The 109,344-nt window shown below is 36.8% G+C and overlaps 1 protein-coding gene and 1 non-coding gene across 8 annotated transcripts; both read left to right on the top strand.

Annotated features, from left to right (window-relative positions):
* Positions 1-23,810: 23,810 nt before the first annotated feature.
* PGAP1 (post-GPI attachment to proteins inositol deacylase 1) lies at positions 23,811-104,319 on the top strand. Of its 7 annotated transcripts, XM_055572989.1 has the most exons (27): positions 23,814-24,130; positions 29,807-29,960; positions 32,825-33,000; positions 44,048-44,219; positions 50,265-50,422; positions 54,161-54,213; positions 55,327-55,393; positions 57,011-57,116; positions 57,766-57,821; positions 59,520-59,603; positions 62,947-62,993; positions 63,381-63,432; positions 69,914-69,991; positions 73,323-73,398; positions 80,284-80,357; positions 80,460-80,511; positions 81,247-81,313; positions 81,627-81,735; positions 82,782-82,820; positions 84,951-85,044; positions 89,733-89,823; positions 90,606-90,803; positions 91,731-91,866; positions 93,327-93,377; positions 93,836-94,023; positions 95,517-95,621; positions 96,679-104,319. In XM_055572989.1, the coding sequence occupies exons 1-27, from the start codon at positions 23,984-23,986 to the stop codon at positions 96,815-96,817; spliced, it is 2,769 nt and encodes a 922-aa protein (XP_055428964.1). In that variant the 5' UTR covers positions 23,814-23,983; the 3' UTR covers positions 96,818-104,319. The 7 variants fall into 7 exon arrangements, with proteins under 7 accessions (XP_055428967.1, XP_055428965.1, XP_055428966.1 ...); XM_055572992.1 differs by lacking the exon at positions 90,606-90,803 and having other exon boundaries at positions 23,811-24,130; XM_055572990.1 differs by lacking the exon at positions 69,914-69,991 and having other exon boundaries at positions 23,812-24,130.
* On the top strand, positions 37,146-37,217 carry TRNAC-GCA (transfer RNA cysteine (anticodon GCA)). The gene has a single exon. It is a non-coding gene; the product is annotated as a tRNA-Cys (tRNA).
* Positions 104,320-109,344: the final 5,025 nt, after the last annotated feature.

Raw genomic sequence — 109,344 nt, 5'->3', positions numbered from 1 at the left:
TGATGGGCGGGGCCTAGCTCAGTAAATCTTTAATCCAATTTTCTGTTGATGGGTGGGGCTGTGTTCCCTCCCTGTTATTTGACCTGAGGCCAAACTATGGTGGAGGTAATGAAGATAATGGCGACCTCCTTCAAAAGGTCCCATGCTGCACTCAGTGCCCCTAACCCTGCAGCAGGCCATGGCTGACCCACTTCTCCTAGATGAGTTGATTACAAAATATAACTGAAAGTACAAACACCAAGTAGAATCAGAAAGCTGTAAGAAAAGAATCAAGGAGGGATAAAGTACTACCAAATATTAAAATATATATATTAAGAATCTGCATAATTGAAACAGTGTTATATTGGTACATGATTAGAAATGCCATGGAAATTGTAAGGAAACCCAGAAATAGATGCAAGTGAAAACCGAAATTTAAGAAATGATACTAGTTTGGTCTCAAGTCAATGCAACATGTAGATCTTACTTGGATTCCAATCCAAACAAATCAAGGTAAAAGACATTTTTGAGATAATGGAGAAAAACTGCATGTGGAATAAGTGCTATGTGATTATAAGTGTTAACTTTCCTTTGTGTGATAATGGTATTGTGAATATATCAAAATATTTACCTGTGAAAGGTATGAATAGAAGTATTTATTAGTGAAATAATATACAGTCAAGATTTGTTTAAAACACCAGCAGAAAAGGGAAAGTGGAGTGTAAATTAAGAAAGGCAAATATTATGAATTGTTGTAGCAGGATGATTAGAGTATAGAAAATATAAAAGTTCACTATATTATTTTCTCTGCTTGTATATAGGTTTGAAAAAGTTACATAAATTTTTTTTAAAATGCAAGATTCCATTACTGATAAGTGACTTAGGTGTGTTATATGTATGTTTATTTATAAATATGTGCACACTAGGGGAAAAAAATACCAGGTTCCTGAGGATGTGACAGATCTGTTTCTGATTTTACAAATCTCAAATAAATTTTAAAGAAATAGTTGACACCTATATGTATTGCTGAAATATTCTTGTAATATAGTCTGTGACTGAAAAAATTCCAAGATGAAAAGGACTAAGTGAGTAGGTATGGAAGTAGAGAGAGCAACTTTGGCTTTTTACCATATATATATAACCTTCTGTTTGAATTATGAACAAGGTTTGTAAAGGTTTTTTTTTTTTTTAATAGCAATAGGAGTAATAATAACTCATTTTTTGAAAAGGTTTCCAGAAGATTCTGTGAGTGATACTGAAAGTCGCTCAGTCGTGTCCAACTCTTTGCAACCCCATGGACTATATAGTCCATGGAATTCTCCAGGCCAGAATACTGGAGTGTGTAGCCTTTCCCTCCTCCAGGGTATCTTCCCAACCAGGGATTGAACCCAGGTCTCCCACATCGCAGGTGGATTCTTTACCAGCTGAGCCACAAGGGAAAACCAAGAATACTTGAATGGGTAGCCTGTCTCTTCTCCAGCGGATTTTCCCGACCCAGGAATTGAGCTGGGGTCTCCCACATTGCAGGTGGATTCTTAACCAACTGAGCATGAGGGAAGCCAAAGATTGTGAGGATGGGCTCAAATACAAGGCAGTAGCATCTACATCCTGAATAGTCTGGAGCCTTCAGACTTACTTCTTGTCACATCCCTTATACCAGCAAGTGAAGTCGAAAGTGGTGTCGAAAGCTCAGTCATGTCTGACTCTTTGCGACCCCATGGACTGTAGCCTACCAGGCTCCTCTGTACATGGGATTTTCCAGGCAATAGTACTGGAGTGGATTGCCATTTCCTTCTCCAGGGGATCTTCCCAACCCAGGAATCGAACCAGGGTCTCCCGCATTGTAGACAAACGCTTTACCGTCTGAGCCACCAGGGAAGTCCAGCAAAGCCCCCACATAATTGCAGTTCCCTGGTACCACAGGTTATTTAACCTTCATTCCTTTGCTATGTGCATGATGGGCGAACATAGGAGATAGTCTCCTTTCAAGTATCACAATCACTGAAGCCTATCTTTTTAAAAAATTTATTTATTTTTTAACTGAAGGATAATTGCACCTATCTTAAGTGCCCTCTTCTCTCCAGCTCTGACCCTCAGCTTCAGATAAATTTACTACTTCCTTCTTTATATCACTCTGTGAACCTTACTCAGTCCAATGTCTGCTTCATCCCATAAGATGGTCTGACTCCCCTCTAAGCATTGCCCTAACGTATCTGGTCAGTAGAGTGAGAGAGAAAAGATAATGTTTTGGCTTAATTACTTGACAGTTGCTATCTCAATTTCTGGACTTGCTGCTGCTGCTGCTAAGTCGCTTCAGTCATGTCTGACTCTGTGCAACCCCATAGGCGACAGCCCACCAGGCTCCCCCATCCCTGGGATTCTCCAGGCAAGAACACTGGAGTGGGTTGCCATTTCCTTCTCCAATGCATGAAAGTGAAAAGTGAAAGTGAAGTCGCTCAGTCGTGTCCAACTCCTAGCAATCCCATGGACTGCAGCCCACCAGGCTCCTCCGTCCATGGGATTTTCCAGGCAAGAGTACTGGAGTGGGGTGACATTTGCCTTCTCTGAATTTCTGGAGTAGGAGACTGTAAATATCTCTACTCTGGTTTTCCTAGCCAAAATGTTTGTTATGTATCATGATGCTGAGTTGTTTTTGAATCATACTGTAAAAGAATATTCATATTTCTTTGAAATAAGATAGAAAAAAATGAAATGTATGTCATTTTCAAGTTATATGGTACCACTTGTATGTGAGTAAACAGGTTGCCATTTTTTTCAGTTGTTTCTATAAGTTTAAGATACTTTTGCGCCCAATAGTTGTTGCCACCTCTGACCCTATGCTCCGGACAATGTGAGACCCCAGAGCTGTGCCCTCCAGTGACTAAGTTGCCATCAGTGCCACTGTGGTCCAGTTGCCCAGTCCCCAGTCAGCAGGTGAATTCCCATGGTGAATGCTCTTGCCCTCCCCAGTTCCATCACTACCCCATCTACCACCATAGACACGTTTTTGTTTCCACTTCCATGACAGTTTCAGCCTAGAGGTTGAGGGTGAAGAGGAATGCTCTCTCCTGGGATTTGGGACTAGGGCTAAATGGCAGGGAATTAGGTATATTTCTGATAGTCCAGGTTAGAATTAGGAGCACAATTTAGCATAGAAACTATGTGATTGAATACGTTAGATTTTATACTATTTTGTGTGCTGCATTTGAGTGGTAATTAAAAGCTAGTGAGCCTCCTTAAGAAACTAGAAATTTATCATGCAGTCTGAATTCAAAAGGGCTTGTGAGCAAATTTTGCTCCCAAAGTTCATTTATAAACTGAGGACTTTATTTTCATAACATCAGGAGGAAAGGGCAAGTGAAATGAAATACACATTTGATGATATATAATTAGAAAAATCATCTTCAAAAGTAATTGCCAGGGTAGGGCAAACACTTTCACCATACACACATTATAAACATGCATTATGGACCTCATGCATGTGATAATTATTCTCCGAATAAGATTTATTTTAGCTTAAAAATAGTAGAAATAACTGCCAAATTACATATTTAGAATGTTTCTCTAGAGTGCAAGTGAATAGATACTGTTTCTTTAAATTCTGGTGTCTTTCTCTGTTCTGCTGAACTTGAACCTGCTTGGTTATGGTGCCAGTAAACCTCAAGTAATCTACTGTTACTATAAAAATTACTCTACATGCTGGCTACCCTTCCCTGTAAAAATAATTATACCATTGTGGGGTTAACTGACTTTGCTTTAACTATAAAATGGTTATCTTTAGCAGGAACATTTATTCCCCATCTTGGTGTTTTCTTCCAGTGAAGGGATATCAGTTAGTGCAATTCTCTCCATCCCTACACTCTGCCCTAGGAAAAGAAGTGATCTGCCCGTGAATTGGGGAGCCAGAACTGGGCAATCAGAACACCACTGTTCCTCCTCCCCTCCTCTTGGAGGCTGGTGGCCACAGGAAGCATCTGTGTGTCCAAGCCACATTGTTACAGGAGTAGCCCCTATGGAGTGGGGGTCCATACCTGGGTGGGGTGTATCTAATTCTGGGGTTCCATATAACTCACAGACATAAACCACATTCTCCAATATCTGCTTTATCAGTAATCAAAATGACTTGTCAATCTCCATCTATCTTATTCCATGCCTACCACATCAAAACTCATATAAGAAAAGCAAGGTTCTTGTATACCTGCCCCTGTGAACACCACCTACTATGCCTTTCCTCAGTGATACTCTGAAGAAAAACAATTAGAAAACAATATTCAAGGAAGAGGCATTGAAGATATATTGACATTGGACAGTGATTTGGAAAAGAATATTAAAATGAGGAAAATCTAATTTCAGACTGAATTTCCTGTGCTTTGGTTCTTCATTTCTCTCTACATTTGTCTCTTCCTCCTATTTCATGTCTCCAGGTACACTCATGTCTCCATATTCAGTTTTTCACTCAATACTCCATTCTGGTTCCAAAAAGGAAAGGCTGTATATTGTCACCCTGCTTATTTAACTTATATGCGGAGTACATCATGAGAAACGCTGGGATGGAAGAAGCACAAGCTGGAATCAAGATTGCCGGGAGAAATATCAATAACCTCAGATATGCAGATGACACCGCCCTTATGGCAGAAAACAAAGAAGAACTAAAGAATCTCTTGATGAAAGTGAAAGAGGAGAGTGAAAAAGTTGGCTTAAAGCTCAACATTCAGAAAACGAAGATCATGGCATCTGGTCCCATCACTTCATGGGAAATACATGGGGAAACAGTGGAAACAGTGTCAGACTTTATTTTTGGGGGGCTCCAAAATCACTGCAGATGGTGATTGCAGCCATGAAATTAAAAGACGCTTGCTCCTTGGAAGGAAAGTTATGACCAACCTAGATAGCATATTCAAAAGCAGAGACATTACTTTGCCAACAAAGTCCTTTGCCAACAAAGGTCCATCTAGTCAAGACTATGGTTTTTCCAGTAGTCATGTATGGATATGAGAGTTGGACTGGGAAGAAAGCTGAGCACCGAAGTATTGATGCTTTTGAACTGTGGTGTCGGAGAAGACTCTTGAGAGTCCCCCGGACTGCAAGGAGATTCAACCAGTCCATTCTAAAGAAGATCAGTCCTGGGTGTTCTTTGGAAGGACTGATGCTAAAGCTGAAACTCCAATACTTTGGTCACCTCATGCAAAGAGTTGACTCATTGGAAAAGACTCTGATGCTGGGAGGGACTGGGGGCAGGAGGAGAAGGGGACGACAGAGGATGAGATGGCTGGATGGCATCACTGACTCGATGGACGTGAGTTTGAGGGAGCTCTGGGAGTTGGTGATGGACAGGGAGGCCTGGCGTGCTGCAGTTCATGGGGTCACAAAGAGTCGGACTCAACTGAGCAACTGAACTGAACTGAACTGAGATGACTGTTAAGATAAAAATGGGTCAAGCAATAGAGAAATTTTACTATCTTACTTAACAAAGAGTCCTTAGAAAAGATGCCTCTAGGGCTACTGAACTCAGCCTCTCAGTGAAATCACCAAGCTCTTGGGATTTTCATCTTAAGGCTAGCTCCCTTCCTAATTACAAGATGGCTGCCCCTTATCTCTTGCCTGGAAAATTCCATAGACGGAGGAGCCTGGTAGGCTGCAGTCCATGGGGTCACGAAGAGTCGGACACGACTGAGCGACTTCACTTTCACTTTTCACTTTCATGCATTGGAGAAGGAAATGGCAACCCACTCCAGTGTTCCTACCTGGAGAATCCCAGAGACAGGGGAGCCTGGTGGGCTGCCATCTATGGGGTCACACAGAGTTGGACGTCATGACTGAAACGACTTAGCAGCAGCAGCCCCTTATCTCAGTTCCGATGCAGACATAAACAAGCCCAGCAGAAGATCTCACCTCATTTTCATGTGCCCTTTTTTAAGAGTGAGGAAGTGTCCCCAGCAGACTTCCCCTCATCTCATCATAGCCAGAATTGTTTCATAAACCCTTGTCACACGCCAGTCTAAAATAAGAAGTACCACCCGTTCCCCTCCCCTCACAGAGCTGGATCTGGGACTGGCCTCCCTGAAGGACTGGGTTATGTGGAAGAGAAAGGATGGCTCCCAAGGGAAGAAGCAGAAGATTACAGGTAGCAACTAAAGCTATCTGCTACATGAAGTCATCCAAAACGCATAATGAAAAGAGGAGCCGTTTTTTAAAAAAGCAAAAATAATCCCCAACAATCTTCAGCCCTTAGAGCATATATCCTGCTTGTGTGTCCCTGGGAAGTGCTCTTACATAATAGAACCATATCAGTGTTTGTTTTCTCTTTTTAAAGTCTATTTGGTTGCTAATTCTTTTTAAAATATTTATTCATGTATTTATTGCTGTGCTGGGTCTTTGTTGCTGCATGCGGGCTTTCTCTAGTTGCAGTAAGGGGGGCCACTCCCTAGTTGGGGTGTGAGGGCTTCTGGTTGTGGTGGCTTCTCTTGTTGTGGAGCATGGGCTCTAGGTGCAGGCTTCAGTAGTTGTGGGGCATGGACTTAGTTGCCCTGCAGCATGTGGGATCTTCCTAGACCAGGAATTGAACCCATGTATGCTGCATTGGCAGGTGAATTTTTAAGCACCGAACCACAAGGGAAGTCCAGTTCTTGTTTTATTACGGTGTAGGGGATAAAGGTATGCATTCCTTTAAGAGGTTATAGCATATAAACTTGCCTTGAAGCCACAGCCCAGAATGCTCCCTCGTGATACATCAATCCTCCTTATCTGTGGGTTCCACATCCTTGGATTCAACCAGTCTTGCTGATTGTAAGCAACTTGAGCATCACAGATATTGATATCTGCAGAGCATCCTGGAGCCAGTTCCTGTGTATACTGAGAGATGGCCGTATATCCAAGAGAAATGATTAACCTGGTCATTTCTGTTCACATCCTCGAACAGAAGAGAACTAAAATTAGTCATTTGTTTTATTGCAATTAAAACTATTCTCTTCCCAAATTAAAAATCTCTACTGAGTTTGCAGATAATTTTTTAAGTTGCATTTCATAGTATCAGCTAGTTTCAGCTTTGCATCACAAATTAATTAATAGACACTCCTTGCTTCCCTTGAACACTTCTGGCACACTACTATGAATACAAGATAATAAAAAATATTGTAAATGAAAATAATTAATTGACTCCGGAAACTTCTGGAGTTATTGTTCTCCTTCTCTAGTAAACACTAGAGGGAATACTCAAAGATTAAACATTTCCATAAAGACAATATATAGCCTTATATGTTTACCTATAAATTACCTGCCACAGAGTGAAATGGTTTTCATGGTAAACTGAGAAGATCAGTGTGGCAGGTTATTATTTTGGCTTTGTTCCTAAGATTCAGATTTTAAAAAGCTATACATAATGGGAGAGGTGATTGGGACTGGTGCAAAAGTAGCACAGATAGATGCAGGATTGCCTCAAACAGATGCCTGCTACGTTTACCACGTGCCATGGTACCATGCTAAGTCCTTGTACATGCATCAACAATTTTCTCTTTGCACAACCTCATTAATTTGGTGCTATATTATTCTAATTTTAAAGATGAGAAAAATAGGGGGTTGTAAAGGTTAACAAATTTGCCCAAAGCCACACTGATAGAAAGTGACACAGTCCAATCTGTCTGACTGAGCATTCACATTCTTAACCACTGCATGAAGAGACCAAATGGTGGACAAGGTTTTAGTTCAGTTCAGAAGCTCAGTCATGTCCGACTCCTTGTGACCCCATGGACTGCAGCAAGCCAGGCCTCCCTGTCCATCACCAACTCCAGGAGTCTACTCAAACTCATGTCCATTGAGTCAGTGATGCCATCCAACCATCTCATTCTCTGTTGCCCCTTCTCCTGCCTTCAATCTTTCCCAACAACACGGTCTTTTCAAATGGGTCGGTTCTTCGCATCAGGAAGCCCAAGTATTGGAGTTTCACCTTCAACATCAGTCCTTCCAATGAATAGTCAGGACTTATCTCCTTTAGGATGGACTGGTTGGATCTCCTTGCAGTCCAAGGGACTCTCAAGAGTCTTCTCCAACACCACAGTTCAAAAGCATCGATTCTTTGGCACTCAGCTTTCTTTATAGACCAACTCTCACATCCATACATGACTACTGGGAAAACCATAGCCTTAACTAGACAGACCTTTGTTGGCAGAGTAATGTCTCTGCTTTTTAATATGCTATCTAGGTTGGCCATAACTTTCCTTCCAAGGAGTAGGTATCTTTTAATTTCATGGCTGCAATCACCATGTGCAGTGATTTTGGAGACCAAAAAAATAAAGTCAGCCACTGTTTCCCCATCTGTTTGCCATGAAGTGATGGGACCAGATACCATGATCTGCATTTTCTGAATTTTGAGCTTTAAGCCAACTTTTTCACTCTCCTCTTTCACTTTCATCAAGAGGCTCTTTATTTCTTCGCTTTCTGCCATAGGGTGGTGTCATCTGCATATCTGAGGTTATTGATGTTTCTTGCAGCAAACTTGATTCCAGCTTGTGCTTCAATCAGCCCAGCATTTCTCATGATGTACTCTGCATATAAGTTAAATAAGCAGGGTGACAATATACAGCCTTGACATACTCCTTTTCCTATTTGGAACCAGTCTGTTGTTCCATGTCCAGTTCTAACTGTTGCTTCTTGACCTGCATACAGATTTCTCAAGAGGCAGGTCAAGTGGTCTCATATTCCCATTTCTTTCAGAATTTTGCACCGTTTCTTGTGATCCACACAGTCAAAGGCTTTGGCATAAAGAAGAAATAGATGTTTTTCTGGAACTCTTTTGCTTTTTCCATGATCCAGTGGATGTTGGCAATTTGATCTCTGGTTCCTCTGCCTTTTCTAAAACCAGCTTGAACATCTGGAAGTTCATGGTTCACATATTGTTGAAGCCTGGCTTGGAGAATTTTGAGCATTACTTTACTAGCATGTGAGATGAGTGCAATTGTGCGGTAGTTTGAACATTCTTTGGTGTTGCCTTTCTTTGGGATTGGAATGAAAACTGACCTTTTCCAGGCCTGTGGCCACTGCTGAGTTTTCCAAATTTGCTGGCATATTGAGTGCAACACTTTCACAGCATCATCTTTCAGGATTTGAAATAGCTCAACTGGAATTCCATCACCTCCAGTAGCTTTGCTCATAGTTATGCTTCCTATGGCTCACTTGACTTCACATTCCAGGATGTCTGGCCCTAGGTGAGTGATCACACCATTGTGATTATCTGGGTTGTGAAGATCTTTTTTGTACAGTTCTTCTGCGTATTCTTGCCACCTCTTCTTAATATCTTCTGCTTCTGTCAGGTCCATAGCACTCCTGTCCTTTATTGAGCCCATCTTTGCATGAAACATTCCCTTAGTATCTCTAATTTTCTTGAAGAGATCTCTAGTCTTTCCCATTCTATAGTTTTCCTATATTTCTTTGCATTGATCGCTGAGGAAGGCTTTCTTATCTCTCCTTGCTATTCTTTGGAACCCTGCATTCAAGTGGGTATATCTTTCCTTTTCTCCTTTGCTTTTCGCTTCTCCTCTTTTCACAGCTATTTGTAAGGCCTCCCCAGACAGCCATTTTGCTTTTCTGCATTTCTTTTTCTTGGGGATGGTCTTGATCCCTGTCTCCTGTACAATGTCACTAACCTCCGTCCATAGTTCATCAGGCACTCTGTCTATCAGATCTAGTCCCTTGAATCTACTTGTCACTTCCACTGTATAATCATAAGGGATTTGATTTAGGTCTTACCTGAATGGCCTAGGGGTTTTCCCTATTTTTTTCAATTTAAGTCTTGATTTGGCAATAAGGAGTTCATGATCTGAGCCACAGTCAGCTCCCGGTCTTATTTTTGCTGACTGTATAGAGCTTCTCCATCTTTGGCTCAAAGAATGTAAACAGTTTGTTTTCAGTGTTGAACATCTGGTGATGTCCATGTATAGAGTCTTCTCTTGTGTTGTTGGAAGAGGGTGTTTGCTATGACCAGTGCATTCTCTTGGCAAAACTCTATTAGCCTTTGGCCTGCTTCATTCTGTACTCCAAGGCCAAATTTGCCTGTTACTGCCGTTGTTTCTTGACTTCCTACTTTTGCATTCCAGTCCCCTATAATGAAAAGGACATCTTTTTTGGGTGTTAGTTCTAGAAGGTCTTGTAGGTCTTCATAGACCCGTTCGACTTCAGTTTCTTCATCATTACTGGTCAGGGCATAGACTTGGATTACTGTGATATTGAATGGACTAGGTTTACCTGGATTTAAACGTTTTTAGTACAGTCTCTTACTACAATTATTGCTTTGGGCCTTCCTTTTTAAGCAATAAAAAAAAACAAAAACTGATGCAATATTCTATACCTCTTTAATTCTAGAGTTGTGGTTCTTACAGTGTGGTCCCCAAATGAATAGCATCCTGCATCACCTGGGAAGTTGTTAGAAATGCAAATTTTCAGTTCCCAACCAAGATCTACTAAAGAAGAATCTCTGGGTGTCAGCATAGCGATCTCTGTTTTAATAAGCCTTCAAAAGGATTCTGATGCTACAAAAGTTGTAGGAGCACTGTTCTAGAGAAAGCCTATAGATGTTGTTTAGGCTTCCCTTCTCCTACAGAGGGTTACAACAGCTCACAGGTTGAGCGGAGCTGAGGTCCATACTCAGTTTCTCTCTCCCTACTTTCTTCAATTTAAGTCTGAATTTGGCAATAAGGAGTTCATGATCTGAGGCACAGTCAGCTCCGGGTCTTATTTTTGCTGACTGTATAGAGCTTCTCCATCTTTGGCTGCAAAGAATATAATCAGTCTGATTTCGGTTTTGACCATCTGGTGATGTCCATGTGTAGAGTCTTCTCTTGTTCTCCCATGTGTTCCACAATGTCTTTACTGTTGAGCTCTTCTGCTGACAGATTATTGTGCCTTAAAGTTCCAAGGCACTTGTTGTCATGCTCACTGCTAGGGGTTCACAGACTTTAGTAGAGGGCTTCTCTGGTGGCTCAGTTGGTAAAGAATCCACCTGCAATGTGGGAAACCTGTGTTCGATCCCTGAGATGGGAAGATCCCCTGGAGGAGGGCATGGCAGCCCACTCCAGTATTCTGGCCTGGAGAATCCCATGGACAGAGGAACATGGTGGGCTATAGTCCATGTGGTTGCAAACAGCTGGACGTGACTGAGTGACTAAGCAGAGCACCGCTACATTTTTTTCTTTTTCTTCAGATTTTATGTTTCTTTCTACTTTTCACTTCTGTTATCTTCATTTCCCATCCTTTCCTCTTTTTTTCTGATTTTTCTTGAGCACATTGCATTCCACATAACACTTTATCCTAATCTGCCTCCTTTTCCTCCCCTGCTTTCTCTCATAGTAGGATGGGCTATTAATTACTCCCCAGGAAACTTAACATCTTGGCAGCAAAATATTTGCTTCTTGGTGGTGCCAAAAGGAAGACACTTCTATTTGTGAGTGAGACTAAAAATTCCTAAAAATATCTTTTGATATTTTCTCTTTCCTAAGAACAAGAATCATTGGATTTCTCGCTAAACTGAAAACGCATTGAGGACAGTATTCATGTATGATTCATACCAGTCACCACTGCTATGAAAAGTGATAATCCTCCAAGGCAATCACCCCTTGAAAAAATTGTGGTAAAATACATAAAACATAAGGTTTACTATCTTAACCATTTTTTAGTGTACAATTCAGTAGTCTTACATGCATTTACATTGTTATACAACCATCACCACCTTTCATCTCCAGGCTTCTTGCAAAACTGAAATTCTGTACTCTTGCCCCTCCCAGCCCCTGATAACCATGTTCTACTTTCTATTTCTATGAATTTGACTGCTCTTGGAACCTCATATAGGTGGAATCATATGGTATTTATCTTTTTTGTGACTGGCTTGTTTCATTTTGCATAATGTCCTCAAGATTCATCTATGTTGTAGCAGGTGTCAGAATTCCCTTACTCTTTAAGGCTGAATAATATTCTGTTGTATAAACACATATATTGTGTACACACACACCATATTTTGTTTATCTATTCATTTATATATGGACTCTTGGGTAGCTTCTACATTTTGTCATGAACACATAATGCTTCTATGAACATGGGTGTCCAAATATTTGATGAGGAAGGACCATTACCAGTTTCACACAATATTAGTACCATTAATCCATGATGCTTGTATTTAGCATGGAGAGGTAGATATGGATGAGAGGAAACAGGGAGGTCCATAGAAGCATATCTGGGGCCTCCAGGGCATGTTGGCATCTGACCATAGAAGTATGCTCTATTTAACTATGATACATTAACTATGATATTTTTTGAGTTCCCTTGCTCTTATCTAACTCTGATGGCACCCCCCCAGCAATCATCTTCATTTTGCTCCTTAGACTCTGGTTCTTGCCTTTTCTTGTATTCAGACTTGAAGCCACTGGTTGTTGTCTTGAAACCTTGACTTTGTTCTGCTTTTCACTCTGCTTTAAAGATTGAGGGCAGGAGGGGAAGGGGACGACAGAGGATGAGATGGTTGGATGGCATCACTGACTCAATGCACATGAGTTTGAGCAAACTCTGGGAGATAGGGACAGCGAGGTCTGGCGTGCTGCAGTCCATCAGGTTGCAGAGTCAGACATGACTGAGTGACTCAATAGCACCAACAACGGCTTCTTTACACTTTGGCAACTTGTCACCTCCTCAGTTTCTGACCTCAGTCTTACCCTTACTTTTTTGGATTCTTTTAACAGACTGCTTGGAGGGACCCATCTTGGCACCAGTTAGGAGAAAGGAGGACTCGTTATCTTCCATCCACATAGCCATCAGGGTAAGTCAGGAGCACTGGAGTAGGAATTGTTAGGCTAGACTGAGCAGACATGGGTGCCAGTACATACCTGTCTGCTTAAAACTCACGGCATGTGACTCACCCACAAGACACAGGAAAAGATATAACAAGTTGAAAATCAGGCTAACCCCTCCCAGACAGACTCTGCCCACTGGCTCTGTCTCTGCCCAAAGAACCAAATGGGTATTAGTCATGCAGAACCTATTGGAGGGGAGTTCTAGAGCTTTATAATGTGACTCACTGAATTGAGGGTTTTCAGAACAGTGGAGCCAGGGACCCTTATTGTGCTTATCTTGGCATTGGCCTCCACAACATCCAGCAAGTGAGCCTGGAATCTTCCCATATGTTTCATTTCTTGGGGTCTTTGAAGCAGGGTTTTAGCAGCTGGCAACTGCCCAGCAGAAAGGGCTTAAGAAGCATAATAGCAGCTGTGTGTTTGCAGTAAGCCTCGCAATACAGAGGGAAAAAGTGTCACACAGCTTTAAGAAGAGCCACTAAAACAGAGAAACAGACACATGCTGGACGCTGCCCTGGACCATAGGTGTGACAGGGGTCCGAAATCAACTGTCCACAGAAGCTCTGTGCTTTCACTGAAATGTGCTTCCCTTGGGGAAACTACCCAGCTTCTAAAAATACTAAAAGATCGTGCATCTTTCTGCTGCCTGTTAATAATGTGTATTCATCTCTCCTTTAAAGGACTTTGCACCTTTTTTAATTTAATCGGTATTTCTGAATTGGTGCCATATATCTTGTTAGCCTCTTTGACAGATTAAAAAGATGGTGGTCCTTATGTTCTGTTACTTGTGAACCACTAGTCTTTCTTTTTTATTTTTCATTCTGGTACCAGGAAAGTATTTTTGAGTTTACTGAGTCTACTACTAGCTCTTCTAAGTAGCCAAGTGCTATGAAGCTCACAGTAATACTAGTTACATTTTTTGTGTTTCTAATACATATCACAGTTATTTTACCGTATCACACTTTACACAGATATTTGTAATCTTCCCAGCAATCCCCAGAGTAGAATTATTCTTCCTGTTTTTCAGATGAGGAAACTGAGGCTCAAGATAATTAATTTCCCAAATCATTAAAAATTGTGGGTCAAAGATAAAACCTGAACCAGGCCTCCTTACATTAAACTCTTAGCTGACAAAAGTTCATTTTGAAGTTTGGACTCCTTGGAAACTCCCTCTGCTTCTTACCAGGTCATAAGTAATATAGCGTTAAAAGGCTAACTAATCAAGGAAAATGAGATACCCATAACAATTTTGTTTTAAAATTTTTACTTACTTATTTTTGGCTGTGCTGGGTCTTTGTTGCTCTGTGCAGGCTTTGTCTAGTTGCAGCGAGCCGGGGCTATTCTTCATTGTGATGTGCAGGGCTTCTCATTGCTGGGCCTTTCTTCTTATGGAGCATGGGCTTTAGGCATGGGCTCTAGGCATGCGCATGCAGCGCGTGGGCTTAGTTGCTCCATGGCATGTGGACTCTTTCCAGAGTCTCCTGCATTGGCAGGTGGATTTTTAACCACTGGGCCACCAGGGAAATCCACCCATAGCAATTCTTCCTAGAAATGTCAGTTTGCTTCCACCATCATCTCATTTTTACCGAGATTATCTTAAACAGGAGTTTGTCCCTCAAGTTCCATAGAAACCTTCTACTTACCCTGCTTTTGAAGTGAAATGAAGTCACTCAGTCATGTCTGACTCTTTGTGACCCCATGGACTGTATGTAGCCTACCAGGCTCCTCCATCCATGGAATTTTCCAGGCAATAGTACTGGAGTGGGTTGCCATTTCCTTCCGTAGGGGATCTTCCCCACCCAGGGATCGAACCCGGATCTCCCACATTGTAGACAGACGCTTTACTGTCTGAGCCACCAGGGAAGTATAAAATGCTTTTAGCATAAAAAAATATTTACACGTGATTTTTTTTCTCTGTGGTCTATCACCAGGATCAGGGGAGGCATGCATTAAGAATTTTGTAGATGAGACACTCATATGATAAGAAAGGCAACTGTAGAACTTTGTGTAGGCTTAGCTTTCTGACCTAACATATGAGTGATTATTACTTTGGCCCCTAGCCCCCTAAAAGGAAACTTAAGATTCATAAAAAATAATGGTGCAAATACAACAAAAAAATTAGTGGTGATTATTTTGCCTTAAAGTTTCTTAGAGAGATTTCTTATATCCATATATATATGAATATGCTTCATAAAATATATTAGGTAGTTAATTTAAATAGATCTATTAATAAAATTAGTCATAATACTATATCAAGCAATGTCACAATATTTTATGCATATGCACAGTGATATTAAATAGAACTCTGGTTAAATTGATGTACATTTAGCTAAAGTTTGAAAAACACTTAAAAGCTAAGTTTTATGCTCTTTCATCGTTAGTTGCACTTCTTGACCAATGTCTAATGAGTTGGAAAATCAGAAAAGTGGCATTGGCTAACGTTAATATTCACAGGTATAGAATATTGAATCTGGAATATTGGGAGAATTTTCTAGCCCAGGGATCAACAAACTATGGCCAAGAGGCCAAATTTGGCCCACTGCCTGTTTTTGTAAATAAAGTTTTATTAGAACACAATCATATTTATTTACCTATTATCTGCAGGTCCATTCATGTTACAACAGGAGTTGAGTAATTGTGACAGAGACTTTACAGCCCACAAGGCTGAAAATATTATCTGGCCCTTTATAGAAAGTTTGGTGACTTCTGATTTAGTGCAACTTCCTCAGTATACAAATGAAGATACATTTCCAGATCCCTTGCTAATATTTCCATAGGTCTTATCATGTTCCATACTTTGCTTAAATATATGAACATGTCCTTTAGCCAGAACTCACCATTTTTTCCTATATGTCTTACTGTTCTCAAGGTAAGTGCGTGTGTGTTTCACATGTTGGTACTATATATTCTCTCTTAACATTAAGGTTTTTATGTTAGCTAAATTTCAAGATTAATATTTTATTCTCCAAGTCTTTTTTAAGTGTTTATAATTAAAATGTGTTTGAATACCACAAATTTTGCCTTTCATAGTAAAAGGCCAGATATAGCTAAACCTTCATGTAAAGTATAGGGTATTATTAAAGAAATATATATTCAAAATTGAATATATATATTCAAAAACATGGAAGAATACCTCCAATTACTAGATACTGAGTGTATGTATTAAAAATGACCAACACCCTCGTGTAGGCCAGGCCTTTAAAAAGCTGGAATCCTTTGGGGGGAGTAGGTATATAAGTGGAAAACTGATGTAAGGAAGTCCCCAAACAATGGTGATATGAATCATTCTTTCCCATTAGCACTATTATCTGAATTTCAGTATTCATTATCTAAAAAATATTAATATGCCACCTAGACCCTCCTGAACTGCACTTTCATTAAAGCAAATTTCTATTGTGCACTTTACCCCAAAGAGAATCTTCTGGTTTTAACTACATTTTTTAAATAGAGGAATACTGCTTTTTACTCCCCCAGCTTTACTGAGATATAACTAACACATAACATTTTGTAAATTTAAGATGTAAAATGTGTTGATTTGAAAGGAACACTGCCTTTATAAAACACATAGCACCACTAGGTAATATGACAATGATAAATCAAAGTTTTGTTATCTATAGCTACCTATATTGTTCCAGATCATGATTTTTATCACAGTAGATACAAATCTGCAGAAAAAAGAACAATGTTATAATGGTATTTTGCTCTGTGAAATGAAAATGCAATTATTTCCCGCTTGATTCCTATCAGTTTTTCATCCTCTCCTCTTTATTTCTTTAAATAAAACATTTCATCCTAGAACTCTTTATCCTTTTCTTAGAAATTCTCATTACTTATATTATTCCCAAGAAATGTTAAATCTGAGATTCAATAATTTAAACATTTGACAGTTTTGATGTTAAAACATATTAACTTATTCAGCAAATGTACATGGTATTTTATATTCAAAAGGTATTCTTCATCCTTGTGAATGAGTTTAACTCTAGGAGAAAACCAACATATAACCCAAGAGATTAAATTTTTCTCCTGGTTTTAATAGTGAGAGACAGCACAAATAGAATTGAAAATCTGGATTGCAGGGCTGAGGTTATGTTGCCTTTCATTTTGCAGCAATGGAGACTGAACTGGTGAGAAAAGGGTAATCAGGTTGAAAATCCTTATTTTGTTTTTGATGATTTATTCTCTGTTTCCTTGGAAACAGAGCTAGCAGCCACAGAGTTGCTGGCATTATGTTTTCTTTTCAAGCTTTGAAACATCAGAGAAAAAGGTGAGGCTTTACGACTGTAATTTGTAGAATCTGATTTATTTTCAAGTAAATTAAAAACAAATGTTATTGAATGCCTGTTACATAAAAGGTGCTCAGCTGCACAGTTACGTCTGACTTGTTGCGACCACATGGACTGCAGCTCGCCAGGCTCCTCTGTCTGTGGGATTTTCCAGGCAAGGATATTACAGTGGGTTGCCATCTCCTCCTCCAGGGGCTGACTTCCCCACCCAGGGATCAAACCCATGTCTCCTGCTTTGCAGGTGGATTCTTTATTGCTGAGCCACTGGGGAAGCTGTGCATATAAGGTACTAGGAGGTAAATACTAACAAGTTTGAGAAAAAGCTTTAAACAAATTGAGTAGAATAAATTTTAGTTTCTAAGAGCCAATCTAGTACATATATATATATATATATATATATGTATGTGTGTGTATGTATGTGTATGTATAAAGAAACAAAGGAAATAAAGCTTATTTAAAAACCTGTCACATGAGTGTAGTACTTTGATATCAGTATAATTTATTGAATTATATTAGGAAGCAAATAGATTCCCACACCAAACAGCACCATTCTTTTTTCCTATATTCCAAATCAGGTAATATGAGGGTGATTACCATGCGTTGACAGGATAGTTTTTGCATCCAGTAAATAAAATAGACAAAAACTAAGGGGAGCTTGCTGCTGCTGCTGCTAAGTCTCTTCAGTCATGTCTGACTCTGTGCGACCCCATAGACGGAAGCCCACTAGGCTCCTCTGTCCCTGGGATTCTCCAGGCAAGAACACTGGAGTGGGTTGCCATTTCCTTCTCCAATGCATGAAAGTGAAAAGTGAAAGTGAAGCCGCTCAGTCATGTCTGACTCTTAGCGACCCCATGGACTGTAGCCTCCGAGGCTCCTCCGTCCATGGGATTTCCCAGGCAAGAGTACTGGAGTGGGGTGCCATTGCCCTTAAGCAAGCCTAAAAGGTTTCCTAAGAAAGTTTAGTTCATTTGCTCAGTCTTGTCCGACTCTTTGCGACTCCATGAACTGTAGCTTGCAATCCTTCCCTGTCCATCACCAACTCCCAGAGCTTGCTCAAGCTCATGTCCATCAAGTCAGTGATGCCATCCAACCATCTCATCCTCTATTGTCGCCTTCTCTTCCTGCCTTCAGTCTTTCCCAGCATCAGGGTCTTTTCAAATGAGTCAGTTCTTTGCATTACGTGGCCAAACTATTGGAACTTGAGCTTCACCATCAGTTCTTCCAATGAATATTCAGGACTGATTTCCTTTAGGATTGATTGCTTGGATCTCCTTGCAGCCCAAGGGACTCTCAAGAATCTTCTCCAACACCACAGTTCAAAAGCATCAATTCTTCGGCGCTCAGCTTTCTTTATGGTCCAACTATCACATCCATAATGGTTACTGGAAAAACCATAGCTTTGACTAGACACACCTTTGTCGGCAAAGTAATGTCTCTGCTTTTTAATATGCTGTCTTGGTTGGACATAGGTTTTCTTTCAAGGAGCAAGCATCTTTTAATTTCATGGCTGCAATCACCATCTGCAGTGATTTTGGAGCCCCAAAAAATAAAGTCTGACACTGTTTCCACTGTTTCCCCATCTATTTCCCATGAAGTGATGGGACCGGATGCCATGATCTTCATTTTCTGAATGTTGAGTTTTAAGCCAGCTTTTTCACTCTCCTCTTTCACTTTCGTCAAGAGGCTCTTTAGTTCTTCTTCACTTTCCACCATAATGGTGGTGTCATTTGCGTATCTGAGGTTATTGATATTTCTCACAGCAATTTTGATTCCAGCTTGTGCTTCATCCAGCCCAGCATTTCACATGAAAATGAAAGGAAAGTGAAGTCACTCAGTCGTGTCTGACTCTTTGCGAGTCCATGAACTATATATAGCCTGCCAGGCTCCTCCATCCATGGAATTTTCCAGGCAAGGATACTGGAGTGGGTTGTCATTTCCTTCTCTAGGCAAGTTAAATAAGCAGCGTAACAATACACAGCCTTGATGTACTCCTATTCCTATTTGGAACCAGTTTGTTTTCCCGTGTCCAGGTCTAACTGTTATTTCTTGATCTGCATACAGATTTCTCAGGAGGCAGGTAAGGTGGTGTGGTATTTCCATCTCTTTAAGAATTTTCCACAGTTTGTTGTGATCCACACAGTCAAAGGCTTTGGCATAGTTAGTAAAGCAGAAATAGATGTTTTTTCTGGAACTCTCTTGCTTTTTCTATGATCCAGCGGATGTTGGCAATTTGATCTCTGGTTCCTAAGAAAACTGACATATTAATGAATTTAGTAAATATTTCAGTTGAGCGGTGATGGTCAAATGATTATAATCTGGTCATTTCCTTTATGAAATTTGCATTAATTTAAGTGCAACCCATTCCAGTATTCTTGCCTGGAGAATCCCATGGACAGAGAAGCCTGGCGGGCTACAGTCCATAGGATCACAAAGAGTCAGATGGACTGAAGCAACTTAGCACGCACACACAAATTTAAAAAGTCATACCTTTAAAAATCCTAACTGAGATGTAAAGATGAGAGTTACAGGCAATAGTTGCAGGGAAGATTTGTCTTTTTATTTTAATAAGAGCTAATGCAAGTCAAAACCACAATGAAAAATCACCTCTCACCTCTTAGAATGGCTGTTATAAAAAAGACAACAAATAACAAATGTTAGTGAGGTAGAGGTGTTGGTAGAAATTTGAATTGGTGTAACCACTATGAAAAACAGTAAGTTCCTCAAAAAATTTTAAATTGAACTACCCTATGACCTGGCCCAGGTGGCACTAGTGGTAAAGAACCTGCCTGCCAATGCAGGAGACATAAATTGCAGGTTTGATCCCTGGGTTGGGAAGATCCCCTGGAGAAGGAAATGGCAACCCACTCCAGTATGCTTGCCTGGAGAATCCCCATGGACAGAGGAGCCTGGTGGGCTATGGTTCATAAGGTGGCAAAGAGTTGGACATGACTGAAATGATTTAGCATGCATGCGTGACCTGGCAATTCTACTTCTGTGTACTTATCTGAAGAAAACAAAAATACTAATTCAGAAAGATATATGTACCTCTGTGATCATTGCAGCATTATTCATAATAGCCAAAATATGGACACAACCCAAGTTCCCATCAATAGATGAGTGGATAAAGAAGTTGTGATACACACACGCACACACATGTGTATGTGTATATATGATGGAATATTATTCAACCATAAAAAATGAAACCTTGCCATTTGCAACAACATAGGTGGACCCAGAAGGTATGAGCTTATGTGAAATAAACCAGAGAAAGACAACTACTGTATGATTTCACTTATATGGAATCTAAAAAAACAGAACAAATGAACAAACACAACAAAACACAGAACCACAAATACAGAGAACAAACAAGTAGTTGCCAGAAGGCAGGTGGGGTACAAGGATGAGAGAAGTAGGTGAATGAGATTATGAGGTACAAACTTCCAGTCACAAAATGAATGAGTCACAGGTATTAAATGTACAGTGTGGGGAATATAATCAAAAATACCATAATGTCTTTATATGGTGATGGATTGGTAATTAGACTTCTTGTAGTGATCAATTTCGAAATGCATAGAAATATTGAATTACTATGTTGTACATCAGGAACTAACAGTATTGTAGGTCAATTATACTTCAGAAACAAATAAACTCACAGAAAAAGAGACCAGATTTGTGGTTACCAGAGGCTGGGGTAGAGGGAAGGGGAATTGGATAAAGGTAGTCAAAGGACAAAACTTCCAGTTATAAATAAGTACTAGGGATATAATGTACAACATGATAGATATAACTAACACTGCTGTATGTTATCTATGAAAGCTGTTAAGAGAGTAAATCCTAAGAGTTCTCCTAACAGGAAAATTTTTTTCTATTTCTTTAATTTTGTCTCTATATGAGATTATCAATGTTTACTAAACTTCTTATGGAAATCATTTCATGATGTAAGTTAAATAATTATGCTCTATGCCTTAGAATTCTCAATTATATCTCAGTAAAACTGGAAGAATAAAATTAATATGATCTGAGCATATTTATATGCTTCAAGGGAGAGAGAAGAGTTGAAGAGACCGACAGAGACTAACTTGATAGAACTAATTTCCAAAAGAGAAAGAAGGCAATGGGAACTAAAACACAACTAGAGGGATTTGCTTTTGATGTCCTCTAATGACATCATAATAATGATAATAATGCTTGCTATTTGCTAGGCATTGTTCCAATCACTTCAGATGTATTAACTGAATTAGGACTGGATAGAGATAATGATCTTGGAAACAAAGAGTTGAAAGAATGTATATGTGAAAATCAAAATCATCTCTATAAATATGAATATGAAGATAAAATTATGTATTGATAATCTGCTGAAACAGAAAGATGGTGTAGGCAGCCTAAAAAGGGATAGTTTGAGGACTAGGAGAGGGAGTTGACCAGAAACATATAAAAATACTTCTGAACAGTAATTCCACTGATTGTGTAATTTTCTCCAGCAGTGCTCAGATACACTGGTGTCAGAGCTCAGAGATTATATCAATTTAGGGTTGGATGCCTATAAGCAGAATAAGATTGAAAGGCAAGAAGAGTTCAGGAAGTTGACGGCACTGGCAGAGGGTGGTTAAGTGATGGTCTGGGTTAGGTTAGACATGAAATGAATTGAAGCCAGGATGGGGATAATTTTGTAATAGGAAAAAAGAAAGTTCAAAGATATAGTGCTAGAAGGATTACTTGAGTCTCTGCCTTTCTTCAAAGATAATCAAGATAGCAGGTTGCCACAACTCATGTAAGCCATCAGAACAGTAAGCTCTGTCATCTTCAGGTTCATTGTTTTCTCTGCAGAGCCGAGCTCTCAGGAAGGATAAATCCTGGCTACTCAAAGTGTAGTCTACTGACCAGCATCACTGGCATCACCCAGAAGATTGCTAGAAATGCAGAATCTTGGGTTTCATTCCAGAACTGAATCAGAATCTGCTTTTTAATTATTTATTTTTGGCTGTGTTGGTTCTTGGTTGCTGCGGGGGCTTTTCTCTAGTTATCGTGTGTGCAGGCTTCTCATTGTGGTGGCTTGTCTTGTTGCAGAGCATGGGCTCTAGGGCACACAGGCATCAGTGTGTATGGGCTCAGTAGTTGTGGTTCCCAGGCTGTAGAGCACAGGTTCAATTATAATTGTGGCTTAGTTGCTCCACAGCACGTCAGAACTTCCTGGACCAGGGCTAGAATCTGTGTCTCCTATATTGGTAGGCAGATTCTTTACCACTGAGCCATAAAGGAAACCCAGAATCTGCTTTATAATCTCCAAGTAACTCATATGTACATTAAGTTTGAGGCACTGAGATAAACAGATGTGAGTGCAGCTTCACCCTTGGTTTATTTGTGCTGATGATGATATGCTAGGGGAAACAAGGAGCAGATATCCTGCCTGTGATGTTCTCAAGATCCCAGGCTATTGAGCACTCCATTTTTAATGTATAATTTAAATCCTTTCCCAAATAACTCCTTATACCCCACACAAATTCCTAATTCCACGCCAGACACCAGGTGCTCTGAACATATGAATATCATGGTATCATATGAGATAAACTATAAGCTTCCTTTTAGTTTTAAAATTATTTTACATATCATAGCCACACTTCATCTGCACAGAAAATCAGCCCAAGTGGAATGAAATTCAGTCAGTACCAAAAATAATGATAAGAATAATTTTGTAGTTAGCCACACACACACACACACACACACAGTTATTTGCTCTTGGGTCAGCTTTAGAGGGTGCTACTCTGTCTTTCTAACTACTAACAATTTCAGTGTTTTGAAGCTGCTATACGTGATTATGAATGGTTTATGAGCTACTTTTTTACCCTTTTGTGCAAAACCAAACTGAAATTCATTTAAATGAATTAAGTCACTTGAAGGAATCTGAGTGGAAGCTTGAGGGAATTTGTCTCCATATGTTAATGTGTAACCAATTTCCGAAGAGGTGGAGGTTCTGAGGAGTAAGGCAAGTTAGCGACAAATTGATCACACAGATACCTATCGGTTGCATCAGTTTTAATGGAAAAATTTGATAACATTATTTAAAGACCAACGATGCTTTTTGATTCAGTCTGTTATCTTATACCAAGACTAGAATCTCGTCGACCTGCTGGTGGCTTTTTATGAGCCCGTGCTTTTTAAGCACTGTTGCCTACTGGGCCGACTTCGGCGGTCAAGGATGGGGAGAAAACGCCCTTTGATCTCTGTTTAAACTAACCGGTCCTGTGGGTGTACTCCACCACCGCTGGGAGAACCGAAATTGCGGAGGCCTGAGGCGTCTCAAATTGAACGGTTAGGGTTTTTAAGCTGCACAGGGAGAAATGTTCGCGACGTTACAGCTGATGGTCCCCGGGGTCTGATGTCTCCCCTCCCCATGCCTGGTCGGCTCACCATCGTTAATCGCCTCTCTCTCTCTTCAGGTTAGCCCACCAGACGCCCACTCTCAGTCCTTCCCTCTCCTCGGCTCCAGGACTTCCGCGCTCTCCCACGCCTCTCTCGTCCCCCCTTTACCGCTCTTCTTTCTTTCCAGCCGGCCTCTCATTGCCCTCCCCTTCCCTTTCCTCCTTTTCCTTTTCCTTGCGCCCTCTCCTTCCTCACCTCACCCTCCAGCCCAGCCCACTCCGCGCTCTCTTTTCTCAGTCCTCAGATTCGCGCTCCCGCGGCAAACGCCGCCTCCGCTCTCGCAGGGAGACGCTGGGCTGGAAGGTTTTGAGAGGCTGCGCGCAGGCGCAACGCGCGGCGCGCGCGCGCGGGCAGGCCGGGCGTCCACGCAGGCGCGCGCGGCTCGGGTTTCGCTCCCGCGCGGGCAGCGGGACGTTCTTCTGCTCCCTCGGTCAGGGCTGAGGGCCCCACGGCTATAGTGGGGGAGGCATCATGTTACTCCACTCTGTCAATCTCTGGAACCTGGCGTTTTATGCCCTCATGGTCTTCATGGCCACCCTGGGGCTATGGGACGTCTTCTTCGGCTTTGAGGAAAATAAGTGCAGTATGAGCTACATGTTTGAGTACCCGGAGTATCAGGTGAGGTTCTGCCCTCCCTTCGTGGCCGCTCCAAGGCTCGGGCCCCTCCAGCCTTACCCTTCGGTGCGTTTCCCCTGCCTCGGCTCCCCGCGCCTCTCCCTTCCCCTTACCCCTACTGCGTCTCTGCTTTCTTGGCCCCATAATACTTCGCAGCCCCCCGCGATCCCCTTCTCTTGCCCTTTGTGTCCTGTCTTCTCGGTGGGGTCCTTGATAGATGGTTCCCGGAGCATCCCCCCCCGCCCCCCTCGAGGTTGCTCCCAGTTCCTCCGCCCCGTTCGCGGTCCCGAATCCCGAGCAGAGAAGGGCCGGGCCCGACGCCCCTCATCCCCGGATACTCAGCTCCAGTCCCTTTCCCCAAATCCTTCCTCCCATCCTTCCTGCCTTAACAGGTGCTCCGAGCCCTCCTTTGCTTCCCACACGCCGAAATTCTTCCCCTCCCGCCCAGTAGTTTGAGTGTCAGCTCTTGCTTTTCTAGAAGGGAACCAAGCTTCTACAGAGCGTATATTGCCTAGATAGTTCCCAGGTCTGCTTTAGAGACTTCAGGGATTTACCTGTATGTGAAAGGCTAACCTGATGAGTAAGTAAATGAGGAACTAACTCATTTCTCTCCTGGGAAGGTTTTGCGGAGCCCCCTAGTCTTGCAGGTCCTGGGTCGGTGCCTGTGCTTGCTTCCTGTATAGAGGCGTGTCGCCCCTTACCGGTTGAATGTAAAATCTATTTCCTGGTGGTGGTTTTGTTTTCTCCCTGTATTTGGAATTTTAAAAAGACCCGGCCCTTCTTTCTATCTCTCCGCCCCCACCTTTCTTTATGTTTTCGATATTTTCAGTCACAGTTGCTTTATCGGTTCAGCATAGTAGACTCTAGAATTTCATTCATGACCAGCTGTAAAAAGAGTGACAAATTACACAGGCATCCAAAGAAATTTCACCGGAATGATTCTTTCCTTTCTAAATGCATCTCCTAATTATGGAATATATATTTTAATGATAACTCCCTACCGTAAAAAGTATGTGTACTATAATACATACTGATAAGATGCATTTAAAACCATAGAAAATTTATTTGAGGTGAGGGATGCAGATCCTGGTTGTTGCCGTGTACAGGTCATTATGGAGGAATATTATTTGATTATCCTGCTATTTTTTAGATCTTAAAACTACTTAAGATTTAAATTGCTGAAGAACATTCTTTCCCATGGGCAAAATTCAAATTTAGATTTCATTTGTTTTGATATCTACCTTGCGTGGGATTGAGATTTGATTTGTTTTGAGATCTTTACCTTGGATCAGTGCTTATATGGAAGCTTTTGATATCAGATACTATTGAGCGAACAGATTTTAGCATATTACAGTGGTCTTTTAATTTCTAAATGAATATGCTGGTTTATGTTTATCAGAGGCTGCATATAGTTAAATATATGGGCTTTTAGTTTAAATTTTTTAAAAACTGAAAATAGAGCCTTTATAATCTTTTATTTTTCTTTGGTTTAATTAGAAAACTCCCAGTAGATTGAAATAGGTCGTTTTAGTTTTGTACTGCATTGAAGAATTTAGTTAAAATGGAAACAATACAGTACTAATTCCCATTTATTTTTGGATTATCCACAATTATTGAAGCTATCTTAACATTTCAAGTAGTAGAAATCACTTAGTGTTGGGAACAAAGCAGCATAATATTGACTGGAAAGACACAGAAAATTAGTGTAGCTAATGCAAAAAAGCTGTTTGGGTTTTTTTGTTGTTGTTGAATAGTCTTATTTATTTTTGCTGTTTGGGGGTTTATTTATTTTTGAGGTTTTATACTTACGTTAATAATACGTTAGTACTGTAATATTAGAGTGGCAGGAGTTTTGATACACATTTTCAATAAATGTTTATCTTTATGGTGTAAAAAGTGTTTATTCATTACAGTATTTGTGTTTGACTCTTCATTTTATTGTGCACACTAGGTTGCAGAAGCTGCCTACAGAAATGAGTCATTTTGAGTATAATTGAGATTTCTGGATAACTGGGGGCTTTCTATTAAGAACCAATTATTTGTTTAAAGTATTCTAAACATATTTTTATATTGCTTTTAGTTATATTTTATATTAAGCTCTAATTGTTCACACATTGGTATCCAGCGTATGGAATATCCTAGTTACTGTTTTTTTTTTTTCTCTTTCTTGATGCTTTTCTTCTTTTTTTACTTCTTGTTTACATATTCTTTAGCAGAATTTTAGAGGCATTTAAAAGGTTGGTTGAAACATGCTCAGTTTTATTTTCCACTCTAAAAATAAAATGTGGCACAGGAATTTGAAACCCTAAAAATTGTTTTGAATTAAAATTTTTTTTTATTATTTCTTGATCCTCTACCTTTGGTTTTCCTATATTCACTTATTCAGAGTTAGTTGAACATCTCACAAACCTACCAGGCAAAATATACATTACCCATGAAAGCTTTTGCCTTACATTTTAGCCAAATTGTAGAATTTGAGACAAAAACATCTGTGTTGTTTTTTTTCATACAATAATTTATTTGACTGTAGATATGTCACTTCCTCTATGAAAGGAAATGCTGATATTGGGAAATGAAAATCACTTATTTTGTTACTAAGTGTGATGTTTATTTAGTATATCATTTAATGACTTCTCTGTGTAAGTAAATTTTAGATATGGGATTTGGGTGAGGAGGAATTAGAGATAAATCAGATGTTGTGCCTTTAAATTTGTCTTTAAAGTATAATGAGGGAGACAGGAATGAAATGAATAGGCAAAATATGTGTTGAACATTATAATTTCACTGTAAGAGTATGTACAAGGCTCTTCACAGAAGAGAACAGCCATGTTCATCTTGGGTAGTCAACGGTTATAGAGAAGAGGTTGTGTACTGGGCAATGTAGGATATGTATGTAGTTCACACAGTGCCGAAACAAGAAAATTGCAGGAATAAAGAACATTTGTGAAGGTAGGAAGGCACCAGGATACTATTCCATAAGTAGTATTTATATTATGTTATCATTTTTATGAAAAGGAGAAAATAACCTAAGACACATTTGCTTATATTTGTGTATATTGTACATGTAAACTACTTCTGGAAGCACAAACTGCTAACATTGATTGCCTTCTGAGTAGGTAATTGGATAACTAATGAACCCAAGGGTAGTAGAGCTTTTTCAGTATATACCGTGTTGAATCTTGAATTTTGGAACATATTAAAACATTTAAAATATGGCATATATAAGTTATAAGGAAGTAGGTAAGAATAATTAGAACCAGGTTTTAAAGGACCTCTCAAGTGTTTATCATCTGTGTGTGTAGTGAAGAAACACATAAGCTATATATTTTAACAAGGTTATTTCTTGACAGCAGTATGGACTATGGATTGTTAGTCTTTGGTAGGGGAGAGTTCTCATTTAAAATAATCAATTTAAAATATATTGGAGTCCTGTTGCTATAAATATTTTCTTTTTTTAAACTCCTTGACCATCTTCTGTTTTTTAAACATCATCCTTTTTGTGTACCTATATCTTTTCTGTCCTCAATCGAGGCAATACCCTTCCTGTCTTTTCCTGCCATTTACTCCCAACTTGAATTTTGTTGGAAACACAGTTTTGCCATTGCCTATGATTCCCACTTTATGTTTTTGTTCTATGTCTTTTTTTCCATCTTTATGCTTTTTTCTTTTCCATATTATATGCAGTCATATTTTTAAATGTACATTGTCTCACTATAAAATTGCTTTTATAATAGTGGATTATGAAATTTATCAAATAATATTCTTTTGCTTATTTTTCTGACTCCAGGGAATTAAATACTTTTTTGGATATATTTGATTGTTTATCCTTCTTAGTTAGTTTTGAACTCGTTCAAAACTTTGTTTAGTCACCGTCCTAAAAAGAACCTACTGCATGTGTGCTACTATCTCAAATAGTGTGCTAAATTATAAGAAGTTAAGATAACTGTTCCCTTGTTCTCTCATTTTTTTCCTTGCATAATTTATACCTAAAGAACAAAATATTGCATCCTTTTTATTTTTGATTATGTACTGTGCATAATTAATATTGGGACTAATTTGAGTTGAGTTAAATAAACACATCTTAAAGCAAATAGTTGATATCTCTGTATTTTGAATATTTGAGGAGATAAAGTTGCTAGTAACTTAAACAACAAGCTCACAGTCTCTCAAGTTGTTTTCATGGTGTTATTGGCACAGATTGTTTATGGTGCCATCCTCAAATATTCAGGAATTTGCATAAATGATCAGAATTATTCTTTTTAGAACAGTGATTTTTTTCAGTAGTCATTACCCATTTACAATTTTCAAAATTCACTCAGTAGTTAAAATTTTTACCAAGCACGTGTACATGACTAGTTTAGTTTAGTCACTCAGTCATGTCTGACTCTTTGTGACCCCATGGACTATAGCCTACCAGGCTCCTCTGTCCATGGGATTTTCCAGGCAAGAGTACTGGAGTGGGTTACCATTTCCTTCTCCAAAGGATCTATAACTGCTAGATCATTAAATCTCTTGATGTCTCTTTAAATAAAATCTACTTTCAGTATAACTGGCTTTATTTTTAATGGTCTCTCAGTTAGTCTCAGTGTTAGCTGCTCAGTCGTGTCCAACTCTTTGTGACCTCATGGACTGTAGCCCACCAGGCTCCTCTGTCCATGGAGTTCTCCAGACAAGAATACTGAAGTGGGTTGCCATTCTCTTCTCCAGGGGATATTCCCAACTCAGGGATCTAAGCCGGGTCTCCTGCATTGCAGGCAGATTCTTTACTGTCTGAGCCACCAGGGAAGCCCTTAATGGTGTCTATCCCTTAAGGGTAAAAGAGAAAAAGAAAAAAAAAGGAGCAGAAGAAGATCTTATGCTTTACTACTAATTTTATAGATGCCTACCTTTTGGGGGTGACATTAAGACTTCATTTATATTTTGTTGAAAGAAATGTCAATTACTGCTCATTTGGTAAATAATAATATGAATTGCAGAGTAGTTTTAGGCTCGCTGACAAACCATGCACCAGGTCCATGAAAACTGAAACAGGTGCTAATTCATTGGAATGTTTGTGGTGAGAAGACTGTCCATGTCTTGACCAAGTCATGGCTGTAGGATTCAGATTAATTTGTTAAGTACATTGTAGGTCAAGCGTATTAAGTTGAGAGGTAGGAAAGTTGCATTATAAAACAAACTTACTTTCCTTTGAATGATACAACAGCTTGGAGTATATGTTAGGACCTGAGTAAAAGGAGAGAGACATTACAAAACAGTTTAAAATAGCAAAAAAGAATTCATTTAATAATGGAAAGCTTTTATCATTTCTAAGTATAATTGATAAGTGATACTAAATTTAATGCATTTTCAATTATGTTAACATGGAGCATGTTGACATAAACCAGTACTTTTCTCTTGTCAGCAGCTATTTTGAGTAATTTCTATTTATTAGAATTTTAAGTAGTCTCATTTTATGTTTTCTTTAAGACTACATGGTTTAAAACTCATACAATTCAAGACGGATGCTTCATATGTGTAAACTAAAAGTAGAACTTTGTTGTTCATTAAGTGTAGTTTTTATCATCAGTAATGTTTTTATATTGTATTGTTTCAAATTTGTATAATTCAGAATTGGATATAGTGAGACTGAATTGTATTACTAAAACAGATTAAAGTGAAATTGCTTTCTCTTTCCTATAGAAAATTGAACTTCCAAAGAAACTGGCAAAACGCTATCCTGCGTATGAATTGTATCTTTATGGAGAAGGGTCCTATGCTGAAGAACACAAAGTTCTCCCTTTAACGGGTATTCCTGTTCTCTTTCTTCCTGGTAATGCTGGAAGTTATAAGCAAGGTAAGTCTCAAAAATAAATTTTGAAAGCTGTGAAATTCAGTTGAAGAATTAATTCAGATACATACTCTGCATTAACTACTTCACTACACATACTGGGAGACACAAATATATGACATTTTATCTGAGAGAAGTATGTGACAAGTATATAAAAAAAAAAAAAGTTGAAAGCCACTTTGCAGAGAATAAGTAGGAGAAGATAAGATGATGATAAATAGATGATACAGGGATTTGGGAATCAGCAGAGGTAAGAGGTTTATGTTAGAAATTGAGGGTACACAAAAGAGAACCTAAAGTATTGACTAGAGAAGTAAATCGGTGGTTTAAGTTTTGCTGAGCAGGAGAGGAGATTGATTTCTTTCTTTTGGAGCTATTTAAATTAGATCTAGAAATACAGAGGCAAACACAGAAAGGTGGGGTTGGGGAAGATTTGTGTACATATTCCAAATTGAAATATAGCAGTTATTCCTAGTGTAACAGTCAAGCAATGTAGAAGTAATTTCAGCTAAAATCCCTTTTTTATTGTTAAAAAAAATGATGTGTTCTTTTATATAATGAGAATAGAATTATTTCAACATTTAGTATTACTCCGGGAGATAGTAAAGGACAGGGAAGCCTGGTGTGCTGTAGTCCATGAGGTTGCAAAGAGTTGGACACAACTTAGCGACCGAACAGCAACAAAGTATAATTACTTACATGTTTATCTATTTAGCTAGCAAATATTTATGAGGTACCTACCATGAGCCAAGCAGTGTTTTAGATATTAGGTAGTATTCTAGATATTCGTATACCAGTAATGTTAAAAGTTAGAAAAATAAACGAGTAAGGGATAAAGGATAAACAAGGTCAAGAGGTGACTAGATGAAGTGGCCAGTATGAGGAGATGACATTTTGAGCAGAGGCCTGAGTATGGCAAGGGACTAAGGTATGGTACTGTTTCAGGGAAGACGTGGAAGCAGGAACATGTTTGGTGCATTCAAGGCTACTGAGACTAGAGAAAGTGAAAAGTGATGAGGATGGAAAAGTAGCCACAGGCTGTATCATAAAAGCTGTGGAAGAGACTTAGAATTTTGATTTAAATGTGATGGATAACTATTGGAGAGGTTGGGTAGGAAATTATAAACTCTGATTTTTAAAATTTAATCATTGTATTTGAAGTATAACACATAAACAGAAAAATGTGTAGACTATCACTATTTGGTTAAAAATGATTATAGAGTGAGTACCCAGGGGCCATACTCAAGTCAAGAAGTAGAAGGTCGTCAGCGCCCTGGAAGGGCCCCTATGTGCCCTTGCCTGACTAAAACTCCCTCCCTCCCTTCTAGATGAAGCCACAATCCTAAGTTTAAGGTAGTCATTTTCTTTACTTTCTTTATAGTTTTAGCATCTTAGTGTGCATCTCTAATTCATTCTACTTATTTGGGGCTATTAAGGAAATTTTTTTTTAAAGAGGAGCTGATATTTTTTATTTTATTATTATTTTTATTTTTGGCCTTGCCACTCAGTGTGTGGACTCTTAGTTTCCCAACCAGGGATTGAACCTGTGTCCCCTGCAGTGGATGCATCAAGTTTTAACTACTGGACCACCAAGGAAGTCCCAATTTGGGGCTGTTTTAAACTTTTCACTGTAATCACTCAGTGTATATTATTCTGTGACTGGCTTCTTCCGCTTAACATTTTTTTTTAATCTAGTAAAAGTAACTTTTACTGATTTTTTATCTTAGATCTTTTAAAAAATTGAAGAATAGTTGATTTACAGTGTTGTGTTAGTTACAGGTATACAGCAAAGTGATTCAGTTTTATACACACACACACACACACACACACACACACACACACATACATATATATTAGTGCTTTCTAGGAATTAGGAGGAAGAGAATAATGAAGAGTAACTGCTAATGAGTAAAGGGTTTTCTTTTGGGAGTGATTAAAAAATGTCTGAAGTTAGATTGCAGAAAACGATGTATACCTCTGACTATGAAAAATATAATTAAATTGTATGCTTTGCACAATGAGTTACATAGTTTGTGAATTATATATGTTTAAAAAAATGGAGTGGCAAACAAATGTTTTGTTTACTAAACCTAAAACCTAGAGAGTATAATTGTGGGAAATGGGAATTACATTTGAAATTAAGAGACCAGCAACTTAAAAAATTGTTTCTATACATATATATATACACACACTTTATCACTATATATGTATAGTATATGTGACATATTTATCACAATATATGTATATTACTTACATACATGTATATGCTTTATCACAACGTTCAACGGTAGAAGCAGAGAGCCTGTTTAGGAAATTATTAGAGTAGTTCAGGCAAGAGATGATGATGCTTGGATTAGGAAGGTAGTGGTGGAAGTGGTGAAGAAGGCTTGATTGGGGAAATATTTAGAAGGTAGAGCATGACAAGATTTACTTACAGTGATGTCATGTGTAAGAAAAAAGGACAAATCTTCCATGAGTATTTAAAACCACTGTGATGAGCTGTAATGAGCAGACATTTCTTGTAGGATTTTCTCACTCTTAAAATCCTCAAATTTGACAAAGTTCCTACTTCTTATTGCGCAAGGATTCCTTTCTTCCCTTTTAGCTGTTGTTGCCCCTGCTGAAGGGGAAACAGGTAGAGAATGAATGAACCATTCACTTTATATTTAATTTTTAAAAATTTATAGAACAAGACACACAATTGGCTAGGTGGGTTTGTTCTTCTAAAGTGATATTATTAACGATGTCACCCTGAAATAGGTTTTTTTCAGAGTGTGAGATAGTTATTTGTTAAGAGACTTTGAAGCTTTAGAATAGAAGAAACTTTAAAAATTTTTATTTCATATGCACTTAATCCTTTTCCTCTGCAGTTCGTTCTATTGGCTCTATTGCGCTTAGAAAAGCCGAAGACATTGACTTCAAATACCACTTTGACTTCTTTAGCGTGAATTTCAATGAAGAACTGGTGGCACTGTATGGTGGAAGTCTTCAGAAACAGACCAAGTTTGTGCATGAATGCATTAAAACAATTCTCAAGCTCTATAAGGTATGAGATAATCATGCAAATCAATGGTGATCAGCCTACTGGTATCTTTGTTTGTTGAAGAGACTCAGCATATTTTAAATTATTTGTTTACATGAGCTTCCCAGATGGCTCAGCAGTAAAGAATCCACCTGCCAGTACAGGAGATACAGGTTTGAGCCCTAGGTCAGGAAGATCTGCTGGAGTAGGAAATGGCTGCTATACCAGTATTCTTGCCTTGCAAATTCCATGGACAGAGGAGCCTGGCAGGCTACAGTCCATGAGGTTCAAAGAGTTGTGTGTGTACACACACACATACACACACAGAGAAGTTGAAGCAAAGGTGGCACAAAGGTTTTTTTGTGTGAAATTCTATTGCATTGAATTCAGTCGTGGGTTTTGAAGTTCAAATTCAGTTTACAGGAACTCTTTCTTGTGAATTTTTGGAAAACAAATTTTTTTTTCCTTTATATACAAATTAGAAGTGCAGTGCATTTCCTAAATCCATTAGTATGGATTTGTTTAAATTATCAACTCTAATTGTGAAATTACCTATTTTTTTCCTCTAGTTTGTTAATTCTAATTGTCTAAATAACTGGTACTAGCAGCAGCAGCAGCCGCAGAGTAGACCACTTCCATATATAAACAATTATAAAACTAGTGAAACTATCTGAAGCACATGTTTTCAGATGTTGGACAACCAAATGGTAAAGGACCATGATCACTGAAAGAGGGAAAACATGTGATGGGAGCTCCATGAGGGCCCAGCTTTCTGCCTGGAAGCATTTTCCAGACCATGGGGTAAATTCTTAGAGATGAAACAGAGCAAATTGACATCACTAAGCTGAAGAAGGCAGAGGTTGGCATTTGGGACTACAGAAATGGCTAGATTTGTGGTCAGAGTAGGAGAAGAGAACCAAGAACTAGGCATAGATAGGAGCTCTAGAAATTTGATTCTTTCAGTCTTTGAGTGCTACATTTTGTATGCACAGGGCAATACAAGGCAATAGCATACCAAGGAGGAAGGGTTAGGATTAGAGAGCCAGTGTCTAATTGGTTCAGAATTAAAAGGTTAAAAAATTTATTTCCAGTAATGAATTCATTATGAGGTTTATAATTTATTTAGAAGGAAAATATATACTAATGGTGAAAAGATAGGAAGAGGAATAAATAGAATTATTCCACTACAGTAAGAAGTGTAATGTTAATTCATGATAGACTGATAAGGTTGTATATTGTAATTTCTAGAGTAACAACAAAAAAGGAGATGCAGCTAAAGAGCAAATGGAAGAGAAATACAGATCTACTTCAGAGATACTGCAGGTTCGGTTCCAGAGTGCTGCAATAAAGCAGATACTGCAGTTAAGCAAGTCTCATGAATTTTGGGGGGTCTAGTTCATATAAAGTTATGTTTGCAGTATACCGTGGACTATCAAGTGTGTGTGATAGCGTCATGTTTTTAAAAATGTGCATACCTTAATTTTAAAATATTGCTAAGAAATGCTGACCATCATTTGAACCTTCATAGTAGTAATATCAAAGGTCAGTGATCACACAGCTCACTGTAACAAATAAAATGGAAAAGTTTGAAACATTGCAATAATTATAAAAAATGTGACACAAAGTGAATAAATATTATTGGAAAATGGCACCAATAGACTTGTTCAGTGCAAAGTTGCCATAGACCTTTGATTTGTAAAAAATGCAGTATCAGTGAAGTACAATAAAATGTATTCAGTCTGAAAGGAAAGAACCGAAAGACAAATGGGACAAACAGAAAACAAATGGCAAGATGATAGAGTTCAGTGCAGCTATCAATAATTATATTAATTGTAGATGGATTAAACACTCCAATAAAAGAAAGATCTTGTCAGACTGGATTAAAAAACAAGACCCACCAAACTATATGCTAATCTGAGTACTGGAAAGCAAAAGCCATTTTAGATGTAAAAATCCTGATTAAGAAATGTAAAGGAATGGAAAAAATACACATACAAATACAGATAGTATGAAAGTTAGCATGGCAATCTTAATATCAATTAAATAGATTCTAGGACAAAGGATATTACATTGAAAAAGAGGGACATTTCTTGGTGATAAGAGTCAGCTCATCAAGAAGGCCAAGAATCTCAAGGGAGTATGCACCTAGTAACAGAGCTTCCAAGTTGATGAAGCAGAATTAACAAACTAGAGGAAAAATATGTAAATTCACAATTAGAGTTGATAATTTCAACAATCCTCTCTCAATAATTGATGAAATAAATAGAAAACCAGTAAACTATAGAAGATTTTAACACTGTTAATCAGCTTGACCTGTTGACATTTATAGAACATGCCCAACAACTGTAGAAACAAGCTGGGCTTACTGATATTTATAGGCCACACCCAACAACTGAACAAACTATGATCTCTTTCAGTGCACATGGAACATTTACTAAGATATGCCATATATTAAGCCATAAAACAAGTCTCTGTCAGGATTGAAGTCATACAGGGTTTATTTTCTGAACATAACAGAATTAAATTAGAAATCTCAACAAAAGATATCTGGAAAATCATCCAATGTTTGGAAATGACCTCTAGATAACCCAGAGGTTAAAAAGAAGATCACAGGTGAAATTTGAAAATGTTTTGAATTGAATTAAAATGAAAACATGTCATCAGAATTTTTAAGATTAAAGTAGTAGTTAGAAGTATAGTTTTAGGATTCATAAGTGAATTTAGCAGAATCACAGGTAAATGGTCAGTATTTAGAAATCAGTGATCAAATGGAAGGTGAAGTTTTGAAATGCATTTACAGTAGTATAAAAAATCTTATGGATAAATTTAGTGAAAGATGTGCAAGATCTATTCACTGAAAACTGCAAACCCTGCTGAACTGCAAACCCTGATGGTAGAAATTAAAGAAATCCAAAATAAATGAACAGACCAACTTTATGGTTTAAAATCTCAAGATTAAGATGTAAATTTTCCCCAAGTGTTAGTCGCTCAGTCGTGCCCGACTCTTTGCAACCCCATGGACTGCAGTCCACCAGGCTCCTCTGTCCATGAGATTTTCCAGGCAAGGATACTGGAGTGGGTTGCCATTTTCCTTCTCTAGGGGATCATCCCAACTCAGGGATCCAACCTGGGTTTCCTGCACTGCAGGCAGATTCTTTACCGACTGAGCTACAAGGTAATCCCAAATTTTCCCCAAATAGACCAGTAGATTTAATGCTCTACAAATCAAATACCAGTAGTTCTTTTTTTAAAATTGATATGCTTATGTGGAAAGAATCAAAGCAACAAATAATTTTAAAAAAGACCCATCTTGGCAAAGAACAAAGTTGGAGGTCCTGCATTGCCTGATTCAAGACTTAACTGTAAAGCTACAGTCATCCAGTCACTGGTATTCCTGTGTATCTTGAAAATGAAATTTAGGTGTCTTGATTTGTTGCCTAAGTCAGCATTTTAAAATTACTTCAAAAAAAAAAAAATAAAATTACTTCAAATATTTTTTAGCTTAAATCTACACTTATTGTAGGATGAAACGAGCCGTAAGATGAAACAGAACCTTTTACATATCTGATAGTTATTAGATAAGATAAATTAGACGTGATTTCAAAATGAGATTTAATTCCATAAATGTCTTTCCCAAAAAACAATTGTGTCTCTAATGTTATGTATTAGGTGCTTTGTTTTCGTTCTTTTTGTTGTTGTTGTTGTCTTGTTTTCTCTAACAAATACATGTTACATTTTTAATAAAACTAATAGACTTTCTTTTAAATTGAGGCTTTTAGAAAGTATTATTTCTGTTACAAGCAAGTACAATTAAGAGACAACTCAGTCTTGTTGAATGGATATGACTTGGGTATGGGAAAGTGAGAAGACATTTTAGATGGAAGAAACCACATTCGTTCATCATGTGAGTCTGCATGCAAATATAGGAATGAATAAAACAGAAATCTAAGCTCTCATGGAACTATGTTCCAATAGGGAGAGGCAGGCAGAAAACATCATAAACAAGAAAAATACATACTTTCTTGTGATAAATACCAGGAGTTAAAAACAGAAAAGGGAGATAGGTAGTTGAAGGTAGACTATAATTATAAATAAATAAGGGCACCCAGTGAAGACCTCTGTTGAGACACAGACAATTTGATACAAACTAAGGACATGAGGGAGTGGCTTCCCTGGTGGCTCAGAGGTTAAAGCATCTGCCTGCAATGCAGGAGACCCAGGTTCGATCCCTGGGTTGGGAAGATCCCCTGGAGAAGGAAATGGCAACCCACTCCAGTATTCTTGCCTGGAGAATCCCATGGACAGAGAATCCTGGTGGGCTACAGTCCATGGGGTCGCAAAGAGTCAGACACGACTGAGCGACTTCACTTACTTACTTACTTAGCCTATTTAGATACCTAGCGAAAGTACTGTAGGAAGAGGAAACAAATATATGAGGCAAACACATGGGTCCTGTATTTCAGGAAAAACGAGTCTGGTATGGCTGGAACAGTAAGTTAGTAGAAGGAAAGTTTGGGAGGAAGGTAGTTTATAGAGTCTTGCAGGCAATTTTAAGAATTTTGCCTTTTATTAAATGATACAGAAAGCCACTAAAGAGGTTTTTGAACGAAGGAATAACGTGTTCTGTTTTAGGTTTTTTTCTTTTTAATTTTTATTTATTTTTGGCTCTGCTGGGTCTTTGTTGCTGCTTGGGCTTTTTCTCTAGTAGTTGAGAGCAGGGACTACTCTCCATTGCAGTGCATGGACTTCTCATTGCAGTGCTTCTCTTGTTGCAGAGCATGGGTTCTAGGCATTCCGGCTTCAGTAGCGCAGGCTCAATAGTTGTGACCCACGGTCTTAGTTGCTTTGCAACATGTGGAATCTTCCTGGTCTAGGGATCTAACCTGTGTCTCCTTTGTTCACAGACAAATTCTTTACCATTTAACCCTGTTTTAGGTTATAACAGTATCATTCTGGTGTCAGTGTGCTTTTGAGGATAAACTGAAGGGATGTAAAGGTAGAAGCAGAGACACCAGTTAGGAAGCTATTGAAGTAACTTTGGCAAGGTAATTTTGGTTTGGATCAAGTTAATAGCAGTGGAAATGATAGGAAATGGTCAGACTGGTATAAATCTCAAAGGCAAAAGGAGTTGCTGGCAGTTCAGGTATGGAGGGGAAATGTGAGAGAAAAAAAAGAGTTAAGGGTGACCCAAACTAGAAAAAGGGGTTCCTTGGTGGCTCAGATGGTAAAGAATCTGCCTGCAATGCAGGAGACCCAGATTCGACCCAGGGGTCAGGAAGATCGCCTGGAGAAGGGCATGGCAAGCCACTGCAGTATTCTTGCCTGGAGAACTCTGTGGACAGAGGAGCCTGGTGGGCTATAGTCCATGGGGTCGCAAAGAGTCAGACATGACTGAGAGACTAACACTTTACTTCAGTTCAAACTAGAAAAACTAAAATAATTTAATTATGATTAGCCAGGGTGGGGAGAAATGTAGGAGGAACAGATCTAAAGGATATTAAGAGTTCAGTTCTAGACAGATTGTATTTAAGGTACATTTTAGACATCCCAAGTGTAGCTAGCATGCAGTTGTAGTCGCGGGTGCAGGAGGGCCGAGAGGAGCTACTCCACATTCAAGGTCAGGAGGGGCAGCCAGTGAAGAGATACCCCTCATCCAAGGTAAGGAGCAGCGGCTGCAGTTTGCTGGAGCAGCCATGAAGAGATATCCCACGTCCAAGGTAAGAGAAACCCAAGTAAGACAGTAGGTGTTGCGAGAGGCGTCAGAGGGCAGATGCACTGAAACCATAATCACAGAAAACTAGTCAATCTAATCAAACCTACCACAGCCTTGTCTAACTCAATGAAACTAAGCCATGCCCTGTGAGGCCACCCGAGATGGGTGGGTCATGGCGGAGAGGTCTGACAGAATGTGGTCCACTGGAGAAGGGAATGGCAAACCGCTTCAGTATTCTTGCCTTGAGAGCCCCATGAACAGTATAAAAAGGCAAAATGATAGGATACTGAAAGAGGAACTCCCTAGGTCGGTAGGTGCCCAATATGCTACTGGAGATCAGTGGAGAAATAACTCCAGAAAGAATGAAGGGATAGAGCGAAGCAAAAACAATACTCAGTTGTGGATGTGAAAAGCAAGGTCTGATGCTGTAAAGAGCAATATTGCATAGGAACCTGGAATGTCAGGTCCATGAATCAAGGCAAATTGGAAGTGGTCAAACAGGAGATGGCAAGAGTAAACGTCGACATTCTAGGATTCAGCGAACTAAAATGGACCAGAATGGGTGAATTTAACTCAGATGACCATTATATCTACTACTGTGGGCAGGAATCCCTTAGAAGAAATGGAGTAGCCATCATGGTCCACAAAAGAGTCTGAAATGCAGTACTTGGATGCAATCTCAAAAATGACAGAATGATCTCTGTTTGTTTCCAAGGCAAACCATTCAGTATCACAGAAATCCAAGTCCATGCCCCAACCAGTAATGCTGAAGAAGCTGAAGCTGAACGGTTCTATGAAGACCTACAAGACCTTTTAGAACTAACACCCAAAAAAGATGTCCTTTTCATTATAGGGGACTGGAATGCAAAAGTAGGAAGGCAAGAAACACCTGGGGTAACAGGCAAATTTGGCCTTGGAGTACGGAATGAAGCAGGGCAAAGGCTAATAGAGTTTGCCAAGAAAATGCACTGGTCATAACAAACACCCTCTTTTAACAACACAAGAGAAGACTCTATACATGGACATCACCAGATGGTCAACACCGAAATCAGATTGATTATATTCTTTGCAGTCAAAGATGGAGAAGCTCTATACAGTCAGCAAAAACAAGACTGGGAGCTGACTGTGACTCAGATCATGAACTCCTTATTGCCAAATTCAGAATTATATTGAAGAAAGTAGGGAAAACCACTAGACTATTCACGTATGACCTAAATCAAATTCCTTATGATTATACAGTGTAAGTGAGAAATAGATTTAAGGGACTAGATCTGATAGATAGAGTGCCTGATGAACTTTGGACGGAGGTTCATGACACTGTACAGGAGACAGGTATCAAGACCATCCCCATGGAAAAGAAATGCAAAAAAGCGAAATGGCTGTCTGGGGAGGCCTTACAAATAGCTGTGAAAAGAAAAGAAGCAAGAAGCAAAGGAGAAAAGGAAAGATATAAGCATCTGAATGCAGAGTTCCAAAGAATAGCAAGGAGAGATAAGAAAGCCTTCCTCAGTGATCAATGCAAAGAAATAGATGAAAACAACAGATGGGAAAGACTAGAGATCTCTTCAAGAAAATTAGAGATACCAAGGGAACATTTCATGCAAAGATGGGCTCAATAAAGGACAGAAATGGTATGGACCTAACAGAAGCATTAGATATTAAGAAGAGGTGGCAAGAATACACAGAAAACTGTACAAAAAAGATATTCATGACCCAGATAATCATGATGGTGTGATCACTTACCTAGAGCCGGACATCCTGGAATGTGAAGTCAAGTGGGCCTTAGAAAGCATCCCTACGAACAAAGCTAGTGGAGGTGATGGAATTCCAGTTGAGCTATTTCAAATTCTGAAATGATGCTGTGAAAGTGCTGCACTCAATATGCCAGCAAATGTGGAAAACTCAGCAGTGGCCACAGGACTGGAAAAGGTCAGTTTTCATTCCAGTCCCAAAGAAAGGCAATGCCAAAGAATGCTCAGACTACCGCACAATTGCACTCATCTCACATGCTAGTAAAGTAATGCTCAAAATTCTCCAAGCCAGGCTTCAGCAATACGTGAACCATGAACTTCCAGATGTTCAAGCTGGTTTTAGAAAAGGCAGAGGAACCAGAGATCAAATTGCCATCATCCGCTGGATCATGGAAAAAGGAAGAAAATTCCAGAAAAACATCTATTTCTGCTTTATTGACTATGCCAAAGCCTTTAACTGTGTGGATCACAATAAACTGTGGAAAATTCTGAAGGAGATGGCAATACCAGAGCACCTGACCTGCCTCTTGAGAAACCTATATGCAGGTCAGGATGGAACAGTTAGAACTGGACATGGAACAACAGACTGGTTCCAAATAGGAAAAGGAGTACGTCAAGGCTGTATATTGTCACCCTGCTTATTTAACTTCTATGCAGAGTACATCATGAGAAACTCTGGGCTGAAAGAAGCAGAAGCTGGAATCAAGATTACCGGGAGATATATCAATAACCTCAGATATGCAGATGACACCACCCTAATGGCAGAAAGTGAAGAGGAACTAAAGAGCCTCTTGATGAAAGTGAAAGAAGAGAGTGAAAAACTTGGCTTAAAGGTCAGCATTCAGAAAAGGAAGATCATGGCATCCGGTCTCATCACTTCATGGGAAATAGATGGGGAAACAGTGGAAACAGTGTCAGACTTTATTTTTTTGGGCTTCAAAATCACTGCAGATGGTGATTGCAGCCATGAAATTAAAAAACGCTTGCTCCTTGGAAGGAAAGTTATGACCAACCTAGGTAGCATATTGAAAAGCAGAGACATTACTTTGCCAACAAAGGTCTGTCTAGTCAAGGCTATGGTTTTTCCAGTGGTCATGTATGGATGTCAGAGTTGGACTGTGAAGAAAGCTGAGTGCCGAAGAATTGATGCTTTTGAACTGTGGTGTTGGAGAAGACTCTTTAGAGTTCCTTGGACAGCAAGGAGATCCAGCCAGTCCATTGTAAAGGAAATCAGTCCTGAATATTCATTGGAAGGACTGGTGTTGAAACTGAAACTCCAATACTTTGGCCACCTGATGCGAAGAACTGACTCACTGGAAAAGACCCTGATGCTAAGAAAGATTGAAGGCGGGAGGAGAAGGGAACAACAGAGGATGAGATGGTTGGATGGCATCACCAACTCAATGGACATGAGTTTGAGTAAACTCTGGGTGTTGGCGATGGACAGGGAGGCCTGGTGTGCTGCAGTCCATGGAGTCGCAGAGCTGGACATGACTGAGCAGTCGACTGAACTGAACAGAACTGAGATGTAGTTAGAGCCATGAGAGTGGATGAGATCACTAATGGGTTCAAGATGTGAAAGAAGATATTTAAGGAGTGAGGTCTGAGTCACACCAGTATTAAGAGGTGAGGGGAGATAAGAAGGAACCAGCAAGAGACTAAAAAGGAGCAGTCAGTGAGGTAAGAGGAGAACCATAAGAGTATCTCATCAAGGAAGTCAAGCAAAGCATTTTCAAAGAGGAAGAAGTGATCAACTATGTAAATTGCCATTGATAGGTCAAGTAAGGTGAGGATTGAGAATTGATCTTTAGATTCCTTGGTGACCAGGTAAGTGCAGTTTTAAAAGAGTGTTGTAGGGGAAAACCTGATCAGAATGGGTTTAAGGGTGTTTGAAAAATTGGATACAGCAAGTACTGTGCAGACAACTGTTTTTGAAGAGTTTTGCTCTCAAGGGGTATATAAAGAAAGATATGGTTGCTAAAGTAGAAGTAAAAATAAAGTTTCTACTTTTTAAGAGAGAATAACAGTGTATTTATATACTAGTAGGAATGATCTAGTAGTTGTTTTTGCTTAGTTCTCAACTGTGTCTGACTTTTTGTGACCCTTTGGACTATAGCCCACCAGGCTCCTCTGTCCATGGGATTTTTCAGATGAGACTACTGGAGTAGGTTGCCATTTCCTCCACCAGGGCATCTTCCTGACGAGGGATCGAATCCACATCTCCTGTGTCTCCTGCATTTCAGCCAGATTCTTTACTCTCTGAGCCAGTGGGGGAGACCATATTTATATACTAGTGAGAATGATCTAGTGGACAGAAACAATAATGCAAGAAGAAAGTGAGAAGAATTGCCAGAGTGATGTCCTTGAAAAGGCCAAAGCGGGTAGGTTTCAAAGCACAAATGTAGGATTTGGCTTTTGCTAAGATCAAGTATGTTTCAGAAGATCACCAGAACCATCCTCAGGCTGATGATTTTCCAGGTGGCCTTAAGCATATAGTTGTTCTTATGGTTATGATTTATTATAGTGAAAGGATACAAAGCAAAATTGGTGAAGAGAAAAGGTGCATGGGGTGAAGTCCAGAGAAACCAGGTGAAAGCTTCCCAATGTCCCCTTACAGGAAAGTCACTCTGGATATGTTTAATTCCTGCAGCAACGATTGTGACATGCATTAGAGACTCAGTAGCTAAGGTTTCTTCTAGAGGACCAGTCACCTGGACACCTTGTGCCTGTGCCTCCCATGTGCCAAAATCCCAACAAAAATAAGGCAGAAGGTACTCAACATAAACCATGTTTACAAAGCAGTTTTGGTATAATGAGCCATTTTTATAATTTAGGAAATGATGGGAACCCTTCCAAAGTCTTTGGTCGCAGACAGCAAACCAGAGCCAGCCTTGAATACAGTCAGTTATAAGGATAGCAGTCTCAGGTCTATTCTGTTAACTCTGGTTCTTCATGAAGCCCAGATTATAGTAACAGGAGAGAAGGCATGGATGAAGGATCAGTGTTGGAAGGTGATGAACAGAAGTTTGGGCCTATATGCAGATAGAAAATATTTTTTTAAAAGAAATACTTACTTTAAAAATTAAAATATGTAATTATCAGTGAATAAATGTGTGGATTGCTGACTCCTTTTTAAGCCCAGGCCCACAATAGAGAAATAATTTGATGAGATAAGATACATTGATATGATTCAATAGTACATTGCTATGGCAACTGGAATAGTTGTGGCTTTTTTGTGATACCTCCATTTTCAAATAAGTGATCTCACTTTATATATCCTATAAAATCTAATCTGATATACACCAAATGTAATCACACCTCTTACATACAATATAACAAATGGGAAAAACATGATTTGCTAGACCAAGGGTTGTGATTTTGGTTCAGAAAACCAAAGCTTAACTTTTAAAAATGCTTACAGAACACAAAGCAGTATGTATATACTAATTACAAGTGTATGAAAATGTATTCCTGTCTTATTAAGGGAGATTATATAAATAGTTTATTCTTTTTTCAATAAAATTGCTTATATGTAGAGAGAAGTATTTATTTTGTTTACTGTGATTCTAATCCTTAATCATGCCTTGATGATTTTTTTTTTTAATAGGGTCAAGAATTTGCTCCAAAAAGTGTGGCAATCATCGGTCATTCTATGGGTGGCCTTGTTGCAAGAGCATTGCTTACACTGAAAAATTTTAAACACGATCTGATCAATCTTCTTGTTACACAAGCCACACCTCATGTTGCTCCTGTGATGCCATTAGATCGTTTCATTACAGGTGAGTACTATTACATAAACTCTAACTGACCTCCCCATTGTTGTTTAGGATTAAACAAATCCTTTGTAGCTACTCCCTTTAGAGTATGCTACAGGTTTATCCATGTGTGAAGCAGCTTAGGTTTAAATCAGCACTTCCAATTCTGAGCATCTCTTTTTGTGACTTTCAGCTTAAGATTCATAACTGAAACTGCTGTTCGTTTTCTCTGCCTGTTGCATCTTAACCTGGACAGCATGTGTCCTACAACCTCTAGGCATTTGAGCTTCAGCTTAGTTGTTCTTGATGTTGACGCCTAGTCTCTGAAGTGTATTTATATTTCTGTGTTTTGTTAACTCTTCTGGCTACTCTATTCAAAATAAACTTATATTTAGGTAAAATAGTAGAAGTGCCTTTTTTTTTAAATAAATAGGTCTGCTAACACTTTATAGCAAGAAGAGATAAGAAAGCCTTCCTCAGTGATCAATGCAAAGAAATAGAGGAAAACAACAGAATGGGAAAGACTAGAGATCTCTTCAAGAAAGAGATACCAAGGGAGCATTTCATGCAAAGATAGACTCGATAAAGGACAGAAATGGTATGGACCTAACAGAAGCAGAAAATATTAAGAAGAGGTGGCAAGAATACACAGAAAAACTGTACAAAAAAGATCTTCACCACCTAGATAATCACGATGGTGTGATCACTGACCTAGAGCCAGACATCCTGGAATGTGAAGTCAAGTGGGCCTTAGAAAGCATCACTACGACAAAGCTAGTGGAGGTGATGGAATTGCAGTTGAGCTGTTTCAAATTCTGAATGATGATGCTGTGAAAGTGCTGCACTCATGCCAGCAAATGTGGAAAACTCAGCAGTGGCCACAGGACTGGAAAAGGTCAGTTTTCATTCCGATCCCAAAGAAAGGCAACGCCAGAGAATGCTCAAACTACCACACAATTGCACTCATCTCACACGCTAGTAAAGTAATGCTCAAAATTCTCCAAGCCAGGCTTCAACAATACGTGAACCGTGAACTTCCAGATGTTCAAGCTGGTTTTAGAAAAGGCAGAGAAACCAGAGATCAAATTGCCAACATCCGCTGGATCATAGAAAAAGCAAGAGAGTTCCAGAAAACCATCTATTTCTGCTTTATTGACTATGCCAAAGCCTTTAACTGTGTGGATCACAATACACTGTGGAAAATTCTGAAGGAGATGGGAATACCAGAGCACCTGACCTGCCTCTTGAGAAACCTATATACAGGTCAGGAGGCAACAGTTAGAACTGGACATGGAACAACAGACTGGTTCCAAATAGGAAAAAGAGTACGTCAAGGCTATATATTGTCACCCTGCTTATTTAACTTATATGCAGAGTACATCATGAGAAACACTGGGCTGGAAGAAGCACAAGCTGGAATCAAGATTGCCGGGAGAAATATCAATAACCTCAGATATGCAGATGACACTGCCCTTATGGCAGAAAGTGAAGAGGAACTAAAAGGCCTCTTGATGAAGGTGAAAGAGGAGAGTGAAAAAGTTGGCTTAAAGCTCAACATTCAGAAAACGAAGATCATGGCATCTGGTCCCATCACTTCATGGCAAATAGATGGGGAAACAGTGTCAGACTTTATTTTTTGGGGCTCCAAAATCACTGCAGATGGTGACTGCAGCAATGAAATTAAAAACACTTACTCCTTGGAAGGAAAGTTATGACCAGCCTAGATAGCATATTGAAAAGCAGAGACATTACCTTGCCAACAAAAGTCCATCTAGTCAAGGCTATGGTTTTTTCCAGTGGTCATGTATGGATGTGAGAGTTGGACTGTGAAGAAAGCTGAGTGCCGAAGAATTGATGCTTTTGAACTGTGGTGTTGGATAAAACTCTTGAGAGTCCCTTGGACTGCAAGGAGATCCAACCAGTCCATTCTGAAGGAGATCAGCCCTGGGTGTTCTTTGGAAGGAATGATGCTAAAGCTGAAACTCCAGTACTTTGGCCACCTCATGCGAAAAGCTGAGTCATTGGAAAAGACTCTGATGCTGGGAGGGATTGGGGGCAGGAGGAGAAGGGGACGACAGAGGATGAGATGGCTGGATGGCATCACTGACTCAGTGGACGTGAGTCTGGGTGAACTCCAGGAGTTGGTGATGGACAGGGAGGCCTGGCGTGCTGCGATTCATGGGGTCGCAAAGAGTCGGACACAACTGAGTGACTGAACTGAACTGAACACTTTATATGATGAGATGAGTTACGATTGCTAACATTTATAGAGCTCTTATATTTTGGATATTGTGGCAAGAACTTTACATGACTGTTAGGTCATTTGATATTTAGGGCAGTCCCTTGAGGTAGGTACAATTATTATAGCCATGTTCACAAATAGAAAAAGGGGCCAGGATAAATTCTTGCCCAAAATCACATAGCTAGAAAACAATGGAGCCAGTAGTTGACGCTGGCAAGCTTGTTTCTGGGCCTGTGCTTTTATTTACCCTTTTCATATGCTGCCTCTGAATTGAGTTATATTATGATAACAGAGGAAATAAAACTATGGTAATACTGTAATTTTGCAGAGAATTTTGAGTGAAGAACAGGAGTTTATGATTGCTATCATCTAATTAAATAGTGATAATGTTGGAGAATAAGAATTAAATACTGGCTCTCTCAACTTTTTATTAATGTCAAGTATTGTCTTCATGACCTATTGGAATATTGTATGTGTACAAGAAAATCTTCAGAAAGAAATAATTATTTTTCCTGATCAGTAAATTTGCACAAGTTCTTATTCTATAAAAATTTGCATCACCTTAATTGTGCTGAAAAATTTTTTTATAGATTAGTGAGACATATACCCTAAGGACTCCAAACCAAAGTAGCTTTCCAAACACCCATCTCAGCATAATATTGGCAGGGAGTAACTTATTTGCTGAGATATCTGGTGCAGTAGTACTTAAAGAGAAGGTTGATTTTTCTCCTTATTATATTTAAAACTTTGCCTGTAAAACTCTTTGAATAAAAATATTTAATTTTATATTGAAGTTAAATATGCCTTCCTGATTCTAATAATTATTGTTATTTATGATAGGTTTAGAAAAAATTAAAGACATAGTCATAATTCTTGTCATCATAATTAAGATTTTTTTCTCTTATTGCATTTTATGTGGTATATGTAGATGAGCCCTGCAAGTTATATTAGAATTACTTAAAATCCTTTTTAAAAATCTCTTTGAGGAAAAAACTGTCAAGAGAGTCAGCTTTTTCGTGTTTTTGAAGGATACTTATGGTCTGTCTCTAAATGGCTTAGACCAGGTTTCTGCACCCTCTGGGATCTGATGCCTGATTATCTTAGGTGGATCTGATGTAATAATACTAGAAATAAAGGGCAAAATAAATGTAATGCCCTTGACTCATTCTGAAACCACCCCCCCTCCCCAGTCCTGGTCCATGGAATAATTGTCTTCCACAAAATCTGTCCCTGGTGCCCAAAAGGTTGGGGACCACTGGCTTAGGCTAAAAGTGCTTCTTAGGATCAAGGTGCCTTTCCCAATAATTAGCAAGCTTATTGGGCTTCCCTTGTGGCTCACTGGTAAAGAATCCGCCTGCAATGCGGGAGACTTGGGTTTGATCCCTGGGTTGGGAAGATCTCCTGGAGAAGGGAAAGGCTAACCACTCCAGTATTCTGGCCTGGAGAATTCCATGGACTATACGGTCCATGGGGTCACAAAGAGTTGGACACGACTGAGTGACTTTCACTTTGCCATTTATTTTGTATTTATTTTTTATTGCATCAAGCCATAATTAGTATGAAAAGCAAAAGTTCAAAGGATAATAGATTTTAAGTTTTTAGGAGACCCATATTATGTGCAGAAGTAGATTCCCTGTTTGTACCTGTTGGAAATACTGTCCTTAAATAGGGAGAAAGGAAGCCTTGCACTGGGCTCTGCACTTTACAGGGCCCTGCACTGGTGTTGCCATACACACACAGGGTGTGGAGTGTACAGGGCAAATAGCCTCCCCACTGAGAGGTTGTACCTTTACTTCTGGACCATGATCCAGGTAACCAGTCTTTCAGAATTTTGTCCGTATGCCTCAAGCTCACTTCCTTAGCCTCTCTCTTGGATCTGTCTTGAGGACAGGTATGTGCAATCCTGAGCTTGAACTGTAGCCAGGGGTGGCTCTACTTGAGGTACAGACAGAAGTTGGATGTGCACAGGAGGTCCTTGTGATGCAGGATGGAAAGTGTATGAGAAGTAAAGGAGGAGAGCTCAGTGATCTGCTCTCCTTATGCTGCAGATGTCCACAGAGATATGTTCTCCCTGCGCTGCCATCAGCCAGTGTCCAACTCTGAGGTGTCCTTGTTGCTGTTGCTCAGTTGCTTAGTCCTGTCCAACTCTTTGCAACCCTATAAACTGCAGCACATCAGGCTCCTCTGTCCTTCACTATCTCCCAGAGGTTGCCCAAACTCATGTCCATTGAGTTGGTGATACCATCCAGCCATCTCATGCTCTGTCGCCCCCTTCTCCTCTTGCCTGGAATTCTTAATTTGAACCTGGCCTTCCATGTTATTTCAGTGATACATATATGATCTATATGTAGGCAGAGAAAATACGTTTGATTTAAGTTTGTTAGCTGAAATTTTGACTTTGGTATTTAGACATATGGCATGTATACCCTGATTGGTAACTCTTATCCCAGGCCCTGGAGATGTTAAGAATGGGTCTGCTTGGTTGCAGTCTTAAGTAAATATGATTGAAATCTTTAATGAGATGAGTTTGCTGTTCCAAAATGTTAAAAATGATCAAATGACAAGATAAAAAATGCATTCAGTCAGTCAGTTCAGTCGCTCAGTCATGTCTGACTCTTTGCAACCCCATGAATTGCAGCACACCAGGCCTCCCTGTCCATCACCAACTCCCGGAGTTCACTCAGACTCACGTCCATCAAGTCGGTGATGCCATCCAGCCATCTCATCCTCTTTCATCCCCTTTTCCTCCTGCCCCCAATCCCTCCCAGCATCAGAGTCTTTTCCAATGAGTCAACTCTTCGCATGAGGTGGCAAAAGTACTGGAGCTTTAACATCATTCCTTCCAAAGAAATCCCAGGGCTGATCTCCTTCAGAATGGACTGGTTGGATCTCCTTGCAGTCCAAGGGACTCTCAAGAGTCTTCTCCAACACCACAGTTCAAAAACATCAATTCTTCAGCACTCAGCTTTCTTCACAGTCCAACTCTCACATCCATACATGACCACTGGAAGAACCATAGCCTTGACTAAATGGACCTTTGTTGGCAAAGTAATGTCTCTGCTTTTCAATATGCTATCTAGGTTGGTCATAACTTTCCTTCCAAGGAGTAAGTGTTAAGTTTTGATAATCAGAACAGGAAATGCGAACTCCCTGCCTTGGCCTCAGATTTTTGACACTAAATTTTTCTCATCTTCCATAGATAAAGTGCAAAAATTATTCCCAAGTAGTTCCCTTTGAAACTGCTTGTTAAACTAAATGAATAGAATCTTTTAAACATCAGATTTTCTACAGTAGAGAGTCCCAAGAATAATGTGACTGTCATTGCCCTGATGGATGGTATTTTAAGAACTTAAATGCGCTTTGTGTGGTCACCAGTACTATAGCGGCTGCAGTAAAAAGCTGCTGAGCCCTTATAAACAAGGATACAGCCGTGATTAGGAAGATCTACAGCTCCTTAGCATAGTAAACTTGTATCCTTGGAAGAATTTGGGGTGTTTCTTTCTATATTATGTGGCTTATGAACAAAATGTGCCCTTGTGGAATGTAGAGACCTGTTTGCTATAGACTTGTCAAAGCTAGTAAAATTGGGTTACCTTTTTTCTTTATTGATATGTTTACTAACTCAGTATTTGTACTCTGATGAGGAAAGTAGAATATGTGTAAAGATAACTGATTTTACTCAAAGTAGAGAAATGTGGATGGCATTGTTTATAGACAATTCAGGTGGCTTAAACAGAAATTCAGTTTAATGTTAGTATCATAGATAGGTTATTGTTTCAGGGAATGGTTACTAACTTTTAATGTATGTCTTTTTTATTTCCCACCAGATTTTTATATGACTGTAAACAACTATTGGATTTTAAATGCTAGACAGATAAATTTAACCACACTTTCTGTAGCTGGAGGATTCCGGGATTACCAAGTTCGTTCAGGACTGACTTTTCTACCACAATTAAGCCATCATACCAGTGCCTTATCTGTTGTGGTAAGTTTTTTAAAAGATTCTACTGACATAGTAACATAATGGTCACAATGGGGCATGAAAGGAGAAGTGATATGTGGTTGGTTGGAAATGATTGCTGAGTCGGTGTAGTATACTGTGTGTACATGTGTGCATGTGTGTGTGTGAGAGAGAGGAGAGAGATATGAAAAAATGAATATTATTATTTTGGGAAGGCAGAGGCATGGGTACTTAAATCCATGGAAAGTGAAAAGAATATTAGAAACTTCATGCATATCACTCTTATATATGAAGACGATTGTTTCTTGTTCAAAGTGACTATCCATTGATTAGAGTTTTAAATATAAGAAAGTGTGGGCTGATGTCCAATGGCCCTTTGTGTATCTCAGTGGTATGCTATATACAACAGTAGTAGAAGATCAAACATTTCACATACTCTTGAATTTTATACTTGAATGAAGGTTTACTGGTTTTAAAATTTAAAAATTAGCTTTGATACTTGGTAGTAGCTTCCCTGGTGGCACAGACAGTAAAGAATCTGCCTGCCATGTGGGAGACAAGGGTTTGATCCCTGGGTCAGGAAGATTCCCCTGGAGAAGGAAATGGCAACCCACTCCAGTATTCTTGCCCGGAGAACCCCATGGACAGAGGAGCCTGGTGGGCTACAGTCCACGGGGTTGCAAAGAGTTGGACAGGACTGAGTGATTGATACTTGATAGAGTATCAAAGTATAGATAGAGACCTGATTAATTAACTTGCTGCTTATTCTTCCCTGCTAGCACATCAGGTATTTGATCTTTAACTGGGATACATAGTTTCTGTAAAATAAGTTCAGGTTTCTTTTTAGGACTTACATTATTCTTGTATTTTTAACTTTGAGGTTTTCAGATAAGAGCTTAACTTTTAAACTCAGTATACACATTGTCTCTAAATGTAACTGAGTTTAATTTCTACAAAGAAAATTCATAGAATTCCTTTTGCATTTTAGATGATAGTTCTTTGTTTAATAGTTGTTCTCTTCATAGATATGCCTTTGCTCAGCTTAGCTACTATCGCTCTTCCTTAGATTGCTATTCATTAAGTAAATACTGAATGCTAGATAGAACAAAGATTATTAGACTGTTCTGCCCTTATCCACCATTTTCTTACTACTGGAGGAGCTATGATATAGCCATAGTAGCTTTGGAACTAATTAGTAGTCATTTACTAATTGGTAAATCTCTCTAACCTCATTGTTGGTATGAATCTCGTTTTTTGCTGCTGAAATATTTTGGGCAGATATATTCTAGTTCTCAAAAGTCTAAATATGAAATTCCTAGTAAAATAGATGCTTTAGTCATATAAAAATAGATGCTTTAGTCATATAAAACTGGATGCTTTAGTCATATAAAATAAGTCATATAACTTATTTCCTAGACTTGATCTGGAGCATTATGCTGCATTGATACCCCCTTCTGCAGCTTTTAAAGAATTTTGTTTTTTTTAATGGTGTGTGTGTGCATGCTTTTCTAATCGATTTGTTGGTGTATTGTGTTTAAGGCAACTAGTGTATCTGTGTCTCTGATGAAAATATATTTTACTTATGGAACTTAAAGCTGGTTATTGTATAATCTGAGTTTTATTTCATTATTTAGTTTTTAGCTCCCAAATAATCTTTAGTCTTTTACGTATCTACATGTATGTTCTCCTTAAAAAAACAATTATTAAGAAGTAATTTTTTAATGATTATCTCAAGACCAGTTAAATGACATTGAACTCATTGGGACTAAAAAACCATTCAAGTTAGAGACCTTAGTTATTTTAGTATGGTAGACCAAACTTCTGTAATATTCACTTATGTAGATAATGGCACTTAAACAGTAGAATTTTACATTTTACTCATTTAACTGCCCTAGGTGTGCATTTAAGTGGTGGGTGGTTTACAAAGGAGGCTTAGTAAAGGGCTCAGGCTCCCCCTTTTTGAATGCCTCACCCAAAAGGTTGCTTTAATCATCACTGTTTCAACCCATAGGAAGGGAGGAGAAAGAGCGTGGAGGGAGAGCAGTCAGGCCTGGTAGTGGCACATATCACTCTTTTTTACATACTGTTAGAGTACTTAGTCTGGAGAAGGCAATGGCACCCCACTCCAGTACTCTTGCCTGGAAAATCCCATGGACGGAGGAACCTGGAAGGCTGCAGTCCATGGGGTCGCTGAGGATTGGACACGACTGAGCGACTTCACTTTCACTTTTCACTTTCATGCATTGGAGAAGGAAATGGCAACCCACTCCAGTGTTCTTGCCTGGAGAATCCCAGGGACGGTGGAGCCTGGTGGGCTGCTGCCTATGGGGTCGCACAGAGTCGGACACGACTGAAGCGACTGAGCAGCAGCAGCAGAGTAAAACTTAGTCACGCCTTAGCGTTAAGAGACTGAAATATACATTCTAGCTAACTGCAAAAATGAAAGAAGATTTTGGTGGACATTCAGCAGTTTTTACCACAAAGATTATGAACAGCTACCTTTATTATTTGTGTTGACTTTCCTTTTTTTTAGCTCTAACACAGATATTAGACTGAAAGTAAATTAGCTTTGTGTCCTAGTTAATAGTAAAAGATGTCTACTCTGAGTTCTTATTTTACTGAGAATCTAATGAAACCTTAGAACCACAGTGAACTCTGGTTGTCTCAGTTTTTAAAGTAAGTTGCCAGCAGTAATTCCTAAATAAGATAAGCAGTAATTCCTAAATAAGATATCTAACATTTATAAGTTCATTTAGTAAGCTGTAGATTTTCCTTCAACTGTAGAGCCTGGAACCCAAATACACACTATTTGCAAAGTACCAGGATTACAATGACGCAATGACTCCTTAGAAGTTATAAATATCTTTTTTTTTTTTAATTAAAGAGGCATGTTAGGCCTTTAAATTTTCTCACACATAGCATTGTTAGTTTCCTGTTTTCATTTTATTTTGACGTTTCTAGGGAGAGCATCTCGTTGTGTCTTTGACAGTGCAGAGAGAGAGATGATATGAAAAATAATATTAGATTTACTTAATATTCCCCCATTGTATGTAAGATGCTGTTCATTCACGAGGAGGTCATTACCTTGTATAAAAAAATTCTCTAGTTCTTAGGAGGTTGCTGGTCATTGTTAGGAAACCTTCTGAAAATAGTTATATTTTTTTACTAGGCTTTTGCCCTTCTGTCTCTAACCAGTAGTATATATTGCTAATCATCTAGAGATTTTTTTTTCTTAAATGAAAGTCTGTACCCCACTTATAAAAGTTTGATTTGGTAGTTTTGTGATTAGGCATATTTATTTTGAATAAAGTCTCACCAGGCCCAGGTATCTCTCAGATATATCCTGATTAGAATTAACATCTTAGAATTTATTAAGTGTTAGTCTAGTCAGAACTAAAATGACTGAAATATCTATTATAATTTACACATACACTATGATTTATTAAAAATTCATAAACTTAACCTCTATTAGAGTAATGAGGAGTTAGACATTAAACTTCAATAAGTAAAATGTAGGTGTTTTAATAATTTTTAAAGAATAATTTAAGCTTGACTAAGTAGTAATGACAAAGAGAGTTATTTTATGCAGGAAATATTGTAATATTTTGGGGTCACCTTTTTATAAGACATTTTAAAATGTGCATCACAAAATAGTGAAACTAATGTTACATGTTTCTAAATATTAGTCTATAAGAATTTCAAGCCTGTTGAAGAATAACAAATGTGCTTTTCTTTACTATGATTTTGTTTCTTTCCTTTTAGAGTTCAGCAGTGCCTAAGACATGGGTCTCAACAGACCACCTCTCCATTGTATGGTAAGTTAATATAACTTATTTTGGCAGTTTATGGTGGTCATCTTTTCTCATGAGTGAATTGATTGGTTTGTTATCTTTCTTAGAGCTTTATCTATAAATAAATAAGGGTTTGGGAGAAAGATTAATTTAGGGGATTAGAACTTCAACCTTTGTTCTTGTCTTGGTTTGACCAAGATGTCCTTGACAACCTATAAAACCATGCCTTGAAGAACAAGTAGCTTTAGTCTCAAATGAAGCTAATGTCAAATGTCATAATTTTGGGATTTGTCATGGTTGGGGAGAATCAAAGACCCTTGTCCAATCACCAAACTCAGGGACTTGATTACTGCAGCATTGATTAGTCTGGAGCAGCACATGGAAAACCAAGTAGGAATTAGATTTATGCTTAATATAAATAAATAGATTAAATAAGGGTCAGGAAATACATAAACCCTTGTATCTTATCTGTGTCCATTGGCTTAAAGATTCTCTTTTCACCTTCCTCTGGCTGAGCAATCAGTGGTGTTAGGAACACAACCATTCAGACATGTGAAGATGGGATAGACAATATGCCTGTGTCTGGGGTAGACATGGATATTTAGGGAAGACAGAGCAGCCGGATACTTTTCTACTCTGAAAATCTGAGAAGATTAAATTTACTTTATTTAGATAGGTTTCAGCTTTAAGATGGAGAAGGCAATGGCACCCCACTGCAGTACTCTTGCCTGGAAAATCCCATGGACAGCGGAGCCTGGTAGGCTGCAGCCATGGGGTCACTAAGAGTCGGATACAACTGAGCGACTTCCCTTTCACTTTTCACTTTCATGCATTGGAGAAGGAAATGGCAACCCACTCCAGTGTTCTTGCCTTGAGAATCCCAGGGACAGGGGAGCCTGGTGGGCTTCCGTCTATGGGGTCGCACAGAGTTGGACACGACTGAAGCAACTTAGCAGCAGCAGCAGCTTTAAGATGTATGCTTAATACTAATGATTTGTTAAATAATTTTAGAGTTCACAGAATTAAAGAAAATTCCTATATTCCATTAATTTTTATGCTTTTTATCAAAGTATATTTATGTTTGTATCAAAAGTATATTTTTAAAGAAAGTTTCATTTGTAACATTTTATTCTTCAGGTGTAAACAATTGCAATTGACTACAGTTCGAGCATTCTTTGATCTTATTGATGCTGATACTAAACAAGTATGTATTTTTAAACTAAAAGTTACTTCAGTGAAGTAAAACTTTTTGTTAGCGCAGTGAAAAATTTAATACATTTTTTTACTTGGATGATAGTAGAAGCCTACACCTTATATTGACTGTGATTAGTTTCAAATGGAAATATCTTTATCTGTAATCTTTGATCACTAGTAATAATTAAGAATGCAGTAAAATTGAAAGAATGAAAGATACCATAAATCTTCCTCAGTTCTTCCCTTTTACTGTTTAACATTTGATATATGTCCTTCTTTTTCGGGGGAGTGGAGGGAGAAGGAAATGGCAACCCACTCCAGTATTCTTGCCTGGGAAAAATCCCATAGACAGAGGATCTAGCTTCCCTGGTGGCTCAGATGGTAAAGCTTCTGCCTGCAATGCGGGAGACCTGGGTTGGATCCCTGGGTTGGGAAGATCGCCTGGAAAAGTAAATGGCAACCCATTCGAGTACTCTTGCCTGGAAAATCCCATGGATGGAGGAGCCTGGTAGCCTACAGTCCATGTGATCACGAAGAGTCGGAAATGACTGAGCGACTTCACTTTCACTTTCTTTGGAGAAAAAAGTTACTTTTGTTTTTCATATTATTTGTCATTATGGCAGGTTTGGGGAGTTCTTTTCCCTGAAGGCTTCAGTTCTTTGAGAAACTATTTTGTGTGGTTTCTTTCTCAGTAGTTCTCTAGGTAATGCTTTCCTTTTTATTGTGTCTTAACCTTGCTCCTGTAGCCTTTTCTCTCAGGAATAAGGTAGTGTATTCTTTTCTTTACTCCTTCAGAAAGCTGCATAACTATCATCAGAGAGAATGATTGATAAAAGAAAGACACAAATTGATCTGTTTTACCACATTTTAAATCACAAGATGCCATATTTAAGTTAGTGTATTAAAGTAAATCAGCTTTATAGGTTTAACACTGTTAATACTGCAATTGTATAATCATGGAATGCAAACATTTTTTAGCTTTTCAACATTGTTTTAATTGTGACTCTTTAGCTATGACCAGTATGTTTAGGAAAAATCCAATTTCAGCTGATAACAGATGAGTTTCAGACAGGTATATACTTTAAAAATGATAAATCAAACTAATTTTAACAAATCATATCTTGTTTTCCATTAAATTCTAAGATGAGAAAACCCTAATACTGGCATGTAATAAATTATAATTTTGGATGGGTGTTTTACAGACACATTTTAAGGGACAAATGAGAAGTTTTTGACTAATACTGTTAAGAATCAAAATACTATGAAACTGAGCTTTTTTTTTTTTCCACTATATATGATAGACTAGACTAAATATTCGACAATAAAATGTTAGGATATTTTACTAAACATTAGACACTAAAATGTTAGGATGTTTCCCTGCTTCTCAAGAAGCATTCAGTTTAGGAAGAAAAACATATGTACATACAAGGGAACTATAACTCAAAGCATAATTAGTCTCAGGTTAAGCACTTAAAACAGTGCCTGGACCAGAGTTAACCGTTGACTTTATTATTATTGGAACTTCCCTGGGGGCTCAGCTGGTAAAGAATCCACACTTGAAACAAAGTTTCATGAGGTCATCACAGTGGATATAAAAGGATATAGAATGTATCAATGTTCTTTCTAGATAACTCAAAATCCCAAGAAGAAATTGTCGGTTTTGAATCACCATTTTATAAGACACCCAGCAAAACACTTTGAGGAAAATCCATCAATAATTTCTGACTTAACAGGTTGGTAGTAATAACATTTTAATTTTAAGTATAGTTTTGGATATTATTTTAGGTAAATTTGTCATTAGCAGACAAACTCTTTGTAATGATTCCGGTGTTATAATCCCATTATATTTTATTAATTTCCCTGTGCTGATTTCTTATGAGGTTCTTGACTAAGGGAAAAAATTAAAAAGTGATTTGTAACATATTGCTGATAAAATTTTTGTACTGAAGATAATATGACAATAGCTAAGTTTAAAAGAGTTAATTGCCTCTGTTCTCCTGACAGCCACATAAAATCAATGCTACATTATTCTTGACTTAGTTTCTTAGTATCATTCTTTACTCTTCTGGTTTAACAGCATATCTTTTGCTGGTAAATTTTGTTTTTAATATGTATGTCATACTCTACTTAGGTTGGAAAATATTTGTTTACTTCTGTTGATACTTCTTAGAGTTACACACCAAATAGTTTTTAAATGCTTCACTTGATCTGAGTGCTGGTGATGAGTATATGGAGAACATCTCCTTGGATTTTATATTTTGAAATAGCCAGTATTCAGGGAGATGCTTTTTTCAAATCCTGTTATGATTTGAGAAGTATTCAGTAAAAGAAATCACTTAATATTTTTTAAAAAGCCAAATAAATTAATTTATTTTACCTTAGGAACATCTATGTGGGTTCCAGTAAAAGTGTCCAAATGGACATATGTGGCTTACAATGTAAGTACACCACCAATGGACTTAACAACTTTTTTCCAAAATATTTTAGTATTTCTCTTTCAGAGTTAGACTTTTTAAAGAAGATAACCACTTGTCTTTTCCCATATTAAATCAGTTTAGTAATAATTCCCTAATATCTAGTCAGTGTTCAATTTTCTAGTTTTATCATAACCGTCAACTTTTTTTTATTGTTTCCTTGTTTTCCAGTTTGCTTAAATCAGGGTACAAACAAAATCTACATATTATTTGTTGATATATCTCTTACTTCTCTTTAAATTTCTAATATCTCCTTTACCCTTTTTTTCCTTGCAGTTTATTTGTTGAAAAAAAAAGTCATTTGTCCCAGAGTTTCACAGTCTTGATTTTGCTGATTGCATTCCTGTAGTGTCATTCCGTATATTCCTTTGCCTACTCCTTCCTGTGACTTGGTAGTTGAGTCTAGATGCTTCATCAGATTCACATTTTTGTTTTGCTTTTCTTTTACTAGACTCTCTTTTTGTGATGTTAGCAGCTATTATTGATCAAGAAGGCGTAGAGTCATTAATTCATTTATTGCAAAAGTAATAAGACTATGGTTTGATTATTCCTTCTTTATTAACTGAAATTCTATATAAAAAACTTCTCATCTACTAAATTTATCTAGAGTGAAGCAAATAGATTATGAAGAAAAAAATGATAATTCTTTGTATCTTTGGAGATTATATTTACTGGTTTTCAGAATAGTGAGTTGGCTCACCAACACCCTCCATCAGTGATCATAAGATTTTGGGCAGCAGGGCGGTTTCCTCTAGTGTTATTATGAGCTCAGACATTTCTGTGTTTCTGTCTAAACTAAAATACTAAAATTGTCCTATCTTTGATACTAAAATTGCTATTAAAACTATTCTGTCTTTGACCAGTGGAAGCCATTTCAATGTAGGCTCCTGGATCTTTTTGATATAGCTGCTAATGGCACCCCACGCCAGTACTCTTGCCTGGAGGATCCCATGCACGGAGGAGCCTGGTGGGCGGCAGTCCACGGGGTCGCACGGAGTCGGACACAACTGGGCGACTTGGCTTTCACTTTTCACTTTCATGCATTGGAGAAGGAAATGGCAACCCACTCCGGTGTTCTTGCCTGGAGAATCCCGGGGACGGGGAAGCCTGGTGGGCTGCCGTCTATGGGGTCACACAGAGTCGGATACGACTGAAGTGACTTAGCAATAGCAGTTGTCTTTGATGTTTTCCTCACTCTAGTATGAGACAGTATTTTAGCTCATTGTGTAACATTTCCCATCCCAGACCTTGAATCTGCTTTTTCTCAAAGTAGCTCTCCCTAGTTTTTGGTAAACGATGTCTAAAAACCGTAACTTGGGCACTTACAGGTGTTATGAGTAGTGAGTTATCATTTCTAAGGCCTTTCCAGTGAACAGAGCTAAGAAATGTCTGGTCATAGGCCAAAAACCAAACCCAAACAAAAAAAACACATGCATCCATACTGATGCTTCCAAGACAAGTTCAGGTGTACAGAGTTTGTACTGTTTTGCATCTATATCTTCTTTTCATTCCTAGAGTAATGGTTCTCAACACCAAGAATGATAGAATTAAAATAATTCATTAGAATTCATTAGAATAATTATTTTTTACTTTGTCTGAATTTTTGAATTATGAAATTATCTACTCTCACAATAGTTTTATTGTTTTCCCTCTTGTTTTTAGGAATCTGATAAGATATATTTTACATTTCCCCTTGCAAATCATAGAAAAATCTACACTCATGTCTATTGTCAGAGCACCATGCTGGTAAGATAATTGGTACACTTTTATGTAAGTTTTAAAGACTGACTATTGTTTATTTTTAAAATTTAGCTTAATGGATCTCACCTTTAGCTATGAACTATTATTAAACCCATTTAATTGAAAAACATTTATCTGGGACAGAGAGTATTGATTGAAAAGTACCGATCAAAATGTTTCTATAACTGGTATACTGTTAGCTTGTACTTTGCCTCTAGCTTAGGTTTTTCACCCTTTCCACCTTAGTTTCATTGTGTTTAGGATGAAGGAATTCAGTTCAGAGTTTCTTTAGTTCTAAAATTATGTTAGTACTTTATAGAATAGATACATTTAAGCAAAACTGTTCTCTGTTTTATAAAGTAAATCCTGTTTTTCCATTGACTTCCATACTGAAATTTGGAGTACGTTTTATACCAAGTTTTCTCTAAAGTAGTAACTTTTTGTTACAGTGTTACCCAGATTTACAGTGTCAGTATGATGATTTTGTTTGTGTATTTCTTTTTAATGAGTACCTACTATGCTACAAATATGTTAGATGCTTTAGCATCTTTTCTTATATTAGGTCTTTAATAATTTATCAACACTTCTTGCTTTCAGGAATTTGTCTCCCAATTTGGGTGCTTTGCTCTCTATTCTGATTTTTTTCCCTCATATCCTAGGATTCTTCACTTTATATTTACATCTTTCAGAATTTAAGTTCCCTCATTTCCCTTTTGTTGGGTTATTTGTATTTTTTAGGACTAGGATCTAATATGTCACTTAGTTGGTTGATACTGCCATTTGATATATAGTAAAGTCTTTAGAAGAGTTGGTAGGCAGGCATTGTGGGCTAGATAATAATGAATACTAATTTTAGTAGATTTGCCACAGTTATGCATCTCTCAGCCTAAAATTTGGATGAACAGTTTATCCCAAGAGAATCTGGCCCTGAGGGTGATGGCTTAAAACATCTGCACTATTCCAAATAAAAATGGCAGTATTATATTGAGAAAAATCTTTGCCAAAGTGCAAATTTATCTGTTTGGTTCATTAGAGGATCCCTTTTCTGTAATAAGATCCATGGATATGTGGAGAATTTAAAAAAATCTTTTCAATTTTTGTCATAGAAGTTTTCAAACATATAAAAGTAGAATATAACTGTTACACAGCTTTAACAGTTATCAACACTCTGCCATTCTAATTTGATTTAATCCTTCCTCACTTTTTTTGACTGAAGCATTTTTAAAGCAAAATTCAGGTATTTTATCATTTTATCCATACATGTTTCAATCTTTCTAACAGATAAGAATTTTACACATTATTATATCATTATTTTATCCACCAAAATTAATTACATATTCCTTAATATCATATGGTATCTAGCCCATGTTCAATTTTCCTTTGTTCATCTAAGTTTTAAGTTGGCTTATTTGAATCAGAATCTAAAAAGTACATACATGGCATTTGATTTATAGATCATATGTCTCTTTTATAACAGTCCCCTCTTCTTTCCTCCCATGCCATGCATTTGTTTTGGGTTTAGTTGATTGTATTCTTGTGGTATCTTTTAACATGTATTTCTATCCATTATGTTTTCTGTAAACTGGTAGGTAGGTAGATCTAGAATCTTGAATAAATTTTTTTTGGGGGTGGGAGTGTTTTATAAGTAGAGCTGCATACTTACCACATCAGTAGGTAAGTGGTTGTCCACTTTGAGTGACCAAAGAATCAGTGCACTGATTTGTCAGTGAACTCAGGTCCTACTGGCATGATCCATTATAAAGTTCCTAGTCAGTCCTTCATCTAATGATTTTAGCAGCTGTTGAAGACGTCATTTTTTTTTTTTACCATAGATAGATATTTTTTTAGATCTATAAATTTTATGATCAAGTAGCGTTTTCTGTGTACTTTAGGAGTTAGCAAATCCTGAGTGACTTTTTCTCTGATTTTTAATACAAGCTTTATAATTAGCTGAGGTAAGAGTGTTTACTAGATAACCTGAAGTTGTTCTTTTGATACCTTCTAGGTTTTAACAACACTGTCTTAGGGTTGGTTTGAATAACACTGTATTCAATCTGTTAGTGACTGAATCAGAATTCCCTAGACACCAAAGTAAGTAGTTTGGAATACTGGCAGTTTTCATAATAAAGGCTATCTTTGATATAGGCTCCTTTAGTAGCTGCGAAAACCAGTCATACAAATGGGTTGGATCGAGGGTTGTTAGGTTTTCTTTGTCTAGGCCCATTCAGTTCTCTTCTGTTGCCTTGTTTTGTAATGTCATGTTTTTGTACTGGGAAGCACAGATAACTGATAAAGAAGTCAGACAACTATTTTGTCAGCAGTGGGGAGTAGAGAAGTACCACATTGTTTTTGTTTTCTTTCAACTTGCTTTTCTATATTCTTGAAAAATATCTTAAAAATTTATTTAAACTCCATGAGAGCAGGGACTCAATCTGCTTGATTCATCATTTTTGTTGAGGGTTTAGCATAATTCCTTGGCTCCGGATTAGGTTTTATAAATACTAGTTGAATGAAAGGGTTGATACTTTTATCACCCTGTCTAAATACTAAGGGATACTGAGGGAAAAAGTTGTGCTGTCTCAGCAGTGTTTCTTATTCTCTTATGCCCTGGTAGGAGTTCAGTATTGTTAGATCTTGGAGCACTGCTCTTACTACTTCATTAAAAGTTGAAGTGACAATCTTTGGTCATAGTGCTTTTAAATAACTGAAGCTGAATATGTAATATTGTTAAAATACCACAACCATCTCTGCAGTATTCCCAGTCTGCACTAATAAAGTAACAACTAAGCTTTAGTCTTAAACCCTTGGAATTGTGTTTCAATCCAAGCACAGTCTCAGTTGCATAAAAGTTATCTGTCTCATAATCAAATGAGAACTCAAATGATAAACTAAAAAGCTCTATTAGATTATTTTTAATTACTTGGCTTGACTCTGGCTTTTTTCCCCCTCTTTGTATGAAAGTCCACTTGTAGTTCATTCTTGTTTTTTGTTAAAATGTAGGTTACTTTTTTTGTAATTTATATCTAATTAAAATGTGGACATTGCTGAACTCTAAATGTTTGTTCAGAAATTAGACTTGCTTAGCAGTATGCTATGGAAAGATTACCCATCATCTCATCTCTCGTACTGCTGCTCCAGGTTACTTGCTTACCTGTCGGTGTTAACTTTAGACTTCTTTGCCTACCATTGACCTGTTTGAGTTTTGAGACCATTTTGAATACATTTCTGAATAGCAAGTTATTATTTTATGTTTCATTATGCCTACTGACCCTATATATCATAAACAGTGAAATGCTTATTTTATATAATTATTTTCTATAATATTGTGTTTTGTGTTATTAATCAATAGGATACAAATAGTTGGATTTTTGGCTGCATAAACAGCACTTCTATGTGGTAAGTGTTTTAAACAAAAGGCCTTTTGTTGTTCATTTTCTTAACATAAGATATACTCAAATTACACTTTGAGAATTGCTTCAAATATACTTATTGTCATTTTGCTACCATACTAAATTATAATACTGATTTTAAAATTAAAAATAAATAAAATTAACATACTAGTAATTTTTGCAAACATTGGTAATTGGTTGCTAGGAAAAAGTGCTTTCTGTGCCCTAAAGGACTATGTGGATAAAGCGTATCATGTTAGACTTATCAGCCTTGACTTCATTAGAAGTGTCTGATAGGTCCATAGATGTTTTCTTGTTGTTCTGATGCTTATTTATAATTTATAATACTTTAATATATTTGTCCTTTAATTACATTTTCATATGTATTTCCAAGCCGGCAAGGGGTTGATTTATCATGGAAAGCTGAACTGCTGCCAACAATTAAGGTAAATTATGGCTTTAGAATGTTCATATCCAGATGAAAAAAATATTTGAACATATAGGCATATACAGTATGTTATTTGATTAAATTCATCTAGGTAATAAATTTTGAGATTAGCTAACCCGACTCCAGTACTTTTGCCTGGAAAATCCCATGGATGGAGGAGCCTGGAAGCCTGCAGTCCATAGGGTCGCTGAGAGTCGGACACGACTGAGCGACTTCACTTTCACTTTTCACTTTCATGCATTGGAGAAGGAAATGGCAACCCACTCTGGTGTTCTTGCCTGGAGAATCCCAGGGACGGGGAAGCCTGGTGGGCTGCCGTCTATGGGATCGCACAGAGTCGGACACGACTGAAGTGACTTAGCAATAGCAATAGCAATGTATATTTTAGAAATATTTTCTCTAGAAATACACTTAATAGAGAATAGCATGTGTTTTGTTTTTGTTTTTTTTTAGCTTTCATAGATGAAAACAGGTCATCATTCCTAAATAAATCATCATAACAAGAGATAGATAAATTTTAAGATTTAATTTGAGAGTTTGTTTAGAATGATCTGTCTTAGAATACTAAGTTGAGTATACTCAGAATTTGTTTTGGGAAGTAAGCATCACAAAAAGATACAAAACAGATTTCAATTTCAATATTATCTGTGGCTAAGCCCTTCAGTAACTATCTACTTTTATCTGAGGTTCCATAAAATTTATTTAATAATTGCTAGTGATTTTCTTAAGCAGTTATGGCAGGTCAGCAGTCGTTACAAAAGGTTAATTTGCATACTCACCAAAATCTGTTGAAAAATAGAACAATTCTGAAATTTGATATTAGAAAATGTCTGTTCTGATTTCCACATTGTATTTGTTACACTGATAATCATGTGCCAGAATTGGTAGTTTTAGTCTTCAAATAAATCTATACTTTAAAATATATTGTCAAAAAAATATTGTCATAATGAATACTATATTCATACAGTTGAATGTGAAGTCCTCTGGTTGGTCCTGGTCATCTCCCAACTCGTTATTTGTCCTCATGAATGTTTGTTTATCTGTATGTATAGTCAGGTCTGTACTATACCAAGGAGAGGAATGATGACAGAATGAATAAAGCAAGTCACTTACACTTGACTTTGGAATGATTGCAGGGATGTATTTTCTGTCACTTTTGTCAATCTTACTTTGTGCATATTTATTCGTGTGGCTTTGTTTTCATATGACAAATAATGATTTCACTCACAAGAACATTTTTAAGGTCTCTCACTAGTTCTATCGTAACTGTCTACACAGGAGCAAAACAAAAACAAAAGTAATAAGATGTACTTACTAACAAGTCATTCATAAGGTATATTAAATATTTCCTTCAACTTTCAGTTTGGATATCCTCTTTAGTCTGTAATTTAAGAGTTGTGCATGCTAAGTCACTTTAGTCTTGTCCAACTCCTTGCAACCCTATGGACTGTAGCCCACCAGTCTCCTCTGTCCATGGGATTTTCCAGGCAAGGATACTGGAGTGGGTTGCCATTCCCTTGAGGGATCTTCCCAACTCAGGGATCGAACCCATGTCTCCTTTGGCTCCTGCAAAACAGACGGATTCTTTACCACTGAGCTACTGTGGAAGCCCAATTTAAGAGTTAGAAAGAAATAAATGATGACCCAGAGGGATGGTATGGGGAGGGATGTAGGAGGGGGGTTGAGGATGGGGAACACGTGTACACCCGTGGTGGATTCATGTTGATGTATGGCAAAACCAAAACAGTATTGTAAAGTAATTACCCTCCAATTAAAATAAATAAATTTATATTTAAAAAAGAAATGATTAAAAACCTGATAAAATGTTATTTTATTACTATTTTTAAAAAGTTAACTCTTAAATAATAATTTTATATTTTTTTTTAGTCTCAAAGATTAAACAGTGTATTTATATAGTTTTAGTTCCCTGTGTTATTTTTTTCTAAATGTAAGAAACAGCTGGCTGAGCAGTAGGAGAACAAGTTCTTCCTGCTGCTTACTTTTTATAGCGGATGCTATAAGAAAGTGCTGGATGGCATTTAAAGCCTGCTGGATTTGAGGAGAAAAGTGGAAGAGAGAAGTTAGAAAGGAAGGATTATAATCTTCTGCTATCTTAGTTATTCTCAGTTGAAGATGATTGTAATTATTAAATGCAAGTAAACTTTTCCATTATAATGAAAATCAAAATTATGTATATACGTTTGTGTTTGTTCAGTTCAGTTGCTCAGTCATGTCCGACTCTTTGCAACCCCATGAATTGCAGCACTCCAGGCCTCTCGGTCCATTACCAATTCCCAGAGTTCACTCAAACTCAAGTCCATTGAGTCGGTGATGCCATCCAACCATCTCATCCTCTGTCGTCCCCTTCTCCTCCTGCCCCCAATCTTTCCCAGCATCAGAGTCTTTTCCAATGAGTCAACTCTTCGCATGAGGTGGCCAAAGTACTGGAGTTTCAGCTTTAGCATCATTCCTTCCAAAGAAATCCCAGGGCTGATCTCCTTCAGGATGGACTGGTTGGATCTCCTTGCAGTCCAAGGGACTGTCAAGAGTCTTCTCCAACGCCACAGTTCAAAAGCATCAATTCTTCCGCGCTCAGCTTTCTTCACAGTCCAACTCTCACATCCATACATGACCACTGGAAAAAACCATAGCCTTGACTAGACGGACCTTTGTTGGCAAAGTAACATCTCTGCTTTTGAATATGCTATCTAGGTTGGTCATAACTTTCCTTCCAAGGAGTAAGCGTCTTTTAATTTCATTGCTGCAGTCACCATCTGCAGTGATTTTGGAGCCCAAAAAAATAAAGTCTGACACTGTTTCCACTGTTTTCCCATCTATTTGCCATGAAGTGATGGGACTGGATGCCATGATCTTCGTTTTCTGAATGTTGAGCTTTAAGCCAACTTTTTCACTCTCCTCTTTCACTTTCATCAAGAAACTTCTTAGTTCCTCTTCACTTTCTGCCATAAGGGCAGTGTCATCTGCATATCTGATGTTATTGATATTTCTCCCGGCAATCTTGATTCCAGCTTGTGCTTCTTCCAGTCCAGTGTTTCTCATGACGTACTCTGCATAGAAGTTAAATAAGCAGAGTGACAATATGCAGCCTTGACGTACTCCTTTTCCTATTTGGAACCAGTCTGTTGTTCCATGTCCAGTTCTACCTGTTGCTTCCTGACCTGCATATAGGTTTCTCAAGAGGCAGGTCAGGTGGTCTGGTATTCCCATCTCCTTCAGAATTTTCCACAGTTTATTGTGATCCACACAGTCAAAGGCTTTGGCATAGTCAATAAAGCAGAAATTGATGTGTTTCTGGAACTCTTGCTTTTTTGATCATCCAGCGGATGTTGGCAATTTGATCTCTGGTTAGTCATTTATAAAAAGCACACAAAGTTACTTTGACATGAAGTTGAAAGATTGAAGTAAAATAATTTTGTGAGTTCTCTTATTTATATCTTCTCAATAAGGGTAAAGGAAAGTTATGACCAACCTAGATAGCATATTGAAAAGCAGAGACATTACTTTGCCAACAAAGGTTCGTCTAGTCAAGGCTATGGTTTTTCCTGTGGTCATGTATGGATGTGAGAATAGGACTGTGAAGAAGGCTGAGCGTGGAAGAATTGATGCTTTTGAACTGTGGTGTTGGAGAAAACTCTTGAGAGTCCCTTGAACTGCAAGGAGATCCAACCAGTCCATTCTGAAGGAGATCAGCCCTGGGATTTCTTTGGAAGAAATAATGCTAAAGCTGAAACTCCAGTACTTTGGCCACCTTATGCGAAGAGTTGACTCATTGGAAAAGACTCATGCTGGGAGGGATTGGGGGCAGGAGGAGAAGGGGACGACAGAGGATGAGATGGCTGGATGGCATCACTGACTCGATGGACGTGAGTCTGGGTGAACTCCGGGAGTTGGTGATGGACAGGGAGGTCTGGCGTGCTGTGATTCATGGAGTCGCAAAGAATCGGACATGACTGAGCGACTGAACTGAACTGAATAAGGGTAATGTCACATGAGAACATACCATTTTAAGCATCTCTGATGACTGAATTGTTAATAAATAGATTGAATCCTCTAGCAAAGCAGTTTAGGGCCTCCAGAGAACCAAACATATGGAGCTTTTCTGTCATAGTACAGTGAAGAAGTTTATACAAACACACAAACCACTGCATGCCAACAATTTCACAAGCCCAAATGGACTTATTGCTAAAAACAAAACAATTGCCTTTGGAAAGAAATCTAAGTTGTATGAGAAAAGTTACCTTGTCACTCTTTTGCCTAAATTAAATGTAGCACCATGGCTTTGCCCCACACACAGCAGCGGAACTTGAAGGGTTTCTGACATCCAAATACTGGTATTTGATTTTTTATGTGTGTTGCCTTAGCATTAAGGTAATTTTTATTTTTAAAACACTGAAAAATTTTCAAACTTTGTATTAACCTTACCTGTTAATGTAGCAATTTCATAAATAGTATCTTGCCAAATTCCTACTGATTTTATAACTATATGGGAGCTTAAGTTTATAAGTAAATGTACTTTGACACTCTGATATCTTTTTAAAGTATTCTGATCTGAAAAATTGAAAGATTGAAGGCAGAAGGAGAAGGGGATGACAGGATGAGATAGTTGGATGGCATCATGGACTCAGTGGACATGAGTTTGAGTGAACTCCGGGAGTTGGTGATGGACAGGGAGGCCTAGCGTGCTGCAGTCCATGGGGTCACAAAGAGTCAGACACGACTGAGCGACTGAACTGACCGACTGACCTGAAAAAAAAATTCTTGAGAAAAAAAATTTTTTCTTGAGAGTAACAAAAGCTCTCAGAGTGGATAGCTACACAGATAACCATGGTTCTTTCTAATTAATTTATCTTTCATATTATCTACCATTTATCTGGTTGGTTTCAGTTGCCTGGAACTTTGGGTTGTGTGGTCCTTTTGTGTGTGTGTCTGTGTGTGTGCACATGCTCTGGCTTCCCAGGTGGCACAGTGGTAAAGAATCTGCCTGCCAATGCAAGAGACTGGGTTTGATCCCTGGGTCAGAAGATCCGCTGAAGTAGGAAATGGCAGCCCACTCTAGTATTCTTGACTGGAAAATTCCATGCACAGAGGAGTCTGGCGGGCTATAGTCCATGGGGTTGCAAAGAGTTGGACATGACTGAGCACACAAGCACGCATGTGTATGTTCAGTTGCTAAGTGGTGTCTGACTCTTGCGATCATAGCTTGCCTGGCTCCTCTGTCCATGGAATTTTCCAGGCAAGAATACTGGAGTGGGTTGCCATTTCCTACTCCCAAGAATCTTCCTGACCCAGGGATTTAACTGCATCTCCTGCATCTGACAGACAAATTCTTTACCACTGCGCCACCTGGGAAGCCCCTGTCACCTTTTAATGTGCATTAGAATATGTAAGTTGGCTATAGAGACTTTCCTTAGTAAGTTGAGATGCAGCCCAGGAGATTAATAAGCACTCCCAGATGAATCTGGTCAGATTGTTTGAGGACCACTTGTGATAGTGTGCTTCAGGTTCTCAGTCCAGATTGCCCACAAGGGTGCTTCTGAAGAACAGTGGAGAATGTTAAGTGCAGAATTTTCTTAATGCATAAGATTGTTGCAACATATAACTTACTCCCATTTCCCATATCTATTGTCAGGAAAAAAAAAAACTTGAAAACTACATTTGGTGGCCTAGCTTTTCATTAAATAAACCAGTCTCTTATCTAGTCATTCCTCAAAATATAGACTGTAAGATATGGCCTTAGCTTTGAGAACAGAAGAGATGCTCATTTGGTGAGGTGTGTTGTTGGACTTGCATAGTTCATTCATGTCACTTACTGAATAAGTTCCAAGGGATGATGTTCATACATCATTAGCCAGCAACTGTTTATTACATGGGCTAGATCAGAATCATTTCAGATTAAGTTGCAGTTGTTCTGTCATATTGAGCATCCATTCAACTATTGAGTGCTCTTTGTCATATACCACCAAAATCAATGTAGAAACCATACTGTAATATTATACAAAACAAGTAGACAAATTATAAGAAACCATATCTGGAAATAATTTTGTAAAATAATTAAATTTAGTGTTACATTTTATTTGTTTTACTTGAAGCGATATAGTTCAGGGAGTATTTTTGGCAGTCCATATTAAGGCAACCCACTCCAGTGTTCTTGCCTGGAGAATCCCAGGGACGGGGGAGCCTGGTGGGCTGCTGTCTATGGCGTCGCACAGAGTCGGACACGACTGAAGCGACTTAGCAGCAGTAGCAGCATTAACATAATTATTAGAAATTTGACATTCAGCAGGTTCATTGACCTGAAAATGTAAACATGGGCATTTTATGAAGTACTGAACATAACATTTGAAGTCAGTTTTTTTTTAACATACTAAGTAAGAAATGGGTTTGTAATTTATCTTTTAGCATACTTTAAGTTCTGTATATTCTAAATAAAATCAGCTTTTTTTTTCATCTTTTTTTAGTCTCTGATGTTAAGACTTCAAGACTATCCATCTTTGTCTCATCTTGTTGTTTATGTACCATCTATTCATGGAAGTAAGGTAACAAGCAAGAGTCTGTTATCAGAATGTTTCTGGGATACTTATGCTAAATATTTAAGTCATTTTTTGATACATTCTTCAGCATAGCACTTATCTAAAACATCTAAAATAGTGGCTGGGTTGGTGATCCACCTAAGACTGTTTAAATCATTGAGATCATCTACTCTGACTTGAACTAAGCAGAATAAATCCAAGTCTCTTTGTTTCAAGTGGGAATTATTTCCACTTTATCAGTCTTTCAAAATATGTTAATTATTGAGTACCCTTTTATGTGCAAAAACTCTGTGCCAGGAATCATAGGAGGCACACAAAAGAGGAGGACATGAACCATGTTCTCAGAAAGCTTAAATACTGTTGGTAGAGGGATAGAAATATATTTCATAGACAGGGGAAGGGTGAAAATGAAAGAGGTGCCCAAAAGTGTATAATACAAATCAGAATATTGCAAATCCTTGAAAAGCGTTAAAAGGGGAGATATCGCTGACTGATGAAATCAGAAAAGACATTACTTTCAGGTGATATTTAAAATTACCTTAAAGGATAGTTAGTGTTTTTATAGATAGATTGAGTATTCAAGACCTGGGCTATCTACTTTGGGATCCATTAGCACATGTGACTATTTAAATTTAAATTAATTAAACTTAAATAAAAGTAAAAAATCAGATCCTTAGTTGTATTAGCCATATTCCAGATGCTCAATAGTAACACTATTGCAGAAAGTTATAATGAACAACACCTTTGAGACATAAATAATAAAATCAGAACATGGAAGGTGTAGGGTATGTTTGGAAAATAGTGAATAAGTAAATAGTTTTAAAAGGATAGCTACCATGGATAGAAGAAAAGTAGTGGAAGAAAAGTCTGGAAAACTAGTTCATGGCTATATTGTGGAAGTCTTTCATTGGAAGATTCAGAAGCCAGAAGGGAACCAAAAGATTTTTCACCATGGTAGTAATGGGATCAGAGCTATTTGTTTTGGACAATGAATCTATTTTTGGTATAGAATGGATTAGAAACAAGACAGACCAGGCACCTGTCAAGGGGTTTTGCAGGCTTGTAGTCGTGCAGTGGGAGTAGAAATAAAAGGATGGTAATTTTTGAGAGAAGTAGGCAGGAAAAGAAGGTGGAGGTAAAAGACCCTTGCCACATTTTACCCAACAAACTTATCCTTCAGCATCTAACCTAAGTGTGCCCCGTTTTCCTTTTCTAGACTACTCCAATAACCTCTTGCTACTGCTGAGTCCCATATTTTGTTCATGAGTTCTTTGAGGAATATTTTACACTGAATTATAATTTATGTCTTTATTGCCATCCCATAGTATGAACTTATTGAGAGTAAGGACTAAATGGGTTTTACTCTGCATCCTAAACCTTTAGTGAAGTGAAATCTTTAGTGACCACCACATATACATTCAAAATGTTTCTTGAATAAAAAAGTTAATGAGATTTGGGGCCAAAATCACTAGAAATATTCAAAGGAGAAAAGAAAAGGGGATGTAGTTAGGAGTCATCTCAAAGATTGAGTTTCACGAGTACCTTGTAATGGATTCATTGTTTTGTTTTGCTTAGCTCAAGTGAGAGGTAATTCAACATCTTCAGTACTAAAAGCTCTCTTTAAGGGTTTTTCTTTCAGGTAAGTTGGTTTTGAATGAATTTAACATCTTCCCAAACAAGGCCTTCTCTGGTTATTTCAAGAAATTAATGAGCCTTTCTCAAATAGCCAGTCTTAGCAGCCTAATAAATACTTGGTGGACACTCTGGAAAGTAACGCTGCTGACTGCAGTTGTTGCACACCCAGGCTCACAAGCATAGTAATTTAGGTCAGTCATGATTTCTATGTGTCTCTTACAACCCATCACCAGAAGGATACATGTATTTAAATAGGCAGTTTAAAAACTTTTTGAGTCAACTGATTGTCTTAATATAGTTTTCCAAATGTAAATATGGAATTACCTGCATTTTTTAATGACAGAGAACAAAATTAAGCCCATTAGAAATTTACTTATCTGTATATTTCAGAGACAGACTCATGAATTCTTTCTTGGATAAAGGTTTATTCCGTAAAGAAATGGCCAAATTTTTAAAGTAATAATAAAATTTGTATTATTTTAATTACCTGTTAAAGTGATTAAAAATTTCTTCCTCTCTCAGGCAGTGTCTCAGCTAAAGACACCTATAAAAATATAATGAATAACTGTGTTCAATAAATGATTTCTCTAAGCTTATAACAGCTGTTTTCTATAATGGAAATATCTGACAGTATTCTTTGCCTTCTAAATAAAGAGGGAAAAATAAAAGCACAGCCCCTTTGTAAATTTTTTTTCTTTTGTGTCCCTATGTGTGTGCATTCTGATAGCATCTTCCCTCATCTGTTTTTCATTTTCAAAAACAATCAAAATTCCACCCAAACAAAATAACACAGCTTAAAATACAGTCCAAGGTGTAGTACTGGAAAAGCCTGAGATGGACCCCACTGGCTTTTTACTTAACTGTGCATTGCAAACTACTTGCTAGCTACAGTTAGGCATCAGATTAATTTCTTCCTCAGCTCATATAGATTAGAGTCATTTAGTTGGATTGTGGAAACAATTTTAATGAAACTGTTCTATTATAGACAGCTGAGAATGAAGATCCTTATGCCACTGTGGACATGTTATTAGACGAGAAATGTCATTATGGAAATTGCAGTGATGGAGATGTCACATTTTAGGTTTACTTTTTTTTGAGATAACATTTCTTTTTCTTTGTACACAGTGAACCTGTTTTCTATTTACTATAATCACTGTTTAGCCATAGACATAATCTTACATGAATAGCATTAAGCATCTGTAAATAAATGACAGTATGTCTCCAAAAGCCTTTTGTAGTCTAATTAGACTGTAGAAACATAATAAATATGGAAATTTTTAAAAGATAGAACAAAATCACATTTTACTTTGACTGAAAGTATTCGGGGATATATTATCTAAATTGCTAATTAATCTTGAATTAACTTTTGCTCTTAATGTTTTTACCCATCATTTATGGTCCCTCTTCTACAAACACCTAAAACAAACTACAAGAAAACTGTGTTGTACATCTGCTCTTATAGATAATGACCCTCTAATAATTTATTAAGATTTTTCACCAAATTTTTTTAGCTTAGCGTCTCTCCTTGAGGAATTCAGGCCCTCTAAATATAGCTTGAGAGTTGGACTGTAATAGACAATAGAATACCTTCTTCAAAAATGAAATTTATAGATTTTTGCTTTCTACTCAAATATCAAGTGAAGATATTTTACTATAAATTTAATTCTGTTTTTCCCTAATAAATCAATGTTTTATATTCCAGTTTGTTGTAGATTGTGAATTCTTTAAAAAAGAAACAAGATCCATACAGCTTCCTGTAACTCATCTTTTTTCCTTTGGTAAGTACTTTGATTTTGGAAATTTTTTTTTCCAATTTTTGGCTTCACTGGCTCTTCATTGCTGTATGGGATTTTCTCTAGTTGCAACGCATGGGCTTCCCATTGTGCTGGCTTCTTTGTTGTGGAGTATGTGCTCTAGGTGTGCGGTCTTCAGTAGTTGTGGCTTATGGGCTCTAGAGCATAGACCCAATAGTTGTAGTACATGGGCTTAGTTGCTCTGAAGCACGTAGGATCTTCCTGGATCAGGATCAGACTTGTGTCTCCTGAATTGGCAGGGAGATTCTTTATCACTGAGCCAACAGGGAAGCTGGATTTTGGAAACCTTAAGAATTGTTTTTCTTTTTGATAGAGTGTTGATTTGTTTTGTCAGTTAGTTGTAATAATACAGAGCCTTGTAACATTTTTTGTGTGTATTTCTAGTATAGTTCTTAGAATAACCATGTGATGTGACTCAGTGGTTTGATTCTTGTTTAGATCTGCTGCCCATCTTTTGATTTTTTTTTTTTATTAAGCTGCAGAGCTTTTGCATATTTTGGAGATTAATCCTTTGTTAGTTGCTTTGTTGGCAGACATTTTTATCCCATTCTGAGGGTTATCTTTTCATTTTGTTTATGGCTTCCTTTGCTGTGCAAAAGCTTTTAAGTTTAATTAGGTCCCATTTGTTTATTTTTGTTTTTATTTTCATTACTCTAGGAGGTAGATTAAAAATCTTGCTGCAGTTTATGTCAAAGAGTGTTCTGCCTATGGTTTTCTCTATGGGTTTTATAGTGTCCAGCCTTACTTTTAGGTCTTTAATCCAGTTTGAGATTTTTTTGCATATGATGTTAGGGAGTGTTCTGATTTCATTCTTTTACATGTATTGATATCTGGCCAATTTTTCCAGAATAAATTATTGAAGAGATTGTCTTTTCTCCATTGAATAATCTTGCCTCCTTTTTCATAGATGAAGTGACTATCAGTGTGTGAGTTTATCTCTGGACTTTCTGTCATGTTCCATTGATCTATTTTTCTGTTTTTGTGCCAGAACCATACTGTTTTGATTACTGTAGCTGTGTAGTATAGTCTGAGGTCAGTAAGCCTGATTCCTCCAGCTCCCCTTTTCTTTCTCAAGATTGCTTTGGCTATTTGTGGTCGTCTGTGTTTCTACACATATTGTAAAATTTTTTGTTCTATTTCTGAGTAAAATATCATTTGTAATTGATAGGGATTGCATTGAATCTGTAGCTTTCTTTGAGTAGTATAGTTATTTTCACAGTATTGATTCTTTTGATCCAAGTACATGCTGTTATTTCTCCATCTGTTTGTGTTGTCTTTGATTTCTGTCATTGGTATCTTGTAGTGTTCTGAGTACAGGTCTTTAAGTTCTGTAGATAGGTTTATTCCTAAGTATTATATTCTTTTTGTTGTGATGGTAAATGGGATCTTAGAAGAAATGCTTTCAGTTCTTCATATTTGCTGTGGGTTTGTCATACATGGCCTTTATTAGATTGAGGTATGTTCCCTCTGTGTCCACTTTCTGGAGAGTTTTTACCATAAATGGATTTTGAATTTTGTCAAAAGCTTTTTCTGTATCTGTTGAGATTATCATATGGTTTTTATTCTTCAGTTTGTTAGTATGGTATACCACATTGATTAATTAGTATATATTGAAATGATCCATTGGTTGTTATTTAGTAGCATACTATTTAGCCTCCATGTGTTTGTATTTCTTTTTTATAGTTGTTTTTTTCCTGTATTCTAATCTCATAGCATTGTGGTCAGAAAAGATACTTGATATGATTTCAGTTTTCTTAAATTTACTGAGGCTTGATTTGTGACCAAGACGTGATCCATCCTGGAGAATGTCCCATGTGCACTTGAGAAGAAAGGGTATTCTGTTACTTTTGAATGAAACTTTTTTACACATCAACTAAATCTATCTGGTCTAATGTGTCATTTAATGCTTGTGTTTCCTTGTAATTCCCTGTCTGTCCATTGGTGATGTTGTTCATCAGTTGCTCATTCATGTCCAGCTCTTTGCAGTCCCAGGGACTGCAGCACGCCAGGCTTCCCTTGTCCTTCACCAACTCCTGGAGCTTGCTCAAACTCATGTCCATTGAATTGGTGACGCTATTCAACCATCTCATTCTCTGTCATCCCATTCTCCTGCCTCCAATCTTTCCCAGCATCAGAGTCTTTTCTAAGGAGTCAGTTCTTTGCATCAGGTGGCCAAAGTATTAGAGTTTCAGCCTCAGCATCAGTCCTTCCAATGAATATTCAGGATTGAGTTCCTTTAGAATGGACTGGTTGGATCTCCTTGCAGTCCAAGGGACTCTCAAGAGTCTTCTCCAACACCACAGTTCAAGTCCATTGGTATAAGTGGCTGTTAAAGATCCCCCACTATTATTGTATTACTGTCGATTTCCTCTTTTATGGCTGTTAGCATTTGCCTTATGTAGTGAGATGCTCCTATGTTGAGTGGATAAATATTTACAATTGTTATGTCTTCTTCTTGGATTGATCCTTTGATCATTACAAAGTATCCTTCCTTATCTCTTGTAACAGTCTTCGTCTGTGTTGGGCCTATCAACATTTTAATAATAAAGATGTTCTTTCTAAAATCTTTAGGATGTGAGTCAGACTAAAAAAGTTTTTAAGTTAAGTACAATGTTTAGCTTCTGATTTCCTTTATTGCCATAATGAAAAGCAAACTTTTAAATTATTTCTTACCTCTTGTTAGATTGTAAAACATGCAAAAGATAGTCCATCTTTCTTGTGAAGAAGGTTAGCACAATGAATGGTATTTCAAATTAGAGTAAGTGAAGTGTGAAGGACACTTCATATCTAATAGTTTTTCTCCTATTGTTCATTTTGAGTTGCCTTAAATTCAGTGCTGTATTTTAAAATACTGGTTACAGCAGGTACTCATTAAAATGGTTTGTAGTTGAATGTCTAAGCAGTGTGTCTTAAAAGTGATTTATTAATCAAAAATTGATGCTACACCTTCTATATAAGAAATTTACATGTTGATCAAATTTCTTACATCTGTTTTCTTAAATTCAATTAATGATCCTGTAAAATAGTTATGAGAATGCAACATTATGAAAAAACTGGTTATGTGTTTTAACTGGTGCTAAATGTGCCTGACAGAATCTTAACATCCTATAGTATTTATTTTTTAATTATTACAATTTTAGTGATATACTTGGTAATTATTTCAAGCCTTTCTGTCTTTTGCACAGTGGTGGTTTGTCCTATTGTTTTCTGTTTTCAAAGAAGCATCTGAACACTTGTATTTGCATATTCTTATCCAAAGGCATTCACATCTAAGTGGGTGTAATTTTTTAAATTGATTAAGATGTTTTTTAAAAAAAGAGAAAATAGCTACCAAGAAAGCATACCTTTTTGAAATTGGAAATATGTAGTGATTTTTTAAAAACACAAAAATGGTGTTGAAAATCCTTAAAAAAAAACCTTAAAAGAACCCAGCAATCTCACTCCTGAGCACATACCTTGTGTTTCAGTCACACAGTCATGCCTGACTCTTTGCAACCCCAGGGACTGCAGCACGCCAGGCCTTGCTGTCCCTCACCATCCCCCGGAGTTTGCCCAAGTTCATGTCCATTGCGTTGGTGATAACACCCAGACAGCTTATCTTCTGACACCCTCTTCTGCCCTCAATCTTTCCCAGCATCAGGGACTTTGCCAGTGAGTTGGCTGTTCATATCAGGTGACCAAAATACTGGAGCTTCAGCTTCAGCATCAGTCCTTCCAGTGAGTATTCAGGGTTTATTTTCTCTAAGATTGACTGGTTTGATCTCCTTGCTGTCCAGGGGATTCTCAGGAGTCTTCTCCAGCACCACAGTTTGAAGGCATCAGTTCTTTGTCACACTGCCTTCTTCATGGTCCAGCTCTTGTAACTGTATGTAACCACTGGGAAGACTATATGGACCTTGACTATATGGACCTTTATCGGCAGAGTGATGTCTCTGCTTTTCAACACAACTGTCTAGGTTTGTAATAGCTTTCCTGTCAAGAAGCAATCATCTTCTGATTTCATGGCTGCAGTCACCATCTGCAGTGATTTTAGAGCCCAAGAAGAGGAAATCTGTCACTGCTTCAACCTTTTCTACTTCTATTTGCCATGAAGCAATGGGGCCCAATACCATGATCTTAGTTTTTTTATTTTTTTTTTATTTATTTTTTTTTTCTTAGTATTAAATTTTAATTTTGACAGCCATTTTTTTTTACCAACAATAAAAAGCATGACCTTTTAGATGTACTTAACATTTTCGATGCTATCAAAATAATGTTGCAAATAACAAAATAAAGTTTTTTTAATATTTAGTTTTAAGTTGACTTTTTTCACTCTCCTTCACACTCATCAAGAGGCTCTTTAGCTCCTCTTTGCTTTCTGCCATTTGAGTGGTATTATCTTTATATCTGAGGTTGTTGATGTTTCTCCCACATATCTTGATTCTAGTTTGTAACTTATTCAGCCTGGCATTTCTCATGTTGTGCTCAGCATATAGATTAAATAAACAAGATGACAACAGACAGCCCTGTTGTATTCCTTTCTCGATCTTGAACCAATCAGTTGTTCCATACAGGGTTCTAACTGTTGCATCTTGACCCATATACAGGTTTCTCAGGAGACAGGTAAGGTGGTCTGAAGAGCTCCTGATGAGAGATGGTATTCCCATCTCTTTAAGAGCTTTCCTCAATTTGTTATGATCCACACAGTCAAAGGCTTTGGCATAGTTGATGAAATGTAGGTAGATGTTTTTCTGGAATTCACTTGTTTTCTCTATGATCCAGTGAATGTTGGCAATTTGATTTCTGGTTCCTCTACCTTTTCTAAACCCAGTTTGGACATCTGAAAGTTCTTAGTTCATATAATGCTGAAGCATAGCGTGCACGATTTTAAGCATGACCTTGTTCCCATGGGAGATATACCCTGAAAAAACCATGATTCAGAGAGGCACATGTACCGCAGTGTTCATTGCAGCACTGTTTACAATAGCCAGGACATGGGAGCAGCCTAAATGCCCATCAACAGATAACTGGATAAAAAGTCTACAAATGGTAAATGCTGGAGAGAGTGTGGAGAAAAGGAAACCCTCTTGCCCTATTGGTGGGAATGTAAATTGATACCACCACTATGGAAGACAGTATGGAGGTTTTTTTCCGTAAAAAACTAGGAATAAAACCACCATATGACCCAGTAGTCCCACTCGTAGGCATATATCCTGAGAAAACCAAAATTGAAAAAGACATTTGTACCCCAGCATTCATTGTAGCAGTGTTACCAATAGCTAGAATATGGAAGCAAGCTAGATTGTCCATTGACGAATGAATGGATGAAGAGACTGTGGTACATATATACAATGGAATGTTACTCAGCCATAAAAAGGAACGCATTTGAGTCAGTTCTAGTGAGGTGGATGAACCTAGAGTCTATTATACAGAGTAAAGTAAGTCAGAAAGAGAAAAAAGATAAATATTGTATACTAACGCATATATATGGAATCTAGAAGGCAATGGCACCCCACTCCAGTACTCTTGCTGGGAAAATCCCATGGACGGAGGAGCCTGGTAGGCTGCAGTCCATGGGGTCGCAAAGAGTCGGACATGACTGAGCAACTTCACTTTCACTTTTCACCTTTATGCATTGGAGAAGGAAATGGCAACCCACTCCAGTGTTCTTGCCTGGAGAATCCCAGGGACGGCGGAGTTTGGTGGGCTGCCGTCTATGGGGTTGCACAGAGTCGGACACGACCGAAGCGACTTAGCAGCAGCAGCAGCAGAAAGATGGTAGTGATGAATTTATTTGCAGGGCAGCAATGGAGAAACAGACATAGAGAACAGACTTTGGACACAGGAGGAGGGGGGAAGAGAGGGTGAGATATATGGAGAGAGTAACATGGAAACATATTACCATATGTAAAATAGATAGCCAGTGGGAATTTGCTGTATGACTCGGGGAACTCAAACAGGGGCTCTGTATCTACCTAGAGTTGTGGGATGCAGAGATGGGACGGAGGGTTAAAAGGGAGGGGACATGTATATACCTATGGCTGATTCATGTTGATATTTGACAGAAAACAACAAAAGTCTGTAAAGCAATTATCCTTCAATTAAAAAATAAATAAAAGAAAGATGTGGTACATACACACAATGGAATCCCAAATAATACACAATGGAATAACTCAGCCATAAAAAGGGATGAAATTGGGACATTTGTAGTGGTGTGGATGGACCTAGAGTCTGTTGTATAGAGTGAAGTAAAGCAGAAAGAGAAAAATATTAAATAATATCACATATATATGGAATCCAGAAAAATAGTACAGATAAACCTATTTGCAGGGCAGAAATAGAGACACAGACATAGAGAACAGACATGTAGACACAGTGGGGAAGGGTAGGACAAATTGAGAGAGTATCATTGAAACATATATGTTACCATATGTAACATAGATAGCTAGTAGGAAGTTGCTGTATAACACAGGAAACTCAATCTGGTACTCAACCTAGAGGGGTAGGTTTGAGAAGGGGAGTGGAAGGGAGGTTCAAGAGGAGGGGACATATGTATACATGTAGCTGATAAACTTTGGTTGTTTAACAACAGCAAAATTAATACAATACTATAAAGCAATTATACTCCAATAATAAAATTTTAAAAATGAATAAAGTCATTATAAATGTTCTGTTTTTGTCCAGAATTTGTTGAATGAGGATTGAATTTTTAGGAGTCCATTCTTCCATACCAAAAGCAAGAACCTATAAACTCTTTTAATATCAAAAATCTGTTGGCATTATTTAGACATTGTTTAAAGTCATTACTTTTTTACTTAAAAAAAATTTTTTTTTTGGTATTCTAAGTAATACAGTCTTTTAATTCAACAGGATTGTCTTCAAGGAAAGTGATATTAAATACAAGTGGTCTGTTCTATAATATAGAGCTTCTGAACTTTGGACAGGTAATTAATTATCTTGACAATAACAAGGACTTGATTTCACTTTACTGCTTAAACTTATAAACCTGTTTTTTTGTTTTTTCCTTTGTGGTCAAACTCTATTAGATATACCAAGCTTTTAAAATCAACGTGGTAAGCAAGTGCTCAGGAGTCAAAGGTAAGTATATTTTCTGAAAAAATAGTTTTGTCATTTGAAGAATCTTTAGGTCTTCTTCACTGGCATTTAATACTTATTTTTCCATATATGTAAGTTAATATTTAATATATGATAATAGAAAAGCTGTTTATATTTCCAATTAATTTAACATAGCCCCTTTTTAACAGTAAAAATATTGATTGGTTTTAAATATTTACATTTAAAAAATACTGTATATCTTGCTGTCCTATTGTAATAGTAATTGACATTTAGCTGTGTAATTTTTTCCAATTTCTTAGTACTTCCCATATGTTCTAATATTTTTTTGTAGGCCTAATTAAACATTATTATTAAAGAATTCTCCCTAATTTCTTATCATGTGATATAACTCTTACTGATTATTTCTTAATGAAATGAGTAATTGTATAAATGCAGATATCAGCATACCTATGTGCATGCTAAGTAGTTTCAGTCATGGCTGACTCTTTTGCAACCCTATGGACTGTAGGCCACCAGGCTCCTCTGTCCATGGGATTCTCCAGGCAAGAATACTGGAGTGGCTTGCCATGCCCTCTTCCAGGGGATCTTCCCAACCCAGAGATCGAACTCACATCTCTTATGTCTCCTGCAGTGGCAGCCAGATTCTTTACCACTAGCACCACCCGGAAAGCCCATCTATAGTTATGTATCACAGTAGCTTATATAACATTTAGTAATATAAAGTTAGTAATACATATTTCCTTTATGTTTTCACAGAAGAAATTACTAGTATCTATAAGCTTCATATTCCCTGGTCTTATGAAGATTCACTAACCATTGCACAGTAAGTAAATCAAAGAATTTACCTTAAACTTTGGTGTTTTTGAATAATACATATTTTACTTTATTTAAATCATAGTAAAATTTTAGTGAAATTATTATAGTACCTTTATTATAACATATAGTATTCTTATTTAAGCAGTGTAGAATTTAACCTTACTTGCATTAAACAGGAACCCCTTTCCACCCTCTCCATCAACTCCTGTGTGTATCATCTAGCTTCCTTACAGTATTTCATTGTGTGGTACTGAGTATTGACTTAGCCATGGTTATTTCACAGCATTTTGTATTTGAAAATTCATTGTTTATATTTTCAGGGTTCCATCTTCCACTGAAATTTCTGTGAAACTCCATATTGCTCAACCCGATAATGACAGCCATGTAGCATTACTAAAAATGTACACATCATCAGACTGTCAATATGAGGTAAGTTATATGTTTGCTTAGTTTTTAAGATTTAGTTATAGAATAAACTGGAAATACTTGGATTCCTTTTTAGAACTTTCTTAGGGTAAACCAGAATTAGTAGGTCAAGTGAATAGAATCTGTCCTACAACCAAGCTTCAGTTTGACCTATACTGTGAGTTATTTTAGATTTTTGGAAGTTATTGGTGCTTTGATACCTTGCTTTGTGTTTCTAGCATTGAAGGATTCTGCAGGGATGTAATGGTTTTCAACTTGTGCCTTTGTGTTTCTAATACTATAGAAATAGGAAGAGCTGCATTAGTAATTTGGCTCCAAATACTGCATGCTGTCAGAATGTCCATGTTTTAACAAATATTTTATTTTCAAAAAAGTCCATGTATTGACCAAATTTAGATATTTTACAATTTCTCTATTAAAGATATATTCCTTTTCCCCAGACTTTCTAATATCTAAGGAGGTATATTTATGGTACAGGTAATTAATGAACAATGAATTTCTTTTTAAAATATTGTTTTTGCTCAAATTTTACTACATGTGCTCTGTTTGTTCCTGGTATTATATCATGTGAAACCTATTTTTATTAAATTTACTCAGAAGTGGTTTTGCTTAGCCTTTTTTAGTACCATACAATTGTAGGTTTGAGATTTTAAAGTACAAGTTACATAGAAAATTGATTAATTTGTGCTTAATTTTTCAGCAAATAAATGTATAAATTCTGGATTCAGTCATTCAATGAATTCCTTTAGCTTGTATGATCTGGTCATAAGATATTCCGATTAATTAACTATATTAGTTAGTAAAAGTTTACTCATGTATCATAGCATTCATCCAATTGAAAAGAATTTGATTAAGGGCAAAGTTCTGAACAGTAAACTGCAGTTGATAGAAATTAAATGTTGATGGTTTGGAGAATTCTTTTCAGATCTTGAGTACCTTTAGGTTCATCATTATAACAAAGTAGTGACTGTGATTGTTGTAGAGTGCTCATTTAATAAAATGTGAGTATAGGAAAAATAACCTTTATATATAATTGTTTTTTAAACTAGGTGACAGTTAAGACTTCCTTTTCACAAATACTTGGACAGGTAAGAAAGCCTTCTTGTCAGTTATTTATTGCCTTGTGAATAGATAGTCTAAGACAGAAGTTGTAAGCATTTCTGTAAAGGACCAGATAATAAATATTTAGGCAAATTATATAGTCTCTTGTTGCTGCTGCTGCTGCCACTACTTCAGCTACTTTTTTCTTCTTTTCTCTCACATTAATAAAATCTGAAAGCCATTCTTGGCACACAGTCGATAGTTGGCCACCCCTGTCTTTAAGGTGATACTTTCATGTTTGATACTTCCTAAAAATGAAAATTGCTTCCTGATTTTTAAATGAATGTTATATTAAAATTTCTTGTTTATCATGCTATGCTGTATTCATATCCCAATAAAATCTGTAAGTTCTATCGTATAAATGAACATTTTCAAGAACTTTTTATGTCGTGCATGCTCAGATTGTAAAAGTAATTTATATTAAAAATAAACATATTGAAAAATTCATTTGGGGAGTTTCTTTTTATGATTTGTGGCTTCCCTGGTGGCTCAGGTGGTAAGGAGGCCACCTGTAATGCGGGAAACCTGGGTTTAGTCCCTGGGTGGAAATATCCCATGGAGAAGGGAATGGCAACCCACTCCAATATTCTTGCCTGACAAATCCCATGGACAGAGGAGCCTGGTGGGCTACAGTCCCTGAGGTCATAAAGAGTTGGGCACAACTGAGCAACTAACACTTTCTATGATTCATAGGCAAATAGTTTTACAAAAATAACATGTCAAGTCATAGAACTACTATAGTATATTCAACATCATTTTAATTTGCCAAATTTTACAGCCTGGACATAAATAAGTAATAGTGATTTGTCAGAGAAATTATAGTTTTAAAATTCACTAAAATTTTTATTGTATCATTACTTTCACTTTACTTTTTGGTTTATAATGTTTTCCAGTATAGGCATAGCAGAATTTTTAAGTTATTTAATTCTATAATTATCCATTAAGTCATTCAGTTTTGTCCAACTCTTTGCAACCCCATGGACTACAGCATGCCAGGCTTCCTTGTCCTTCACCAACCCCCAGAGCTTGCTCAAACTCATGTCCATAGAATCTGTGATCCCATCCAACCATCTCATCCTCTGTCGCCCCCTTCTCTTCCCACCTTCAATCTTTCCCAGCATCAGGGACTTTTCAAATGAGTCAGTTCTTTGCATCAGGTGGCCAAAGTATTGGAACTTCAGCTTCAGCATCAGTCCTTCCAGTGAATATTCAGGACTGATTTGCTTTAGGATTGACTGGTTTAATTTCCTTGCTTTCAAGACAAGAGTCTTCCAGCACCACAGTTCGAAGGCATCAATTCTTCAGTGCTCAGCCTTTTTTATTGTCCAGCTCTCAATCCATACATGACTACTGAAAAAACCATACCTTCGACTAGACAGACCTTGTTGGCAAAGTAACATCTCTGCTTTTTAATAACGCTGTCTAGGTTTGTCATAGCTTTTCTTCCAAGGAGCAAGCATCTTTTAATTTCATGACTGCAGTCACCGCCCACAATTATTTTTTTGCCCAAGAAAATAAAGTCTGTCACTATTGCCATATTTTCCCCATCTATTTGCCATGAAGCGATGGGACTGGATGCCATGATCTTAGTTTTTTTAATGTTGAGTTTTAAGCCAGTTTTTCACGTTCCTCTTTCACTTTCATCAAGAGGCTCTTTAGTTCCTCTTAGCTTTCTGCCATAAGGGTGGTATCATCTGTGTATCTGAGGTTATTGATATTTCTCCCAGCAATCTTGATTCTATCTTGTGCTTCCTCCAGCCCACCATTTCACATGATATACACTGCATATAAGTTAAATAAGCAAGGTGACAATATATAGCCTTAATGTACTCCTTTCCTGATTTGCTTAATAAACATATCTTATAAAAAAGTTTGCAAAAAATTGCTACACAATTGTATATTTTCTCTTTTATGCATTTGATAAAAATTTAGATAAACATTTCTAATATACCATATATTCTTAGCATTTATTTTACATAGAATTTTTATGCCCATTACTGGAGATACTTTGTGGTTGTGTCAGAAAATGCATAAAGTGAAGAACAACAGGTTCATTTCATGTAAAAGTATGCTTTTAACATTAACATTCAGAAATTGCCCATTTGTCTGTTTTCTAGGTAGTTAGATTTCATGGTGGAGCGCTTCCTGCTTACGTCATATCTAGTATCCTTCTTGCTTATGGAGGACAGTTATACTCTCTTTTCTCAACAGGTAAGAATGTTTCTATCCCTCTCTCCCTCTTTTCCTTCCCTAGTGCTTCATTACTAATTTTTTTATCCTACATGTAGCTAATGAGGACACATCAATTTCCTTGTTTTTATCAGGGTAAAGTTGATTAATAATGTTGTGTTAGTTCAGGTATACATCAAAGTGGTTCAGTTTTACATATACATGTAGCTATTGTTTTGCAAATTCTTTTCCCATTAAGTTGTTGCATAATATTGACCAGAGTTCCCTGTGCTATACAGTAGGTCCTTGTTGGTTATCTATTTTAAATAAAGCAGTGTGTACATGTCAACATCAGTTTCCTGAAGATTGCACAACCCTTCTCTCTCAAGTTTATAGGCGTTTGAGATCCTCTTTAAGTTTTAAGAGGTGCCCAAGATAATTACTTACTTGTTTTCTCCATTTTATACCCTTTTGTCTAAAGTTTATTCTCTCTGTTCTGAGGATCTCTTAAGAGATAAACTCATTGACGGGGCTTTTGTTCTCCATTCTATTCCCATTGCCTGACTGGGGCCAGGCACATAGTTGGCAATCAGCATAATATTTGGACTGTATCAACTGTATCAGTTAGTTCCTGGTACATTGAATGGAATAACTGAGATTTTAGTTGAAGGGATTGTTTCAAAGGTATGTGTAAGGAAAGGGAAACCAACAACAAATGATAAAGTACCAAATTAGCAACAAAGCCATCTGATAACTCCTAGGTACCAGGACAAATGAGGGAGCAAACCTCAAGAGCTGGAGGAAAAAGTAACAGTACTGCACCTGAGCCTTAGGTACAGAAATGCTGCAGCTGTTGTCAGTGTGTGGTCAGCAGGGAGAAGGCAGGGAAATAAATGCACTAACTTTATTTCCTTCTCCTCTCCTAACTGCTAGTGCTTGTCATTCACTGAACCCAGCTAGAAGCCAATTCATAAAAGTCAGCCTCTCAGAATTCAGAGCAAAGTAAAGGGTAGAAAATGGATCTGGAGAAGAAAACATAGATTGTACAGTATATTGGACAAAGTCCTTTCTAGAGTACAGTAAAAAGGGCTTCCGTGGTGGTTCAGACGGTAAAGAATCTACCTGCAATCTGGGAGACCTGGGTTCAATCCCTGGGTTGGGAAGATCCTCTGGAGAGGGAAATGGCAACCCTCTCCAGTATTCTTGCCTGGGAAATCCCATGGATGGAGGAGCCTGGCGGGCTACAGAGGTCACAAAGGGGTCACATGAGTCAGATACCACTGAGTGACTTTCACATACAAAATACAGCAATTAGAACAGTTTCCCAGGAGCCTTGTGCACTCGCTGGGCTTGGGCAGTAATGATCCAAGAAGGCAAAAGAGAAGAAAACAGAGTGGAGCCGAAACATACAAAAGCAGTCCCCAAATCCCCTCCACTATTTCCATATTGCCAAATCCTTTCACAGCTACTCATTTCCTTTTAGTGGCTTTTTGCCATTTTAAAATCTGCCTTTAGTGTTCATTTTAACCTGATTTAACTTATCTTCCAGGACAAAGGAAGCAACATTTAGTGTGATCTAGTCAGATCCAACCTTTTAATTAAAAGATTATTCTGGCAATATTACATCTCCTATACTTGAGTATAATTTTTTTTCAAGAGACACCTCATTCTTCTTAGTTTCAAGTGACTTGAAAATTTATTCTCAACCATTTAGGATTTATATCTAGGTAGTCCACAGAGACCCCAAGGATATATGATATTGATTAGAGGATTTGAGTATAGGATTGTGTCTCAAACCAGTTAAAGAAGTAGTTCTGAACCACAAATACTTATCAGAAATCACCTGTAGATCATGCTCACTAGAATGGCTATAATAAAAAAGACAGATGATAACAAATTTTGGTGAGGATTTGGAGAAATCAGAATCTTTTTGCACAGTTGGTAGAAATGTAAAATGATACAGCTATTTTGGAAAGTGATCCGGCAGTTCCTCAAAAGATTAAAGAGAGTTGCCATATGACTCAGCAACTCTACTCCTGTGTGTAGACCTAAGAGAAATGAAAACATGCATCCATACTAAACCTGTACATGGATGTTCAGAGGAGCACTGTTTATAATAGTCAAAGAATGGAAACAACCAAAATGTCCATCAATGATGAATAGATAAATGTGCTGATGCTTGCTGCAACATTGATGGATCTTGGAAATATGCTAAGTTGAAGGAGCCAGTCACAAATGACCACATAATGTATGATTCCATTTTTATGACATCCTTAGAGTAAGCCAATCTTTAGAGATAGAAAGTAGGGTTAGTGGTTGCCTAAAAATGGGGATGCATTGGAGGTTGCAGTTAAGGGGAACTGTTTCTTTGGGAGAAATGAAAATGTTTTTAAGACTGACTGGAGTGGTGAATGCACACTCTTTGAATGTACTAAAAACCACTGAATTGTATATATTTCAAATGAGTGAATTTTGAGTTGGGAGAATTATATCTCAGTAAAATTGTTTTTAAAAACAGCTCACCTGTGGGGCTTTATAAAAATACGCCTGATGAAACCATAGCCTCAGCTTCCTGAATTTGTTTCACAAATAATGATTGAATATGTACTCTTGTCTGAGAACCACTAAATTAATATTTGTATGGTATATTTATGTTTTTTAATTTTTTAATTGAAGTATAGTTGATTTATAATATGCTAATTTCTGCTATACAGCAAAGTAATTCAGTTATTATACATATATACATTATTTTTTATATTCTTTTCCATTTTGTTTAGGATATTGAATATAGTTCTGTCTGCTATACAATAGGACCTTGTTGTTTATCCATTCTATATATAAAAATTTACATCTGCTAACCCCAGACTCCCACTCCATCCTTCCCCCAGCCCCTTCCTCCTTGGCAACCACAAGTCTGTTCTCTGTGTCCATGAGTCTGTTTCGTAGATAGGTTCAGTTGTATCATATTTTAGGTTCCACAAATAAGTGCTATCATGTGGTATTTGTTTTTCTTTTTCTGTCTTACTTCACTTAGTATGATAATCTCTAGCTGCATCCATGTTGCTGCAAGTGGCATTTTTGTTCTTTTTTATGGCTGAGTAATATTCCATTGTATATATGTACCACATCTTTATTCATCTGTCAACAGACATTTAGGTTATTTCTATGTCTTGGCTGTTGTGAATAGTGATGCTATGAACATAGGGTTGCATGTAACTTTTTGAATTAGAGTTTTGTCTAGCTATATACCCAGGAGTAGGATTTCTGGATCGTCAATTCAGTTACTCAGTCATGTCTGACTCTTTGTGATGACATGGACTGCAGCACACCAGTCTTCTCTAGCCATCACCAAGTCCTGGAGCTTGCTCAAACTCATGTCCATTGAGGCAATGATGCCATCCAACCGTCTCATCCTCTGTCATCCCCTTCTCCTCCCACTTTCAGTCTTTCCCAGCATCAGGGTCTTTTCCAGCGAGTCAGTTCTTTGCATCAGGTGCCAAGAGTATTGGAGCTTCAGCTTCAACAGCAGTCCTTGCAGTGAATGTTCAGGACTGATTTCCTTTAGAATTGACTTGTTTGATCTCCTTATTGTCCAAGAGACTCTCAAGAGTTCAACACCACAGTTCAAAAACATCAATTCTTCAGTGCTCAGCTTTCTTTATGGTCCAGCTCTCACATCTGTATGACAACTAGAAAAACCATAGCTTCGATTAGATAGACCTTTGTCAGCAAAATAATATCTCTGCTTTTTAATATGCTGTCTAGGGTGGTCATAGCTTTTCTTCCAGGGAGCAAGCATCTTTTAATTTCACGGCTACAGTCACCACCTGAAGTGATTTTGGAGCCCAAGGAAATAGTGTGTCACTGTTTCCATTGTTTCCCATCTATTTGCCATGAAGTGATGGGACCAGATGCCATGATCTTCATTTTTTGAATGTTAAATTTTAAGCCAGCTTTTTCACTCTCCTCTTTCACTTTCATCAAGAGGCTCTTTAGTTCTTCTTCACTTTCTGCCATAAGGGTGATGTCATCTGCATATCTGAAGTGATTGATATTTCTCCCAGCAGTCTTGATTCCAGCTTGTGCTTCATCCAACCCAGCATTTTGCATGATGTACTCTGCATAGAAGTTAAGTAAGCAAGCTGACAATGTACAGCCTTGACGTACTCCTTTCCCAATTTGGAACCAGTCTGTTGTTCCATGTCCTGTTAGAACTGTTGCTTCTTGACCTGCGTACATTCTGCATATGATTCTGGATCAGAGAGTAGTTCTGTTTTTAGTTTTTAAAGAACCTCATACTGTTTCCCCTAGTGGCTGCACCAGCTTCCATTTCCACCGACAGTGTAGAAGGTACATTGTTTTCTCCACAGCCTCTCTAAAGTGCAAGTTCCCTCAGTCATGTCCAACTCTTTTTGTGACCCCATGGACTGTAGCCTGCAGAGCTCCTCTGTCCGTGGGATTTCCCAGGCAGGGATCTGGGAGTGGGTTGCCATTTCCTTCTCCATTTCATCCTCTCTAACAATTATTATTTGTGGAGTTTTTAGTGATCGACATTTTGACCAGAATGGGGTGGTACTTCATTGTAGTTTTGATTGCATTTCAAATTAGAATAATAAAGACTCTTGCTTTCTCACATGTAATATGGTATTCTTGTAAACAATGCAGGATGTAATATGTCTCGTTTAATTACTGTGAATTCTCTACTACGTATATATATTTTTAATCACTAGGTCATTGCTTAGAATATGCTACTATGTTGGATAAAGAAGCCAAACCATACAAAGTTGATCCTTTTGTAATTATGGTTAAGTTTCTGTTGGGGTAAGTTTTATTATCTGTGATAATGATTTTTAATTTTATGTATACAATATTATGCTTGGCTCAAATATGGAACATAAATTTTCATACAGATGAGACAATTGACTTGTTTTATTAAATGGAATTTTTCTCTTAGGCAAAGGCCTAATAAGCATATCAACATTTACTTCAGTAGTTTAACTATTTCAAAAGTATTTATTGAAAAGTAATTATTACAGTATAAATCTGTAAATATACCAGGACTTTAACATTTCCAAAAGAATGTATACAGTCTATGCTCTTTGGGTATCCCAGATTTATGAGCACACAGTGCTGTAAGATACTGATGAAACAGTGCCTCAGAACACTATTTTTATTACTTCCCATACAAAGTATATTTTAGATCTCTTTACCCTACTTAATACTGCATTCTTAATTTATTCTGATTTTTTTGGGGGGGGGATTAAGAAGCATTACTTAAATGTCTTTTCTTCTGTTGTTATAACTAGCTATTGTCTTTATAACTTAAAAAAAAAATTTATGACTCAATACAAGGATTACTAGAGAACAGTTAAACTGCTTTGAGACTTAAGACTCAGATCTTTGAAGATCAGTAGACTCACTAGTTCCTTACAAGGAACTGAAGTTAGTTTTTTCAGGATAATTACAAATTAAATACCATGGAACTTTGGGGACTCTAGTGAATGGTCGAATGCTTCAAATGTTAAATCCTTGAATGAGAGTTGCTTTTTTGCTTTTATTGTATCATTTGCTTTTTGTTTTGTTTTGTTTTCTTTTATCCACAGATATAAATGGTTTAAAGAATTATGGGATATGTTACTGTTACCAGAATTAGATGCCATCGTTTTAACTAGTCAGAGTATGTGTTTCCCCCTTGTATCTTTGATTCTTTTTCTGTTTGGAACATGTACTGCCTACTGCGGTGGCCTACTCTCTTCTACATCTGTGAGACTTCTTTCTTCATTGTGGCTAGCTTTGAAAAGGTAAAGAATGAGTGACTAAAATCTTTCTTATTGCTCTTAACGTAAGAAAAAAATCGTATTCTGATAGAGAACCTTAAGATTACTTTGCTTTCACTAAAATATAATGTCTAAGGAAAAATGTGTAAGTAGCAAAAGATGGGGTTAGTGTTCAAACTTACGTTTCTGTCATAGATAATGATTTATTTCAAGTTAAATGCTACATTTGATTTTGACCATAGTGTTTAAGATGGTCATAAAAGTTTAACAGAGTGCACAAGTGTTTTTAAATTTCACTGTTTAAATCTTTTCAAGGGGAAGGTGTTTGTTTTCTGGCAATGATTTTACGTGGTGGTTTTTTAGTCAAGCCTGAGAGCAAGAGACTCCAATCTTGATATGTAGGATCAGATTAGATGAAATGTGTAAGAGTTCCAAAAGCATTGCCTAGAGTTTTACTATGATCCAAAGACATGGTTTGAAGTTGCTGGTAGGTTTTTCAGGTAAACCAGTGATGTAGTTTCTGTTAATTAACTCTCCTCATGATACTTCTTCCTCCACTTCTTCTAAAGTGCTTCTGACATTAACATCATGAGATGTCTGAGTGACCTTGAGACTTTAAAAACAGAAAATGATTTCTTTTCATGTCAAGATCGGAATTGTATGGTACAGAGCCTATAAGTAATAATTATCTTTAACAATATTTTTTCTCTTTTAGTACTGATACTATCCGTAGTATATCTAAATGCAAGAGAAACTATCACAGTATATAACAGAATTTTAAAATATGTGACACCATCATCTTTGTTTTAAAAAGCTTTACTATTTACCTTATAGTAATGCTTGCAGATTAATAAGGAGAAGCTGACAGAGCACTATACTGTTTTCTCCTTAATTGTGACTGTTTAAATAACTGTTAATATGCTTTTAAAATCTTTATTCTTGTTTTTCCAGGCCCTCTGAACTTCCTAAAGATATCAAGATAATATCACCAGACTTGCCCATTTTGACAATTATTTTTATCCTCATTAGCTGGACAACTTGTGGAGCCTTTGCCATACTTCTTACTTATCTTTACTATGTGTTTAAGGTATGTCAAATCAATAAAGCGAGAAGGCCTGAGTTGTGTATCAGGCAGGCATAGAATTACCCATAGTTGTTAAAAATTTTTTTTCAATCACTGCTGCAGTAATATTCTGTTATATAACAGGCTTATGGGTAAAGCTGTTTTTTTTTTTAACATCTTAACTATTTCAGATATATGAAGTTAACTGTAGAACTGAAGTTACTAATCTGAATTGAGTTTCTTTGTTAAAAAACAAAGGGAGGGGAAGAGATATAATCTGTTTCACATTACTTGATGGTTTGGCAAATAATGTTAACTTTTTGAAAAACATTCTTCTAGAACAGTTTGTTATAACTTTTCTTTGAACATGGATAATAGACAAAATAAATGGTTATGTCAATGGGATCAAGTTGTTGGTCATGCTGAAACATGTAAAATGTTACAAATGTTGCTGAAGAAGTATATGACAATGATAAAAATAATTAAGCTAGTAATTTTACTGAGGAAATGAAAAACACTTCTAAAAAGATTGACAGTTTTGCAGGAAAATTCAGGTTTATATAACTGCATGAGCTCCACGTTAACCTTATATAGAGTTAGTTGATATCAGAAAGGATAATAATTTTTTTCCTTTTCTTTTTCTAGCAAAGACTTATTTGCATCTGCATTTAATACAAATGGGCTTCCCTGGTGGCTCAGACTATAAAGAATTTGCCCGCAATGCAAGCGACCCAGGTTCCATCCCTGGGTCAGGAAGATCACATGGACAGAGGAGCCTGATGGGCCGCAGTCCGTGGGGTCACAAAGACACAGACACAACTGAGCAACTAACACTTTATCACTAAATACATGCCATTATAGATTACTTTCAGTTTTCAAAGGAAAACTATGACCATCAGAAAAAACTATTCAGAATTATTTTTATTTATAAATATAAATTAATTTGATTTATAAATACAATATTTTTAGTTTTTTAGGTGAATATTTCAAACAACTGACACAGTAAGAAAAACTTTCTCAAATACTTAAGCACACCTAATAAATTTGTAGACTTTTCCGGGTTCTTGTAAACATTTTACCATCCTATATAATTGAGTTTTGATTTTCAAAGATTTAGATTATATATCACTTGTTAAGATGTTTATACTGTGCTGAATATAATCAAATTTTTGACTTACATGACATTTTAAGTTGCATTAGCAAGGCAGTATTCAAGCATATGGTCACACAGTGTAAAGACTAACATTATATCCCAGCCCCAACATACTCTGTGATGTTTTATTTGTTTCTGATTTTTAATCCATGATAGCAAGCACATGTAGCTATTATTTATCTTTTCTAAAAGAATGTTTTTAAATGTTGAAATGGATTTTTATTTATTTAGATTTTTAAAACTTCAAATTATAATGCTTCTCAATTTCAATAAAAATGGTTGTTTTTTGTTTCAAAATAAAAGTAAAATTAATGTCTTTTCTTTTTCATAGATTGTTCATCTGCAAGCCAGCCTAACAATGTTTAAAAACAGTCAGACTGTGGTAAGTTTTATTTTCATAACTCTATAGAACATGGAAAAACATAAAAGTTTATTTAAAAAAAAGTTAGAAATTTTCAATATTTAGAAGTTTACAATATTTGAATTTAAATAGCTTTAAGAAAATTGAACCTAATGAATATTAAAATAAGACTTAGAGATTGTCATTTAGTTTGATGTTAGTGCTTAAGTTGCTTTTGTTATTACAATTATCTCTTAAATTTTATTTTAAGTAATTACTTAGAGGATATATTCTTAGCAGTGGAAATAACAAGTCAATGGAATAAGTTTTATAACTGACAACTGCTTTAAAATACTTTCAAATAAGATAATTTCAGTATTTTATATCAGTTTGGTAATGAAAAACTGTATTGAGCTGTTCGATAATTGAGTATGATTCTAAATAAATTATTACATAATTTTACTTAATATCTCAATATTTTTTGTTTTATTGCTTTATAGAATCCCAAACACTCTAGAAGAAGTGAAAAAAAATCCAATCACCATAAAGACTCTGCAGTACACCATCTCCGCTTATCTGCCAGTGATGCTGAAGATAGTCTTCGCATGCACAGTACTTTGATTAACTTATTAACATGGATTGTATTACTCAGCATGCCATCTTTAATTTATTGGCTTAAGAATCTTAGGTAAGTTTTATTTATATAGTTATAATTTATGTGGTTTAAATGATAAATATCTGTAAGTAGAGACTTGCAAGATTACTAATGATTCATAAAACTTTCACAAGAACAAGAAGCTTTCACCTGAAATTTATTTTTAGCATATTCAAATTTTCTCTTTTTCCATGAGAATATAAATTTCCCTAAAATCTGCCCAATGGGGGGAATTCTATTTTATTTACTTTTCCTTTCACCTTTTTTGAGTCTAGAAATATGTGAAAATGTGCTTTATTTTGCTGACTTAAGGTATTCATAATGTTAGTGCTTTAATTTTTCAACTTATGATCAATTTTATATTAAATTGAGGGGAAGATAAATGCTACATTTAAAATAATAGAAATAATGAAGGAAGTGTGTACTTTTCTGATGTGTCCTACACATTGAACAAAGTAAGTGATCAGGTATTTACTACTGAAAACTGTCATTTGTGTGCTAGGTTAAATGAAGCCTAAAAATGCCCTCTAAGGTTATTTCTAGAATATTTAGTTTTTAGTAAATTGTCTTTTTAAAAAACTCCCTTATTCAGTTAATAGTGAACTCCTGATTAATATAGATTTTAGAAATGATGTAAAATTTTCAGATTATCTACATATTGGAGGTGGTTTTTTTTGAAAAGTCAGATGAATCAAAACAAGTTCAATAAGTTAAATCACTGGTTACCAGATGTTAATATCCTTCCTCTGTCCCTTATTTTGGGCTTCCCAGGTAGTGTTAGTAAAATACCTGTCTGCTAATGCAGGAGACTTAAAAGATGGCGGGTTCGATCCCTGGGTTGGGACGATCCCGTGGAAGAGGGTATGGCAACCCAATCCAGTATTCTTGCCTACAAAATCCCTTGGACAGAGGAGCCTGGCAAGTTATGGTCCATAGGGATGCAAAGAGTCAGACACGACTGAAGTGACTTAGTAAGTCCGTAACTTTAATCAAGGTCCAGATTTTTGGTCACAGATGTGGGGAGAAAACCACTTCAGGAGCACAAATTTATGATTCTGAAAGGTGTAGGTATCTTACTCAATGCAAGAGATGAGAATTTGGATTTTAAAAAATAAGGGACAATAAATTTAAAGAAAAAATAAGGGACAGTTACTTTGTGTAAACTTTTATTTTTTTTATCTTATTTAAATAAAACAATTTAAATATATTTTAAATAATTTGTTTTATGAAATATTATCTGTATATGACATTTCAGGCATATACTTACAGAAAGGAAGTGCTTCCATATTGGATATTTTCATTTCCTTTAGTAGCTTCTGAACATAATTCTCCATCTAAAACCTTGAGTATAAAGATGATGTAGAGCAAAATTTATTTATTAATGATTTCGTGAACACTTTAGAGCTTTCTTATATCCACATTGTAATTGTAAGGTTTTGAAATTTATTTATTGATTCTGATAATTTAAAATGATGGGCTATGCTTTGTTGATTTATGTTTTTTTTTTTTTCTTCTTTCTGATCTAGGTATTACTTTAAACTTAATCCTGATCCATGTAAACCTTTGGCATTTATCCTTATTCCAACTATGGCAATTCTTGGAAATACTTACACTACTTCAATAAAATCAAGGTATAGTCTTTTAATCTTTCTTTTTCTCTCATCTATTCCTGGTATTCTTTTATGTCTGGAACATACTTTTTGTTCCTAATTTCCTGGACAATACTAAAGGTGATACCTTAATAGTAATTAGGTTTATATGTAAATATTATAGCTTATGTGCAAATGTATTATGTTTTCTTAATTATGGGTTTTATTTGTTAGTATATAATAATTTTTTTCTTTAAAAAGTTAATCCTTAAAATATTTGATATTTAAGTTTGCTTCCAACAAAATACAGGAGTTGAAAGTAGGTAGAAATATAATAGATGAAGTAGGATTGGCCATGACTTGATAATTTCTGAAACCGGGGATGGATCCATGAGGTTCATTGTACTGTTAATCTACTTATATATATGTTTAAGATTTTCAATAATAAAATTTTACCTTTTATTGACTGCTTATTTGCTCTGAGAGTGTTTTCAGTTGATTCTGGCAGATAGTTGCAGATATTCTAAAATCAGGCAGATCTAGGGTTTAAATCTAAGGCTTTGTGTCCTTCAGTAAATTTCTTAATCCCTCAGTTTATCTGTTTTCAGAGTAAAAAGGTGACAGTCTTTCTTGATAGTATTTTTAAATAGTTAGTGTCTTGTTTTATATGCTCCTGTTAGGAATTAAGGATTTTTTGTTGTTGTTGTTGAAGCTTTTTGCTGATATTAAATAGGTTGAAAATAAATATTTCTGTAGCTATATCTTAGTAAACATTATTGATTTTTTCTTATTAAAATAAATCTCTTAGGTAAAGTCAAATTGCTGAATATAAGTCCAACTAGTATTTTTTTGTGCTTAAAATTGAAAAGAATAAGCAAAACTGGTTATTTACTTAATAGAATATGTTTCTCTTTTCCAGCCAAAATGTATTCGTACTGATATTTTTTTAAAAATATGGACCGTTAAATTCTTTATGTGAAAAATTACTTTATCTAAAATCACATAGAATACTTTACAAAACTGTATAAAAGACTGACATATTCAGTTTTTGTTCACTGAGTATGTTAACATTATAATGTATATTTCTGTCTCTTTACAGTAAATTATTGAAGACTACTTCACAGTTTCCACTTCCTCTGGCTGTTGGTGTGATTGCTTTTGGGTCATCACATTTATACAGGGTTCCATGCTTTGTCTTCATTCCTCTTTTACTCCATGCATTATGCAACTTTATGTAAGATTGGATTTAAGGAATGATAAAGATGATTTATGCCTTTAGGGACAGTATTAAGTGGGAACAATACAGATCCATCAGTGTCGACAGCAAGATCCTTTGGAGAAGACAAGTCTATTTTTACAATGTTGAAAATAGGAAATTAGTTTTGTAATGCTTGAGGAAAGTAGCTGAAGCATGGTTTTGTTTTGTGGTATGACATCTGTGTACTAGTCATTTTCTAAAAATTAGTAAAAGGATATGGTGGCCACTGTCTTTGAGGACTTCTCTGCAGAGCTAGTCTGCTTGATTGGCCATGCCAGGATCTTCTCCTAAACACTCAGTAAATGTAGCATTGTTTTTTGTCTCATCACCTCAAACATTCTGCTCATTTCATCAAGCTTTCTTCTGAAAAGTGGGTTACTTTGTATTTGCTAAACTATATATATTGAAAAATAAGTCTTAAAAGATTAATGAAATTTAAACTGCTTTATCAGAAATAAAATAGCCACAATCTTTAGTTTTTGGCAGTCAGAGTGAACAAAATAGATCTTTTGTTTTCTTACATCTATGAAAATATGCTTTAAGTTCAAAAGAGACATGTTTTCTTGATAACCAAGCAAGATTGGTGAATAGAAGCATAATTCAAATATAAAACTTAATGAAAATTTCTTCTTGCTTTTCAAATAAGAATCTTATTTTGTGTTCTTAGTGATTATCAGGAGACTATTGAAGAGATGTATTGCTAAATTTGAAGCAAATTCTCATAGATATTTACCTATAGGCATTGGAGCAGTTCAGTCATTCAGTCTGTACCATTTTATTTAATTCATTGACCCCATGGTTGCCAAGTGTCTCTGGTCGTGATGGATCATTAAAATAACTAAATTCCAGTAGTCAGAAAAAAAACTCTGCATTTGCACAGTTTTTGTCTCCTATAGGGAGAAAAATCAGCATGATCAAGTGCAGTACTACATTTAATGTATAGAATTAAACTATTAATGGAATAACAGTTTTCCACTGTTATTCCATTAATAGCATAAGTATACACAATATACCTGAATAAGTTGGAGTATTTAGTCACTAGGTTTAATAGTAGAATCTTAATTTGCCAAGGTAATTACTATTTGACAGATAAGAGTAATATTACATTTCATTTCAGATTTCAGCTCGTTTTTAAAAAGTAGATATAATTCAGGCTGGGGTATACCAGGTGATAGAGTCCTTCCTTCCGATGTGTATGCTGTAAATACCCAAAACCTTTCAAGTATAGTCCTTAACGTTCCAATAACTTCACAGTTGCACTTGTGAACTTGTGTCCTTGTTAGTGCCAAGGAATGTCCAAGAGTACCAGGCTCATTTTACCTGCCATTGCAACTGAATTCCATTACAGCCTCTCAGCTGTTACTGCTTATTAGAGAGTCACCCCCATTTTACTGCGTGTAGAGGATTACCTCACTTCTTTTCTAAGTTGTCCGTCAGGTCATTACTGTTTTATCATCATTTGAAGAGGATCTTGCTGTCATCTCTGAGAGTTATGAGTTTTTTTATTCTTTTGTTCTCTTTCTCAGCTTTATGTTCAGTATTCATATTTTCATTTACTGGGATCATTAAAGGGAAGTGATAACCTTATAATAGACATGGCAGGCATACCAGGCTCTTGTTTGTTTGCTAAAAGTAGCAAAAGGGATTAAAATACAATAATGCTTGTGTGTTCAAACCTGAAAAGAAAGAGTACACTTTCCCATGACATGTCACATACATATTTAAACAAGGATACATATGCCTAGGTTTAGCTATACACACGCTCATAAAACAGCTTTTGCACATAGGATGTCTTTTGTTTTTTCACTCAGGTGTAGTTGTATTTCAAGTTACAGGTTAAATATGTCATTTAAATATTTCTAAATTTGAACTTAGTTCCATATACAGAACCTAAGCAAATTCATTAATTAGAATCTTCTAATTTGGCCTGTACTTTCATCACAATTGACAGCTATAATTGTGTTTATGTGATCTAAAGTCTCCTTGTTTAGTCATTTCTGCTCATCGGTAAAATGTAACAAGCTTAAATTTCTCATTTGTGGGTAGTGTGTTAGCTTTTTAAAGCAGCATATTAGGCACACTAATTTTCATGAAAATATTTTCATGTGAGTGTAGTTACCATGTAGTCCTAAAGTCTTATTCCAACAAAATATTTCATTTTAGGACCACAGAAAGGATTCTAATTAAGCATGTATAAACAACAGTTGTTTGGGTTCTTATACATAATTCACACACACACACACACACACATTCATTTTCACAGGGTCTTCATCAAGTCCTAATGTAATTTAAACCCAAATAACTATCAGAGATGAGAAGGTAGGCTCTTTCTGAAGATTAGTAAAACTAATGTTTCTATCACTTGAGAAAATGAAAGTCCCTTGTCTTTAAATTACACATTCTTTCAAGCATACCTAAGACCTATATTATTAGCTGGCAAAACAGCACAGGTTTATCAGAAATGTTACTAAAAATAAAACTTTGTTGGCAGTTAGGGATTGTCTCATTTAGAAAACTTCTGAGCTTTGTTGTCATAACATATTTATTTAGATTTTTTTGAGTTTTTAACTTATAAAAATTACTCCTAGACCCTATTGTTGATACCTAGATCAAATAAAGCCTGGACTGGACAAACACTGAGTACTTTCAGTGTTTCTAAAGACTCCTCTGGAGTTACTACTGTTACAATTTGGAGCAGATAATATGATAGAAATTATTAACACTTTTTTCTTTATCTTTTTCATGTTAGAAAGTACACAATTTCTGCTAGCTTTTTTCTTGATTCTCACCAGAATGAAAGTATTTAAAACACTAGTCCTAAAAAAAAACCATTTGTGCCTGATTAACACTGACTTTGTGTCTCTTCAGTATATATTGATCATGTATTGATTAATCTTTAATTTTTTTTATATTTCAGTCAGATAAGTTCCTATGTATATAATGGAGTACTTCTCATTTGAACTACATTATAATATCTGCATGATTATACAGTAGGGAAAAGAAATAAAGAACTATAATAGGCCTAGTAAATGTTTTTTGTTGATTATCCTGCCACTCACGCAGATGCTACACATTGCCACCGCACATACATACTTTCATGAGACAGATTATCTGATTTGTTCATTATCTATCTAGTTCCCATTCTTAACTCTTCAGGTTTTTCACTTACAGCATAGTGTATTCTTTTTACCTCACTGTTGATTAGCATCTCTTACAGAAGGTGGTCAAGGGAAATAAAACAATTAAAGGTAAAACTCAGTTTTCAGTTTATTCTTGAAAGCTCTGGAGAAATAGGAAAACAGAAATGATGAGGTAAGCTAGAACTGTTGATTCCTGAATCCCAGACCATTCAGTTGGCCTGTATTATATGTCTTGCTTTATTGTGAGGTTTAGAGCAAAACCTTACAGTGCCACATTTGCAATATTTTAGTAACTTGTTATTAAAACTAGTTGGGAAGAATTTTTTTAATGTATAGGGACTTCTGTGACTAAGGTATTTGTTGATTATTTTTTATCATCAGTTTGTGTTTTCTCTGTGTTTTAGATTTATGAAATTATAGGAAACAAGATAACCTTGTGAAGTTTTTTTTTTTGGGGGGGGGTCAATTTGAAGAGTATAGTACTCCCCAGGAATAAAAGAAGCAATAAAAGTCTTTGTGTTATGAAATTAGACCCAGACAGAAAGCTTCTTGCCATGTAAGGTAAATGTAGAAGATACTTTTATAAAATGCTAAGATAATTAGGAGCTGAAATTTTATCCCAGTATTTTGGAACAAAGGACATTTCAAGTTCTGTAATGAACTTTTGCTTATACATTATTACTCATGCATTCTTTCACAGTATATTTTAACAGCCTGAGGAAATAGAAAGCTTGTAAGGCTACTTATGTTCTTTACTTTTAATAAGAATAATAGGAAAGAAAAGTCAAATCAGTAATCCAAATCTGAATATGTGTACTCTAAATGCTCAAGAATTCACATTTTTTATAAATTATATTATGATTACAGATGACTGAATTTTATATATTAGTAACTTAGTCTGAAGAATGGAACAAAATTTGGAAATAAACTGTTATTTCATTTATAATAGAAATGTAGCAATATACCTGAATTGGTAACATCACTTTAAAAAGTTAGATGATATTCTAAGCTATTGCTACATCTTGATTACGTTGTGTCTAACTGAAATTTTTTAAATCAAGTGCAGTACTTTCTATAAGTGTTTCGCATGTTAATGCTGCCAAAAATGACTATGTTTTGAAATACCAAGTAACCAGTTAATTTCTAATGAACTTTGTATGGGACTTGATATATATGAGTCAGATTTATTCTGTGCTCATTCTGTACATTGTAACTTGGAACACTTGTGAAAAACTGTATCTGTTGATGTAGTTTGATTAGTTAGTGCAGATTTGTTTGCATATGTGAACCCTAATCCTAGTTTAAGAACTCTAGAAGTAGCCATTTTTGTAAAGTTCATATGCTAATTTTTTTGGTGTTATTTTGGTTTTTAGTATTTATATAGTAGAAATGTTACTACTAAAAGATTTACAGACAAAGCATAGAACTATTGTTCAAAAGCCTAAATGATAGGCATGTTTTGTATTTAATGTTGTACTTGTTTTGTTTCATATTGGACTTTTTACATCCCTTTTTTTAGGGGAAAAAACCACATTTGAATTTTTTTTTAGCATAAAGCTCTGCATTGAAAATAGAACTGTATTCATATGGTTAGCAAAACACACTTTGCCACCAAAGCTAAATGAAATTTTAAAATACCTCCAGATATCTGTACCAATGAACTTTTCTTACCATATTGGGATTAAAGCAAAAATAATCTTTTCAGTATTTTTCTTCTAGGACTTATATTAAATATGTAAATCATCAAAATTTATATTCTGTATCCTGATTTTTCTTTGAAAATATATAAAGCTTATAGCATAGTGTATTCTATTTTGTCTGATTTCTGAAATAATGTTTTCTGGTTTTATTGGATGAAAATTAGTTTACCTGATAATGATCTTTCAGTAATTGGTTGAAGAAATCATTTAGGTAATCTTGTTTCAGATTCATTCTGTAAAACTTTAAATTCTATTGCCCTGATCATTTTTAGTACAGGTATCTCTCATTTATGTAATAGAAAGTTTTTTGTGGAATTTCTTTTATTTTCTATGTTTTTCCATTCATTCCCTTTCTACAGTCACACAGGGGAAATTTATCCACTGGAATGCAACATAGTACAATGAAGTAAGCACTGTAAAATGCATCTTAAAGGAAAATGTAAAGACAATCAAGATGTTAACGCTGAAGTGTTAACATTGATGTGGTAATGTACTCATGAGAGAAAAGCTGGAATATGATAGATTCAGAAACTGTTGTGTTTATATGGTTGAAATTCTTTAATTTCTTTACTATAGAAATTTTCACAGGGAATTTCAGTCCCTCATATTACGGTTTTCCCCATAATTTAATGTCAGTTAACTGTTTCTCTGCCCAGTCATGTTGATGCAGTTTGCATAAGTAGCCTTGGAAGTAAAGAAGCAACAGATAAAGCCAAATATTAAAGTGTTTGGCCTTGATTATCCAATTATTGGTGAGGGTAGATGATAATAAAAAGATGATGTATAAGATCTAAAAATTCAGTGAACATGATTTTTGGAATGAGTTTGTCCTTTGTGTTGAATAGTTTTGTCCTAAATAGGAGATGCCTGTATTTAACATAACCATGTTTTCTTTATAATCAGATATGTATTTGTTGGAATATTGGTACAAATAATCTTCTCTGCCTCTACTGTAGAAGGAGAAAAATCCAGTTTTTAGTGTATATAAATTAAGAAATTGTGTATTTACATTTAAAAAAATATAAAAATGATTTAGATATATTGTTTTGAAGTGATTGTATTACCATTTCTTAAGCTTATGGCTAACTATAAATGTAGCAACATACCCATGAAAAACCAGACCAAAATTGAATGCATATTAACACTGTGACCTTGAACTTATAGTTGTTTGGGATAAAATAGACCGTGCCTTAAAATGCTGAAAGAATGCCCTGAAGTTTTATAATTATATATTTTAGTATTGGTGGTCTTCTCAAATTGGCCCCAAATCCTTTTGTTTGAGGCTGGTGAAGTAAAAAATTTTAAATAACATTTAATCAGTATTTCCCTTAGTATAAGCTGAACTATTGCTCCACAGGCCTCTCTTAATTTCCATAGTTCCCATTTCAAATTAAAATTAACTTCATAGATGTAAAAACTAAGTTTGGCTACAGTTTTTGAAAATAAATTTATTTTAGGAAAAGGTGGCATTTCTGAGATTAATACACATGAAAACATAACCTACAAGTGTATTTTTTTGTCTTTTTAATGAATAATTATCAAAGACATGAATTCTTCTTTAAGACATGTACTTATTTTTTTCCTCAGATTATTGAGCCTTGTATATCAAAGATAGTTTAGCCAATAATGATTTTTCATTAAATATAAACTCAGATTCATGTATATATTTAAACATTATTTTCCCTTTTACTTTTTTCTTCCTAGTTATTTTTAAGATACCAAGAGAAAACTGGCCCCCGTTTTTTATGGATTTTCTTTTAATGTAAAGACTTACATTTTTATTATGCTTATTTAGAATAATGGATATAATTTCAGTCAAAACAAATCGTTCCATTCATAGGACGTTCATGGTCTCTGCTAAAAGATGCCCATATCTTTGTGTACTCAGAATTTTTTGTATATTTTTTATTTATAATTTTGAACATAAACTCAGCATTTTTCTTTCTTCTCATTTAATCTCCACTACCTCCCATCAAAACAAAAATATAGGTTTCTCCGAAAGTGTGTAGAAAGAAAATGTCTTTCCTTAAAGCGTGGTCAAATTGAGATGGAAATAGTTTGGGCAAGGGTATGTAATACAGTAAGATACATGGCTGTCATGTCAACCTGCATCAGTTTCTATATTATAGTTAAAAGTTTATAGAGGACAAACTATGTGTTAGACTGAGATAGACTCAGTAATCATTAATTTGCAAATCAGTAATTTTATTCTCATTCAGAAAATGTAGCACATAATAATACTTAGCAGTGCAAAACAATTCATCCTATAATATATACTGAAAAGTGATTGACATCTTGCAGATTTTTCCTTTGAAACATGCATGACCTTTGCCAGTACTTTGTACAAAATGTATGGTATACTAAATATATTTATGTGTAATTTTGTGTGTACTTTTTGTATGATTATAAATAACATTATTACATTTAACTAGTTGTAATTCACAAAAAGTGCTATTTATTGTACTCTGTAGAGTGTTGTGAGTGTTTTTATCTGTGTTTCAATGTTATGGTGTAGGGTTTAATAGATGAATATTTGCCTTCAGTCTCCGCTCAGGTATTAATGTGTAGCATTATTTGGTGCTTTCTTTTTAATCTGTCATAATTTGATGTTCTGAATGTTCAATAAATTTGGTGAACAAAAACACATGGTACAGAATTGCTTACCAGTTCACATACTCCACAATACCATCTCAGGAAGAACCCTTAAAAATGATTTTTTTATTGCATGTCTAACATTTCAGAAGTTTAAATGCCTAAGCATGTAACATGATAAACATGATACATCACAGTAAATATAGGATATATGAAAATTTCTAGTATTTCCCAATTTGGTATTTTGTAGCTTCCCATATAGGCTTCCTTGGTGGCTTAGTGGTAAAGAATCTACCTGCCAGTGCAGGAGATACGGGTTTGATCCCTTGGTTGGGAAGATCCCCTGGAGAAGGAAATGGCAACCCACTCCAGCATCCTTGACTAGGAAATCCCATGGACAGAAGAGCCTGGCAATGGGATCACAGAAGCATTGGGCATAACTTAGCGACTAAATAAGAAACTTTATTATAGAATGGATGGCAGGAGTCAGATGGGGTAGGACATCTTTTGAGGGATACATGTCTTCTTACATAGTGATTAGAATGATGTTTTCTAAATTATTTTAACCAGCATATCTAAATATATGAACATTTATAAATTATCTGTTTGTGTTAACATTGTATATATTATTAAATATACCCCCAAAGGGTAATTTTTAAAGATGAGAAATACACATCTAGAAGCTTTAATATTTTCCTTGGATACTTTGAGAATTATCTTGAAATACCCGATGTGGAAGCCACTGGAGTGTACAACATGAAAGCCTCAAAGGCCTTTCCCATCCGTTTTTGTTTTTTTTTTTTAATTCTCACTTCATTTTCACTTTCTTTCCATAAGAGATATATTTTATATAGTTTTTATTGCTTCATAGCAAATTACAAAATTTACAGCTTAAAACAACACCTATTTATTTACTCACAATTCTGTAGGTCAGAAGTCTGGGCACAAGACCAGCTGGGTTCTCTGCTCAGAATTACATTTCTAAAATCAAGGTATCAGTGAGGTCTGTGGTCCCATTTGAGACTCATTCAGATTGTTACGGGTGGAGGTTCCTGTTTTCTTGTTGGCTGTCAACGTCCTCCTTTAGAAGGCATTGCCTTTCTTTGGAATTGGAATGAAAACGGACCTTTTTCAGTCCTGTGGCCACTGCTGAGTTTTCTAAATGTGCTGGCATGTTGAGTGCAGCACTTTCACAGCCTCACCTTTCAGGATTTGAAATAGCTCAACTGGAATTCCATCACCTCCACTGGCTTTGTTCATAGCGATGTTTTCTAAGGCCCACTTGACTTCACATTCCAGGATGTCTGGCTCTAAGTGAGTGATCACACCATTGTGATTATCTTGGTCATGAATATCTTTTTTGTACAACTCTGTGTATTCTTGCCACCTCTTCTTAATATCTTCTGCTTCTGTTAGGTCCATCCCATTTCTGTCTTTTATCGAGCCCATCTTTGCATGAAATGTTCCCTTGGGATCTCTAATTTTCTTGAAGAGATCTCTAGTCTTTCCCATTCTGTTGTTTTCCTCTATTTCTTTGCATTGATCACTGAGGAAGGCTTTCTTATCTCTTCTTGCTATTCTTTGGAACTCTGCATTCAGATGCTTTAATCTTTCCTTTTCTCCTTTGCTTTTCTTTTCACAGCTATTTGGAAGGCCTCCTCAGACAGCCATTTTGCTTTTTTGCATTTCTTTTCCATGGGGATGGTCTTAATCCCTGTCTGCTGTACAACGTCACGAACCTCCGTCTGTAGTTCATCAGGCACTCTATCAGATCTAGACCCTTAACTATTTCTCACTTCCACTGTATAATCATAAGAGATTTGATTTAGGTCATACCTGAATGGTCTAGTGGTTTGCCCTACTTTCTTCAATTTAAGTCTGAATTTGGCAATAAGGAGTTCATGATCTGAGCCACAGTCAGCTCCTGGTCTTGTTTTTGTTCACTGTATAGAGCTTCTCCATCTTTGGCTGCAAAGAATATAATCAATGCAGGTCAGGAAGCAACAGTTAGAACTGGACATGGAACAACAGACTGGTTCCAAATAGGAAAAGGAGTACGTCAAGGCTGTATATTGTCACCCTGCTTATTTAGCTTATATGCAGAGTACATCATGAGAAACGCTGGGCTGGAAGAAGCACAAGCTGGAGTCAAGATTGCTGCGAGAAATATCAATAACCTCAGATATGCAGATGACACTACCCTTATGGCAGAAAGTGAAGAGGAACTAAAAAGCCTCTTGATGAAAGTGGAGAGTGAAAAAGTTGGCGTAAAGCTCAACATGCAGAAAACAAAAATCATGGCATCTGGTCCCATCACTTCATGGGAAATACACGGGGAAACAGTGGAAACAGTGTCAGACTTTATTTTGGGGGGCTCCAAAATCACTGCAGATGATGACTGCAGCCATGAAATTAAAGACGCTTACTCCTTGGAAGAAAAGTTATGACCAACCTAGATAGCATATTGAAAAACAGAGACATTACTTTGTCAACAAAGGTCCGTCTAGTCAAGGCTATGGTTTTTCCAGTGGTCATGTATGGATGTGAGAGTTGGACTATGAATAAAGCTGAGCGCCGAAGAATTGATGCTTTTTTTTAATATAAATTTATTTTAATTCGAGGTTAATTACTTTACAATATTGTATTGGTTTTGCCATACATCAACATGAATTGATGCTTTGGAACTGTGGTGTTGGAGAAGACTCTTAAGAGACCCTTGGACTGCAAGGAGATCCAACCAATCCATTCTGAAGGAGATCAGCCCTGGGATTTCTTTGGAGGGAATGATGCTGAAGCTGAAACTCCAGTACTTTGGCCACCTCATGCGAAGAGTTGACTCATTGGAAAAGTCTCTGATGCTGGGAGGGATTGGGGGCAGGAGGAGAAGGGGATGACAGAGAATTAGATGGCTGGATGGTATCACCGGCTCGTTGCACATGAGTTTGGGTGAACTCCCGGAGTTGGTGATGGACAGGGAGGCCTGGCATGCTGCGATTCATGGGTCGCAAAGAGTCGGACATGACTGAGCGACTGAACTGAACTGAACTGATGGGACCGGGTGCCATGATCTTAGTTTTCTGAATGTTGAGCATTAAGCCAACTTTTTCACTCTCCTCTTTCACTTTCATCAAGAGGCTCTTTAGTTCTTCACTTTCTGCCATAAGGGTGGTGTCATCTGTATATCTGAGGTTACTGATATTTCTCCCGGCAATCTTGATTCCAGCTTGTGCTTCATCCAGCCCAGTGTTTCTCATGATGTACTCTGCATATAAGTTAAATAAGCAGCGTGACTATATACAGCCTTGACGTATTCCTATTCCTATTTGTAACCAGTCAGTTGTTCTATATCCAGTTCTTACTATTGCTTGCTGACCTGCATACAGGTTTCTCAAGAGGCAGGTCAGGTGGTCTGGTATTCCCATAAAAACATGAAAATGAATTATGTTTTCCTCCCACACCCCAATATGTTGCCTTGTACACCACTTAGAATGTCCATAACCCCTTTTTGGAGAAACTTAGTTTAGAATATATTTTGTAAGTTTTTGAAGTTGCCTTTGATAGGTTTTAATTTATGTTATCCTGAAAGCAAAAAAATTAGGTTTCTAGATCAGGAACTAACTATCATTTAAAGCAGTAACCACTGCGGTTCCCCCTGTCCCGTTCTTCCTCCTTGAGAGTAATGTGAGAAGAGCCAGGTGTATGTTCACCCTGAATGTTCAGATGGGGTTTACAGGACAGGAACCCTGAAGTTATAAATGTGGAAGTTTATATAAACTACATGCTGCCCTCTTCCCCTCCTGAGAGAGGAAGTAAAGCCTTTGTTTGCAAATATTGTACAGTCTTTTAGAATATAAACCAATGGTTCCAGGTTTCAAATCCCTATAAAATATAAGCTTGTGTGACTCTACTGAACAGGAGATAAGGGGAAGAAGAGCATTGGAGAGTTAAATGTTTCTGGGAAAAGGAGACATCATTATAGCATGTCAATTTCCTTTACTCAGGAAACCAAACCACACAGAAACATGGAAATATACATGAGGCATTGTTTCCCTGATAGACTTCTTGGAGTACAGAAATGAATAATGCCTCACTCTATGCTGACATTACTGTTAGAAACATTTTAATGATCAAATGAATTGAGTCAGGCACCTTAAATGTCATGACTTAAAATCCTTTAGCTGTGATCTGTTGGGTAGGGTAGGCAGGAATGAAACTGGTAGAACCAGCATTGGGGAGTTATTTTCTAATACTGAAGTTTGTCAAATATGTGTGTGTAAAAAAAAAAGATGGGATTATAATATGAAGGATAGAAGGGAAGTAGGTGAGACAAGGAGATTTGTATATAAAGCTGCTGCAAAATTTGAAATACTAGTAATGATGATTTAAACTAGGTTGGAAGCCAGACAAGAGTGAACCAATTTAAAGGTGGCCCTAAAGTGTGGACTCTAGGTTTTACCAACTAATGGGATGTGGTAGACAGTCCTCTTTCTATGTTAAATTTAACTGGGACCTAGCCTGATTCCCTGATGTGTAGTATATCATGAACACAGTTAAAATGTCTTAGGTTGCTGCTAGCCAATAGCCTATCTAATTTTCATTATCCCTAAGATTCTATTTACCTTAACTACAGGTGGAGGGATTGAAGAATGGATTTTCTAAGTCTGCATTTTGTTCTTTCTTCATCTTATTGCAATACCTTATGTGAAAGTCACTCAGTCGTCTCCGACTCTTTGCGACTCCATGGACTATACAGTCCATGAAATTCTCCAGGCCAGAATACTGGAGTGGGTAGCCACTTACTTCTCCAGGAGATTTCCCCAACCCAGGGATCGAACCCAGGTCTCCCACTTTGCAGGCAGATTCTTTACCAGCTGAGCCACAAGGGTGGTTCACCCTAGTTTTAAATTAACCTTTTTTTTCTTTACTGTTCCAGTGAGACTAAAATGCAGTAAGATCTCTAGGTGCCACAATGTGCCTGACAGGAATCTTCAATCAGAAATATATGCTGTAATTCAACTTTGAAGGAAAAGAAACAAAACATAGAAAACCTAAACAGTATAAGCAGTTTCTATTAA

Source organism: Bubalus kerabau, chromosome 3 (genome assembly GCF_029407905.1).
Source record: "Bubalus kerabau isolate K-KA32 ecotype Philippines breed swamp buffalo chromosome 3, PCC_UOA_SB_1v2, whole genome shotgun sequence".
NCBI lineage: Eukaryota > Metazoa > Chordata > Mammalia > Artiodactyla > Bovidae > Bubalus > Bubalus kerabau.
The sequence above is the reverse complement of the archived record's forward strand: the minus strand, read 5'-3'. Positions and strand labels throughout refer to the sequence as shown.

Bases quoted from the DNA above. Each gene is read 5' to 3' on its own strand.
- PGAP1 (XM_055572989.1), top strand. From the start codon at position 23,984: ATGTTACTCCACTCTGTCAATCTCTGGAACCTGGCGTTTTATGCCCTC. The intron at 33,001-44,047 runs GTATGAGATAAT...TTTTTTTAATAG, and splicing joins CAATTCTCAAGCTCTATAAG to GGTCAAGAATTTGCTCCAAA. The intron at 73,399-80,283 runs GTAAGTACTTTG...TTAATTCAACAG, and splicing joins AACTCATCTTTTTTCCTTTG to GATTGTCTTCAAGGAAAGTG.